General features: G+C 47.2%; 3 protein-coding genes, 1 long non-coding RNA gene and 1 other non-coding gene across 9 annotated transcripts; 4 read left to right on the forward strand and 1 right to left on the reverse strand.

The window, feature by feature from the left end:
- Positions 1-20531: 20531 nt before the first annotated feature.
- Positions 20532-20604, forward strand: TRNAE-CUC. Its single transcript has one exon. It is a non-coding gene; the product is annotated as a tRNA-Glu (tRNA).
- Positions 20605-22033: 1429 nt separating this feature from the next.
- LOC109496309 lies at positions 22034-29336 on the forward strand. Of its 2 annotated transcripts, XR_006593061.1 has the most exons (3): positions 22034-23286; positions 24465-24556; positions 29197-29336. It is a non-coding gene; the product is annotated as an uncharacterized LOC109496309 (long non-coding RNA). The 2 variants fall into 2 exon arrangements; XR_002152324.3 differs by lacking the exon at positions 24465-24556.
- Positions 29337-48407: 19071 nt separating this feature from the next.
- ARAF (A-Raf proto-oncogene, serine/threonine kinase) lies at positions 48408-59938 on the forward strand. 3 transcript variants are annotated; one of them, XM_045050593.1, is made up of 16 exons: positions 48408-48562; positions 49823-50017; positions 50192-50295; positions 51275-51377; positions 51471-51625; positions 51732-51830; positions 54202-54343; positions 54447-54474; positions 54564-54715; positions 54807-55009; positions 56752-56928; positions 57031-57077; positions 57566-57684; positions 57924-58055; positions 59037-59180; positions 59366-59938. In XM_045050593.1, the coding sequence occupies exons 2-16, from the start codon at positions 49922-49924 to the stop codon at positions 59498-59500; spliced, it is 1836 nt and encodes a 611-aa protein (XP_044906528.1). In that variant the 5' UTR covers positions 48408-48562; positions 49823-49921; the 3' UTR covers positions 59501-59938. The 3 variants fall into 3 exon arrangements, with proteins under 3 accessions (XP_044906528.1, XP_006943743.1, XP_044906529.1); XM_006943681.5 differs by having other exon boundaries at positions 48409-48562; positions 59037-59171; XM_045050594.1 differs by having other exon boundaries at positions 48418-48562; positions 49863-50017.
- On the reverse strand, positions 59930-111447 carry SYN1 (synapsin I). Of its 2 annotated transcripts, none has more exons than XM_019823365.2 (13): positions 110918-111447; positions 100184-100241; positions 99987-100078; positions 97760-97916; positions 97495-97584; positions 65838-65900; positions 64953-65095; positions 64784-64858; positions 64579-64681; positions 63220-63366; positions 62764-62851; positions 62084-62675; positions 59930-61007 (listed from the first exon to the last, which is right to left on the reverse strand). In XM_019823365.2, exons 1-13 carry the CDS (start codon positions 111292-111294, stop codon positions 60980-60982), a joined length of 2013 nt encoding a protein of 670 aa, XP_019678924.1. In that variant the 5' UTR covers positions 111295-111447; the 3' UTR covers positions 59930-60979. The 2 variants fall into 2 exon arrangements, with proteins under 2 accessions (XP_019678924.1, XP_019678923.1); XM_019823364.3 differs by having other exon boundaries at positions 59930-61045.
- TIMP1 (TIMP metallopeptidase inhibitor 1) lies at positions 70456-74486 on the forward strand. The gene is made up of 6 exons (XM_023249291.2): positions 70456-70614; positions 71453-71581; positions 72575-72654; positions 72839-72965; positions 73237-73361; positions 74213-74486. Exons 1-6 carry the CDS (start codon positions 70473-70475, stop codon positions 74381-74383), a joined length of 774 nt encoding a protein of 257 aa, XP_023105059.1. The 5' UTR covers positions 70456-70472; the 3' UTR covers positions 74384-74486.
- Positions 111448-115566: the final 4119 nt, after the last annotated feature.

Genomic DNA, 115566 nt, shown 5'->3' on the forward strand with positions numbered 1-115566 from the left:
CATGATCTCACAGTTCTTGGGATCCAGCCCCAAGTCAGGCTCTGCGCTGACAGCAGGACCTGCTTGGGATTCTCTCTCTCCCTCTCTGTCTGTCCCTCCCCTTCTCGCTCTCTCAAAATAAATAAATAAACACTTAAGACATTTTTTTTACGAAACAAGGAAGGGAATTCTGACGCATGCTACAACAAGGATGAACCTTGAGGACGTTATGCTAAGTGAAATTAATCAGTTGCAAAAATACAAATACTGTATGATTCCACTCTTATGAAGTATTTACAGTAGTCAAATTCATAAAACCAGAAAGTAGAATGGTGGTTACCAGAAGCCTGGGGGGAGGGGGGAATGAGGAGTTGTTGTCTCATGAGGACAGTTTCAGTTTTGCAAGATGAAAAAGTTCTTGAGACCTGTTGCACAACAATGCGGATATACTTAGCACGACTGAACTGTGCGCTTAAAGTGGTTAGGATGGTAAATGTTATGTTATGTGTTTTTTTTTTTTACCACATTTAAAAAAATTATAGACAGTAAAAAGATCAGTGGTTTCCAGAGTTTCATGTCAAAACTCCTGGAACTGTACAAAACCAAGAGTAAACCATAATGTAAACCATGGACTTCAATTAATAATCAGGTATCAACATTAACTTATGCATTGTAACAAATACATCACGTAAACACAAGATATTACTAACAAGAGAAAACAGCCATGGAGAGAGGGGTACATGGGAACTCTGTACTATCTGACCAATTTTATGCAAACTTAAAACTGCTCTAAAAAAATAGGGGCTCCCGGGTGGCTCAGTGGGTTGAGTACCTGACTCTTGATTTTGGCTTAGGTCATGATCCCAAGGTCGTGGGATGGAGCCCTGTGTCGAGCTCAGTGTTGAGCATGTAGCCTCCTTGGGATTCTCTTTCTCTGCCCATCCCTGGCTTGTGAGCGTGCGCACGTGCACACACACACACACACACACACACCCACGCACACACACACTGTCTCTCAAACAAAACAAAACAAAACAAAACAAAACAAAACTGTGGCGCCTGGATGGCTCAGTCAATTGGGTGTCTGGCTCCTGACTTCAGCTCACGCCATGATCTCATGGTTTGTGAGTTTGAGCCCCTCTTTGGGCTCTGTGCTGACAGCATGGAGCCTGCTTAGGATTCTTTCTCTCCCTCTCTCTCTGTGCCTCCCCTGTTCACACACTCTTTGTCTCTCTCAAAATAAATAAACATTTTTTAAAACCTGCTCTAAAAAATAAAGTTTAGTGGGACGTCTGGGTGGCTCAGTTGGTTGAGTCTGACTTCAGCTCAGGTCATGATCTCATGGTTTGTGAGTTCGAGCCCCCATCGGATTCTGGACTTACATTGCAGAGCTTGCTTCAGATCCTCTGTCTTGCTGTCTCCCCCTACCCCTTCAAAAATTAATAAACATTAAAAAAATAAAGTTTAGTAAGTTAAAAAAAATTATGCGAAAGGTACTGGTCATACAGTTAGTTGGATTATTTCTGTTTCATGAAGCATGTGTTTTCAAGGTTCACCAATGTTGCTTAGTCCCTCGCAGTGTTCATCCACCCGTGTCGCACACCCAAGGCTGCCTCCAAACAATCTATGTCCTCATCCGTGTCCACCATGAGGCCAGGATTTGCCCAGGGATATATGCCTAGGTCTCAGATTTCTAAGTCACAGGACTTAATTATACCTCAATAAGCAGGGCCAGATAGCACTCTTAAAGGGCTGCTGTCTGCTCATCCCTGCCAAAGCATGGCATGATCCAGCTCTCCAACTGACGATAACCTCATGGGTGTAAATAACATATCATAGTTGTTTTAACTTACACTTCTCTAACTATTAAAAAGTTCAAATATCTCTTCATCTGTTTCTTGGTATCTCGCTTGTGAACTGCTTGTCATATACTTTGCCTATTTTTCGATTGGGATCCTTTCCTTTTTGTCGTGGTTTGCTGATGTGCAGAAGTTCCTTATATATACTAGACATTGGCCTTGGTGTCAGGCATTTAAATATCTTCTCCCAAGTTTTCATATGTCTGTTAACGTTGTGTGTGGGTCGCTTACCTGAGCAGACATTCTTCTGAAATATAATGACATTTACCAAATGTTTGCCTTGTAAACTGTACTTCTGTGATTTTCTTTAAGCAACTCTTTACCCATCCTAAGCTTTACTGAGATATAACTGACACATAACAGTGTGTAAGTTTAGAGTGTACAACATGCCGATTTGACACATTTATATATTGCACAATGATCACCGCCATAGTATTTGCCATAGTATTTGCCAGCACCTCCATCCAGTCACATAGTTACCATTTCTTTTTTGTGTGGTGAGAACATTTAAGATCTATGATCTTAACAACACTGAAGTATACGAAACAGTATCATTACCTACAATCTCCATGCTGTACATTGTATCCTCAGACGTTGTTAACCTTCTAACTACGAGTTTGTACCTTTTGGCCAACATCACCCCATTTCCTCCACCCCTCCAGCCTCTGGTAATCACCATTCTACTCTCTGGTTCTATGAGTTCAGCTTTTTAAGATTCCTCATACAAGTGAGATCATACACCAGCTGTCTTCCTCTGTCTTAGCATAATGCCTTTAAATTTCATCCATGTTGTTGCAGACGGCAAGATTTCCTTCTTTCTTACTGGTAAATGATATTCCTTTATGTATCAGATTCCTTTATTTTCTTTATCCATTCATCTGTTGATGGACACTTACGTTGTTTCCATATCTTGGTTATTGTGGATGATGTTGCAATGCATATGGGAGAGCAGATGTCTCTCTACAAGATCCGGATTTCAATTCCTTATTACCCAGAAGTGAGATTGCTGGATCATATGGTAGTTCTGTTTTTTATTTTTTGAGGAGTCTACAAAAAGTTTTCCCTTTTTGCCACATCCTCACCCACACTTATCATCCCTTGTCATCGTCGTCTTCTTCTTCTGAGAGAGAGAGAGAGGGAGAGGGAGAGAGAGCAAGCAGAAGAGAGGCAGAGGAGGAGGAGAGAGAGAATCCCAAGCAGGCTCCAGGCTCAGCATGAAACCCCACCGAGGGCTCAATCCCAACACCCTGGGATCAATATCTGCGCTGAAATCAAGAGTCAAACGCTTGAGCCACACAGTTGCCCTTATCTCTTGTCTTCTTGATGACAACCATTCTAACTAGTGTGAGGTGATATCTCTTTGTGGTTTTCATTTGCATTTCCCTGATGATTAGTGATGTCAAGCACCTTTTCAGGTACCCCTTGGCCATCTGGATGTCTTCTGTGGAAAACCTTCTCCCCGGTTCCTCCGTCCAATTTTTTAACTGGGATGTTAGGTTTTGTTTTGCTATTGAGTTGTATGAATTCTGTATATGGTTTGATATTAACCCCTTCTCAGATATATGATTTGCAAACATTTTCTTCCATTTTATAGGTTGCCTTTTCATTTCCTTTGATTGTTTTCTTTGCTGTGCAGAAGATTTTTAGTGTGATATAGCACTATTTACTTATTTATTTTGCTCGCGCTTTTGCTGTTATATCCAGAAAATTGCTGCCGACCCAGTTTCAGGTCTTAAATTTAAGTCTTTAATTCATTTCAAGTTAATTATTGTGATGGTGTAAGACAGGGGTCCAATTTCATTCTTCTCCATGTAGATACCCAGTTTTCTTAGCACCATTTATTGAAGAGACCATTCTTCTCCCTTGAGTATTATCAGTTCCCTTGTCAAATCTTAACTGATTGTTTATGCATAGGCTTATTTATGGGCTCTCTATTCTATTCCATTAGTCTATGTGTCTATTGTTATGCCAGTACCATGCTATTTTGATTCGCATAGCCTTGTAGTATAGTTTGAAACCAGGAAGTATGATGCCTCCAGCTTTGTTCTTCTTTCTCAGGATTGCTTTGGCTTTTGTGGCTCCATACAAATTTTAGGATTGTTTTTTCTAAATCTGGGAAAAATACCATTGGAATTTTGATAGGGATTACATTGCATTTGTAGATTACTTTGGGGAATATAGACATTTTAAGAATATTAATTCTTCTGGCACCTGGGTGGCTCAGTCCGCTAAGTGGCTGACTTAGGCTCAGGTCATGATCTCGCGGTCTGTGAGTTTGAGCCCCGCATCGGGCTCTGTGCTGACAGCTCAGAGCCTGGAGCCTGCTTCGGATTCTGTGTCTCCCTCCCTCTCTGCCCCTCCACCGCTCATGCTCTGTCTCTCTCTCTCTCTGTCAAAAATAAATAAACACTAAAAAATTTTTTAAATAAATAAATAACAGCTAATTTTTTTTTTTGTTTTTAAATCTTGGGTTGCCTGGTATAGAGATGCCAATTAAAACATGGAAGGTGATGATGTCACCTCATTTTTACGGTAAAATTCTCAACTATCAGCCCAAAGCTAGTCTGCAAAAGAGGCCATGATGTTGTGGTTCTCCTAGGAGGTGTCCCAGCAGAAGGCCCTCTACGGGTGGCAATTGCTCTCAGCATGCCAGGACTCAAGTACTTCTTCAAAGGCCAAGGCCACAGGGACAGCAGTCTCCAGACGAGGGGGGGGGGGGATGGTGCATGTTATTGACGCATGGCACATTCTCAGAATGCGTATGGTAAACAATGCAGTACAAAATGTAGAACCTGAAAGAAAAAAGTTGTATCCTGACGACAGAGCGTATCAAAATAAGTATGTGCAATGCAAATGAGGAGGGAGGATAAATAACCAAAATACTTTTAGGATATTTCTATGCTGCCCGTCAGGGTCCTGGCAGAAAACAGATGGCACCCTCAAACTGGGTAATTCGAGGGGTCTAAGAGAAGGGCAGAAGTGTGGGCAGGGGTAAGAAGCCACAAGAGGGTGTGTAGTACTGGGGATCGGAGAACTCAGAACCCTGAAAGACCAGCTGATGGAGCGTAGCAGGGACGGGAGAAAGACACATAGAGCCAAAGGCCGCTTGCCAGGAGCTGGGAATGTGAACACACGAAGCACGGGTCACTGCACAGGGACCTCACGTCCCCAGACAGCAGCATCTCCTGCTGTTTAACTTAACCCCAAAGCAGGTCAGGTCAGTGCCAGGTGCGTCAACACGCGAGAGTGCACAGAACATGCACACACCCACACCCACACCCACACCAACTTCATCTCTCTAGTTCTGTCTCTGTGTGCTGGTCTCTGTTGGCTTAACAAACACATAGAAAAAAGAAGCCTGGTGGTTTTATTGTGGTAATGGGAATACAGATTCCTTTGAAAGTTGTTTTTGTTTTTGTTTTTGTTTTTTGAGAAGGTTGAGGGGGAGGGGCAGAGAGAGAGAGAGGGAGAGAGAGAATCCCAACCAGGCTCCTCGTTCTTGGCATGAGCCTGAGGCAGGGCTCCATCTCACAAACCGTGAGATCATGACCTGAGCCAAAATCAAGAGTTTGATGCTTAACTGACTGAGCCATGCAGATGCCCCACAGATTCCTTTAAAAAAATTTTTTGGGGGGGCGCCTGGGTGGCTCAGTCGGTTAAGTGTCCGACTTCAGCTCAGGTCATGATCTCATGGTCCGTGAGTTCGAGCCCCGCATCGGGCTCTGTGCTGACAGCTCAGAGCCGGGAGCCTGCTTCAGATTCTGTGTCTCCCTCTCTCTCTGCCCCTCCCCTGTTCATGCTGTCTCTCTCTGTCTCAAAAATAAATAAACATTAAAAAAATTTTTTTTAATTTATTTATTTCGAGAGAGAGAGCGCGTGCACACAAGGGTGGTGGAAGAGCAGAGAGGGAGGGAGCCAGAGAATCCTAAGCAGGCTCCGTGCTGTCAGCACAGAGCCCGATGTGGGGCTCAAACTCACGAACTGTGAGATCACAACCTGAGCCAAAGTCAAGAGCTCAACTGAGACACCCAGGCGCCCTCCCACAGATTCCTTTTAAAAATGCATTCCGGGGGCGCCTGGGTGGCCAGTCGGTTAAGTGTCCGACTTCAGCCAGGTCACGATCTCGCGGTCCGCGAGTTCGAGCCCCGCATCAGGCTCTGGGCTGATGGCTCGGAGCCTGGAGCCTGTTTCCGATTCTGTGTCTCCCTCTCTCTCTGCCCCTCCCCCGTTCATGCTCTGTCTCTCTCTGTCCCAAAAATAAAATAAAAAACGTTGAAAAAAAAATTTTAAAAAAATGCATTCCGTTGTTCTTTTTAGTCTGAATATTCATAATGAATGGACAGTGATCTATGAATAGAAAAAGTTATATGGCTATTCACATTTAGGAAAAAAAAATGTATCCCAATGTCCCGCCCATAAAAATTACTTATACAGAATTGTTCTATTTAATTTCTGAAGTCAGTTGCTCCCCATAGGTTCTGCAATTATGTATCTTTATTTTTCCATTAAAATCCCCTAAGAAGCCTCTGTATTGAATAGACTCCAAATCACATGCCACCATTTCCTCTTCTTATGAAGCTGATGGTGAGAATGGAGACAAATAAGGGAGAACCATGGGAGTTAAAACCCTGGAATCTGAGGCCGGGTAACAAAGGTTTCAAGACCAGTTTCATCATTGTCTAACAGCTCCCATAGCCTTGGAAAATCCACTGAACCCCAGTTTCCTCACTTCTCAAACAGACATGATTGTGGTAAGGGTTGAGTAGGACACGAATAGTAGCAAGTGAACATTCACTGGGGGGCTCCTATGAGCCAGGCATTGGGATAAGGTCTTAACAAGAATTACCTCATTAAAAAAATATATTTATTTATTTTTTTGAGAGAGAGTGTGTGCACGCAAGTTGGGGAGGGGCAGACAGAGAGGGAGACAGAGGATCTGAAGCAGGTTCTGCACTGACAGCAGAGAGCCAGATGCAGGGCTCAAAGCCACGAACGGTGAGATCATGACCCCAGCCAAAGTCGGACGCTTAACCGACTGAGCCAACCAGGAGCCCCAAGAATTACCTCATTTAATCCTTATGGCAACCACGCATTAGGCATTATTATCGTCTCCATATCACAAGTGAGAAAACAATATTACCCCTACTCGATGTCCTTGTACAAAGTAGCGCAGCTAATGAAGGATCAAATCGAGATTAATCTGTAGGCAGTCTGCCTCCAAAGTCCCATGTGCTTCACTGCGTGCTCCCAGAAGGCTCGTAAAACACCTGAGCTGGCATGAGGTGGGTGCTTAATAAATGGTCATTGTTATTAAAATGAGTAATAAGACAATTAGATATAGTTGACACAGTTCATAAATCTCTGCTACTTTTCTTTTTGTTTCAACATGCGAAATCTATGAAATAAAGAAAGATTGCAACTGTTTGGACAGTGACCGGAAGTTCTCATTCGCTGCTGGGACATAGTCGAAATGGATTTGCCAGTATTTCATCTTCAAATTCAGTTCATTGGATTCCTCATCCTGCCTATACAAGGGTGGAGAATTCATAGACTTGCACTGTCCAATACAGTAGCCGCTAGCTACAGGAACTGAGATGTGCAAAATACATGTGGGATTTCAGTGATTTAGAATGAAAAAAATGTACACTATCTGATTAATATTCTCATATTGCATACATCTTGAAATGACATAACTTAGGATACATTGGGTTAAATTAGATATATTCTTTTTTTAATGTTTATTTATTTATTTTTGAGAGAGAGAGAGAGCGTGTGCATGAGTGGGGGTGGGGCAGAGAGAAAGAGGGAGAGACAGAATCCAAAGCAGGCTCCAGGCTTCGAGCTGCCAGTGCAGAGACCCAGGTGGGGTTCGAACCCATGAATTGTGAGATCATGACCTGAGCCGAAGTTGGACGCTTAACTGACTGAGCCACCCAGGTGCCCAAATGGGATATGTTCTTAAAGTTAATTTTATTTGTATCTTTTTACTTTTTATAAAGAGAATTTAAAGTTACTTATGTGGCATACATTGTATTCCTATTGGAGAAGGTGCTGGTCCTGGCAGGACCTGGCCAGTGATGCCTGAGTTTGGTTAGACATAATCATAGTTTATAAGATTCTAAATCTGATTAGAAAACTGAATGCCAAAATATGGCCAAAAGATTATTCTATAAAATAGCACATTGATAACTATATGAGCTATAGCCCCTAAGTTATATTAAAAACAATAAAAAACAAGAATGGGGAAGGGCATAACAATGATCAGATGTATATTAGATTCTTTCTCTTAAATAAATGGGACTCTGGGGCTCCTGGGTGGCTCAGTTGGATAAGCGTCTGACTTCAGCTCAGGTCACGATCTCTCGGTTTGTGAGTCTGAGCCCCGCATCACGCTCTGTGCTGACAGCTCGGAGCCTGCTTCAGATTCTGTGTCTCCCTTTCTCTCTGCCCCTCCCCTGCCTGCACTCTGTCTCTCTGTCTCTCTCTCTCAAAATTAAATAAACATTTTTAAAAAATTTAAAGAAATAGATGGGACTCAAAAATGCCATTTCAATCTTCATTTTGACAACTAGAGAAATACCATGTGTTCTTGTTTCTGAGGTACCGATGTTTCACCTCAATAATATTGCGGATCAGAATTTGATGGACAGTGAATGGGGTGGGGACAGAGGTCCTGGGGGGGGGGGGTGGCTGGGGCAGTGGGGCTGAGTGTCAGGTCGGCCTGGGACATAAGGCAGAAATAACAGCCATAGGAAAGTTGGGAGGAGGAGAAAAAATGACCAGTGTTGACTCTTGGTGCATCGGTCCCCTCCTCCCAGCCACCTGTCCAGCAGCTGAAGGCAGGGGTCAGATTTGTAACAGGAAGTGTTAGAGCCAGAAGACCAGCCCCTTCCCTCCAGCTCCTCCATTGCTGCCAGGTCCTGACTCATCCCTCCATTTATTCCAGTCACAGTACAAGCTGGGAGAGAAGGGACAAGTCAGGTGCCGAGAACACAGGAAGGGAAGGTCTGACTAGGGAGAAGGCGGGTGGGGGGGATTGAATAGGAGTGGCTCCTGTTTCTCAAGCTGCTTCCCCCAGTTTATTTTGCAACCACTTCTGCCCCATCCCCCAGGGAGCCCGGCCTGGAAGGCAGGTGCGCTGTGGGCAAAGGGACAGCTCTTCCAGCAGCTCAGTCAGGAGCTACGTCTCCACCCCACTGTAGCCAGAACTGTAAATCAGATCCCGTGAACAGCATGAAACCACCCTTTGCCTGTCCCGGTGAGTTAGACGGCTGAAGACACAGAGCCCCTTCATAACTAGACAGAAAATGTCAAGTTAAGTCCTGCACCTGCGCGGGAAGCACCAGGTCAGGGCTCAATTCAAATTTCTTACCTGCCATCAAGGGCCCAATATACTCAGGCAAAAGTTACTTTTAGGAGCCATAGCCTGGGCAGGGCCTGAAAATGACTATAAAAGGTATTACACACTTTGAAATTAAACGCATATTTTAAAATCTTGCTTCTTGGGGCGCCTGGGTGGCTCAAGTCGGTTAAGCTTCTGACTTTGGCTCAGGTCATAATCACACGGCTCCTGAGTTCGAGGCCCGCGTTGGGCTCTGTGCTGACAGCTCCGAGGCTGGAGCCTGCTTCGGATTCTTTGTCTCTGACTCTCTTTGCCCCTCCCCCGTTTGTGCTCTGTCTCTCCCTCCCTCGCTCTCTCTCTCAAAAATAAATAAACATTAAAAATTTAAATCTTGCTTCTCTGTTTGCCAATATTTTAACTTTACTGGTGGGCATTTAATGCATTCCTTATTCCACAAAGATGGGTTAAACACCAGATGCGTACCTGGGATGTGACCTGTGTGTCTTTTTACTTGGATCCCATCCGTTACACTAAAAGCCCCTGGGTCCAAGTCAACACATCTGGGCGCTCTGCCCTCCCCATTCGGGCTCTGGGCACCATCAGCAAGGTGGGGAGGATTTGGGAATTGGCAAGCTGTCTCCTTTGTCTGATTCATATACCTAGGGGGAAAACTGCAGTTACAGGGAAACTATAAATCAGGGCCAAAGTCTGCATGCTTCTAATGCCAGAGGTGGGTAGGCTTCTTTAATTCATTAGACCAATGGAAAGATTTTAAAATATTTTCAGCACAGAAATGTTAATAGGAGATTACTTCAAGAAGCCTAAGGAGTGAGATTTGGGGGGTGTGGGGGTGGGTTGGGGCATGTGGGGTGGGGATCTTAAGGCTAAGAGATATGTAGGTAGAGAGGAAGGGGAACAAAGAACTGTGGGTTTCAGGGGTGTGTAGGGAGACCTGCTGTCCAACTCAAACCCTGCCCAGGCTCCCCCTCCTGCCCAGCCACAGCCCTGATGCAGCTTGCTTTCTCTATTTGCAAACAGAAAAGGCTTCATTTTATTTTAGTATGAATTCATACCTACGCTATAAATGTGAAAGGTCTAGAAAACCATTACTATGCCTCTAGAAATGCATTATTCATATTTTGTGTGTGGGGGGGGAGAGCATTTGTTGTCATTCTTTTTCTGTGCATAACCTTTTTTTCACATGGAGATCCATGTATATTTTGTATTTTTTTTTTGCTTTAATATTACATGAAAAATCCTTTTCCAGTGACGTTACCTGGTCTTGAAAAACAATATTTTAAATGGTTTCATAGCATCTTTAGAGAGACCGTCTACCCTGGTTTTGTTAATTTCTTATCCTCCAACTGCAGTGATTACAAATGTTTCCCCTTTTTACAAACAAAGCCTGAATAGATACCTGTACACACACACACACACACACACACACACACACACACACCATCTCTATGTATCTATCATCTATCAAAGGAAGGTGAACACAGGGGAGAAGATGGAGAAAGAAGATAGACGAAAAGATGGAGGAAAAGATGGAGGAGGCGGGGGAGGAGAGGGAAGACGAAGGGAGGAGGGCTATTGCCTCACGTTAGGAATCCTGGTCCCGGGGAGCGGAGCCAGGAGCGGGCACGATCGTCACCCTGCCGAGGCTGCGGAACGGGGCGGAGCTGCCGGAGCCCGAAGCCGGAGGCCAGCCCTCCACACTGCGGAGAACCTGGCGGGCGCACTTGCCGCAGTGGCGCTTGGCCTTGGCCTCGGCGGTCTCTGGCGCCCCCTGCCGTTCTCACTGTAAACCTGGAAGGGGCGGCAGCTCTTCGTCCTCTCCCCATCGCCGCCGCCTCCTCCATTTTGCTACAGCTTTTCGCCCACCTCTCCCTCCTCTCTCTCCAGCCGCCCGCTTGTTAATTTCGGGGTTCCAGCCGGAGGAGCCCCTGGAGGAGGCGGCTGCTGTCGTCAGACCCAGGGGAACGAGCAGGCCCAGAGGGGGCCCAGGACGGGGGGGCGGGAGACTTGGCCAGAGTCCAGGTCCCCCTCCTGGCGTGGCGGCTGATCTTGAGTGGTCGTACCTAGCTGCCAAGGCCCGGGGCCCCTCCTTGCAGATCCTGGTCTCTCAATCTCTGTGGAAGCAGGTGCTGGAAGGGACCGACCCTGGCTGTGGTGGGGACTGCACACCCTCGCCCCCCAATAGGTCCCCCGCTTTGGGCGGAGGCAGAGGAAATGGGACAGGAAAGCCAGAGGGCTGGGGTTTCTGAGGCCCGCACCTGCCATTGTCAAAGAAAAACCAGAGCGCGATAGTAAAATGGTGAAAACAGATTTTATTCAGGACTATTGCAACAGGGGAAAAGAACTTTCAGTATAGAACCAGGCTCAGTTCTGAATATGGCACAGACAAGTGGGAATTTACAGCCGAGGAGCAGAGAGACGGGGAATGGAAAATTACTAAGAAGAAATGTCACGGGTCAGAGGAATTGTGGCTAAAGCGACCTATCAGGATTCTTACTGATGGCAGGCTAAGGTGATCAGACATCACTGGGGGAGGGGTGGTGGATAAGGAACCCCATCATGTATTGATGGTGATCTGCTATGGAGGATGGGGATTTTGGCTAAACTGACTTAGCAGGTTTCTGATTAAAGATTGGACAATGCAAGGGGGCCTGAGTGGCTCAGTCTGTTAAGCATCAAACTCTTGATCTCAGCTCAGGTCTTGATCTCAGGGTCATGAGTTCAAGCTCTGTGTTGGGCTCCACGCTGTGCACGAAGCCTACTTAAAACATATATAAGTAAAACAAAATTGGACAATGCAGTGATGAGCACAGAAGACCTAGTTGAAAAGTTCAGGGGAGGCTGAGTAGAGTTTGGTCAAAGAGAATTTTTGTCACCACTTCTTGGCCCAAGACCCTGGAAATGCCCAATGCTGGCACTTTAATGTTTGTTTATTTTTGTGTGTGTGTGAGAGAGAGAGACAGAGTGTGAACAGGGAAGGGGCAGACAGACAGAGACACAGAATCCGAAGCAGGCTCCAGGCTCTGAGCTGTCAGCACAGAGCCCGATGCAGGGCTCGAACTCATAAACCGTGAGATGGTGACCAGAGCCAAAGTCGGATGCCTAACCGACTGAGCCACAGAAGCGCCCCTCGATGGTGGTACTTTAGAGAGCAGGATGACTGTTCAGGAATGAGTGGAGGGGCTTGTGGGGGACATGAGGAAGCCACCTCTCCACCCCTTTTGTAGATCTCTAGAGCTCAGCCTGCTGGGGATTGACATTTCACTATCACTGATTCAGAGTAGTCTCAGATTCCAACCAGGCTCCTGGCCTGAGGGACTTCTCATGGTCCAGCTGCCAGGCTAAGTTAATCCACGTGGGGCCAGAAGGGACCTTAGTGACCCTCTACAAACCCAGCGTCAAGTCACCCCAAGTGAGGTTCAATTAGTATCTCATCTCACCTGGAACCCCTATATATATATGCCTCTCTGTGCCTCCTTTTTCTTTTTTTTTTAAGATTTCAGTTTTAAGTGATCTCTACACCCAACGTGGGGCTCGAACTCACAACCCTGAGATCAAGAGTCACAGGCTGTAACAACAGAGCCAGCCAGGCGCCCCCTCTCTGTGTCTCTTGTGTTTGGATCAGGTTATCCCTCCTGCTGTCCCAGACCAGGGATTGGATGGCCAGACCCAAGCCACTTCGGCATGGTTTGTAGGCAGGGGATGACTCCCAGTAGTCAGACATGAAGGTTGATTCCAGAACCCACCCAGCTGCTGCCCCAGGGTCCCCATAGACCTCCCAAGCAGAGACGGTTCACCAGGAGGACTGCTTGGTGGAGGAGGAGAGTTACAAACACTAGAGCCCAGGATTCCAGCCTGGACACTGATCCATTCACACAGCTTAGAGCTCAGAGCTTAGACATGTGACCCAGCCTTACAAAGACTCAGGATCTTCACATCTTTCCCCATTTCTTTTTTTAATTTTTAATGTTTATTTTTGAGAGAAAGAGAGAGAGAAAGAGAGAGAGCACAAGTGTGTGAGTGGGAAAGGAGAAGAGAGAGAAGAGGGCAGAGGATCTGAAGCGGGCTCCATACTGACAGCACAGAGCCCAACATGGGGCTTGAACTCACGAACCAAGAGATCATGACCTGAACTGAAGTCAGACGCTCAACCAACTGAACCACCCAGGCGCCTCTCCCCATTTATTCTTCTATCCACACATTCACCAAGTATTTGTAGAGCTCCCAGGTGCTTGAGATGCAAAGAAGTTGCTTAGAGGAGGAAGGAAGGCAGATGGTGTTACAGCCAAGCAGAGTCAGAGAGCATGCGCAGGGGAAGCCAGGAAGAACTGGTCAGGAGGGGACCAGAAATTGCAGCTCTCAAGAAGTCACTTCAGAACGACGCTGTGAGCAGGGATTTGCCAAGTAGACAAAGAAAGGCTGAGCTCTCTTGGCAAAGGAAGTAGGTGTGCAGTGACCCCAGGTTCCTCTTCACACAACCTAGGCTGCCCCGGAGCAGAGGAGGTGGGCAAGGCGGGCAGTAGCCAGAACATAGAGGACAGCGTGAGGAGTAGAGGAAGTGTGTTGGACTTGGGTTTGGCAGGTTGGCCACTGGCGATGTGGAGGGCGCCATCTTGGGGACTGGTGTTGAGCTTTGACCTCAGCATCCGGACAGATAGACATAGATCATCTTTCTGCCTTGAGAGGCACCAAGTTTCCCTCCTCACTTCAACTCAGTGACAACATCTGATTTATTTTTTTTTTCAGAGTATTTCAAACTCTATTGGTTCTGTCCAAAGGCAACTTACAGATTATAAGTGTAAAGACTTATGTTGATTGTTTTTTGCAGGCAGTCAGGTAGCATTTTGATAACATGGTCAATGGTTTTAACACTTTGAAGGGAAAAAGCAAACATTAACACCTGGTGAAAAAAGCCACCAGTGACAACCTCTGAATATCCCACTGTGCCAGGGGCGCTGGGTGGCTTAGTCGGTTAAGCGGCCAACTTCGGCTCAGGTCATGATCTCATGGTTCACGGGTTCGAGCCCCATGTCAGGCTCTGTGCTGACAACTCAGAGCTCAGAGCCTGGAGCCCACTTCAGATTCTGTGTCTCCCTCTCTCTCTCTCTCTGTCCCTCCCCTGCACTCTCTCTCTCTCTCTCTCTCTCTCTCTCTCTCAAAAGTAAATAAAAAATTTAAAAATATCCCACCATGCCAGGAATCTGAGGATGAGCCATTTGTTGGGATTTCTGCAAAAGTATTTGACCCAAGCCATTAGTGAATCAAGTTAGTGTTCTCTCCTTAAAGATATCCTCCCCATCCTCCAAAAAGGGGTGGGGGGCTGGCTGGCTAAGTCGGTAGAGCATATGACCCTTGATCCCGGGGTGGTCAGCTCAAGTCCCACGTGGGGCAGAAGCAAATTGTCATCTCTAGTTGCTGCTTTTTCTCAGAGCCTAAGGTACTTCTTGATAATGGGGTGCAGCCCAAGCTCCTTGAAAGTGACTTTGTTTCCTGCACACATTCAATCAATCTCAAAGGTGACAACAGGCATAAGAGTGAAAGGAATAGCAATACCGAAGGGGCAGGGACTGATAGACACTCACAGACTCCCTCATGGTCTTTGATCCAGGTGTTAGGTTCCATGCCTGTCACTTGTTGGCGCTCTTTGCCACCACTGGTGTGTTCGAATAAAGTTAGAAATGTTGTAACAACTTTTTTTTTTTTTTGGTAAAAAACAAAAGTCTGGAAGCAAAGGGAACAGTAGGAAATAAAAATCATGGGACGCCTGGGTGGCTCAGTCAGTTAAGTGTCAGACTTGATTTCTGCTGGGGGTCATGATCTCATGGTTTGTGGGTTCGAGCCCTGGGTCGGGCTCTGCGCTGACAGTGCGGAGCCTGCTTGGGATTGTCTCTCTCTCTCTGCCCCTCCCCTCCTCAAAATAAATAAACTTAAAAAAAGGGAAATAAAAATCATAACCCAGGTGAGAAGGGATGAAGGAAGGAAGGCAGGAAGTGTGGGGAGGCAGATATACATACTCCCCTTGCAAACGTCTTGTGAACTTGAAATCAGGTGGGCCTAGAGAACAGCAGCCAGTGGGGTGTCTGGCATCCCATGGATGTCAAATCAGGGCTACGTTGCCACCCTTCTTCTCCCTGGGACAAGTTCTGTCAGAAAGCAAGCCCGTGGGTTGCTTTCAGTGGGTGTAGGCCAGGAGGAAGGACTTCTGGAAGTTAAGTAGTTCAGGAGCTGACCCAGTTAGCCAGGCCCACACACCCTTCCCAAGAAGCCTTCCTTTCAAGCTAGTGATGTGATTTGCCTCCTGCCCTTCAGGGCTCCATCCAAGGGTGGGGGTTGCTGTGGGGGCCTCTGCCTGCTCCGTGAGACATTCTCAGAGTCCCACCATCCAGGCCAATGACCCCTCACCCTACCTTGGCAGCTTCCTAACCGCCCATTAGGAGGTTCAACCACCTGTTGAATCTAATTCAACCAACAGGCCACCTACTCTTCCCAGAAAAAGTCTCACTCTGGCCTGAGGTTTTACAACACAGGGAGCAAAGGGGATGTCGGGAAACAGGAGGCAGGGGCCATGATATCCCACAACTCAAGTGTCGTGCTTTCAACTTGACCATGGTCTTTCACACGCCAACGCCACCTATGGGGCATATAGAGTGCTGTCTCCTTTCATTTAGAAAGGACTAAATGGATGGGTGGATGGGTGGATGGAATGGATGGATGGGTGGGAGGAAGCGATGGAGGAGAAAGAATGAGGTCTAGAGAAAAAGTGTGGAAGGACTGAAGAGAGGTGGAGGTGAGAGAGAGGAGAAAGAGAGGGAGGGAGGGAGGGAAGGAGAAAGACGGAGGGAGAGGAGGCACCAGACAAGGAGGAGGGAAGATAAAGGGAGGCGAGATCTCTCAGGGGGTCCCCGGGAGAGGGAGGCGGAAGGAGATTCTTAAGGCCTCTAGCCCGGCTCTCTTTCTGGACTCACCCACGATGCCTCAGTGACCTCAGCATCTCTTCAGTGAAGTATCAGCATTCTGAGACCTGCCATGATCTGCCCTCCACCCCCATCACCACATGCACCTTCCAGTCTAGGGAAACTTCCACTGCGAAATCATGGTGCACATTCTAGACGCATTTCCTTAGCATCAGCGTCTATTGCACGTAGGCCGGCGTGACTTGTTCCAGAAGCCTACTCCAGCAACAAGAACAGTGTTATCCTCAAGGAGCTGGCAGTTTAATGGAGTCAGTGTCCCATGTGGCAGGCAGCCAGGGCCTCCGAGGAGAGCATGGGTGAGAATTGCATGGAAAGAGTCTGGTCTTGTCTGGGGCAGTTGGGGGATTCAGGCTCCAAAGTCAGCACATGCCCGCTCTGAGAACCCACTCTTGGAAACCAGATGTCTCTGCAAGGAGGGGGAGAGTCCCCATAAATCAATGGCTTTCTTCCCTCATAGTCTAGCAGACTGCCCCAGACTAGGAGAGCAAGTCCCATCCAACTGGAAGCTTCTGGCACTGGTGTACCCAGAGTTCATAGCCTAGCATGGCTTAGAGGAGACTTGGGTCTGACCCTACCCCCCCATCTCTGACAGAAACCGCACTACTCTAAGGTAGTTCTTGGCCACCTTGTGAGTGACCATGGCCCCCACAGCCCGCGGGGCAGGCTGCTACTTGGGGCTTCTCCCTACCTCTCTAGCTCTCACCAGCCCAGTTGGCTTGGTGTGGCAACCCAGACTGCTACATCCTGGGCATCTCTCCTCAGTTCTTCCCTACTCAGCCCCCCCACACCCAAAAAGAAAGGCCCTCCACCCACCCCACATAGATTCCCCAGCCCACCGTCTAAGGGAGAAGGCTGAGGGAACATTTGGTATGATTCCCATTCCGGGTGCTCTCCCCCTGGCCTGCAGACAAGACAGTCCATCTCTGGGCCACCTGCTCTGCGGTCGTCACCCCTGTGCTCCACTCCTTCGCCCCCAGGTCAGTCCCAGGGCTCAGTCCTATACCTGCCTCTGGGGCTCTGCCCTCCACCTCTCGGAATCACGGGGAAGGAACAGCTCCTCAGTTTCTCGGTGCCTGAGGCCCCGTGTCAGGGTGGCCCGGGGCCAGGCTTAGGAAGAAACAAGATGTTGCTGTGAAGGGTAGGAGCGAATCACTTTCATGTGGAAGGATTTTCCTGTTTCCCATCTTTCCCTTTAGCTTTATGGCCACAGAAGGACTGCTGGGCCCAAGGGCATAACTTCCGTTCAAGTTTCTTTTTCTTGTCTTTTAGGTTTATTTACTTATTTTGAGAGAAAGACAGAGAGAGCAGACAGGGGAGCGGCAGAGAGAGAAAGAGAGAGACAGAGAGAATCCCAAGAAGGCTGTATGCTGTCAGCGCAAGCCCGATGCAGGGCTCAAAGCTGGGAAGCATGAGCTCATGACCTGAGATGAAATGAAGAGTCAGACACTTAACTGATGAAGCCACCCAGGTGCCCCCTCCCTTAAGGTTTCTTATGTACCTGCCAGAGAATATTCATCTCTTTCTAAACGAGTTGTTTTATACCCCTAGCCTGCATGATACCCCATCTTCATTATTTCTAATGATTGCCACTTTGATATCTGAAAATGACTTTTGTGTGTGTGTGGTTGTGGTTGTGGTTGTGTTCATTTCCATTTCTTTTTTCACTCGTAAGATGACTATGTTCTCACAGTTTGCTCAGGTCCTTTGTCACTTTATATTTGGGGTACCTACTGGTGTTTAAAAAAAATTTTTTTTTAATGTTTATTCATTTTTGACAAAGAGAGAGCATGAATGAGGGAGGGGCAGATTGAAAGGGAGACACAGAATCGGAAGCAGGTTCCAGGCTCTGAGCTGTCAGCACAAAGCCCGACGCGGGGCTCGAACTCACAGACTGTGAGACCATGACCTGAGCCGAACTTGGTCGCTCAACCGACTGAGCCACCCAGGCGCCTCTGGTATTTTTGTTGTTGTTGTTGTTCTGTTAAATTAACTTTTAATGAGTTCCTACTTTGTGTCATGCAAGAACTATGCAAGGCCATTAGAGTATAGAGATGAAGCAAACACATGCCTGACCCTTCATATGACAGTCTTCATGGGAGAGCAGGGCTCCTAATGAGATCATTTTTCATACCATAGTAAGATATTTGCATCAAGCACATGGAAAAGGAGTGTTTTCTGCTGAAAGAAAATACTGGAACTGGGTAGTGGCAATATAAGAATGAACTAACAGAAGAAAACAGAGGAAAACACAGATAGAAAGGACGGCAGGAGGGGCGCCTGGGTGGCTCAGTCGGTTAAGCGTCCGACTTCAGCTCAGGTCATGATCTCACGGTTCATGAGTTAGAGCCTCGAGTCCGGCTCTGTGCTGACAGCTCAGAGCCTGGAACCTGCTTTGGATTCTGTCTCCCTCTCTCTCTGCCCCTCCCCCATTTATGCTCTGTCTTTCTCTCAAAAATAAACATTAAAAAAATTAAAAAAAAAAAAAAGGGCAGCAGGAATAAAGGCCCAGGGGCACAAAGCAGCACTAGGTAGTGAAGAGCCCAGCAGCCGTGGGTGGAGGTGGGAGAGCAGGAGGGTTTGAAAGATGAGGCAGTTGGGGCTAGAAGGGGCCAGAATACGAATGGCCTTGAACTCTACTTGACGGAGTTTGGACCACTTTTTGGAGATAAGGAAGAGCTGTTGGGCCTCGAGTAGTGTCTGGGCCTTGAATTTTCTGTGGGTTCACTGCCCATCCTCTCCGTGGCAGAAGCGCCAGCAATGCCTTCAGGGTCTCCTGCAGCAGAGGCAACATTCACAGGCTAACATTATGTCATCCACGCAATGGGCCCATTTTACTGGTGTGGGGAAGGACAAGAAGACGTCTCGGGCTACCATCTTATGACATACTGTGGGGCTATGCAGGTAACCTTGGGGAGGCACTTGGAAGGCGCCTTTTATTATTATCCCTCCCACGTGAAGACAAGTTGAGTTTAGTTACCAGAAACTTGTCAGAGTCTTTTCCGTGAACTTCCTTGAAGATGAAGCACTTTTGCAAAAAACACTTCCTGCCAAAGCGGCAGAGTAGAATCTGCAGGTGACAAAAGGCTTAAAAGATCTGATAAGAGCTCACAATAAGGCAACTGACAAAAGAATTTGGTGATTTCTGTGACACACATTTTATTTATTTATTTATTTATTTATTTAATTTTTATTTTAACAGTTTTTTTTTAAGTTTATTTATTTTTGAGAGAGAGAGAGAGAACGAGTAGGGGCTCGATCTCGTGAACTGTGAGATCATGATCTGAGCCGAAATCGAGAGTCAGACGCTTAACCGACTGAGCCACCAGGCACCCCTGTGACATACATTTTAAAATCATGACTGATAACACTATAGCAGGACATCAGGCTTTAGGAATTTCATATAAATATATCCTTTAAAAAAGTTTAGCATCATTTTTTTTGACATGCTTTCCATGAAATGTAACATATACAAAAATTATGTTGTAAAAAAACATAGCTCTTTGAATAGAGACGACTCAGTTTTTTAAACAATCAAAGACCCAGTAAAGACAAAACAGAATCTTTGTTTTTTAGACAGATTACATTAGAGGGAAAGAGAAACTGTTGTTTACAATTTCTTATTAAGAGCAGGCCAATATCTAAGAAAACTTTGTCCTCTTAACAGAGAGAAAACCAAATTCTAATTTAGCACGAGTGTACTTTTTGATATTAAAATTCTCCTTATTTTTTCTTTTTTTTTCAGTTTTTAAAAAATTGTTTTTAATGTTTTTTTATTTTTGAAAGAGACAGAGACAGAACGTGAGTGCAGGAGGGGCAGAGAGAGAGAGGGAGACGCAGAATCCGAAGCAGGCTCCAGGCTCCGAGCTGTCAGCACAGAGCCCAATGCAGGGCTCGAACCCAAGAACTGGGAGATCATGACCTGAGCCAAAGTCGGATGCTCAACCTACTGAGCCACCCAAGAGCCCCCTTATTTTTCTCTTTTTCACTTATGTAAGTCCATTCCATTCTCTTAGCTTGACTACCTTTTCCATAGACCTTCCACAACTTTCTGCCCATTCAGCCTTTATCCCAAAACTGTGAATCAGGTATCCACTCACACAGCTAAAGCTTTTTACTGATATTTGTGATCTTATGGAGGCTGTGGACTAGAATTGGGGCACGGGAACTGGTGCAGCAGTCTGTCTTTTTAAAAGCCTCCCCCTTTTCCCCTTTGGTCTCTTTGGTCAATGTTTCATTTATTTCCTGGAGTGTTTATGTTTCAAAGGCATGATACAATTTACAACTTCCCGGGACAGAGAAAGAATGCAAGTTTTCTCCTCAGAGTGTTTAGGTAATTGCTATGGAAAATTTTCCTTAGGCGCCTGGTTGGCTCAGTTGGTAGAGCATGTGACTCTCGATCTCAGGGTCATGAGTTCAAGCCCCATGTTGGGTGTGGAGCCTAGTTGAAAATTTCTTTTTTTCTCAGTATAAGGGGTCAGAAAGCATGAGGCATTTCGTACATTTCTTCATGAAACCTAACATCCTCCTCTTCTCTTTCCTCACTTTCTCAGGGATTCCACCTCTTCGCATCCTAATCAGGCTTTGTCACAAATGCTCGGATCTTAATCTGACGCATTTTAGGCTCTCCTAGCTTTGCCAAATGTCACGCTATAAGATCTCTAACTTGGGGTTCCTGGCTGGCTCATTGGGTGGAGCGTGTGACTCTTGATCTCAGGGTCGTGAGTTTGAGCCCTACATTGGATGTACAGATTACTTAAAAAAAAAGTCCTCTAACTCATTATCCTGTTTCCCCACCTCGTCTGCCATCCCCAAAGCTAGTACAACCACACATTCTTCTTTGAAAAAATTTTTTTTGGGTGGGTGCCTGGGTGGCTCAGTCAGTTGGGCGTCCGACTTCAGCTCCAGTCACGATCTCGCGGTTTGTGGGTTCGAGCCCTGAGTTGGGCTCTGTGCTGACAGCTCAGGGCCTGGAGCCTGCTTCGGATTCTGTGTCTCGTTCTCTCTCTGCCCCTCTACCACTTGTTCTCTGTCTCTCAAAAAGAAATAAATGTAAAAAAAAAATTTAAAGATAAAATAAAGAATAATTTTTTAATGTTTATTCATTTTTGAGAGACACAGAGAGACAGTGTGAACAGGGGAGGGGTAGAGAGAGACACAGAATCCGAAGCAGGCTCCAGGCTCTGAGCTGTCAGCACAGAGCCCAACACAGGGCTTGAACCCATGAACCACAAGATCATGACCTGAGCAGAAGTTGGGCGCTTAACCGACTGAGCCACCCAGGCGCCCCCTGTCTCCTCACTTCAAAATAAATGCCACATGCAAAAGAATGGAATTAGGTCCCTTGCGTATGTGAGCACCATACGTGAAAATCAACTCGAAATGGATTAAAGACTTACACGTAAGATCTCACAGGTTTGGGGGGGGGGGGTTCGAGCCCTGCATCCGGGTATCTGCTGCCAGCGCAGAGCCCAGTTCAGATCCTCTGTCCTCCTGTCTCTCTGCACCCCCCCACCCCCCACCCCGGCTATCTCTCTCTCAAAAACAAACATTTTTTAAAAAAAGAAAATACAGGTTATTGTATGAGATTTCGTGAGGTCTTAACGGACAGGACTTTTATCTGCTGCTTACGTGGTGGCGGGCACTCCATAAGTCATCAATACTGTCTTGCGCATTAACTAGGGCGATAGGGGTTAACGCTCCCTCCGCGCAGCTTCCTGAAGCCCCCGACAAGCCCCGCCCCTGTCGCCAAGTTCACAGGTGCCTGCGCAGCCTGTGCAGCGGCACCAACCAGAGGCACGCACAGACCCCAAGGGACGGGGAACCTAGGGAGGGCTGGGGGAGACCTAGAAGGGAGGGGCTGGAGTGGGATGTGAAAAGCCCGCCGAGGTGCCCAAGGAGACGTGAGAGGCGGGGAGAGAAAGGGGAGATGCTGGAGGGGCGACGTGGCCCCACGGCAGGAGCCGGTTCCAGGCGGGGGCGCCTGGGTGCTCCAGGTCAGATTACGGGGGCCCGACACCCGCAGTGACTTGGCAGAACGCCGGCTCCACACCGGGCGAAACAGGCACCCACCCATCGCTGGATCCACCAGGCTCCTCGCTCATCGCGTAACCTAAACGCACCCCCCCCCCCCGCCCCCGCCTGCACACCAAGGAGTTAATTGCTTCAACCCTGAGATCTTTCTCGAACCTTCCAGCTCTGTTGGGGGCTGGCCAAATGCAAGCTCGCTCCCAGAGGCAAACCGTAGCTCCTTAGCGACCAATGCCAGGGTGACTGGCGATGGAGAGCCGTTGGGGGCCTCAGGTGCTGGAAGAGGAGTATTTACTGTCGGCCTTCACACACCTTATGTCTGGAAAAGCTGCGTCGGAGCACCAGGGGGATGAAGGGGGGGTATCTGCTAGCCCCCCTTATTAGTGGCTTCTAAATGCCACTCACCACGAGAAGATTCAGGGCTCTTTGAAGAAATCGCTTTTTCTAGGGCTGAGCCAGGAAAGTACAAGATGAGCTTGGAACATCTTGTGCCAGAAAGTAAGGGAGTGCTCAGAGGATGCTGGGGACATATCAGAATGATACGAGAGGCAGCCCAGAGAGGGTCTCACTAGGTCAAATCTGGACAATTGAAGCACCAAAATAAATAATATTAAGATTTCTAGTTCCCACCAAGTTGGAGTAGCCCCATTCCTCCCAAACCCTCCTGCTTGCAACTAAAGATTCCTGTAGCACAACAAACAGGAAGTTCTGAAAGGTGGAAAGAAAACAAACTTCTTAAGGACCCCCAGGATTTGAGAAATAACAGGGCAGTGAATTTCCTCAGCTGCCTCACTGCCACCTGTAAGCCCTGGATGGGGGCCCATCCAGAACCGCCCACAGGAGCGGAAGAAAAATAAAAAATAAAAAGCCACGGGGAAAGTCTGCTCCCCTTGGCCAAAGGTGCCACAATACAGGTGGACTAACAACAGGAAACTTTTTAGGTAATACCAGCCCCGCAGCAGCCGGGTACCAATGGAAAATTCACCCCCACTCACTTGAACAGATTACACCAGGCAGCGAGAGAGGGGATCTAATCCGGAATTGCACATTCTCCTCACGTCTCGGGTCAGCAGGGCCCAGCAAGCAGGTGAGTTTACAATCCCACACAGAGATGAGGAGATGATGCAAGCCTGTGCCCTAATTTTGCTGGGGACACGTTTCCTGCTGAGGGAGGAGACGAGTTTCCGGGCAGTGTAAGTGGTGTTGGATGGGTCGCATCTCCCATATATTTGCTGAGTTTTTGTTTAGTGGTTTTATCAGTTAATAAGAGTGGGTGTTGAAGTCTTCAACTCAGTGCATCTGTTTATTTCTCCTTTCAGCTCCATTAGGATTTTTTTTTAATATTATTATTATTGAAGGGCGTGCGTGGGTGGCTTGGTTGGTTGAGTGTCCCAGTGTTGATGTCAGCTCGGGTCTCGATCTCAGGGTTGTGGGTTCAGGCCCCTCCTTGGGCTCCACGCTGGGCATGAAGCCTACTTAAAAAACATTACTGACGTATAGTTGACATGCAGGGTTATATTAGTTTCAGGTGTACGACATTGTGATTTGACAATTCTATGCATTATGCAGTGTGCTCACCCCAATAAGTATAGCTACTGTCACCATGTAACATTATTACAGTATTGTTGACCCTGCTCCCTAGGCTGTACCTTTTTCATCCCCATGACTTATTTATTTTATAACTGGAGGTTTGCACCTCTTAATCCCCTTCACCTATTTCAGTCATCTCCCCATCCCTTCTCCCCTCTGGCCACCACCAATTTCTTCTTTGTATTTATCAGTCTGTTTCTGTTTGTTGTTGTTTTATTTTGTTTTAGTTTTTTTAGATTCCACATATAAATGAAATCATATGGCATTTGGTTTTCTCTGCCTGATGTATTTTACTTAGCATAATACCCTCTGGGTCCGTCCATCTTGTGAGCGACAAGATTTCATTCTCTTTTATGGCTGAGTAATATCCTATTGTATGTATATATACCACATCTGCTTTATCCATTCATCTATGGACCCACACTTGGGTGACTTCCGTATCTTCCCTGTTGTAAACAACGCTGCAACGAACATAGGGGTGCATGTGTCTTTTTGAACTAGTGTTTTTGTTTTCTTTGGGTAAATACCTAGTAGTGGAACTACTGGACCGTATGGTATTTCTATTTTTATATTTAAAAACAACCTCCATACTGTTCTCCATAGTGACTGCACCAATTTACGTTCCTAGTGACAGCGTATGGCAATACTCATTATTTCTTGTGTTTTTGATACTAGTCATTCTGACTGGTGTGCATCAGTGTTTGGTTTACGCATTTTGAAGCTCTTTCGTCTGGTACCTGCACATTTAGGATTGTTACATCTTCCTGGTACGTTGATCCTTTTATCATTATGCAATGTCCCTCTTTGTTTTTACTGAAGTTTTGTTTTGTTTTGTTTTGTTTCGTTTTGGGTTCTTTTTGTTTTTGTTTTTGTTTTTTGTTCTGAAGTCTACTTTATCTGATATGGTGTTAAATATACATGGAGAAAAGATTTAAGACAATTACATTTAAAAAGTGGGAAGGGTAAAGGAAGTAAGGTTTCTAGACCTCATTCAAAGTAGCAAATGCTGATACCAATAGATAAGTTACATTATCTACTGGTTAGGAAGGCAACCACTAAGAAATCTATACAAAGCTCCACACTCAAAACACTATAAATAAGTCAAGATGGAATCCTAAAACATCTTCAAGGACCCCACAGGAAAGTAAGAAAAGAGAAAGGAATAAGAAACAGAGAAAACAGGGGCGCCTGGGTGGCTCAGTCAGTTGAGCGTCCGACTTCGGCTCAGGTCATGATCTCACAATCTGTGAGTTCGAGCCCCGCGTCGGGCTCTGTGCTGACAGCTCAGAGCCTGGAGCCTGTTTCAGATTCTGTGTCTCCTTCTCTCTCTGACCCTCCCCCATTCATGCTCTGTCTCTCTCTGTCTCAAAAATAAATAAACGTTAAAAAAAAAACAGAGAAAACAAACAAAAAACCCATTAGCATGGCAGACTTACACTCTAACATATCAATAATGATCTTAAATGTAAATGATCTAAATTCATCAATTAAGACACATTGGCAGAGTGGATTAAAAACATGACCAAATACCATGCTAGAGGGGCACCTGGGTGGCTCAGTTAGTTAAGCTACCAACTCTTGGTTTCGGCTCAAATCATGATCTCATGGTTTGTGAGATCGAGACCCACGTCGGGCTCTGTGCTGACTGTTCGAAGCCTGCTTAGGATTCTCTCTCCTTCTCTTTCTGCCCTTCCCCCACTCACACTTATGCTCATGTGCTCTCTCTCAAAATAAATCAGTAAGAAAAACTTAAAAAAACAACAACAAATAACATGCTAGAATAAAGAACTCCCAAAAGTCAACAATAAAAAAAACAAACAATCCCATTAGAAAATGGGCAAAAGGTATGAAGAGACATTTCACTGAACGGGATATGCAGTGGCAAATAAGCCACGAGATGTTCAGCCCCACCGTCCATTAGGGAAATTAATACTGAAACCACAAAGAGCTATCACTGCACACCTGTCAGAATGGCTACGGTCAAACACACAAGAAACAACAGGTGTTAGCGAGTACCTGGAGAAAGAGACCCCCTCCTGAACTGTTGGGCATGCAAACTGGTGCATCTACTGTGGAAAAGAGTATGGAGTTTCCTGAAAAAGTTAAAAACAGAACTACTCTACCATCCCGCAATCACACTACTGGGTATTTACCCCCAAAATACAAAAACACTGGGGCACCTGGGTGGCTCAGTCAGTTAGGTGTCCAACTTCAGCTCAGGTTATGATCTCACAGTTGGTGAGTTCGAGCCCCACGTCGGACCCTGTGCTGACGGCTAAGAGCCTGGAGCCCGCTTCGGATTCTGTGTCTCCCTCTCTCTGCCCCTCCCCTGCTAGCACTCTGTCTCTCTGTCTTTTAAAACTGAATAAATGTCAAAAAAAGTTTTTTATTTTGTTTAATGTTTATTTATTTTTGAGAGAGAGAGGCAGTATGAGCGGGGGAGGGGCAGAGAGACAGGGGGACACACAGAATCCGAAGCAGGCTCCAGGCTCTGAGCTGTCAGCACAGAGCCCGACGAGGGGCTCAAACCCACGAACTGTGAGATCATGACCTGAGCCGAAGTCGGCCACTTAACTGACTGAGCCACCCAGGTGCGCCCCCCCCCAATTTTTTTAATAACTCTTATAGACTAAAGATGAGACAATGAAAGCCTTTTTCTCCCTTACCAACTTGGAAGTTTTGATGCCAAAATAGCATGTATTTCCAGGTGCTGTGGCTTCCCCCTATTCAATTAATGCCCTGGCATGGTTCTGGTTTGGGTGGTGATTAGTTTAATTGCTCCTTGTATGGCATTTTCTTCCTCTACGTCTCACTGCTTTTAAAACTGAAGATATTTAAAGGGTTCTGAGATTTTCCCTCGATTAAAAGTTTTCACTATTTTTTCTATATGCTATTTTTGACAAAGTTTCAGATATTTCTAGGGTATCTAGTAGTTATTTGGGGAAAAAACAAAAATTCGTTATCTATCTTACTCCTTATGCCACAAGAAATTCCTTCTGGATAGAAGCTTTAAATGCTAAAAACAAAACAATACAATACAAACCCAGACAAACCTAAAGAAAAAAAAAGACATTGGGAGTATTAAATTAAAACAAAGGCAAATATATGTTTTTAAAACTCAGGTTTGAATCCAGGTTCTTTTTTTTTTAAGTTTATTTATTTATTTTGAGAGAGAAAAAACACAAATGGGGGAGGGGCACAGAGAGAGGGAAAGAGAGAGAATCCCATTGTTAGCACAGAGCCCCATGTGGGGCTCGAACTCACGAATCATGAAATCATGACCTGAGCCGAAGTCGGATGCTCAACCGACTGAGCCAGCCAGGCACCCCAAAGGTGAATATTTCTATAACTGACAAATAAGATGTCATGAAAGAAAAAGAACTGACAAATTAAGCCTCCTAAAAATATAATTGTGTATGCTTCTGAACATTTTGCTATTCTTATACCAACATATTTTTTTTTTACCAGAAATGAGTTCAGTGAATGGTTATTGCTTTGCAATTTATTTGTATTCACTTGGCAATAAAATAATGGTGTCTTTCCAAAGTAGTGCCTTTGTTTTAATGGGTGTATAAGTATCTCATTATATTGAGATCGAGAATGTATTCTCTTTCATATTCTTCTCTTTTGTAAATGTCTTAACTGACTAGGTTATAGGAGAAGCAAAGAATAAGCGTACACCAATATTTATAATGCCTAGAGATTCTTTTCAAAGGGTTTCAAAGCACCTAATCCAATGTTTTTTTGTGACATCCTCTGTTCCAGTGTGTGACTGGACATAAGTGATTCTGGAAAAAAAAATGCTGAGTCACAGGACATATAGTTTTTTTCACCACTCCCAGGTGGACATGAATCTTAATATTAAAAAAAACAAACAATAGTAATTAAGATTCTGAAGATAATAAAGTTATGGATGTTGGAAAATTGAATCGTTTTTGATGAGGGAAACAAAGGCATTGTAGATTAAATTAAAATCTCCTCACAGTTTGCAGCCCACTGAGAGACACCGGAAATGTGCAGAGCGTGACCTTCCTAGAGGAACTCATGGCTGCCTTAGTGCCTTAATGTTTATATTTTATTAACAACTAAAAGTAACTTTATCTTAACAGTTGAAAGCCTTGCATCAAAATTCCTTGGAGACTTGATCACTCTTCCCCCTCCCTCCACAAACTTAAAAGTACACAATCAGTCACTCCTCACAACCGCAGTGCAGCTCTTTCTGCCCACGGGGTCCTGTCCCTGTGATATAATAAAATCACTTTTTGCACCAAAAACGGCTCAAGAATTCTTTCTTATCCATTTGCTCATGAACCCCACTTTAAATTTCGTCAGTTTTGCTTTCCAGAGCGATGATAAAGATGTGCCATTTTAGTTATTAACTTTAAAAAATAAGGGCGCGTGGGTAGCTCAGTCAGTTGAGCGTCCAGCTCCTGATTTTGGCTCAGGTCTGGATCCCAGGGTTGTGGGTTCGAGCCTCTCGTCGGGCTCTGTACTGACAGCTCAGAGCCTGGAGCCTGCTTTGGATTCTGTGTCTCTCTCTCTCTCTGCCCCTCCCCTGCTTGCACTCTGTCTCTTTCACTCTCAAAAATAAATTAAAAACAACAACAACAACAAAATAAAATTTCCCTTACACCCTCCGTGGCCTGTTTCCTTCCAGAAAATTCCGTGGACAGGATTTTGCACATAGCCTGGTAGAGGGCCCTGTGTTCTGAGCCACAATCAGGCATATGTAGGAGACACTGCAGACCCAGTTAGGATGGAAATCAGGAATGAGGGCTTCTAACCTCCCACACTCCACCCACAGGGCTATCAGTTTCCATTTACAGCTGTTCAGGCATTTAATACAACAGCTTAGGAGAAATACATTCAAAAGGAATACATCACAATGGTAAAGGATGGTTATTACTGTCGAGATGAGATGATGGCTGATTTTGCCACATTCTTTTGTTTTCCTGATTTTAATGGTAGCACATGTATTTTGTTTTGAATATTCCACTTTCAAAAAGAAAATACAGAAGAAAGAAAAAACAAGAGACAGGAAGTAAATATATGCTTATCAAAAAGATTCAAAACATTTAGACCCACTTTTTAAAAAACTTATTAAAAGCATTTTTAGAACAGTATAAAATAACGTAGGGGCACCTGGGTGGCTCAGTCGGCTAATTGTCTGACTTCGGCTCAGGTCATGATCTTGCAGTCTGTGAGTTCGAGCCCTGCATTGGGCTCTGTTCTGACAGCTCAGAGCCTGGAGCCTGCTTCGGATTCTGTGTCTCCTTCTCTCTTTGTGCCCCTCCCCTGGCTCTGTCTCTCTCTCAAAAATAAATAAACATTAAAAAAATTTTTTAAGTGACATGCATGAGAATGACCCATTTAACCTTTATCTAATTTGTCATTTTTATCCTTTCAGCAAAAAAAAAGTGGAAAAATCGACTTATGTGAAGAAGGCACGGATCACTTTTCCAGAAACAAATTTTATCTTGATTTCAAGGAGGAAAAACCTGTCTGTGATGACTTTCTGTCATTCAAGTATATTTTGAATTAAAGGGTCATTTGTGTGTTTATTCCACAAATATTGAGAGATTACTTTTATGTGCCAGGCATTTTTCATTCCATAAACTTCCTCCCCACCCCCACCCCCAATAGGTTTTCCTGCCTAATCTAGATCACAAGCCCTTCTCATTAGGAAACTAGCATGGTTACTATTTTCATTCCGTCTGGTAGATCTTTGTCTCCCCAACCCCAGCTGTCACTTGGCTAAGGCCCCTTCTTTCCTTAGTTCTTCAAGTATTTTTCATGGAGAACTTCTCGTCCCCCCACCACAACTGGCTTCTGCCTGTGGGGCAGTCCCATCCTCAGGACCCCTGGATGGGCGCCTTCATCAGACTCTTCCAGACACCAGGTTTTCCGCTAAACTGTGGGGACCAGGAAGGAAGGCCAGGAAACCCCTGAGCCAAATCTGCTGACATGGAAGTCCCCTGTATGCAGAAGTGGACTGTACTTAAAGATTAAGTAGGTTTGTAAACATTCTCTAGTTTCAAGCCAGGGTATTTCCTCTTTCCCATCATATTTTATTTTACATTTTTAAATGTTTATTTCGAAATGATTTTATTTGTTTACTTTTAAATGTTTTATTTATTTTTGAGACAGACAGACAGAGTGCGAGCAGGGGAGGGGCAGAGAGGGAGACAGAGGATCTGAATGAATCAGGCTCTCCACTGAGAGCTGAGAGCCCGATGCAGGGCTCCAACTCACGATGAAATCATGACCTGAGCCGAAGTCGGAAGCTTAATCGACTGAGCCACCCAGGTGCCCCTACTCGGAAATGATTTTAAATTTACAGAAAACTTGCAAGAATAGTACATAGACACTTTTATGATGAATAGGATATTTTGTAGACTCAAACCCCTCCCAACCAGTTAATATTCGTTGATTACTCTTGCCTAAATTAAGAATGATTGAAAGCGGAGATTTTCTTTTTTAAAATGTTTATTTATTTATTTTGGGGAGAGAGAGCGTGAGAGAGCACACAAATAGGGGAGGGGCAGAGAGAGAGGGATACAGAGAATCTGAAGCGGGTTGTAGGCTCTGAGCTGTCAGCACAGAGCCTGACTCGGGGCTTGACCCCACAAGCTGTGAGATCATGACCTGAGCCGAAGTTGAATGCTTAACCAACTGAGCCACCCAGGCGCCCCTGAAAGTGGTGATTTTCTAACTCTTATCAATTTTTTTTCTACATTTACTAATTGTATTCTACTGTAAGGCACCTGGTATAGATTAAAAAGTTTGCATCCTTCCAAAATTCCTGTGTTGAAAATCTAATAACCAAGGTGACAGTGTTAGAAGGTGGGGCCTTTGGGAAGGGATTAGGTCATGATGGTGGAGCCCTCATGAATGGGATACAAGCGACCCAGATAGCTCCCTCTCCCCTTCTACCAAGTGAAGACAGTGATAAGTTGGTAGTTTGCATCCTGGAAGAAGGCCTTCACCAGAACCGCACCATACAGGCACCCTGATCTTAGACTTCCTGCCTCTAGAAGTGTGAGAAATAAATTTCTGTTGTTTCTAAGCCACCCATTCTGTTGTATTTTGTAATCGCAGCCCAAACAAACTAACATAGCACCCTTATTTATCCATTTGTGCCTGTATGTTGTACATGTGTGTGTATGCACTTATTATGAGTACGGGTTCATGGATTCTTATTAAAAATGGTTATAATCTGTTACTAAGCATTTATTTTGATACTCAAATGATCCCATTTTTGGCCAGTGGAAGCCCCTGCAAGCTGGCTTTTGTGTCCTTTTGACATGTCTCCATCAGTGAGCACATCCTTACTTAATTGCACAAAAATGTGTTCCAAGTTCATGTGTTTTCCCTGCCCCGATTCCTTCTAACGGGGAATAACATTTAAAAACCAAGATTTGTCTGCATTTTAAAGTTTTTCATTTATGGTTTGTCAATTATAACTTACATTTTCCTTTTAACAGTTAATATTGAGTATTATTTTCCTTTTTTAAAATTTTTTTATTTTTTTAAGTTTATTTTTGAGAGAGAGAGAGAGCACAAGCAGGGGAGGAGCAGAGAGAGAGGGAGAGAGAGAATCCCAAGCAGGCTCCACACTGACAGTGCAGAGCCTGATGTGGGGCTCAAACCCATGAGCCATGAGGTTGTGACCTGATCCAAAATCAAGAGTTGGATGCTTAACCAACTGAGCCACTCAGGCACCCCAATATTGAGTATTTTTGAAGCAAATCATTTTAAATGTAAACACTTTTATTCCATTATCATTTTATTTATATTGTGACAGAATATGTTAAAATCCTGTACACCTATTTCAGGGGTGCTGCGTGGCTCAGTCAGTTAAGTATCTGGCTTCAGCTCCGGTCATGATCTCGCAGCCTGTGAGTTCAAGCCCCGCGTCAGGTTCTGGGCTGACGGCTCAGAGCCTGGAGCCTGCTTCAGATACTGTGTCTCCCTCTTTCTCTGCCCCTCCTCTGCTTGTGCTCTCTCTCTCTCTCAAAACTAAATAAACATTAAAAAAATTTTAAATCTACCCACCTATGTTGGTCCAAAGGTACACATTTTCAGTTATAAGATGAATAATTTCTGCGGATGTAACATACAGCATGCTGATTATGGTTAATAATACTGTATTATATACCTGAAATTTGCTAAAAGAATAAATCTGAAGTGTTCTCACTACAAAAAGATGATAATTATGGAAGGTGATGGATATGTCCAATAGCTTCATTGTGGTAATCATGTCATAATGTATAGGTATATCAAATCATTATATTGTACATTTTAAATATATATGATTTTTATGGTCAATTATACCTCAATAAGGCTAGAAAAAAATCCCCAACTCACCTAACAGTGGATACTCTGATGTGGCGTCTAGATGTTCCTTTAAGCAATAACTTGTGGCCCCAGCTGCTGGGAGCGCTGGGAGCATAATCTTTAGCCACCAGCCCTTGCAAGGGTGGCCACAGTTGCAGAGGGACACCTAGCACGAGGCCATGCTCTCTCTCGGTCCACACCCAGTCACTGACTGATGAGGAGGTAGAAAGGCCTGGCTATCTTCAGCCCAGCTCTGGAAATCTCTGATTGGCCACCCTCCACCCAGAGCTTTCCTACATGATCAGCCAAGGCTGTCCAAAGGACTGCACATAACATCTCGACTTGCCCTTTTGTCCAATCTGGCCTCTCCCCCATTGCTTCCACGTGCACTGATGCCAAGAACATTCCCGAATAAACAGTCTGAACACTAAACTCCATTGCAGGGCCTGCATATTAGAAAACCCGATCTGCAATATCACCTTTCTACCTTGTAGCCTACGCTGTCAGATTTTAAAGGAAATGACAAACATTGTGACTATCTGGTCAGATGGATGAGTCTTTGGCTGCAAGGTATATGGTTTCAACAAACTTCTGTGTATGATATAGTTAGTATTATGTGTCTAGATTGCACCTCAAGCTGCAAAGCTTCAGCCTACTGTGAAATGTGTGCCTTTTGAACGAAGATGTAAATGGAAAAAAATCCATTAACCCAGTTTAGATTTTTATTAGTATGTACAAATCTTAAGGCACAGAGACTCTTGGATTCAACATGAAAATCTGTCTCCTAATTGTGAAAAAAAAATTAGTGCTCTAGAAATGTAAGGATTTTATCTGAATTAAAACTTCATATTGAGGGGCACCTGGCTGTCTCAGTCGGTAGAGCATGTGACTCTTGATATCAGGGTTGTGAGTTCGAGCCCCACGTTGAGTGTAGAGATGACTTAAAATCCTTAAGCAATAACCCTCATATTAATGATAAAAATGTCTTTCACCATCCTGGCCTTTTTCATTTCTTTTTCTAAAATTTTTTTTCAATGTTTATTTTTGAGCGACAGAAGACAGAATGTGAGTGGGGGAGGGGCAGAGAAAGAGGGAGATCGAATTGGAAGCAAGCTCCAGGCTGAGTTGTCAGCAAAGAGCCTGATGTGGGGCTTGTGGTCGCGAACCGCGAGATCATGACCTGAGCCGAAGTCAGGTGCTTAACCGACTGAGCCTCCCAGGTGCCCCTTGTTTTTTTTTCTTTTGTGTCACATAAAACTTAAAATTAATCTGAATAGAAACATTTTGGGGCTCCTGGGTGGCTCAGTCGGTTTAGCATCCAACTTAGGCTCAGGTCATGATCTTGCTGTTCAAGAGTTTGAGCCCCGCATCTGGCTCTGTGCTGACAGCTCAGAGCCTGGAGCCTGCTTCCAATTCTGTGTCTCCCTCTCTTGCCGCCCCTCCCCTGCTCACGCTCTATCTCTCTCTCTCTGAAAAATAAAGAAACATTTAAAAAAATTTGTTTTAATCTGAATAGAAACATTTTATATCAGAATAAAATATTTGCATCTTCTTGAAATGTAATTTTAGTACAATATAAATTCAATATAAATGATACGTATTTAGTGCAATATAAATATATATTAAAAAATATAAATTTGGGGGTGCTTGGTTGGCTCAGTCGGTTAAGCATCTTACTCACAACCTCACAGTTTGTGAGTTCGGGCCCCGTGTTGGGTTCTACGCTGACAGTGCAGAGCTTGCTTGGGACTCTTTTTCTGCCTCTCTCTCTGCCTCTGTTTCTCTCTCTCTCTAAAATAAACATTTAAAAAATATATATATACATATATTTATAAATTTTTAGTACAAGTCTCTGTTGAAATCTTTCAATAATGCCACTAGAGGGCCTACATTGTAGGAAACACTTGGTACCATAAAGGTTGCTAGGTTTAGCAATTGCTGGTTTTGAGAGCTTTAACAGCTTTTTAAAAAATATTTTATTTTTATTTCTTTATTCAAAAAATTTTTAAATGTTTATTCATTTTTGAGAGACAGAGAGAACACAGCGTGAGCTGGGTCAAGGCAGAGAGAGAGGGAGACACAGAATCCGAAACAGGATCCAGGCTCTGAGCTGTCAGCACAGAGCCCGATGGGGGGCTCAAAGTCACTGACTGCGAGATCATGACCTGAGCCGAAGTTGGATGCTTAACCGACTGAGCCACCCTAATATTTAATTTTTTTTTAATTTTTATTACTTTTTTATTTTGAGAGAGAGAGAGAACAAGAGGGGAAGAGGCAGAGAGAGAGAGGGAGAGAGAGAGAATCCCAAGCAAGCTCCTGTCAGTGTGAATCCTGATGTAGGGCTCGAACCCACAAACTGTGAGATCATGACCTGAGCCAAAACCAAGAGTCAGACGCTTAACTGATTGAGCCACCCAGGAACCCCAACAGCTTTAAAATAGAAAATAACTAGCGTGAAGAAAGCGAGGAAGTGAGGGAGAGATGTAGAAAGGCAGACCGTGACAATGAAGCATGAGGCGATGATGGGTTACAGGAAGGATCTTAAATGTCCTAGGGCCTAACTGTCCCCATATTGCTCTTCAGAATTACGAAGTGCCATTTCCCATGGGAACTCAAAATTCTTCTTTCTTTTTTCTTTTTTTTTAGTGAGAATATCAATGATCTTTATTTCTCTCTTGTACTTTATTATACTTTCTGAATTTTTCTTTTTAAAAAAAATTTTTTATGTTTATTTATTTTTGACAGAGAGAGAGAGAGAGAGAGAGAGACAGAGCATGAGCGGGGGAGGGTCAGAGAGAGGGAGACACAGAATCTGAAACAGTCTCCAGGCTCTGAGCTGTCAGCACAGAGCCCCATGCAGGGCTCGAACTCACAGACCGAGAGATCATGACCTGAGCTGAACTTGGACGCTCAACCGACTGAGCCACCCAGGTGCCCCTGAATTTTTCTAATAGTACATTTAAGAAAGTCTTTTTAATGTTTATTTTATTGTTATTTTTAATGTTTACTTATTGATTTTGAGAGAGAGAGAGCGGGGGGAGGGGCAGAGAGAGGGAGAGAAAGAATCCCAAGCAGGCTCCCTGTTGTCAGCATGGAGCACGACACAGAGCTCAGACCCATGAACCATGTAATCATGACCTGAGCCAAAACCAAGAGTTGGATGCCTAACTGAGTGAATCACCCAGGCACCCCTATTTTTTTTTTTTTTTGATAGAGGGAGAGAGTGTATGTGGATGCTTGTGCACGCACGCAGGCAAGAGCAGAGGAGGGGCAGAGAGAGAGGGAGAAAGAATCCCAGTCAGAGAGAGATAGCCCCACCACAGGGGGACTCAATCATATGAAGAGATCATGACCTGAACTGAAATGAAGAGTCCATGGCTAGGGGCACCTGGGTGGCTCTGTCGGTTTAGCAGTTGAGCGTCTGACTTCGGCTCAGATCATGATCTTCCAGTGCTTGAGTTCGAGTCCCACGTCGAGCTCTGTGCTGACAGCTCAAAGCCTGGAGCCTGCTTTGGATTCTGTGTCTCCCTCTCTCTCTGCCTCTCCCCTGTTCATGCTGTCTCTCTCTCTCTCTTTCTCAAAAATAAATAAATGTTAGTAAATTTTTTTTAATTAAAAAAAAAAGTCCATGGCTTAACCAACTGAACCATCCAGGCACCTCTATTTTTTATAACTTTTTATTTTAATTACAGCATAGTTAACATACGGTGTTATGAGTTTCAAGTGTACAATATAGTGATTCAACACTTCCATACATCACCTAGTGCTCGTCACAACTGCACTCTTTAATCCCAATCACCTATTTAACCCATCCCCCCACCCACCTCCCCTCTGGTAACCATCAGTTTGTTCTCTATAGTTAAAAGTCTATTTCCTGGTTTGTCTTTCTCTCTCTCTTTCTTTTCCCTTTGCTCATTTGTTTTGTTTCTTAAATTCCACATATGAGTAAAATCACATGTATTTGTCTTTCTCTGCCTGACTTATTTCTCTTAGCCTTATACTGTCTAGCTCCGTCCATGTTGTTGCAAATGGCAAGATCTCCTTTTTTATGGCTGAATAGTATTCCGTTATATATATATATATGTATATATATATATACATATATATATACATATATATATATATATATGTATATATACCACCTCTTTATCCATTCATCAGTTGACAGATGCTTGGGCTGCTTCTATATCTGGGCTATTATAAATAATGGTGCTATAAACATTGGGATGCATGTATCCCTTTGAATTAGTGTTTTTGTATTCTTTGGGTAAATACCTAGTAGTTCGATCATAGGGCAGTTCTATTTTTAACATTTTGAGGAACCTCCATACTGTTTTCCTTAGTGGCTGCACCAGTTTGCATTCCCACCAACAGTGCATGAGTGGGGAAGTCAAACTTTGAAAGAGAAAATGTTAAGAGAAACTCATCCTTCTGTGGCATTCTCAAGACCTTTGGCACCATATGTTTTTAGCATCAGTTAAAATTCTTCTAATGTTGGAGCGCCTGGGCGGCTCAGTCAGTTAAGCATCCAACTTCAGCTCAGGTCATGATCTCACAGTTTGTGAGTTCGAGCCCCGCGTCGGGCTCTGTGCTGACAGCTCAGAGCCTGGAGCCTGCTTCGGATTCTGTGTCTCCCTCTCTCTCTGCCTCTCCTCACCCTTTCAAAAATAAATAAACATTTAAAAAATAATAAAATAAAATTATTCTAATGTTACAATACAAATTACACCGTTAAGAGCAATACTGGGCATAAAGGAGTAGACATGGGCTTAGAGACCTAGGCTGGGCCCTGCTGAGAAAGGCATGTCTAGGTCTCCTCATTCTGTCCCTGGCAAGTTCAGCTTCCTCATCTGTGGGACCAAGGAGGGAAGGAAAGGGGTGTGATTTTCTCACTCCTCTTTGCCAGCCTCTGCCTGGACTGGTCTCAAGTTTGGACATCTCACTACATTAATGCTACAAGACACCTCTTTTCCTTCTCTGTTGGAAAAGGGTGCCCATGAGAGAGAATGATATTTAGACTAGAAAAATAGGCATCAGCTATACAATTGTAAAGATTTTCAAATGAGTGTGCATTTTTTTTATATTGTATTTATTTTTGAGAGAGCACAGGCTGGGGAAAGGGCAGAGAGAGAGGGACAGAGGATCTGTGAGCCCGATGTGGGGCTTGAACTCACGAACTGTGAGATCATGACCTGAGCCAATGTCAGGTGCTCAACTGACTGAGCCACCCAGGTGCCCCTAAATGAGTATGCATTTGTGAGCACCAAAAACTTGTTGGTTTTTTTTTAGCGATTTCCTGATAAAAAGGCATTTTGCCTAGTTTCCTTCTGTGTCTTTTGATAATATCATCTTTGCTCGTGTAGTTATTGAGAACATGAATCTGAAACAGAAATGTGTAATCTAAAGGAAAGAGATGTTCCCAGATCCCCATTTGTGGATGAGAAATATGGTGTATCAGTCTTTTGGAGCTGCCATAACAAAATACCACAGACTGAATGGCTTACACAACAGAAATTTATCTCTCACAGTTATGGAGGCTGGAAGTCCAAGATCAAGGTGCTATCAAGGTAGGTTTCATTTTGAGACCTCTTCTCTTGGCTTGTAGGTGGAAGCCATCTCATTGTGGGCTCACATGACCTCTTCTTTGTGAAGGAGGAGAGAAAGAAGCTGGAAAGGAGGGAGGGAGAGGGAGAAGAGTGGGGTGGTGGGGAGAGGGAGGGAGAGAGAGAGAGAGAGAGAGAGAGAGAGAGAGAGGATGAGCGCATGAGTACTTTCTGGTGTTTCTTCCTATCAAAACACTAATCCATCAGGTCAGGACCCAACTCTTATGACCTAATTTAACCTTAATTAGTCCGTTAGAGACCCCATCTCTAAATACAGCCACACTGGGGGTTACAGTTTCAACACATAAATTTTGAGGGGACACAACATTCAGTCCATAACATACAGCAAAGATGCCTTCATTCTCTTCTGTAAATAAGTTGAATGTAATAGAGGTGCTTGTTCTCTCTCTCTCTTTTTAAATGTTTATTTATTTATTTTTTTGAGAGAGACAGAGTGTGAGCAGGGGAGGGGCAGAGAGAGAAGGAGACACAGAATCTGAAGCAGGCTCCGAGCTGCCAGCCCAGAGCCCGATGTGGGCCTTGAACCCACAAGGAACCGTGACATCATGACCTGAGCCAACATCAGATGCTTAACCAACTGAGCCACCCAGGTGCCCCTAGATGTTCTTGTTCCCTATAAATATATTGGTAAATCTCTTTAAATATTAAAGCCGATGATGGAATACTCCACAATATGGGAAAAAGATTTCAGAAGGTTCAGAGAATATTCATTCTACACCTAAAGATTTCGATTTCTTATAAAATAGCTGACAGGCAGAAAGATTTTATTTTTAAGTAATCTCTGTATCTAACGTCTGGCTTGAACTCACAACCCCGAGATCAAAAGTCACACACTCTACTGACTGAGACAGCCAGGCGCCCCTAGGCTGTTTCTATGTCAAGCCCTTAGCTGTGCACTCAGAATTAAATCCAGGGATGACAGACAGGTCTTCTCAAGAGGAAGGATGTTCTCTGTACAGAAACTATTGCCAGTGTGTGTGTGTGGCGGGGGGGGAGACACAGTTTCAGGGAAACAGCAGCTTTTAAAGAGGCTCTGGCCAGAGTTATATCATTGTTTTGGGAAAAGCACCCAAGTCCTTGGTTTGGGGGATTGTGTGGAGTCGTTAAGAAAAGGAGCAGACACTTCTATTTCCAACCAAGATGAAGTAACAGGGAATAAATATAACCTCCCATCTGAAAGAACCAAAAAATCCCAGACAATATAAATAAAACAATGGTTTTTAAGATACTGGACATCACGCAATGAAGGACAGTAATCCCTGAGAAACAGGAAATAAACAAGGACAGCCCTGTGATTGCCCCTGGCTTACTGTCTTAAGAGTTTCCAGACCCAGTAAAAGGCTAGGGAATGAGATAGAGACCAGTGGGCTCCTTGAGTTGAGGGATCTCCTGGTTGTGACAGTATACTATAATTTTGCAAGATGTTTCCATTGGGGGAAATTTTTAAAAAGGAACACGGATCTCTCTGTATTATTTCTTACAATTGCATTTGAATCTACCATTATCTCAAAATGAAAAGCTTAAAAAAAAACTTAACTTTAAAAGTACGAGAAATAGGGGCACCTGGGTGGCTCAGTTGGTTAAGCGTCTGACTCTTGCTACCAGCTCAGATCATAATCTCACAGTTCGTGGGTTTGAGCCCTGCATTGGGCTCTGCACTGATAGTGTGGAGTCGGCTTGCAATTCTCTGTCTCCCTCTCTCTTTCTGCCGTTCCCAAACTTGTACTCTCTTTCTCTCTTTCTCTCTCAAATAAACATTAAAAAAAATAGGATCTGAAAGCATTAAAAAGTTGCTTTCAGATATACAAAAGCTGGAAGAATTCATCACCAACAGACCTTCAGTACAAGAAATGTTAAAGGATGGATGTCCTTCAGACAGAAGGCAAATGATACCAGATAGAAATCAGGACCTACACAAAGGAATGAAGAGCACTGGAAGTGATAACTATATAGGTAAATAAACAAGATTTTGCATAGGTAAATCTCTTTAAAATGTTCCTTTAAGCTTTTTAAATTTTTTTTTGCATTTATTTACTTTCGAGAGACAGAGAGACAGAGTGCAAGTGGGGGAGGGGCAGAGAGAGAGGGAGACACAGAATCCGAAGCAGGCTTCAGGCTCTGAGCTGTCAGCAGAGAGTCCGACACGGGGCTCAAACCCACAAACCGTGAGATCATGACCTAAGCCGAAGTCAGATGCTTAACCTACTGAGCAACCCAGGTGCCCCTCCTTTAATCTCTTTACAAGATAATTGCCTGTTTTAAAATAATCATGATAACATGTTCTGGGGTTTATAACATAGGTAAAAATATAATGCATGACAAGAGCATAAATCTCAAGAGGGGAGAAAGAGAGGTATACCGTGTGAGGTTCTTGTACTATATATGAAGTGGTATATTGTCACTCAGAGGTAGATTATGATAAGTTAAAGGTTTATTATAGAGCCTAAAGCAATCACTAAAATAACAGAGTTACAGCTCAGAGGTCCACAAAAGAGATAACAGAATAATCATAACAATACTCAATCCAAAAGATGGCAGGAAAAAAGAGAAAAAAGGGCACAAAGAACAGATAGAACAAACAGAAAATAAATAGCAAGATGATAGATTTGAACCGGACCAGGGCAATAATCACACTGAATATAAATGGCCTAAACACCCAAATTAAAGGGCACAGATTGCCAGATTAGATGAAAAGACAAGACACTACTGTATGCTTCCTACAAGAAACACACTTTAAATATAAAACCAGAAACAGGTTAAAAGTAAAAGAATGGAAACATACACTGTGCTAACACTAGTGAAAAGAAAGCTAGAGTGACTATCTAAAAATCTCACAGTGTAGATTCCAGAGCAAAGGACATACCACAGCAAAGGTCATTTCATAATGATAAAGTAGCCAAGTAATCAAGAGAACATAACACTCCTAAACATTCATTCACCTAATAACTGTGGATCAAAATACACGAAACCAAAACTTGTCTAACCACAAGGAAAATCGGAAATTTCAATACCCCGCTTTCAAAAGCTGATAGAACAGATAGGCAGAAAATCAGCAATGATATAGTAGATGTGAACAACACTGTATGGTCAGCACAGGCTGCCAAACAAAATACCACAGACTGGGTGACTTAACAGAAATTTCTTTTCTCACAGTTCTGGAGACTGGAAGTCCAAGATCAAGGTGTTGGCAGAGTTGACTTCGCCTGTGGCTTCTCTCCTTGGCTTGTGGATGGCTGCCTTATCGCCATGTCCTCACTCGGCCTCTTTTTCTTTGTGTGGTCATTCTGTGGTATCTCTTCGTCTTCTTACAAGGACATTGGTCTTTTTGGATTACAGCCCCACCCTTATGGACTCATTGAACCTTAATGACCTCTTTAAAGGCCCTATCGGCAAATATAGTCACATTGGTGGTTAGGGCTTCTCCATAGGATTTGGGAGGGACTATGATTCAGTTTGTAATAACACTACTAACCAATTTGACCTGGTTTACCTTTATAGTCCAGCCAACAACAGAAGAATACACATTCCTCTCAAATGTACATTACATTACCAATGTATAGAACATATTTTGGGCCATAAAACAAGAATTAAAGTCGTACAAAGTATACTCCCTGACCAAAATGAAATTGGATTAGAAACCAATAACAGGTGAATCCCCTATCATAGCCAGAGACTTCAACAACCCTCTCTCAGAAATAAACAGATCCAGAGGACAGAGACCAGTAACAGAAAGATCCTTGGAAAATCCCCAATATCTGGAAACAAACTAGCACACTTCTAAATAGATGCAAAAATTCTAAACAAAATTTTGGCAAATCAAATTCTATAATACATTAAAATGATAATACATTATAACCAAGTGGGGTTTATCCCAGAAATGTAGAATTGGATTAGCATTTCAAAATCAATTAATGGGGGCACCTGGGTGGCTCAGTTGGTTAAGCAATCAGCTCTTAATTTTGGCTCCAGTCGTGATCTCCCGGTTCTTGAGTTCCAGCCCTGAATGGGGCTCTGTGCTGAGCTTGGAGCCTGGTTGGCATTATCTGTCTCCCTCTCTCTCTGCCCCTCCCCCACTCATGCCTTTTCTCTCTCTCTCAAAATAAATATTACACATTAAAAAAAAAGACAGTCAATGGAATTCATCACAATAACGACAATAACAAACTAAAAGAGAAAAACATATGGTCATCTAAATAGATGCAGAAAATCATTTCACAAAATTAACACCCATTTTGATAAAAACTCTCAGAAAATTAGGATAAAAGGGAACTTTATCAACCTTCTGAAGGGTACCTTCTTTTATTTGTTTGTTTGTTTGTTTATTTATTTATTTATTTATTTATTTTTGAGAGAGTGAGGGGGAGAAAGAGACAGAGAATTCCTCTGAGGTGCAGAGAGAGAGGGAGAGAGAATGCAGGGGCCAGGGCAGGCTCAAGCTCACCCAAAGTGGGGCTCGAGCTCACCAACAGTGAGATCATGACCTGAGCCAAAGTCGGATGCTCAATGAACTGAACCACCCAGGTACCCCCTAATGGGTATCTTCGAAAAGGAAAAGAAAAGAAGGAAAGGAGTAGACCATAGCACTGGTGGAGTTGGTTACTTACAGGCGCCCAGAATGGCTACACCTTCTGTCAGTGCTGGGACAGAGCCTTCTGAAATGAAACTAGCCTCCAGGGCATCTGAGTGACTTCAACTCTTGATTTCAGCTCAGGTCACCATCTCACAGTTTGTGAGCTCGGACTCTGTGCTGACAGCTGTGGAGCCTCCTTGGGATTCTTGCTCTCCCTCTCTCTCTCTCTCTTTGCTCCTCCCATTCACTCTCTCTCTCTGCCCCTCCCGTGCTCGTGCATTCTCTCTCTCTCTCTCTCTCTCTCTCTGTCTCATGCACTTGCGCAAAATAAATCAATAAACATTGGGAAAAAAAGAAACTAGCCTTCATATTGGATTCTTTGGAATGTATGTTTAATCTGTTGTTTCCTGGCGGCGTCCTTGAACTTGGGTCATACAAATTCTGCCAAGGGACAAAGATCTTTGCTTTAATACTTTAATACTATCAGTGATGATGATAGTGATAACCGGAATAGCTAGTAATTACTGCTTAGTCATTATGTATTGGGCACTGTGTAAAGTTTGATATAGATTAGTTCACAAAGTCTTACAACCTTATGACAGAAGCACTTAAAAAATATTAACGATAAGGCTGAGACACATGGTGAGAGGAAACAGCTTGTCCAAGGTCACACAGACACATAGCAGGACATGGGGATACTCTCACACTCTAACTAGACAAGTGGTTAAGTCCTAAGGTATTCTAGGTAATTCTAGAATTGATTTTCTCAGACCACATGACCGTACATAATATTTACATAGGTGGCATAAAAACTATGAGGAATTCTTTTATATTTACAAAGGGCTATATATAATATGCATATTGTATCAAGAATGATATAGTAAAGGGGTGCTTGGGTGGCTTGGTCGGTTGGGTGGCTGACTTTGGCTCAGATCAGGATCTCACAGCTCATGGGTTCAAACCCTGCATCGGGCTCTGTGCTGACAGCTCGGAGCCTGGAGCCTGCTTCAGATTCTGTGTCTCCCTCTCTCTCTGTCCCTCCCCTGCTCACGTTCTCTCTTTTTGTGTCTCAAAAATAAATATTAAAAAAATTATATATATATATATATATGATATAGCAAAGACCACATGTGGGTCATTTTAATGAATGAAATAATGAGAATTTACTTGGAGTACATTTGTCTGAAATCTCATTTACAATGCTTTTTAAAAAATGTTTATTTACACTGGGCGCCTGGGTGGCTCAGTTGGTTGAGCATCTGGCTTTGGCTCAGGTCATGATCTCACAGTTTGTGGGTTTGAGCCCCGCATCGGGCTCTGTGCTGACAGCTCAGAGCCTGGAGTCTGCTTTGAATTGTGTGTGTCTCTCTCTCTCTGCTCCTCCCCCACTCACGCTCTGTCTCTCTCCTTCAAAAATAAATAAAAACATTTTAAAAAATTAAAAGAAAATGTTTATTTATAGAGACAAAGAGACAGAGTGTGAGTGGGGAAGGGGCAGAGAGGGAGGGAGACAGAATCCAAAGCAGGCTCCAGACTCAGAACGGTCAGTACAGAGCCTGATGCAGGGCTCCAACTAATGAACCCCAAGGTCATGACCTGAGCCGAAGTCAGACGCCCAGCTGACCCGACCATCCAGGCACCCCTACAATAGTTTTATAAATTGACTAGAAATTTATTAAATATGTGTGACGTAAACCAACAGGTATTAAGCTTTTTTCCCCCCACCTGTGATAGGCCTGTTAAGTCAGTGTATATGGGCTTGAAATAAATGTGTTAACCTTGAGCAAATTTTTAGCAGATGTGTTTGTGATGAAATCCAAAGTAAACACTTCAGAATCACTTCCTTTGGGGAAATTACTTTTGTTTGTTCAGTTAATTAATTAAAAATTTAAAAATAATTGCTGACCATATTAAATTGTGATCCATACCAAGGAGGGCCAGAGGTGTATGTCACTGTCCATGACACGTGAAGGTGGTTCCATTGCTCAGTTTGTAGGCTTATATTGATCCTTTTACCTGACCTAAATATTTTCATACCTGAGTTTTGTTTTATTTCTAAGAAACAAGCACACTCAACAAAGGATTTTCTCATCAGAGTAAGATTTTAATAACAATTACAGGATTGTTACTTGGTTTAATTATTTTTTCCCCTTTATCGTGAAATAATTGACTATTTTTTTCCTCATCTGATCCTTGGATTTGGAGATAGAAAATATGCAAACTTGCACGTTTGTTTAATTTTATGAAAACATGGAAATGTCATACGTAGCACATCATGAACTTAAATTCTTTAAAATAAAGAATGTTGTGTTGGTTTAACGGTGTGTTTTTCATCAATTTGGATCATAGGGATAGCAAATTCAAATCACTGCTCAATGCATTTTGTTAGGAAAGACTTTTTAATAAGGAAAATCCATGTTAAAATACTGTTTTGGTTCCCATGTGAATTTCCCACACTTCTTACCCCTGGGTTGTATATTAAAAATCTCTTCAAGGAATGTTCAGAAGCGGAAACTTCCACACTCTGCTTTAGATAGAACGATTACAGCCGCATTGCCCCTAATTTGAAAGTAAGATTAAGTTGCGGGTTTGCAGCTAGAGACTAGCTCGCATCACCTCCCATTGGCTGGGATGGCCCAAAGCCCACCCCCTGTGAGTAGCTATTGGTTTGCCAGTGGCTCCTCAGCGTCTGGAAGTCCCCGGTCTTCTCGCTCCTAAACGCCAGGGTTGAGGTAGAGTCTATCAATGCTCGCGGCATCCCCAAACCCTGCCTCCACTGCATTGCCATTGGCAGATCTCGACGCCTGGGGCCAGGAGCGCAGAGTGGGTCCTTGCAGACCGCCCGTGGCCCAGCAGAACCGAGAGTTGAAGGTCCTGAGTTAGGCTTGTGGGGCGCCCTGCTAAGTCTTGGTCCTCAGTGAAATGTGTATGCACAGTCTTCTCTTCCAAAATGGGTAGCTGAGAGGGAGGCATTGCTATTGGGTCCCAGAGGTGGCATTTAACAGGTGGCGGCTGCGGGGTGGGGGGGGGGGGTGTAGGGGGCAAGGGTGTTGGCGTTGGGAAATGTGAGCGGCAGGTTCTAGAGTGGGCTTCAGGCATGCAGGACTGCTGGGGTGGATCCAAGATTCCTTAAGGAGGTGTCCTTGGCCTGCACCCTGTTCAGCAGTTTTTTTTTTTATCAAACTTGAATTCCTGGACTGAGCTCTTCTCAGTCCCTCCAGTTAGAGCAGCATGAACCTCAGTTTGCTTAGCTGGAAAATGGGTAGCATTACAACCGCAGTTGGTGAACCCTTAAGATTTTAGATATTTTTTAGACACGTTTCTAAGAATTTAAAATCAACAGTAATGAAAACCAACAACCACTTTAGAATCTTAAAAATTTCTAGGTGGGTAATTTTGAGGGAAATGTCAGAAAACCATAACCGGCTAGCTCAGCTTTTAATTTTTGTTTTAATACATGGTGCTTCGGATGGTTTTATTTTTATTTAAAAACAATTGTTAATGTTTATTTCTGAGAGAGAAAGGATGAGCAGGGGAGGGGCAGAGAGAGAGGGAGACACAGAATCTGATGCAGGCTCCAGCCTCTGAGCTGTCAGCACAGAGCCCAACGCGGGGTTCGAACCCACGAAATGTGAGATCATGACCTGAGCCAGTTAGACACTTAACCGACTGAGTCACCCAGGTGCCCCTCTGATGGTTTTAATACGGTGATGATGGTGGATGTTAAAAACCCAAATCACTTTAAAGGCCTTCATGGCTTGTCAGGTACTTGGCTGAAGTCATACCAGTTGGGACGGGTTTGAAGTGAAGTCCTTGGGAGAGAAAGGATTGCCCTTCCGCTATCCACCCCTTCCCCCTCCCCCCGCCCCCACCTGGCACGTGTGCAGTGAGTTTATGGCAGCGGGATTTTGTTCATTTTTTTGCAAACCTTGTGCAACACAGCCAGAAGTCTGTCTTCAAATACTGCCTAGAAATAAAAAATTTTAAACAAATAAAATAATATGTAATTGAATAATATTTAAGTTAATTGAAATTTAAAATGTATTCCCCCAACTGCTCAAATTGTTTTTAGTTGGAGTGAGTGTTTGGAGCCCTTCACTTGAGCTCCTACAGTTGTTCCTGACCTCATGTGGCTCTGAGGTGGCCGCCAGGGCTCTTGCACTGAGAAATGGAGATTTGGGGTCCAGGGATTCAATTTTGGAAAGATGAATTAAAAAATGTTTTCTCTAACCAATAAGAATTTGTTAAGAAATCAAGATGTTTGGAACTATGTTTGAAGCCATTGTTTTGCCATGCATTTTTATGAAGTATATTTTACACACAATAAAATGTCCCCAGTTTCAGTATAGAGTTCGATGAGTTTTAACAAATGCATACTGAACAGTCCAGTCACCTCCCAAAGTTCCTTCATGCCCTTCCCAGTTATTCTCCCCCAGACAACTAGCCTGAATTCCCTCATTATAGATTAGTTTCACCTTAGAATTTCATACAAATGGAGTAACAAACAGTATTTCTCCTTCGAGTCTGGATTCTTTCGCTCAACCCTATGTCTATGAGATTCCCTTTCATTGCTGAGTAGTATTCCACGATCCCATTGTTGTGTTTCTTGTCAATTCTTCTGTTATGGGACACCTGGGCTGTTTCCATTTTTTGGTTATTATGAATCAAACTAATGTGAACATCTGAGTGCAAGTTTTTGTGTGGACATATTTCAATAGCATGCTGTGGACGGCTCACTAGAGCCGATTTTGTAAATCTCTTCTCAACTCTTGTTCGGTGAGGTCATATTAGTAGCTTGAAATAAGCCATGGTGGGATTATTTACACCATAGTTGGCAATGCTACAAATTAGAGATTTTTTTTTCTTTTCCTGGAAAGCTGGTTGTTAAACATTTACCAGCACATCACTGGACATATGTTTTTATTTCTTTGGAGTAAATACCTAGGAGTGAGATTGCTAGACTGCATGGTATGTCTATGTTTGACGTTATAGGAAGCTTCGAATAAACATTAAAGCAGGCTGCGATGCGCAGTTCCAGCGATGCGCTGAAGAGCTTGCGAAGACAGAAAGTAACCTCATCCTTTTATACAGCCAGGCAGATATAACCCGTTACATACATGTTCCCAAAAACGACAATAACTTGTCCTCAAGTAAGAGAACTGACAGCACCATTTGCTACACATAGTTCATCTCAAATTCATGTGGAATTTGGGGTAGCCATCTGCCTTTACCCAAAGGAAAAATAAAACACAGATCTCTTTGACAAGCAGGTAACAAGTTTGAGCCAGGAGCCTAGGTCAAATTCCTATGGAGACGTGGAGATAAGGGTGCTAGACTCATTGATGTTTACATTTCAAAGAGATGGCTCCAAGGCCCTCAAGAACAACATTCATGGGTAGTAAAGTTGGCAAGAGGCCTAAGTGGCTTTTTAAAAGATTTACATACATTTGGAAGAGACGGAGAAACAATTTTACAACCTTTCTAAAGGAAATGCTCTAAGAAAGGGAAAATTCAACTCTTAAAAATGTTTTTACCCTACAATACCTTCACGTGTCTCTGCTCTGTACCCCAATTCCAGGTCCACACTTCCTTCGCCTCTACACCTGGCTATCTATGACTAATCTCTCAAAATCCTTACCAACTCCATTTCTACAGTAAGCCGCCCAAAACAGCAGGCCGCTCCTCCTAGGGCCAGACCCTGCAGCCCCGGCCACACTAGAGCCCCGCCGTTATCAAAAGGTGTGACTACAAGTGTCAGAATTGGAAAACGTTGCAGTTAAGTGGTCTGATTCCAACTCATTTCAAAGACGGCAACACTGAGACACAGGAAAATCCCAAATGGGTACCAAGGACTCCAGTCACTGGCCAAAAAAAGGCACTTAAGGATTGCCCGGCCAGATTCAGGAACCCTCAAAGCAGAAAAAAAAATTCTGCTTTATTCCACCACGGCACTATTGGGGTTAAAGTACACAGCACGCAGGTCTCCACCCGACTGCGCCTGCGCGAGCCCAGACATGCGAATTTGCCCCAGACCCTGACGTTTCCAGCCCCTCCTAATCCGGAACAGGACCCACATTCCGCCGGTCCTCCCTTGACAGGCGTGACCCTAATCCAATAAGAATTGAGGGCTGAATCCTGTGGAGCCAATGGCCAAAGTCTGAGGGGCCGTGGAGGCGGACTCTTCGAGGAAACAAGAAGACAGGCCCAAGATGGAGGCGGCGGTGGCCGTAGCGGCGTGACAGGTGAGGGCGGGCCCGGTGGGGTTAGGTTTCTGGAGCGACCGCCGGGCACGGGCAGGGAGCCGGGACCGAAGGCTCAGCTCCAGGATGGCTTCGCCTGGGCCCCGGCGCCCCACGCCCGGAACCGGAGGAGTGGTTTGACCCGGGGCGAGACCATCGTCGACAGCGGGGGGGGGGGTGGGGTAGACAGGAATAGGGGTGTGTGGCTGCGGGGGATGGTTTCGCCCGTCGCGTGTGGCAGCGCGCCTGCGCAGAGCTGGAAAGCCCTTGGTAGGCGGGGCCGGGCTGAATGGGGCCTGGGTTGTGGCGTGGTGCCCGGACTCCCTCTAAACCTCCTTGAGGTCTCTTGGTGACCCTTCCTTGCAGACAACGGGGTGTACTTGGAGATGTCGTTCACTAGTCGCTCCCCTTATTCCGGATCAATGTCTGACCCACTGGAAGAATGTTTGAGGATTCCCCCTTTACTCTTGAAACCCACCGCAGCCTCCTTCCATTATCACCAGTAATATGTCTGTGACCCCTTCATTAATTAGGGGGGATTTTAGAGCCCCCCCCACCCCTGTTTTACCCCTGTTTATCTCACCTTAACCGTGTTTAGTAACGCACCATTATCCTCCATTCACCCCATGACAATGTCCGGTGACCTCCATTTCCGTTCTTCTCCCCCTTACCGTCCCTGCAGCATAGTGTCTGCTGAGCCCCTATGAACTCCCCATCACAGTCTGGTGACTTCCATTAGCCACATAATACAGTGTTTGAGAGCCTACCTTCCGTTACAGCCCGGGGCTTAGAGATTCCTGCAGTGCCCTTACGAACACTCTTTTGGTGCAGTTCCCATTGCCCCTAAGCTAAGGGCGGTATCTGATCTTCTGTTTGTTTCCCATCGCCTTTGTCACCACAGTATCTGGTAACCACCCTTTGTCCATTAAAAAGCCAGGACAGCCTGTTCAAGTCCTTTATGTACCTGACACGCCCCATTGCGGTGTGGTTTGACTTGATTGTTGGCCCCCAGCAGAGACTGGGTACTCCTGTGCCCTCCAGGACTGAGTGTGCTGCCTCTCATTGTGTCCTTACTGTCCCCTCCTCTCCACCCTCGGCCCTTAAGAGTGAGACAAACAACAGGAGAGGCTGAGCAGAGGAGGGACTGGATGAGTTCAGGGTGTTTAATAGGATCCCTTGGGCGGTTGTGTGATTAGGCGACAGGGGGTGATGTGGAGCCTGGAGATTGAATTTTTTTTCCCTCCCCTGCCACTTTGCTTCCAGACTGTCATTACTGGACCTCTGAATCCCTCCTGTGTTCTAGGAGCCCCATGGCACCTGCCCAGCCCCGCCTCAGTCCGTCTTGACAAAGTCTTAGGCTCCATGGAGCCACCACGGGGCCCCCCTGCCAACGGGGCCGAGCCGTCCCGGGCAGTGGGCACTGTCAAAGTGTACCTGCCCAACAAGCAACGCACGGTGGTGAGTGTGGCAGGGGCAAAGCTGGCAGGGGGTGGGGATGGACCCCGTTGTAAGTCTTGGTTCAGAAGGGTGACTCGGGATGGGAGGAGGCTTTAACAGAGGCGTGGGGGAAAGTTGGCTGGGGCCCGTGTTGGGCACTGACCCGCCCATCTGCACACACAAACACACACACAGGTGACTGTCCGGGATGGCATGAGTGTCTACGACTCTCTAGACAAGGCCCTCAAGGTACGGGGTCTTAATCAGGATTGCTGTGTGGTCTACCGGCTGATTGAGGGGTAAGTGTGCCACCCCCACTTCACCTCCCTCTGCTGGGCGCCCAGCCTCCCATTTCTGAGAGCCGCCTGACTCCTTCCCTCGGTCCTGCAGTTCCCATTAGTCTTCCCTTAGCTCAGTGAGTCCACTAAGAGTGCCTCCAGCTTCAGTTTCATACCTTCATTAGTTCATTGGCCTTTAAGGTCAGAGCAGCTCCTCTCGACTTAGCCTCCAAGTCCTCACCCTGCTCCCATGCCTCCTCCCAGAATTCATCTGTTTTGTTCTTTCACCATTTCATCCATTTGTCAGCTCTCTGCTGCCTCCGTTTCCCTGTTCTCTGTCTGCCGCGAGGGGCCGTGCTGGCCTTCTGTTTATCCCTGTGTCCTGGGGTGCCTTAATTTTTTTTTTTTATTTGACTCACACATGGCTTTTCATTTGTTGTTTCAGTGCCTCATCAGCCACTTTTTCAGGGGCTTGCTGAGCACTTCTGAGATTTGCTGTTTATTCACTGTCTTATTTGCTCCTCACCTTGTGGTTAAGAGCATGGACTCTTCTGGGCACCTGGGTGGCTCAGTCAGTTGAGCGTCCCGACTCTTGATTTTGGCTCGGGTCGTGATTTCAGGGCTGTGGGATCGAGCCCCACGTTGGGCTCCATGCTGAGCATGGAGACTGCTTAAGATCCTCTCTCTCTTCCTCTGCCCCTCTCCCCCACTCATGCACACACTCTCTCTAAAAAAAAATCTTTAAAGAGCATGGACTCTTCACACTGTCCTGCCACTCACAATCCTTTGTGGCCTTGGGCAAGTCACTTTTTCCTCTCAGTCTCAGTTTCCTCATATGTAAAATGGGGACTAGGAGAGTAACTACTTCCTAGAGTTGCCACGATGAAATTTAAACATGTCAGATATTACTCTAGGATGGTAGGCTTGGAGGGACTTTTGGGGGTTCCCTGCCTTCCACCGTCCCTGTCCACCCTCTCACTCCCTTCCATGCCCCCTGCAGGCGAAAGACAGTCACTGCCTGGGACACAGCCATTGCCCCCCTGGATGGAGAGGAGCTCATCGTAGAGGTCCTTGAAGATGTGCCACTGACCATGCACAATTTTGTGAGTGTGGAGTGGATGGTGGGGGAAGACTGTGGGCATGGGGCAGGGAGAGTCCTTGACCAGGCCTCAACCTTCCCTGCTCTGTGGCAGCAGGTACGGAAGACGTTCTTCAGCCTGGCATTCTGTGACTTCTGCCTTAAGTTTCTGTTCCATGGCTTCCGCTGCCAAACCTGTGGCTACAAGTTCCACCAGCACTGTTCCTCCAAGGTCCCCACAGTCTGTGTTGACATGAGTACCAACCGCCGACAGTGAGCCTGGCCTGGGTTGGGTTGGGGAATGGGGAGGACAGAGGCCACAAGCTCTTATAGACATTTGACCCTTGTCCTCTTGCTGTACACCCTTAATGCCCTCAAGGGTCTACCACAGTGTCCAGGATTTGTCCGGAGGCTCCAGACAGCACGAGGCTCCCTCGAACCGCCCCCTGAATGAGCCGCTAACCCCTCAGGGTCCCAGGTAGGGATGCCTATAGCTGAACGCCTGTTGTCAGGAGAAAAAGATCTGGAGGCCTTTGTAGACCACAAGCCATGCTTCATTCATTTGTTTATTTGACAAACATTTATTGAGTACCTACAACTGTGAGTAAGGGTATGGACCTTGGGCAAGTTACCCAATCTCTCTGGGCCTTAGTTTTCTCATCTACAAAGAGGAGATAATAATACTTTTTACCACATAGGGTTCTGGTGAGGATTTAAATATGTTAAGACACATCCACTGCTTAGGACAAGATCTGCTACAGAATAAGGAGTCCTTATTAATTATAAATACATATATGAAGCATCTAACTATTTTGTTAATTCTTGGAGTATAACCATTCTCAAGCCTGTCCATTTTGAAATACATATTATTTTACCATAAATTCCATTTTATTTCTCCTTTATGTTAAGTATTATAATACTGTAGTATTTCTATATTAAAGTATATTATTATTCTAAGATAGTGTAAGTTTATAAAGCATGCATTTTATCTGTTTGATTATGTATTTTAGAATGTCTATATTTGTACGGTATGCTATAAATACATCATCATGTGTTCTACTTACACTACCTTCATATAATGTAAAATACACATTTTTACATAATATAAAATAGTAAAGTTAGGGCATTGTGTTATTTTTAATTATGGGTATATGTGGATTAATTGCCTATAAATTTCATTTCAGGATAGTGAAAGGAACATTTTAAAATGTGTTTGTAATGTTTCAATGTATATATAACATACATCTTTATGTATTGACACACATCTATGTATAACATATACAGCTGACCCTTGAACAACATGGGTTTGAACTGTGTGGGTCCACTTGTGGATTTTTTTTTTTAATTTTTTTTTTTCAACGTTTTTTTTATTTATTTTTGGGACAGAGAGAGACAGAGCATGAACGGGGGAGGGGCAGAGAGAGAGGGAGACACAGAATCGGAAACAGGCTCCAGGCTCTGAGCTGTCAGCACAGAGCCCGACGCGGGGCTCCAACTCACGGACCGCGAGATCGTGACCTGGCTGAAGTCGGACGCTTAACCGACTGCGCCACCCAGGCGCCCCCACTTGTGGATTTTTGACATACAGTACTATAAATGCATTTCTCTTTCTTGTGATTTTTTCTTTTTTCTTTTTTTTAAAGAGAGAGAGGGGTACAAGTGAGTGAGGGGCAGAGAGAGAGAGAATCCCAGAAGGGGCAGAGTGAGAGAAAGAGAGAGAGAAGCGGGCTCACCCGAAGCGGGGCTCAAGCTCACCCGACATGGGGCTCGAACTCACAGACCGTGAGATCATGACCTGAGTCGAAGTCAGATGCTTAATGAATGACTGAGCCACCCAGGCACCCTTCTTATGATTTTCTTAAAAACGTTTTCTTTCTCCTTTTTTTAAAAAATGTTGATTTACTTATTTTGAGAGAGAGAGTGCAGGAGGGGCAGAGAGAGAACCCTCAGCAGGCTCTGCGCTGTCAGTGCAGAGCCTGACGCAGGGCTCCATCTCACAAATCATGAGACCGTGACCCGAGCCCGAGTCAGGCACTTAACCCGCTGAGACACCCAGGTGCCCCCAAAACACTTTCTTTTCTTTAGCTTACTTTGCTCTGTAAATCTATTGTAAGACTACAGGATATACTACATAGAACATACACACTTTGTGTTAATTGACTGTTTATGTTATCGGTAAGGCTTCTGGTCAAAGGTAGGCTCTCAGTAATTAAGTTTTGGGGGAGTCAGAAGTTACACGTGGGTGTTCACCTGGGCAGGGATCTGGTGCCTCTAACCTCTGCATTGTCCAAGGGTCAACTGTATGACGTTATTATAATATATATATTTGGAAACACTGGCATTTTGAATACAGCTAATGTGTTGTGCGTTATGTAATGATATATTTGAATAGTACGCATGGTTATAAAATATTATATATTGCTCTTTCCCCCACTGTCTGTGTGGCTTGCTGTCTCTCCTTAGGTCTTTACTCAGATGTTACGTCAGAGAAGCCTTTCCAGACCCTACTAGGGCCACTTTCTGTCTCCTCATGTTGCTTTATTTTTCTCTTTTTTGCCCCTGTCAGCAGTGGGCATATTAAATATTCTTGGGTTGTTACGGCGCTCTGTCCGTACTGGAACATCAGTCTCACGAGGGCAAGAACTTTTACGTGCTGTGCCCACAGTTTTCCTTCCACCAGCTCTAATGGTATCTGGCACAGGGCAGGCATTCAACAAGTGTTTCTTGAGGAAGTGAAACGTGATCACGTTGACTTACTCTGAGCTAGACCTACCTTTACCGGGGTGGGGGGCGGCTTTACTTGTTCCCTTGTTGGGCCGACAGTGATTTCACAGGCTTTCCCCTGCCAGCTCCCGCACCCAGCACCGCGACCCTGAGCACTTTCCCTTCCCCGCCCCTGCCAACGCCCCACTCCAGCGCATCCGCTCCACATCCACTCCCAACGTGCACATGGTCAGCACCACGGCCCCCATGGACTCCAGCCTCCTCCAGGTTGGTGGTGCGGGTGTCAGTCACGGAGGGCACCGGGCGGAGGGGAGAGCCGTTCCGGTTGGCTCCCCTGTCCCCTCTCTGAGTCCCGTCCCTCTTCTTCCAGCTCACTGCCCAGAGTTTCAGCACCGATGGTGAGTCTGCCCCCCCACAGCCCTTCCGCCTGTGCCCCCCCCCAACCACACTCCACGTGCCTCCACTCACGTCCCTTCCACAACCGCAGCTGCTGGTAGTAGAGGCGGTGGCGACGGAGCCCCCCGGGGGAGCCCCAGCCCCAGCGTGCCCTCGGGGAGGAAGTCCCCACATTCCAAATCCCCGTCGGAGCAGCGTGAGCAGCGGGAGCGGAAGTCCTTGGCTGATGACAAGAAGAAAGTGGTAAGCTCCGGGGAACCTTTGGTGGGGGCGCCACAGGCTGAGTGATGAGGGAAGCGGGCAGGCCCCTGAGATGCCGCCGTGTGGCCCACAGAAGAATCTGGGGTACCGGGACTCGGGCTATTACTGGGAGGTGCCGCCCAGCGAGGTGCAGCTGCTGAAGAGGATCGGGACGGGCTCGTTTGGCACCGTGTTTCGCGGGCGGTGGCATGGAGACGTGGCCGTGAAGGTGCTCAAGGTGGCTCAACCCACAGCGGAGCAGGCGCAGGCCTTCAAGAACGAGATGCAGGTGCTCAGGTGAGATTGCACTCGTGTGGGGGCGGTGGGGCAGCTCTGGCCCCTCCCTGGGGAAAGGCCAGGCTCGGGGCACTTCCCGCACAGCACCCGTGTTTGTGTTGTGTTATAACCATAATCGGAAGTTGTTTCTCAGCCGGGCCGTCCCTTTCCCCTCTGGGAAGTGGGTATGGGTAGAGCACAGCTGACGATAGTATTGTTTGTGTTGGGGTTGATACTGATATCAATTAACGTCTCTGCCTGCAAACCGTGGGTCTTGTCATTCGCCTGCTGTGAAATGGGTGTGGCGGCAGGCCAGGACCTCAGCCTTACTGTGTGCCCTTCCATTAATAGCATAGTGTCAACCACATTGCCAGGAAGGCTTGCGTCCCTCCTTCCCCTCTGTGTCTGCTGTATCATTTGTGGGACGCTTACCGTGTTGCGTTCCTGTTATTAATTACAGCAATGCCGTAATTGAAAGAGCAGTATTATTTAACTGTAATGGTGACCGTAATTTAATTGTGGTGTAATTAACGATTGTAGTTGCTCTCCTTAATCTGTCTTTAATGCGATATTAATTAATTGGCACTGAGAAACCCCGGGGTTCCTTTTCTGCCTCTCTAGTTGCTACCCCTCCTGGGGTTGCTGGTGTGGACTTTCCCTCTGACAAATGGGCACAACTGTGTCACAGAGTTGACGTTATCAGAATTTCTTGTGCTATCTTAATAATTATCCTCATTACGGATGCCGCAGTAAGAAAACTTTTATTCTCTGTTCCTCCCTGGAAATTACTTGAGCACGCTCTAAATTTGCATTATGTCAATATTTTAACCATAATCCGCCCACTCTGTGAGGAATGCTCACGTCCTCTATTATCCACTGCGACGTGAGCAAAATGGCAGAGCATCGTTGATGTTGTGTGTGTTTGTGTTACTGTTACTACTGTGGTTACTACTTACTTCTATAAGGAGTGATGGTTTTTCTTCTAAATCAGAGGGGATCTGTTCATCTGTGACAGAGCTTCTGTGAGGTAGACTCAGGTACCCAGTAGCAATAACAACAAGGACAGTGACATTTTCAGGGTGCTTACACCTTAGGTGCTCTTCTAAGTGCCTTATGCTAATTACTCTTCCAGCTTCCCTATAAGGCAGCTAATCTAATTATCACAGTTTGGAAGTTGAGGAAAATGAGGCACAGAGAGGTTAAGTGTCCTCCCTGGGGTTGCACAGTGAGTACCTGGGGGAGCCTGGATTGGAACACAGACTCTGATCTGAGTCCTAACCCAAAGCTCTTTACCTCGAAGCCTCTCGTGGTGATTAACAGGACATAGTCACATGTCACTGGTATTTTTACCGGCATTTATCAGTATTACGATACATCGATGAAGAAGGTTGGCGTTCCCCTTTCTTGTCTGTAGAGTGGTCACAGGCCCAGGTCATGGTCAAGGTCAGAGGTTGGCAGGTGTTGATGATGGAGAGCCACTGGTCGGCAGAGGGGCGGGGTCAGTAATTGCTCCCTCCTGCTTTTATTGGGAGACTCAGATGAGGAAGCTTGGGATGTAAGCCCCCGGGGTGGGATCGTAGCCCATGAAACATATCTCACAAAGGCACTGAAGCTGGCCACAGCCTGGCCCTGAGCCTCCCGAAAGACAGGGTGGAAATGATGACAGAAGGCAGCAGTGAACAGCACCACTCCTGATGCTCAGAAAGTGAGTGACAGTTGCTCTTTTTTCCTTCCTGTCCTGGTACCACCTTCCCTGCCTGCAGGAAGACACGTCATGTCAACATCTTGCTATTCATGGGCTTCATGACCCGGCCGGGATTTGCCATCATCACACAGTGGTGTGAGGGCTCCAGCCTGTACCACCACCTACATGTGGCCGACACACGCTTCGACATGGTCCAGCTCATCGACGTGGCCCGGCAGACTGCCCAGGGCATGGAGTGAGCCTCTTGGCCTGGGGACAAAGGGAGGGGGCTGGCAGGCTTGGGGTGGGGAGATGAGGTCACCCCCAGCCAATTTGCCGCCTGCTTCCATCCCTACAGCTACCTCCATGCCAAGAACATTATCCACCGAGATCTCAAGTCTAACAGTATCTGCCTGTCCCTGTCTAAGGGCTTGGGTGGGGTGGGGGCTTAGAGGGATGGCTCTTGTTGGGGGGCCTTCTGGAGATGCATAGGGAGGGGCATGTGTCATGTGGCTTAATAGGGGCTTTAATGGGGCTCTCTTGGTCAGGGTTCAAAGTTGCGACTGGTTCGGGTGCTGTTCCTGGGGACTTTGGTCAGGGTCTAAAGTATGGCAGCTGTGGAGGACATTACAGGAGTTCTGATCAGGGTCATGGGAGTGGCAGTTATGGGTGCCACTCCAGGGGCTTCCTGGCCGGGAGTCACAGGGGGGCCAAGGTAGGGAGCACTAATTGGAGTTCCCAGCCTGAGTCAAGATTGTGGCTAGTTTGTGTGATATTGGGGGGCTTCTGGTCAGGGTCAGAGGCACCAGTGTGGAGGCATCAGTGGGAACCTCCCAGTCAGGATGAGAGATGTGGCTATTGAGAGCTCCTGTAGTGGCCCTTGACCCTGGTGGACATCTTCCTACACGAGGGGCTCACAGTGAAGATCGGTGACTTTGGCCTGGCCACGGTGAAGACACGGTGGAGCGGGGCCCAGCCCTTGGAACAGCCCTCGGGCTCTGTGCTATGGATGGTGAGTTGGGCCAGGCTGGACTGGGGCCATATAGGGACATGGGTTGCTGGGCCAGGATGTGAGGAGCTGAGTGGGAACGGGGATACTTGTGCCAGATGTGGGTGTCTAGACTGCTCATGTTTTTACCTTGTGAGGGTGTTCCCAGTTGTACCCAGTGTGGCTAGTGGGATCTGGGACTCTGGCCAGCCATTTGCTGGCCTCCATGATCCCCCTGCCTGGTCTGGTCTGCCCTATCGAAGGCGGCTGAGGTGATCCGTATGCAGGACCCGAACCCCTACAGCTTCCAGTCGGATGTCTACGCCTACGGGGTTGTGCTCTATGAGCTCATGACCGGCTCTCTGCCTTACAGCCACATTGGCAGCCGTGACCAGGTGAGCCCCACACCTTACCCATAATCTCTCAGGGAAGGGAGTCCCCTCAGCCTCCAAACCTTAGACTTCCTCCTTGTAAAGAACGCCACACTTCCCCCAGAAACCCAAAGTCTTCTGGGCTGAGAACTCCCAGAATCCTTTGGTCTTCCCTAGTCAGAATCCTCTCCTCCCCTATACATCTATCAGCCTCTGGGTCCTTGAAGTCCAGAATCTCTTGAATCCCCTATACCCAGGATCCCACAGCGTTCCCGAGTACCCAGAAGCCCTCTGGAACTCTAGATACCTACAGTCCTCTGGCCTCAGTGCTCAAAATCCCCCAAGTCCCAAAAAGCCCAGAATTCGGTTTCTGCCCGTCACAGAAGCCATCTGTGCTTCTGGAATACTCACAGATACCCACAGTCATTCAGGCCTTGGGCATCTAGCAGGCCTTTGGGGCCCTGGAACCCATGATGTTTTAGGCCTGGACTGTCACAGTTTTCCTAGATCTAAAGTGTGGAATCTTCCAGGACCTCTGAAATTGGGGACCCTCTAGGCTCCAAGCCCTGAGCACTCACAGTCCTACAGGATGCATGGACCCATAGTCCTCTAGCACCCAGACACCTAGAGAAATACGAACTCCTGAGATTTAGAGTCACTTAGCTCCCTCCAGACCCAGAACTTTATGTTTCCCCTGACTCAGTACTTTCTGGGCTTCTAAGCCCCCTAGAAACCTGTGAGCCAAGGGATACCTACAATTCTTGACTTCTCCTGAGCTTAAATTCTGTTCTGCAAGCAGAGAATCCTTGTCTTCAGAGACCCAGTCCCAAGTCCTCAGAGACCCAGAATCCTTGCATCTACAAGATACCCACAGTCCTCAGACCCGAATACCCAGAGTACCCTAGTTTCCCAAAAAGGAGCCTCCAAAGCCCCTTGAGACCCAGAATTCCCTCAGCCTCCCAGCTCAGACCCCCAGATCACCGCATTCCTGCCCCCCCCCCCCAGATTATCTTCATGGTGGGCCGTGGCTATCTGTCCCCGGACCTCAGCAAAATCTCCAGCAACTGCCCCAAGGCCATGCGGCGCCTGCTGTCTGACTGCCTCAAGTTCCAGCGAGAGGAACGTCCCCTCTTCCCCCAGGTGGGCCGGGTAGGCAGCCGGACACGATGGGGAGGGCAAGTCTGAGGAGGAGGAAGACTCCGAGGTGTCAGTGGGAACGGTGCACCTTCGAGGGTCAGGAGTGTATGATGTACTTCCCCATTAGGCCGGGGTTTGCGGGTGTCTGGGTGCCCGTGTGGCCCTGGACACCTCCTCTAACCTGCCCCTGCCCCCAGATCCTGGCCACGATTGAGCTGCTGCAGCGGTCACTCCCCAAGATTGAGCGGAGTGCCTCCGAACCCTCCTTGCACCGCACCCAGGCTGATGAGTTGCCTGCCTGCCTCCTCAGCGCGGCCCGCCTTGTGCCTTAGGCCCTGCCCCCAGCCGCCAGGGAACCAATCTCAGCCTGCCACACCAAGGAGCTCTGCCCACCAGCCAATCAATGTTGTTTCTGCCCTGATACCGCCTCAGGATCCCCCATCCCCGTCCTGGGAGAGGAGAGGGTCCCCGTGTGCTTTTCCAGTTCCTCTGGAATTGGGCCCCCCCCCAAAGACCGAGATCCCTGCTTCCTCCATAATTTGGTTTCCTCTTGGCTTTGGGGATACTTCTAAATTTGGGAGCTCTTCTGTATCCAATGGCTGGGATTTGTGGCAGGGATTCCGCTCAGAACCTCTGGAATTTGTGCCTGATGTGCCTTCCACTGGATTTTGGGGTCCCCAGCACCCCATGTGGATTTGGGGGGTCCCCTCTGTGTCTTCCCCGCCATTCAAGGACTCCCCTATTCACCAAGAAGCACAGAATTCTGCTGGGCCTTTGCTTGTTTATTTTGCTTCCCGACTCTTCTCATGGGGTTCAGAGCCGCTGAAGGGTGGGGGTGAGTCCAGGCAAGGAGTGGTTGGGGGGAAGTGCGGACCACACAAACAGCGCCACTGCACGCATCACCACAGGCGGCACGATGAACGAGGACCACATATGCCAAGCACGGCACAAGAGGAGGCCACGTCAGTCACAGACACAGACATCACGGCAAAGGTGGGGAAGCAGAGGACCACTGGCCCTCCGTGTGCAAAGGATTCTGGGAAGATGGGTGGAGTTTGCATATTTAGAGATAGCTGTCAGAGGCAGGAAAGTGGGAGTGTGGGTCCCTGGGGAACAGAAGGGTCCTAGCAGTGGGAGGACCTCCCGATGTGATCAGTGGGGTTGAGGGGTGGTTAAGAGACATCCTTGCAGGGCTGGAGAATGGCATCTGAAGAGGTGGAACTCCAGAGATGTGAGATCCCTGAAAAGGGGCTCCAAGATAGGGGTTTCTTTGGGATCTAGGAAATCTTGATGGGGAACAAGGTGTCCTTGAGAGATCTGGGACCAGGAGTATGGTTTCCCAGGAATTTCAGGGTTCCAGGAGGGGACTCAGTAGTGTTAGGGCCAGAACGTGTTCCCTGGTGTTTGGGAGCTTCTGGGAAGGAAAGTGCACTCTGGGGGGGCGGGGGAGGTCAGGAGTAGAGGTTTTCAGGAATTTGGAGGTTCTAAAACTGAAAAAAAAGTCTTGAGGTGGCCGAGAGTGGCCTTTTATAGGGACCTGGGAATTCCAAAGTGAGAATTGGATGTAGGACCAGGAGTGCGGTCTCCCCAGGGACTTGGGCATTCTGCAGAGTGAGAAGAGGGGTCTGGGCAGACCAGGAGAGGACTTCTCAAGGGATCTGGAGATTCCAAAAGTGAGAAATGGATTCAGGGCCCAGAGAGGGGTTGCCCAGGAGGAATTAAGGGTTCTCAGGGTGGGGTGTCAGTCGGAGAAGAGGCTGGCGAAAGACTTCCTCAGGCTGCGGATGGTCTCAGCTTTCACCTCGTCCTGGCTAAGGCTGGGCCTGGGCGGGGCTGGCTCTGGAAGGTTGAAGGCATTGGTCAGAGACTGGGATTTGCTAGAGAGAGACAAGGTGGAGGCATGGGAGGAAGGGGGTGGGGAGGAAGGGAGGAAGGGGAGAGAAACACAATGTTACCCCAGGCCCGGCCCAGCCCTGCCCCTCTAGTCCTGGGGCTGTGCCTGTGACCCTCCCACCCACCAGCACAGGCCTGGACCCTGATGGATTCTCAGGTGGAGTGGGGGAGCCCTGGGCCAGACTGGGAGGACTTGGATCCAAGGTGAAGTCTGGGCTTAGTGGGAGGAGTCTTGGGCTGCACCTTCTCCAAATTGTAGACTAGACTGGGAGGATGTAAAGCTGAAGATTGGCAGGGAGCCTCCCAGTCTGCGTGAGGAGGCGGGGAGGGAGTGCGGTGGGGTTTGCACCCAGGACAGGCTAGCGTGGGTGGAGGGCAATCTAAGGGGGAGCATTTGGATGTGGTGGGGAGGACTTCTGAGCTCAGGCTGGGGTGGGGGGAGTCTGGAGTGGACCAGAAGAGGCAGAGAGCACCATGTGATGATTTGGGAGGAGACTGAAATGGCCCAGAAGGGAGGCTAGACTGTAGGAAAAGCATGAGGACAAGCTGGAAAGAGCGGGAAGTGATAGAGCGGGGCTGTGAGTTGGCCAGGAAGAGTCGGGGGGTTCGGCTGGGAGGAGTCCAGTTGGGTAGGAGAAGGGTGCGATTTGCTGCGAAGGCTCCAGTGCAGCGCGGCTGGGTGGAGGATTTGATGGGCAGGGTCAATCAGCAAGGTGCCTGGGGGGCTGGGGGAGGGGGCTTTCCCAGGGGCCTAGTGGGAAGACTGTGAACTGAAAAGGGGTTTTTCTGGGGTTCTGCCACAGATGTCTGGGATGGAGGGCAGGAGCCTCCGTGAAGTGGGGCGGCGGGGTGTGTGTGTGTGTGCATAGGTTGGATGAGGGTTCTGTCCAGACTGAAGATCAAACTCTTGGGACTCCTGTATAGGACCTGGGTCCGAGGAGCCTGGGAGCTGGGGCCACTCTTCTGGTGCAGGAGCCTGTTTTGTGAGCAGCAAGGCCAGGGCTGCCGTGGGGTCCTCTTACTTGAGCTGGGGGTGCGGAGGTCCCCCGGCAGTGGCGGTGGCGGGTGGCGGCACGTCCTGGCTGGGTTTCTGGGCCAGCTGTGGCTTGGTGGGTCGTCCAGCAGGGCCCGGGCCACTGGGCCGCGGCTGCTGCGTGGTGGGTGGCCCGGTGCGGGGCATGGGACCCGCCTGGCTGGCCTGGCGTGTGGGGCCGGCAGGGCCTGGGGGTTTCTGGGGTGGGCCCTGGCGCTGCTGACCACTCGGTGGGGCCCCCGAGGCCTTTGGTGGAGCCTGACCGGAGACAGATGTCTGACGCGTAGCCTGTGGGGGGCCCGCCTGGCGCTGGGGAGATGGGGAGGCGGGTGGGCGGGCTGCTGGAGGCGCCCCGGGTCCTCCTGCCACTGGCCGGGATTGGCGGCCTTGACCCTGGGTCAGTGGTGGGGCCTGGGACGCAGGCTGCTGGGGTGCTGATGTGGGACTTGGTAGGCGCTGGGGCAGGGGACTGCCAGCTGGGGGTCCGAGGCCCGAAAGGTGCTGCTGGCCCTGCGGGGGCGGGCGCTGCTGCAACGGGGGTCCCTGGCGTTGGGGGCCCGGGCCGGGCTGTGGAGGGCCACCTGAGGGACAGAAAGAGTGCACATGTGAGAGGTGGGGGGTGGGGGTTGCCAGTACAGTCAGGGCCCAGGAAGCCGGCCCCTCACTTACCCTGTGGTGGGGGTCGTTGCTGAGCTGGAGGTCCTGAGGGCTGCTGGGAGGTCTGGCGGCCCAAGGGCGGGGCCCCTGGGGACGGAGTCTGCGGCAGAGGAGTGGAGCAGGAGAGGTTAAAAATAGTTACCGGCCAGCCAGAGCATCAGCCAATCAAAATGACACGGGCTCCCAGTGTGCTGGGTGTTGACGCGTCTGTGGCTGAGCTGAGGGGATATCAAGCTGGGGAGGGGGGAGCTCGTTGCGGGGGAGGGTTGGGAGGCACTCGGGGAAGTCAGGGTAGCAGCCATTTTATCAATTTTTACGAGCAATTGGTAATTGCCGCCGCACATGCGCACTGGCAGTGCCCTTTGCCTGCTGATTATCAGCTCTGCGGCAGCATGACCGAGGGTTGGCCTGGCAGCCACTAGTCCCCCTCTGGCCAGCTCCGCCCTCGCTCAGCACCAGGGGCCTGACCTGGCCGTGGGAGCCCCGGCCGGGGGAGGCATCCCGCTGCCGCTGCCTGGGCAGGGCCTGGGCCATCTTGTTGACCACAAGCTCTACGATGAGCTGCTTGTCTTCATCTTGGTGGTCCCCGATGAGTGGCATGGAGGAGCCCACCACCTGGGGGAGGGAAACGGATCCGGTGAGGAGAGCGGCAGGAAGTGCATGGGAGGGTGACAGCCACCGAGCACCCTTAAGCTGGGGAAAGGCGCGGGCTGGTGCCAAGGAAAGATTCAGTTTGAGAAGGCTTTGCAGTGCGACGAAGGCTTGTCTTTTACAAGGTACCGGACAGCTCCTGAAGGGAGCCTACAGCTTAGAGCACAGCTCCACAAATTAGGGCCCGCGGGCCAAATCCAGCCCAGACGCCTGTCTTTGTATGGCCCCTAGAGCCAAGGATGGGTTTTACGTTTTTTGATGGTAGGTAAGAGAACAAAAGAAGATTTTGTGATACGTGAAAATATACATTTCAATTTTTATATCCCGACAGTTTTAGGGGAACGTTTGTTTTGTACGTATTGTCTTCGGCTGCTTTTGCAGAGAAGCTGCAACAGAGACTGTATGGCCCACACAGCCTAAAATGTGCACTGTCTGGCCCTTGACCGAAAACATTTGCCAGTCCCTGCTTTACAGTTTGCTAGGTGTTCTGTCATTTACAAAGAACTTCGTGGTGGCTATAGTACTTTATAGTTTACAAAGTTCCTTGTCCTTTTCAAGGGACTAGGGGATATATGGTATGTTTAGACTTTAGAAAAGTGCTTTGCATGGGCGCCACTGTTTACAAAATGCCTCACCGTGTAGAAAGCGCTCCAATTTTCAAGGCATTTTATGGTTTCCAAATTGCCTTACCGTTTGCCAGGGGCACTGCTGTGTACAAACAGATTTAGAATTTTGCGAGTGCTTTGCTTTAGTAACGAGGACCTCCCAGTTTACAGAGCTCCTTTCTTATAGTTTTATTTTTTTTTAACGTTTATTCTTATTTTTGAGAGAGCAGGAGGAAGGGAGGGGCAGAGAGAGAGGGAGACAGAATCGGAAGCACGCTCCAGGCTCTTAGCTGTCAGCACAGAGTCCGACGCGGGGCTCGAACTCACAGACTGCAAGATCATGACCTGAGCCGAAGTTGGACACTTAAGCGACTGAGTCACGTGGGCGCCCCAATATAGTTTTGTAAAGCACTCGGCTGTTCCTCAAGCACCTCCTAATTTATGAGGTACTTTACAGTTCACAGAGTGCCTTTATAGCAACCTGGGCCATGGAGAGCTTCACGGCTTATGGAACGATGCTGCCATGCACCTGCCCCACCCCGTACCCCTACCAGTTCCTGGGCGCTCCCACCTCAATGATGTGATCCCTTCCATCCTTGCCATGCAGTGCTTCCACTGCGCAGATGTCCAGTCCCCCAAAAATCTCGGAGCACGTATCCACCCACAGCTTGTACCTGCCGAGATGTGGGGCAAGGAAGCCTGTCAGTGCCCGGCCGGCCTGCGTAGCCATGCTTCCCCCCTGGCGTCCCCTCCCTCTGAGTCCAGGCCACCCCCACCTGTCAGACATGGCGATCTGCTCGAGCATGGCAGAGCCGGTGTTGGTCTTCCAGTTTCCTGACACTGACGTCCTCCTGGGGGGACAAGACGAGAGAGGACAGAAGCTCAGGGGAGCCCAGGTTGCACAGGGCAGGGGACCCCTACCCAGGCCTCGGCCTCTCCACTCACATGTAGGCTTTGTAGTTCTGCCCAATTTTCTGGACGCGCACGTCATATTTGGCGTCAATGAAGGGCTCGGCAGTGGCATATGTCTTGGTCAGTGCCACGACGCTCGCGATGTCCTGGAAGTCGTGCTGGTTGTCCACTTTGACCTGTAGGAGTGGGGCAGGGATCAGGACCTGATTAGGACAAGGTGGCAGCAGGCGGGGGGGGGGGCGGGTTGTCCTGGGGCGGGGGCATGCACGTAAATGACACGGGTGAGCCAAGTACGTACAAATTCAGTGGATACGCCAAGACACTTGGGCGTGCATAATTCTGGGGGTCCTAGTTTTTACACGTACACAGCAGACACACAGGTGGGGATATGCAACTTTGAACATACTAAAAACAATTGAGTTGTCCACTTTAAATGGGTAAGTTGTATGGTATGTGGGTTATATCCCAGTAAATCTGTGGAAAAACTGTGTATATATGGTCTATGTGTATGGGTACCGCGACACACAATCGGTTGTATACACGATATGCAAGCATACACGTTACAAGTCTGCTTTCTACGCACACAGAGACAAAATCAGGTGGACGGAATGCACGCAGGACCCCAAGACGCTTGAACATAAAAGATTATATAGCGTGTGTTCAACACAGGGGCATGTGTATACACAAACACAATGCTGGTTACACGAACAAAGTAACAGGACGCATAAACCTGGCTGAATGTATGACAAACTCTAAGAATGTGAGGGGAAAAAAATCCAAAGAGACAAAGACACCCCAGGACACACAATCACACAGAATTACCGGAGTGCTTTGAATACGCAATATACGTATGCACCATGCCAGGAGCACGCTCAATTTCCAAACACACACACCTACACACCCCATCTGGGGACTCACCTTGCCCATCCCGGAGTGTGCGTGCCCCATCTTCACAACCACAGGGTACGTCGTGCTGCTGAGCTGGTAGGGCGGAAAGGCAGAGCAGGGTCAGGGCAGGAGGGCCATCACAGGGGTGGTGGGGGGGGCTGAGGGAAGCCCGTTCTGTGGGAGCCACATTAGAAGCCATTTCCCAGAAGAGGCGAGTCAGGGACAGTCAGCAGCGGGGGTCACACACACACACACACACACACACACACACACGTTTCTGTGCCCAGAATCGAACTCAGAGCCCTGCCTGCCTCTCCCTCCCTCCACTACCCTCAAGTCCCAGACATCCCGCCTCTGCTTTCCCGGGCAGAGGCATGGGATAGGGGTGGGGGTGGGGGACTTTTCCGGAAAAGGGAAAGTTTGTTTTTATAATGAGTGGATGATAGAGAAGTGAGTGTGTGCATGTGCATGCACGGGGGTGTGGTGGCAAGCATGTAGTAACCGGATCCCTCAGCCAGGCCTCGTGTGTAAGCATCGTCCGTGCACAGACGCGACCCGGAGGCACGCACACAAACCCTCAGAACTCAGATCTACACAACCAAGCCCAGAGATTGCCAAGTAGGTTGAGACCCACGAGATGGAAAGACGCACAACCAACGCAGGCTCAGTCAGAGCACACCTTGCTCTCCGGCTGCAGAGGTCCACACATTCAGCCAGCCAGGCGCTTCTGGCCGGCCTCTGCCCAGCAGCACACGCTTTGGGGCACACACACACAGCCCCTTTCCTGTGGCCCAAAGCCACGTCAGGGACCCACACAGCATGAAGGATTGCCCATGAAGTACAGAGACCACCTTCAGAGGCACAGCCACGGAGTGCACAGGCACACACAACCCCGACAGGCACACACGACAGAACTGGGCACATACACCCAACACTCACAGACACACCCGCGACACTCCCGGGCCCACGCACGAGGAAGACCCACGCCACATATAGAGGTACACACCCCTAGGTCGTCACATAACCACCAAGACTCAGCACGGAGAGCCGCACCAGACGGGGAGGGGGGGCACACCCAAAGTACATCTAGGGACGCGCACACACAACGCGCCTTGCCACCCATACAAACGGAGAGGCGCACACGCAGCCAGGGACACCCAGAGTCTTCCTAAGTGTAGGCACTTCCGGGTGTGTGCGTGCACACGCACACTCACACGTCCAGGTGTGGGGATGCCTCAGGCCTCCCGCGACCCCGGGGGCGGGCAGAGGGGCTCGGGTTGGGCGAGCTGCGCGCTCACGGCCGCGCCGCCCCCTCCGCTGTCCCGCGGGGTAGAGAGAGGGCATTCCCGGAGGGGCTGCCCGGGCGGCGGCGGTTCCCGGTTCCCGACAGGCACAGGAAGCCCGCAGGCTCAGGGTGACCGATTGACCTTCAGGCCTCACCCTCTCTCCGCACCCCCACCTTCCTCATTTCCCAAATGACTGGCGTCATCACGGGTCCCCCGAGAGGCACCGTGTTGGGAAGGGGGCTGCGGGGATCCTCTGGTTAGCGTTCCGGGGCAGCAGCGCAGAGGCAGCGCTTGACGTTAACACTTGACGGGCACACACACAACTCAGGAACACCACCTCCGCAATTACATGCGCAACTTAGACCCGCTCTGCAGAAGCAGAGGTACAACTCCCAGGAGCGACACAAAACACACAGGTGCGCAACACTAGGGGCGCACACACAGTTCTCAGAGGCAGACACAGAGCAGAGCTGCGTGCAAGTGCACACGCGCGCACAGGCCCCCACCTCGAGGTCTCTAGGCCCCTCTTTTCTTGTTTTTAAATTTTATTACATTTTTTAATGTTTATTTTTTAGAGAGTGTGTGTGAGCAAAGGAGGGGCAGAGAGAGAGGGAGACACAGAATCCAAAGCAGACTCCAGGCTCCGAGCTGTCAGCACAGAGCCCAACACGGGGCTCGAACTCACGAACCCAGGGATCATGACCTGAGTGGAAGTCGAATGCTTCACCGACTGAGCCATCCAGGCCAGGCCCCTCTTTTCACAAACCCTCCTTGTTTCCTCTGGACTTGAGTCTGAACGCAACCCCGTGTGTACGTATGTGCGCGACTATGCCCGCACACGCGTGCATGCTGGGAGCTTTGCACTCCAGGATCCCCTGGAAAGCCCTAGGTTTGCATCTTGGCCTCGCCTCTTCCTAAAGCCATGTGGAATCCCGGGTCAGGTCGCCTAACCTTCTCTGGGCCTCAGTTTCCTGATCTGCATAAAGGGCACCACGAGGCCCAAGCGCTTGGCACGTCGTGGAGATGGCCGGGCATCCACGCTGCACACCCAGCCGTCCCCACGGCCCCCACACCCATGCAATGTCCCCCAGGGGCTGCACATCCGGATACATCTCCGCGAAACCCCACCGGTTTCAAAACCCGCACTATGACCCGGATGCACAGAACCCCTCACGTGTAGACAGTCGGCCACACTCGCTGCTGACTCAGGCTTGAGAGAGCTGGCATCCGAAGCAGGGTCAGTGAGGGGCTGCAGCAGGGTTTTCCCTTCCCCCGCGGCTCCCACTGGCCGAGCTCTGACTTAGCCCCTGCCTCGTTCACTCTCCCTCCCCACTTTCACAACCGGCGGCTCCAAATTCCTGGTTTACTCCCCCTCCCCCCTCTGCCCCCGCCCCTGCCGGACGGGCCGGGCCGTTTCTTCATTCTCATTCCTGGGTAGGTCACTCGACCCCTCAGCGTGTCTGGGTTTCCTCATCGGCATCAGGAGATACGCCAAGTCCCTAAGTCACAGGCAAATTGTGAGGAACAGATGACTTCAGGAAAAGCGCTGAGCCCGGTTTTCTGGCACACAGGAAGCCCCCCTCCTCAAGAAGTGTTGGCTACTGCTATTGGTACTGGGTCAGCATCCCTTGGCCAGCCGACATGAATTACCAAGGTGGCAATCGGGACTGAGAGATGAAGTGCTCACAAAGGTTCCAGAACGCTGTTCGATACCCACAGTAGTGGGGTGGGGGGCGGGTGTCGTTTTTGTGGGGGTGGTGCTGGTGACTGGGCTAACCTCCCTGAGTTAAGCAAGCTTCGTTAGCAAGGGGGCCATGAGGACTGAAAGAATTTACACAAGGAATATAGGACACAGCGCACAGCACCATCACTGTTATCATTGGTCTGCCTTCCCCAACCAACAAAGGATGTTAATTAGCCCTTAGAGCCCTTTCCCAGGACCCCAGGGAAGATTCAGGCAGCATCTGGAAGCTGGTGGGCAGGGATTGCCTCACCACCAACCCCCCCCCCCCACCCCACCCCAGAGGTGTGGGAGGGCTGGTGGGGAAGGGGCAGGGCAGGATGGGAGGGGATCCGTTTTCTACTGACTCACAGCCCTCTTTCACCACCAGTGAACCGCCCCCCCCCACTGTAATGCTCACTAATTCACTGGCACTTTCCCCACAGGTCAGGGCCGTGCCATGGCTGGGGTGAGATCCTGGCACCAGTTAACCTAGGTTCAAATCCCAGCCATGCCTGGTGATCCTCGGAAGGTTCTTCAATCCCTCTATGCCTCATAGTTCCTCATCTGTAAAATGGGACTAATACCGGTACCCATCTCGGAGGTTTACTGTGAGCTCTAAGTGAGAAAAAATATGCTGAGTGCCTGGGACACAGTTGGTGCTGTATAAATGCTATTTATTTACCTATGTGTTTATTTTTTCAAGGATTTTATTTTTAAGCAATCTCTACACCCAACGTGGGGCTTGAACTCACAACTCCGGCTGAGATTAAGAGTTGCAGGCTTGGGGCGCCTGGGTGGCGCAGTCGGTTAAGCGTCCGACTTCAGCCAGGTCACGATCTCGCGGTCTGTGAGTTCGAGCCCCGCGTCAGGCTCTGGGCTGATGGCTCAGAGCCTGGAGCCTGTTTCCGATTCTGTGTCTCCCTCTCTCTCTGCCCCTCCGCCGTTCATGCTCTGTCTCTCTCTGTCCCAAAAATAAATAAACGTTGAAAAAAAAAAAAGTTGCAGGCTCCACCGACTGAGCCAGCCAGGCGCCCCAAGTCTGTGTTTTTTGCGAGGGGTTAACATCCAGGCTCTGGCTTCAGGCCACCTGAGTTCAAATGCCAGTTCTGCTGCTTATTAACTGTGATCTTGGATATGTCACTTAACCTCTCGGTGCCTCAGTTGCCCCCCTTGTATTCCTCCTCCTCTCACTTGCCTTACTCTCTCCACTGCTTCTACCTAATTTGTTTCCTCTCTGCCTCCCTCACCCTTCACCAGACTGTCAGAACTACCAAGGAGAGGGATTTGTGTGTGTGCCTGGCACACAGTAGGTGCACAAGACATGCTTACTAAAAGGATGGACTAACTCAGGCTTCGGCCACGGGGATTTTGGGGGATGTGGGTGATGGGGTAGACTTTGGAGAGAGTTTGGAGACTTCAGGGAATTGTCCTGAGTGCTGGGGGGGAGGGGGAGGGGGTAGTCCTGCCTCTAAGCCCTCCCCAGAGGCTGCCTGGAAGGACTAGTGTCGGACGATGGATGGATTGACAGATGGACAAACGTGGAGATGGGGGCGGGTGGCCAGGGCGAGGCCCAGCGGGAGGGAGAGGAGGAGGGCGCATCTCCTTTTCGGCAGCCCTTGCTTGGCCCGCCCCTTGGCCTCCACGGAGGGTGGGCGGATGAGTAATGCGTCCAGGAAGCCTGGAGGCCTGTGGTTTCCGCACCACTGCCACCCCCGCCCCTCGCGTGGACATTTATCCTCTGCTGCTCAGGCCCTGCCACTGTCGCCTCAGACCCAGCGCCTGGAGAGATCCACCAGAGGTAGGCAGGGGCCTGGGAGGCCCGCGGGGCCTGAAGCTTGGCCGGAGCTTTCCTGCTGGACGTCTGGCCACTCAGCCTGGCCGGCGGGTACCAGGACTCTGGGCTGGTTCAGGGGAGGAGGGCGGGAGTGGGGGGGGTGGTGGTGCTGCAACTTCTCCCCAATTCCCACACTCCAGACTCCTTGGAACCCCGATCTCTATTCCCGACTCCTCCAAACCCATGAGCCCCCTAATATCACAGCTGCCTCCCAGGCTGCCAACTCCCCTAAATTCCCTCACTGCCCCCCCAACCCTCCTAAATCCCCAACTCCACGACTTTCCCTGCTCCCAAATCCCTCAGGCACCCCGACCCCCGAAGCCTCCAAACTCTCTGAACCCCCAACCTCCTCCGGACTCCTCAGCTTCTCTCCACTCCCCCCATCTCACTATGCACAACCCTGAAACCCCAAACTCCCCTGGCTCCCTGAACCCCAAATTCCTCACCCCCAGCTTCTCGACCTTCTGACTTCCCAACGTCCCTAAATCCTGCAAACCCTCTGCCCCCTTATTCTGCAAACACCACAGCCTTGTAGCCCGCCCCCTCGCCCTCCCCCCCCCCCCCCCCCCCCGACTCTCCCAATCTGTGAAATTGCACGAGCTCCACAAGTCCTAGACTCTCCCGACCCCCGACCCTCTGCCCTCTCGGCTCCTCTGGGCTCCAACATCCCCACCCCCCTTAAAATCTCCACTGCCCCCCCAACCCCTCAAGCCCGGAGTGCGGAGGCTTAATCCCGTTCCAGGCTGGGGAGGGCACTGCCCACCTCGCAGAGGACCGCTGACCCCTCCTCCCCACCCCGCAGAACCCACCATGGCACCCTTGGCGCCCCTGGCCTCCTGCATCCTGTTGTTGCTGTGGCTGGCAGCCCCCAGCCGGGCCTGTACCTGTGCCCCACTCCACCCGCAGACCGCCTTCTGCAGCTCGGACTTCAGTAAGTGTGCCCCACTCTGCCCGCACACTCTGTGCGTTTGCTTTTGGGGGGTTCACAGTGGTGCCGACCCCTGGAACAAGTCCACTCAGCCCTGCACTGACTCTGCTTTAGCCGCACCGGCATCCTTGCGCTTCCTTGATTACTCTGAGCCCAATCCCACCTCCGGGGGCCTTTGTACTGGCAGCTTCCTCTGCCTGGTACACCCTCCCCCCCTCACCCCAGGTATCCACACGGGTGGTGGCCTCTGGTGTCAGGATGGCCTTCCCTGTTCAAAATTTATATATATATGTATGTGTGTATATATATATATATACACACACACACACACACACATATAAAGTTTATTTATTTTGAGAGATAGAGAGAGAAGGAGCAGGGGGAGGGCCAGAGAAAGAGGGAGAGAGACAATCCCAGCACGGAGGCTGACTAGGGTTCGAACTCACCAAGGTGAGATCATGACCTTTGCTAAAACCAAGAGCCAGTCACGTAACCAACAGAGCCACCCAGGTGCCCCCCTCCCTGTTCAGGACTTTAACCCCGGTCCCCTAGTACCCCCTGATCGCCATGTCTGAAATTCCTCATCGCACTAAATACTTTGTAACATTCCATGTACGTATTATTTCGCTTGTGTTTAGCCTCCTTCTGGCTGGAATGTGAGCTCCACAAGGGGGGGGGGGGTTCTGTGTTTTGTTCACTGTTGTGTTCCTAACACCCAGAACAGTGCCTGGCGCACAGCAGGCTCTGAAATATTTGTTGAGTGAATGAACACATGATGAATATATGAAAAAGGCTTAATTTTAAGCAGCGCCTGGTAAAGAGTAGTCGCTCAATATACCAATCAAATCAATTAACCGGTGTGTAAATAGCTTAGTGAGCTGACATCTAGCGATCCCTATTTAAGTATGTGCTTCGCCGGTATTAGTATTGTGATTATTTTATTTTACTGGCTCCTGCAGTCCATTTGACTCGTCTCTCCCCCCTCCTCTCCTGCAGTCATCAGGGCCAAGTTCGTGGGGACCGCAGAAGTCAACCAGACTGCCTTAAGCCAGCGTTATGAGATCAAGATGACCAAGGTATTCCTCCTGCCCTTTTCCCAGCAGTTCCTAACATCTTCCTTCCCGTCAAAGTAAAAGCCAAGGGCCACCGGTTTGTCGAGGAAGTTGGCTGTGATGTCAGGATGCTCTATGACTTCAGGGAAGACCGTGGAGGGGGAGGATTATAGCAGTAAAAGAGATTCTTCCCCTCACCTATCGACAGATGTTCAAAGGGTTCAGCGCCTTGGGGGATGCCTCTGACATCCGGTTCGTCTACACCCCCACCGCGGAGAGCGTGTGCGGATACTTCCACAGGTCCCAGAACCGCAGCGAGGAGTTTCTCATCGCCGGTGAGGCCCCGCCCCCTCGTCCTGTGCCACGCCGGCCCGTCCCTCTGACGCCGCCTGGCGCCGCGAGGGGGCGAGGCTCCGAGGGACTGGTCCCAGTTGAAATGGGAACCGCCCCAATTTCAGCCTATCGGAAGGCGGGGGGGCTTTTGCCCAGCGGGGGTCTGTGCGCCCGGGACGCCAATCAGGCGCCGCCCTCCCCTCCCCTCCCCCCCCCCCCCCCCCGACGCCGGCCCAGCTGATCAGCTGCTGCCTCTTGCCCCCTGCCCCCCAGGAAAACTGCGGAACGGACACCTGCACATCAATACCTGCAGTTACGTGGTTCCCTGGAACAGTCTGAGTTCCTCTCAGCGCCGGGGCTTCACCAAGACCTATGCTGCTGGCTGCGAAGAATGCACCGTGAGTACCTGGGCCCTGCCCGCCACCTGGAGGGCGGTCCTTGGGTTCTTACCCAAACCCTGGCTTCTTTCTTGCTCCTCCTGACCATTCCTTGTCTGTATGGCTGCTCCCCAAACCCTAGTGCTGTCCCTGATCTCTCTTGCTGGTCCCCCGAAACCTGAGACTGGAAATTCTGGTTCTTCTTTGCTCTGTGTCTTGTACCTGGGGATTCGCTGTTCCCTGGACTTTCTGGCTGCTTCCTGTCCCTCTAAATCCCCCTTGGGACTATTTTCTAGTCCCTGTGTCTATTCTTGACCCCCCAGGGATTGTTTCTTGGTTCCCTAGAATGTTCTCCAGGAACCCAAAGCGCCGATCCCCCAACCCACTGACTCCTCCCCAGCACATCTGATTATTTCTCTGTAGCTCTGACTGCTCCGTACACAAGGGTGTGTTACATTGCCCTTCCAGCCATTCCAAGACTATTTTCTGGTGGCCCTGAATGTCCTCTGATCCCAGTGACTGTGTGTCTGAGCCCCACGGCTCTATCCTATGCCTGTGCCCCACTGGCCAGCTGTTCCCCGCTACTACTGCCGCTTGTTCCCTATCCTATGGAATAGTTTCCCTGGAAAACTGTCTGACCGCCCCCCCCCCCCCCATGACTGTTCTCCAGCCGCCATTCCAGGAAACTGATCAGTTCCCTGGATTACCATCACCTTGCCAAGCCCAATGCCTGTTCCTCCAATAGGAGGAGCTGTTCTCAAGTCTCTCCCCAGGTGGGGCAACACCAGGTCTCCCTAGGCAGCTGAGTGTTGAAAACTGAGTAGGGGCGGGAGGCGAAGCCCTCAGAGATGTGCCTCCCTCCCCTTCTCTAGGTATTTTCCTGTTCATCCATCCCCTGCAAACTGCAGAATGACACTCACTGCTTGTGGACAGACCAGTTCCTCACAGGCACTGACAAGGGTTTCCAGAGCCGCCACCTTGCCTGCCTGCCAAGAGAGCCAGGGATATGCACCTGGCAGTCCCTGAGGACCCGGATGGCCTGAATCCGGCCCCCAGCGGAAGCTGAAGCCTGCACAGTGTTCACCCCATTTCCCACTCCTGTCTTTCTTTATCCCAAACAATGAAATAAACAACTACCATCCAGCAGGCAGTGTCCCCGTGTAATGTGTGGGAACAAAGCCATGTCACTGATGACCCAGTGGGAGCACCCTGGGACCAATGCCGAGGGAGTGGGGGATGCGAAATCGGCTTTGTATATTTGTACATAAAATTTGAGGTACTGATGGGGCGCCTGGGTGGCTCACTTAGTTTGGCATCCAGCTTCGGCTCAGGTCACGATCGCACAGTTCGTGGGTTCGAGCCCTGTGTTGGGCTCTGTGCTGACAGCTCAGAGCCTAGAACCTGCTTCGGATTCTGGGTCTTCCTCTCTCTCTGCCCCTCCCCCACTCAGGCTCTGTCTCTCTCTCTCTCTTTCTCGAGAATAAAAAAACATTAAAAAAAATTGAGGTACTGGTAATAATCGTCTACCTTGGCATTAACATTGGCAATCTTTAACATCAGTACTGGCCATTCAACCTGCATCATCAACCACAATTCACTGGACAATCTCTCTGCTCGGTACTTTGGAACATTTTACTAGACTAATTTATACTTCCTATTTGCACAGGGCTCTCTAGAAAATTATCCCACTACTGACAGATCACCGTCTCACTGGCAAATTCCTCTATTCACAAATCCCTTCCAGTTGACAAGCTCATTGACAAATGTCTTATCAATTGGCCAACGGAACGGCTCTCGTCCCTTGGGCACTGTCCTGATGTCATCGAGGAGGATGTCCTGTCCCATCCAGATCTGTAGGTGTTACTGTCCACACCTTTGGCTTTTTACTGTGAGTCTGACTTGAGTGAAAGAGGAAACCTCCAGGGGGGCTCAGGGCCCCCACAATACCCCTCCCAGCCAGGGACTCTGGAAGAAGGGGTAGCTCTGGCTTCCCCCGGCCACCCCATGGCCTGTGGGAGATTCCTTGGAAGTGGCTGTTTGCGGAATAGGAGGGATGAGGAGAAGGTGCGATCTGGAGATCCCCAAGCTCTGTCCTTCTCCCCCTTCCCCTACCTCTCCTCCCCTCACTCTGACCACCTCTGAAGGAAATACCGACCGCAGTGAAGTGCAGGTGGGGTTCAAAATGGGGACCAACCACATGTGTCAGCCCATCCCTCACCCCCCACGTACCTCCTCCTACACAGCTGTTCCCTCACCAAAGCTGGGGGCTCTAGACCCAAACCTCACCTTTCTGGTTCATCCTCCCCCATAAAAGCTGAGTGATGACTCTTCCCCAGCACATCTGATTATTGTTCTGCAGCTCTGACTGCCCCCCACATGAGGCTGTGTTACGTTGCCCTTCTGACTATTCCAAGTCTTAGGCCTTCCTGTTCCATGCCTCCCTGGGGCCTTCCCCATCCCTGGCTCCTGTCCCCTCCACTCCAAAGATCCTCACTTGAGTGAGGCCCCTGGAAACCACAATTTCAGACTGGTGCAAACATTTAACAGAACACTGAAGTGTCCTGTCGGCCTCGATCTGCTTGAAAAAGATCCCAGTGCATCTTTGGTGAAGGAGAGGACCCCCAAATTCCCTCCTGTCAGACTACACTCCGCTCCTAACGAGAAGAAGCCAGGTTTCCTCCAGGGAATTCTGGGTCAGCAAGCTGGCCCCCCGGATCCTCTGGCACTCCTGGGAGATTCCACCAGGGCCCAAGTATGTCCTAGATCGGGATGGGTAGACTTTGGGGTGCCTGGGTGACTCAGTTGGTTAAGTGTCCGACTTCAGCTCAGGTCACAATCTCGTGGTTCATGGGTTTGAGCCGTGCGTCGGGCTCTGTGCTGACAACTCAGAGCCTGGAACTTGTTTCAGATTCTGTGTCTCCCCTTCTCTCTGCCCCTCCCCCACTCACGCTCTGTCTCTCTCACTCTCAAATATGGAGAAATGTTTAAAAATTTTTTACAAAGGATGGGTAGATTTTGAGCACTCAGGGCCTATCTGCCTGTGCAGGGGACACCCACTGCAGTGACGATTTCTACCTGAACATCTACATCTTGGGTATGCCCTAGGAGGATCTAAACCCTGTCCGCTAAAAGGGGCAAATGGCAGCCTTCGCGGATGGGTTTGACTGTAAGGGCCCTGGTGGCCCTTGTCGCTATTGGCTCAGCAGCTCCTACCAGTTTACCAAATCCTAGTATCAGCTCCCTGCATTGCTAGGCTGTTGTTCCCTGGCCCCAGGACCCATTTCCTGAGCCCTCAGCTATTTTAATCCCTGGGAGGAAGGTGAAGCAGAAGGAGGCAGTGGAAAAGGATGGAGCCCAGTGTGGAGGCCGTTCTCCTGCCGACCTGCCCACCTGCAGGTGGTGCCCTGGATAGAGACGTCAATGCTTCATGGACAGGGTTGACCACCAGGCCCTACTGAGGCCAGAACAGCATATGAGGCCTCCTCCCCCCAGACCCTGGCAGGAGCTCCTGGCAGGATATCTGTAGTCCTGGGGTCACTACATCCCCCCTTCACTCTTCTAGAAAATCCACTATGGGGCGCCTGGGTGGCTCAGTCGGTTAAGCATCCGGCTTCAGCTCAGGCCATGATCTCACGGTTCACGAGTTCAAGCCCCATGTCGCTCTCTGTGCTGACAGCTCAGAGCCTGGAGCCTACTTCAGATTCTGTGTCTCCCTCTCTCTCTGCCTTTCCCCCATTCATTCTCTCTCTCTCAAAAATAAACAAACATTTAAAAAAATTAAAAAAAAAAAGGATTTTAAAAAAGTTCACTAAAGTGAGTGAGTTACCCCCCTCCCCCACACTCCAGCATTCCATGTATCTGGGTGTGAATTTCTGCTTGGGAGAGACTGATGGCTGAGAGAAAGCACACGGGGGAAGTGTGATAGCCTTGTGACACGTGCAGCATGGGGGGGGGCGGTACAGCTCAGTGGGTAGCCTGGGGGCCAGCCCTTCCCTCACTTGAGGCTCAATACTTCTCCGTGAAAAATGGGCCTCACAGTCCCTACCCAGAATCCTTCTGAGGTCTGTGCTAGGTTTGGAGGATGATTAAAGGGTGTGTTTGCCCCTTGGGTACTTTTTCAGGTCAAAACACGAAACTCTCATAATAATAACTTCATGTGAAATCTTTCTAACAGTGACTTCATTTCTAGCCGGGCCGCGTGTAGTGGTTAAGAACATGAATGCTGGAGCCAGGTCATTTGCAATTCAGATCCTGCCCCTTCCATGCACTGGGTCTGTGTCTTTGGGGGAATCACATTACCCCTTTGTGCCTCAGTTTCCACATCTGTAAAACAGGGATAAAAAGAATGCCTAACTCGCAGGGACAATGTGAACGTTAAATGAGGGAGTACATGTAAAATGTACTGGGCACGTAGCACTTACAAGTATTAGTTAGTAGTAGTATGATAAATGTCATTTAATGTAAAGCTTTAGTAGTGATAATTTGTATCAGTATTGATTACTTACAATATTGGAAATAATGTATAATACCAGTAATACTAATTTAATGCACTCTGGAAACCTTAGTTTAACTCGTGATCCTGATAATCCCCCCAGAGATGTTACAAATATTTAATATGCTCATTTGTAATGTTTTTCTTATCACTCTGAAGCTTATATACTTCTTCCCGGTGCACAAGTCTCCCCAACTGAAAAATACCAATGCTTTAAAAGATTTCTAAGAAAACTCCTCCTCCCCAGTGATAATGTTCCCCACTATGAAGTCCTTACTGTGGATGATGAATCAGCATACTTACAAATCTCTTCTGTTCCCAAGAATGCAGGTGACAAATTTCTAAGGTCAACTCTTTCCTTGGAAGAGTTCCCTCTCCTCACTGTACAAGTCCCCTCTTTCACAAATACCCCATAACAAATACCCCTGTTGAGCTACCTACCACCTTATTCATAAATATCCCATTGACATATCCCCATGGATGATCTCCATTAACAAATCTCCCCATTCAAAAATACCTAGCGGCAATCTATCACCCACTGATGGATCCCACTGACAAATATCTCTCTTCATAATTACCCACCATTTGCATATCCCCTACTGACCACTCAGTTGACAAACCTATAAATGTCTTTCTATGACATAATTCCCACTGACAATCTTTTTTTAAAAGATTTTATTTTAACTAATCTCTGTGCTTAACGTGGGGTTTGAACTTACAACCCAGAGATCAAGAGTCGCACGCTCCACTGATTGAGCCAGCCAGACACCCCCTCCCATTGACAATCTTTATTGACAAATCTCCCTATTCCTTTATCTAGACCCACTGACACATCTCCCCATTCAGACATGTGCATCGAAATTCCCCCATTGATAAACTTCCTTGTCCAATCTTCCCATTCAGAAATACCAACCATTGACATCTATCAATGATAAGCCCATTTAAAAATATTTCCATTCATTGAAACACACCCTTCCTCGGGGTGCCTGGGTGGCTCGGTCGGTTAAGCGTCAGACTTCGGCTCAGGTCATGATCTCACGGCCGGCCCGTGAGTTCGAGCCCCGCGTCGGGCTGTGTGCAGACAGCTCGGAGCCTAGAGCCTGTTTTTGGATTCTGTGTCTCCCTCTCTCTCTGCCCCTCCCCTGTTCATGCTCTGTCTCTCTCTGTCTCAAAAATAAACGTTAAAAAAAAAAAAAAAAGAAACACACCCCTCCATATAGCCCCTATTGGTCGACGCTCATTGAAATCTCCCCATTGAAATTTCGCTATCCTTAGATATGTCTAATTGGAAAATCCCCTTGCTGGAACAGCTCCCAATCTATTACTATATTACGGTATTACCATATATGATGACACATCTCTTCCCACCCCCCAGTGACAGATGAAGAGGTAGATTTCTTTTCCTTTTTTTAAAGCTTTTTAAAAAATTTTTAAATAATCTCTACACTCAATGTGGGGCTTGAACTCACAACCCCGGGATTAAGAGTTGCACGCTCCACTGACTGAGCCAGCCAGGTGCCCCAAATGAAGAAGTAGATTTCTATAATAAGACCAGCCCTTTCTCTTCTCAATAGTGACTGACACCTATGTCTCACTGTCCAGCCCTGGACACTTCCTATACAGTACTGGTGAAATCTGAAGACCACCTCTTATCACACTGTAGAGCCCCCACCAGAGGAAACGTTTAGGACACAAGTTGCCTTTCAGTGTGGGAATGAAGGCGGAGATTTTTTTAAAAAGGGAAGATAGGTTGGAAGTCCGTATAAGAAGCCATTAGAACCTCAGATACACTCCCAAACTCCTAATCCCCACTCCAGTAGAAGGAACTGAAAGAATAAAATAGAGGGTTCATGTGGGCAGGAATGCCCAGACTGTACTACCTGTTGTTGACTACTTATCTACCACTGGGGGCCTCATGCTGAACCTTTGTGGAGAGCTACAGCTCTGATGGATGGAGGTGGGGCCATTGGCCAGCGGCCCAGACTCAGTGTCCTTTCCCCCCACAATGGGGGCCTCCCCACGACCCCAGGCCCCTGGAAAGCAGTAGTGTTAGACAGGAGCTTCCCGAATCCTCTCCTGACTGGGGGGAGCTGGGCCAGAGAAAGATCATTCTTTCTTTTTAAAGTTTATTTTTTTTGAGGGGGAGCAGGGGCAGAGAGAGAGGGCGCGAGAGAGAATCCCAAGCAGGCTCTGTGCTGTCAGCGTGAAGCCTGATGTGGGGCTTGAACTCACGAACCATGAGGTCATGACCTGAGCCAGACACTCAATGGAGCCACCCAGGCATCCCAATATTTTTTCTTTTTCCTTTGTTTTTTGTAAGCTCTATGCCCAACATGGGGCTTGAACTCACAACCCTGAGATCAAGGGTCACACACTCCACTGGCTGAACCAGCCAGGTGCCCCTCATTCATTTTTTTTTAAAGATCACTCCTCAACTCTCCCCCCACGTATGCTTCTCAAGCTCCTGCCATGAATCCTGCCTTCCTGCTGGTCACTGCTTTGCTCCTGGCTGTCTGTGACCACCCTTGGGCAAGCCTTCAGACGCTACCATCCACACCCCCATGCTATTTATTGTAACTCAGACATGGATAAGTCTAGGCAGGCTTCCAACCAGGGGCTCAACAGTGAGGTTCCAGAAGGGTAGATAAAACCCCCTGAGGTGGTAGAACCTGCAGGGGAGTTGCTCTGCAAATTTTTTTTCAGAAGTCTTAGGGATGGGGGAAATCTTACTTGAACTCAAAAGGGCTTCCTGACACATTTCTCCCATCCCTAGTTCTCGTGGTCTAATTCCTGGGGCTCATCCTCCTCACTGAGACTAGGAGGCATCATGAGTTCAAATCATGTAGGTACTTTGCCCACATCTTCCTCATACCTGTCTCCCCACCAAAATACAAGCCCCTTGGGGCGCCTGGGTGGCTTGGTCGGTTAAGCGTCCGACTTCGGCTCAGGTCATGATCTCACGGTCCGTGAGTTCGAGCCCCGTGTCGGGCTCTGTGCTGACAGCTCAGAGCCTGGAGCCTGTTTCAGATTCTGTGTCTCCCTCTCTCTCTGCCCCTCCCCTGTTCATGCTCTGTCTCTCTCTGTCTCTCAAAAAATAAGCTTAAAAAAATTTTAAAAAATAAAAAATAGGGGCGCCTGGGTGGCACAGTCGGTTAAGCGTCCGACTTCAGCCAGGTCACGATCTCGCGGTCTGTGAGTTCGAGCCCTGTGTGGGGCTCTGGGCTGATGGCTCAGAGCCTGGAGCCTGTTTCCCATTCTGTGTCTCCCTCTCTCTCTGCCCCTCCCCTGTTCATGCTCTGTCTCTCTCTGTCTCAAAAATAAATAAATGTTAAAAAAAAATTAAAAAAAACAAAAAACAAAAAACAAAACAAAACAAAACAAAATGACAAAATACAAGCCCCTTGACCCTGCTCTGGCTGAGGAAATGGGGTGGGTCTCTGAAACCCAAAAGCTACTGATGTGATACTAAGATCCCATCCCCTCACCCCATAAATGCTCCTCAGTTTCAGTGTTCCTCTCCCTTTCCTCACTTCACAGACAATCAAGGTTCTTAAAGAGATTTTGAACCTCTGCTTTATAGAAGTATCAGAATATAAAGAACGATGTGGTTATATCTATCTACATGCCCACCAAGAACAGCTGTGGGATATTCATGAGTAGAGTCTCTACCCTGCATGGACTCCTCATCCTCAAGCTTCTCCCCATATCAGCCCTGAAACAAGGTATCCCCTCCCCAGGGTATTTTCTCACAAGTGCTACCCCCTCCCCAGGATACTGTGCTCCCCGTTTAGGCCAATCACAGCAAATTCTGTCCCCAACCCATACTGTCCTGAATCTTCAGGATTGGCCACTTGTGGGTCACAGTGAGTCCTAGCCAAGGGACATCTGGTCACACTTTACTGGCCCCTAAGAGTCAGGCATGGCATCTGTCCCCTCTAGGCTCTTTGAGGGATGGGAACTTGCACTTCAAGAAATGAGTGGTGTATCCTTGGAAGGGGCTCAGAGGGGAGCATATCAGGGAGGCTTCCTGAATATCTGCAGGAAAGGGGGTCACTGGGCTCTGAGCGTGCCTCTCACGGATGTCTGCAGCCATAGCCCCACTCTTCCCTGTTCGGTGCTCTCCGTCCCCTCTGCCATCCCCTGCTCCTTTGCCAGGTTCCCCTTTCCCTGCCCCCCTGGTCCTTCTCCATGTTCCCTATCCCTCTCTCCCTGTTCCTGCTCCCTCTCCTCGCTCTCTTCTTTCCACCCTGCTCCCTGCTCCTCCCCTGTTTCCTCACCGCGAGCTATTCCCTTTCACTGTTCCCCGGCCCCTCCGCCCATTCTTAGTGCCTACTACTCTTCTCTCCCAGGACCGAAAGCCACGAGAAGAAGCATGGGGAGCAGTGTTCTGCCCAACCACATCTACATGCCTCCCTACCTAAATCCCAACCTTGTGCAGTGTCCATGGAGGGACACCTGTTGATTTGAACATGGGCAAGAACATGACGCCAGGAACTTCGCTGCCTTCCCTGGTGACCCAATATCTGCTGTTGAACCCTCAAGTACAGTAGTCTTGGACCTGGACTTCTACTCGGCCACAGTGAGTTGGGGACTCTCCACCTTGTAAGCCTCCTCAAGTCCCACCGGCTTCCCACAACTGTCCCCTCAAGCCTCCCCAAAAGACCGTCACCTTCCAACTGTGCCGGGGATCTATTTGGTCATGTAGTGTTTCTTTAAAAAAAGGTTTTATGTTTATTTATTTTTGAGAGAGAGGGAGAGGCAGAGTGTGAGCAGGGGAGGGGCAGAGAGAGAGGGAGACACAGAATCCGAAGCAGGCTCCAGGCTCCGAGCTGTCAGCACAGAGCCCGATGCAGGGCTCGAACTCACAAACTGTGAGCTCATGACCTGAGCCAAAGTCGGATGCTTCACCAACTGAGCCACCCAGGCGCCCCTGGTCATGTAGTGTTCCTTGATCTGGATGCAGGCGATGGGAACGTGTTCGCTTTGGGAAATTTTAAGGAGCTGCACACTTGTGATGTGTCTGCTTTTCTGGACTTGTTCTATCTTGGTGAAATTGGCCCCTCAAAAGAAAACTCCCCACATTATTAACACATCTTCCGTGTCCCTCCCTTCACTTCCTCACTCCCTCATGCCCTCTCCCTTTCACACAACCCCCACATCCCTGACACTGTTGATTCTCACTCCCAAGCACCCTCTCTTTCCCCACTGCACAGGGACCATGAATCCTGAGCCCAGAGAAGGGACTGGATCCAGAGAGGCCTTGGGGTAGGACTTCATCTGTTCCATTGTGAGCCCTCTATAAATACTTGCCGAGCCCTGAGTCAGCTGGAGTGTAGGCAGCAAGGGAGGGGAGGTCCCTATTCCTGCAGCAGCCCCCACCGCTAGGTCCACTTGACCAAAAATCAGATCACTCCGCTATAGGGAAGCTGGGGTTAAAAGAAGTCAGGGCTGTGCTTAACAGAGTCCTCCCGTGTGCCCCATCCCTGACAGGCGACTATTTAGAGATGCTGAGCTGAGCAGCCCTGAGGATTCCTGGTGGCCTGCAGCCTGGATGGGAGGAGACAGGGTAGCAGAGCCAGAGTCTCAATATGTGCCTCCCACCACGTGATAGAGGATGGGTAACCTTCCAACCAGTGCCTCGAAGTACAGGGTGGGAGCAGACAGCTGCCACAAATCCAGGCCTGGCGTTTGCGGCTTCATGCCACACAGTGGGGTGGGGGACAAACGAGGAAATGTGAGCGGCAAGCTGGCCTGCGGGAAGTCTAATGCCTGTGCCCCCACCCGCCACCGTCACCCACCATTAGCTCTGTCTTCTTCCTGGCCTCTTAAGTCATGTTCTTTCTGTCCCTGACAAAAATAGCCTCTACACGGCCACAGAACAGCCACGGGGTGTGACTGCCCTACTAGACATTGGTAGTTAATGAGAAAATATAGTTATTAAAATAGTACTGCATTGGTACAGGTAATAGAGAAAGTGACCAGTGGACTGGAACGGTGTCCAGAACCTGCCCCAGAAATACATGAGATTTTAGTGTATGACAGAGAAATTTGAAACTGGATCTCAACCTACTTCATACTTTATACAAAAATCAGTTCCAGGAGCACCCGGGTGGCTCAGTCGGTTAAGCGGCCGACTTCGGCTCAGGTCACGATCTCAGGGTTCATGAGTTTGAGCCCCGCGTTGGGCTCTGTGCTGACAGCCTGGAGCCTGCTTCGGATTCTGTGTGTCCCTCTTTCTCTGCCCCTCCCCTACTCACTCTCTGTCCCTCTCTGTCTCTCAAAACCAACCAACCAACCAACCAAACACACAAAAACCATAGCTGGGGCGCCTGGGTGGCTCGGTTGATTGACCGACTTCGGCTCAGGTCACAATCTCACAGTTTGTGAGTTCGAGCCCCGCGTCGGGCTCTGTGGAGTCTGGAGCCTGCTTCGGATTCTGTGTCTCCCTCTGTCTCTCTGCCCCTCCCCTGGCTCACACTCTATCTCTGTCTCTCAAAAATAAATAAACATTAAAGAAAGAGAAAATTCCAAAGAGCACACAGAATAAAGATGTTTGTAAGGGTGCTAAAAAAAGAGAAAAATCCATTTCACAACGAGGGAAAATTTGAATGTCAAAAACAAAGCTTGCCACTTTTCATCCACACATTTCCATATGTATATGGGTCTATATCCGGACTTTTAATTTTTTCTTCCTTTAGTCTGTCAGACTGTCTATTCATGTGTCAGCATCATACTGTTTAAATTAGAAAACCTTCATAAAATGTTTCCTGGCAGAGGCATTAGACTCCCTGTGGGCTGTGAGGTCTAATTCCAACCCCCCCCCAACTCATAGCTTTTCTTTTTTTTTTTTTATGTGGATATTCTTGCATGTTTGCATTTCCATATGAACTTCACTGTCAACTTTCATCAGTTGCAGATAAAAGCTTATAGGTATATTTTGGGGGATGACATTGAATTTATGAATTAACACCTGAGAAGGGAAACTGACATCTTTATGATACTAATTCATCCTATCCAAGAACAAGGAATGTCTTTGCATTTGTGTAAGTCTACCTTTGTGTCTTTCAGGAGTGTTTTAAGCTTTTCCTCATGTAAGTTTGCATTACCCCTTGTTGACTTTATCCTGAAGTATTTTATCTTTCATTTGTTATCATAAATGGGGTTTCCTCTTCTATTATGCATTATATCTGGTTGTGTCTATGGAAACTAATTTCTGTTTTTAATGTTTTTATTTATTTTTGAGAGAGAGAGAGTGTGCGCGCGCGCGTGCATATGAGTGGGGGAGGGGCAAAAAGAGGGAGATGGGGATCTGAAGCGGGGCTCTGTGCTGACAGCAGAGAGCCCTACGTGGGGCTCGACTCATGAACCATGAGATCATGACCTGAGCTGAAGTTGGACGCTTAACCGACTGAGCCACCCAGGCGCCCCTGAAAACTAATTTCTATATGTTGATTTTATATTCTATTATATTACTGAATTCTTTATTGTTTAAATTAGTTTATTATTGGTTCTCTTGGGGATTTCCAGGGATACTATTGATATTCTCATAAATAGAGATATTTTTGTGCCCTTTTTACCCATTCTTACATCTATATTTTTTCTAGCCTAACTGCATTGGTCTAATACCTCCAAGTACAGTGTTGAAAAGGAGAGGAGACAGCAGGCATCTGCCTTGTTCCTGATCTTAGTGGAAATGCCTTCCATGTTGTCCCATTCGGTTGATGGTAACTTTAGGACTGACATATATAAATTTTATCATGTTAAGAAGTTGTCATGGCACCTGGGTGGCTCAGTCGGTTAAGCGTCCGACTCTTGATCTGGGCTCATGTCCTGGTTTCACCATTCGTGAGTTTGAATCCCGCATCAGGCTCTGTGCTGACAGCACAAGGCCTGCAGGGAATTCTCTGTCTCCCTCTCTCTCTGCCTTTCTCACGCTCTCAAAAATAAATAAATAAACATTAAAAAAATGAGTTATCAGTTGATTTCTATTTTTGAATGATTTTATCATTTTGTCAAAGCCTTTTAAAATATCTATGGAAATGATTGTATGATTTTCTCATTAGATCTATTAATATGTTGCATTATATTAATAAATCACCTATAAAGAACCATCCTTGCATTGCCAGAAGGAAACTCACTTGCTTGGTTATGCTACATAATTTTCTTAATGTAGTTTTGAATTCATTTGCTAATATTTCATTTAGGATTTTTGCATTGATATTCACGAGTGAATATGTGTGCATGATTTTTTGTGTGCAGTCAATGTTATAATTGGTTTAGAAAAACCATGTAGAAGTTTCTTTTCCTCTTCTGTTCTCTGGAACAATTTATTTGTCTTTGGGATTGACTGCTCTTTAACAGTTTGGTAGAATTCTCCTGTGAAACCATCTGGGCCTGATGCTTTCTTATGAAGTAGTTCCTTACTTAGTTTCTTTATTTCTTTAATAGAAATTGGTCTGTTAAGCTCTAATGGGGTCAATTTTGGTACACTGTGTATCCCTAGAAAATTATCCATTTCATTCAGGTTTTAAATTTTATCTGTTATATGCCTTTTTATATTTTGACTTTTGGAATCATGCTAATGTCTTACATTTAAGCCACAGATAGGGGAAAAAAACTAAAATTTACTACAAGGAGAAACAAATTATATTTGAAATAAAATGAATAATGTAATCATGCTGAATGAACAATAAAATGAGCTAAACCAAGAAACTTTTGAATACAGTATTTTGACTGTATGTCCTCATCTAAAGACCTAAAAAGAGCCAACAAATTTCAAGCTCTACCTTACTGTTTGTTTTTCATAGTGGTATGGATGTTGAAATTCTAAAAATACATCTCTATATTGTAGGATTGAACAAATGAGTAGACACATTGATGATATTGGAGGCTAGGGTTCATGCTGTTATAGAAGAAAAATATAGAATGAGGGAAAGCTAAAAGGAACCCTGTGATGTGTTGGATTAGAATTGGAGGTATCAGTATGAACACATGAAATCATATATATATATATATATATATATATATATATAATATATACATATATATAATATATATATAATATATTCATATATAATATATTCATATATATTTCCCAGCACTATCTAATGACAAGGCGTAGAAGTAAAGATATTCTGATATCAATGAGTACATCTAGCTCCCATATCCTGGCTTTGAAATACTATTATATTAGGGCTGGGAAAGAAAAAAGTATGTCTGGAGGTGATATCAGTGGCCTATAAAAATCCTCTCCTTCGTAAAAGCAATGAGAATAGTAGCAAAAATTGTCAAAATTATTTTTTTCAGAACTCTAGAAAGTGACCAAAGGTTTATAACAATTCAGGAGGCACCTAGTCAGGAAAAATGGCTGAAACTCAGGAAGAACAGTAAGCTTTGTAGCATCTGAACTTTCCCTGTTCCCATCCTCTTCTCCACACCTCCACAACGGCCTTGAAAATCAACAGCCTTGCAATCCTGATGAAAACCAGCAGCCTAGCAGACACAGGAGGAGGCATAACAGGGTTGGAGCTTCCTCCCAAGTTCCATTCCTAGAGAACTATCTTCATTTAACCTGTCTTGGCACTTTCCTAGAAAACTCCATTCATGGGGCTTGTCTACTCGATTTGACTCAGAGTGCACCTAGTGTGAACAGCTTTCCCTGGGGGTTCTTTTCAAAAACAATGAGTAGCAATTGTTTAACACAGCAATGCTTAAGGCGGAGATTACAGCTAGGACAAACAACAAGCTGACCAAAAAAACCTAACAGGAAAAGTTGGGTAATGAGATATCCATAAGAGGCTTTGAAAAGCTCTGACATTCCTAGGAGTCTAGAAAGCCACAAATATGACTAAGCTGTGTGCCGGCTCAGGATCTCTGACTGACCTTGAGGCTCTGCAAAATCAGGAAGTAAAGGCTAAGGCGAGGTCGTAAATAGCCTGCCAGAGCGTTGAAGGCCCGCTCTGACATGCACACAGGACCCATCGGCAAAAGCTCAGAGACTTAATGGTTCTAGGTGGGTTTTTTTTTTTTAACTTTTTGAACATTTTTTAGTTTTATTTTTTGGAAGACAGGGAGACACAGAGCACGAGCGGGGAAGGGCAGAGAGAGAGAGGGAGACACAGAATCTGAAGCAAGCTTCAGGCTCTGAGATGTCAGCACAGAGCCTGACGTGGAGCTTGAAGCCAGGGACACGAGATCATGACCTGAGCTGAAGTTGGACCCTCAACTGACTGAGCCACCCAGACGCCCTGATGGTTCTAGGTGTTTAAAGAAATGTCTGCTATTAATTACCTGACCCCTAAGCTAATGGAGTAGAGACTTCAGCGGCCATGTAGGACAAAGAATACAACCTTTATGGAACCAGTTCAGGAATGTCACTAAAAAAACAAAGAGCAAGAAAAACAAATCCTGGAGTTGGGGAGAGAATCTGATTTTCAGAGCTGCCATACTATATTATTTATAATGTTAATTTTCAACAGAAACTCATGAGACGTGCAAAGAAACGATAAAGTATGACCCAAACAGAGAAAGATAAAATATCCAACAGACATTGTCCCTACGGAAACCCAGATATTGGAATTAATAGACAGACTATAAATCAACTAATTAAAAAATTTTCAAAAGACTAAAAGGAATCATGTCTAAAGAACTAAATAAATGTATGAGAATGAAGTTCTAACAAATAGACTATCAGTAAAAAGATAGAATTTATCAAATAATAGAATTCCAGAAGTGAAAAACACAATAACTGAAATAAAAATTCACTACAGGGGCGCCTGGGTGGCTCAGTCGGTTGAGTGTCCAACTCTTGGTTTCGGCTCAGGTCATGATTTCACGGTTTGTGAGGCTGAGCCCTGCGTTGGGCTCTGGGCTTGGGTTTCTCTTTCTTTCCCTCTCTATCTGCCCCTCCCCCCGCAAATCTCTCTCTCAAAAATAAATAAACTTAAAAAAAATTCACTAGAGGGGCTCAACGGTAGATTCGAGCTGCCAGAGGGAAGAATCAATGAATCGGAAGGTAGGTCAACTGAGATAATCCAATCTGAGGAACTGAAAGAAAAAAAATAAACAAAATGAACACTTCAGGGGCCTGGGGAACACCCTCAAACATATAAGCTCACACGTAACAGGAGTCCCAAAAGGAGACAGTAGAGAGAAAGGTGCAATTAAGAATATTAAAAGGAATAATGGCTGAAAACCTCCCACGCTTAAGGGAAAATACTAACCTACATATCCAAGAAATTCACTGAACTTCAGGTAAGATAGAATCATAGAGATCTACATCTAGACACATCATAAACAAACTTACGAAAGCCAAAGACAAAGAGGGAATCTTGAAAGTAGTAAGAGGGAAGTGACCCATCCCATACAGGTGACCCTCAGTAAGATCAGCAGCTGATTTCTCATCAGAAACCTTGGAAACCAGAAGGTGGTGGGACAACATATGCAAAGCACCAAAAGAAAAAGACCACCATGTAAGAATTCTATGTTGTCCCAAACAATAGTTCAAAAATGAAGGAGAAATGAAGACATTTGCAGATAAACAAAAAGTGAGATCGTTCATTACTAGGACACTTCTATAGGAAATACTAAGAGGGTCCTTCAGGTTGCAGCGAAATGTCACTAAGCAGTAACTTGAATCCAAATGAAATAAAGAGCACCTGCAAAGGTAAGTACATAGGTAAATACAAAAGACAGGGTGAATGCATGCTTTGTTTGTAACGCTTAACATCCATCTAATTTATTTTTTTTATTTAAAAAAAAATTTTTTTTAACGTTTATTTATTTTTGAGACAGAGAGAGACAGAGCATGAACAGGGGAGGGGCAGAGAGAGAGGGAGACACAGAATTGGAAACAGGCTCCAGGCTCTGAGCTGTCAGCACAGAGCCCGACGTGGGGCTCGAACCCACGGACCGCGAGATCGTGACCTGAGCTGAAGTCGGACGCTTAACCGACCAAGTCACCCAGGCGCCCCAACATCCATCTAATTTAAAAGACAACTGCGGCAAGCAATAATTGTAAGTCTGTATTTGTGGACACATGATGTGTAAAGATGTAATTTATGTTAGCACAATGGAAGAGTGAGAGACTAAACTTATTTAAAAAAATTTTTTTTAATGTTTATATATTTTTGAGAGAGACAGAGCGTGAGTGGGGGAGGGGCAGAGAGAGAGGGAGACACAGAAGGGAGAAGCAGGCTCCAGGCTCTGAGCTGTCAGCACAGAGTCTGACCCAGGGCTCAAACCCACCAACCGTGAGATCATGACCTGAGCCGAAGTCGGATGCTTAACCAACTGAGCCACCCAGGCACCCCGAGACTAAACCTATAAAGAGGAAACTTTTAAAATATTTTTTATTAAAAAAATTTTTAATGTTTATTTTTTAGAAAGAGTGTGAGTGGGGAAGGGGAGAGGGAGAGAGAGAGAGACAGACAGACAGACAGAATCCGAAGCAGGCTCCAGGCTCTGAGCTGTCAGCACAGAGCCTGACGCAGGGCTCGAACTCGTGAACCATGAGATCAGGACCTGAGCTGAAGGAGGACGTTTAACCAACTGAGCCACCCAGGTGCCCTTTCAATGCTTCACTTTAAATGATGGAGAAAACAACTAGACAGAGAATCAACAAAGAAAGAGAAGGTCCAACTAGACCTAATGGACATCTGAAGAACACTCCACCCTACAACAGCAGAATACACGTTCTTCTCAAGTACACAAAACCAGAAAACAAGTCTCAATAAATGTAAAAGTACTGAATCATACAAAGTATGTTCTCTGACCACAACTGAATGGAATTAGAAACTACTAACAGAAAAAAAAATATTGGGGAATTCCACAAACAGGTGGAAAGTAAACATGTTCCTAAATAACCAATGGGTCAAGGAAGAAATCACTGGGGGAATTAGAAGAGACTTTGAGATGAATGAAAAAAACACAATGTATCAAAAGTTAAGGTCTGCAGCCAAAGTGATGCTTATAGGGAATGTCATAGCTTTTTAAATGTTTGTTTGTTTGTTTGTTTATTTATTTATTTATTTTGAGAGAGAGAGAGAGAGAGAGAGAGAGAGAGCAGGGGAGGGGTACAGAGAGAGGGAGAGAAAATGCCAAGCAGCCTCCACTCTGTCAGCGCAGAGCCCATCATGGGGCTCAAACCCCTGAAACATGAGATCATGACCTGAGCCAAAATCAAGAGTCAGACACTTAACCAACTGAGCCACCTAGGCCTCCCAAGGGAATTTCATAGTTCTAAATGTGTGTATTTATTTATTTTTTTTCAACGTTTATTTATTTTTGGGACAGAGAGAGACAGAGCATGAATGGGGGAGGGGCAGAGAGAGAGGGAGACACAGAATTGGAAACAGGCTCCTGGCTCTGAGCCATCAGCCCAGAGCCTGACGCGGGGCTCGAACTCACGGACCGCGAGATCGTGACCTGGCTGAAGTCGGACGCTTAACCGACTGCGCCACCCAGGCGCCCCTAAATGTGTGTATTTAAAAAGAAGAGAGAGAGCAAATCAATAACCCATTCTTCTATCTTCAGAAATTAGATAAATTAAGCCCAGAGCAAGAAGAAGGAAACAAGTAGTAAAGATTAATACTTATTCTTGTCAAGCTATTCTAAAAAATAGAAGAGGAGGGAAAGCTTCCAAATTCATTCTATGAGGCCAGCATTACCCTGATACCAAAACCAGGCAAAGACACAATAAACTACAGAACTATAGGCCAGTATCTCTGATGAACATAGTTGCAAAAATTCTCAACAAAATATTAGCAAACCGAATCTAGCAATACATTAAAAAACTCATTTACCACAATCAAGTGGGATTTATTCCAGGGACGCAAGGGTAATTCAATATTCACAAATCAATGTGATACATCACATCAACAAGAGAAAGGATAAAAACCATACGATCATCTCAATGGATGAAAAGCATTTGATCAAGTACAACATCCATTCGTGGTAACAAGTCTCAGCAAAGTAGGTTTAGAGGGAACATGCCTCAACATAATAAAGGCCATCTATGAAAAACCTACACCTCACATCATACTCAATGGGGAAAAACTGAGAGCTTTTCCTCTAAGATCAGGAACAAGACAAGAATGTCCACTCTCACCACTTTTATTTAACATAGTACTGGAAGTGCTAGCCACAGTAATCAGACAAAAAAAAAAAAAGGTATCCAAATTGGTAAGGGAAGAAGTAAAAATTTCACTGTTTGCAGATGACATGATACTATATAGAAAAAAAACCCTTCAAGACTCCACCAGTAAAACTACTAGAACTGATAGCTGAATCCAGTAAAGTCACAGGATACAAAATTAATACATAGAAATCTGTTGCATTTCTACACACTAACAATGAAGTAGCAGAAAGAGAAATTAAGAAATTAAGAGAGGTGCCCGGGTGGCTCAGGTGGTTAAGCGTCTGACTTCGGCTCAGGTCATGATCTCCAGTTTGTGATTTGAACCACGCGTCAGGGCTCACTGCTATCAGAGCACTGTCAGTGCGGAGTCCACATCGGATCCTCTGTCTCCCTCTCTCTCTGCCCCTCCCCGTATGCTCTCTCTTCTCTTCTCTCCCTCTCTCTCTCAAAAATAAACATTAAAAAAACAAATTAAGAGAAATTAATAATCCAATTTATAATTGCATCAAAAATAATAAAATACCCAGGAATAAATTTACCCAAGGAAGTGAAAGACCTACACTCTGAAAACTATAAAACACTGATGAAAAAAATTGAAAATGACACAAGCAAATGGAAAGATATTCTGTGCTCATAGCTTGGGAGAACCGATATTGTGAAAATGTCCATACTACCCAAAGCAATCTACAGATTTAATGTAATCCCTATCAAAATACCAACAGCATTCTCCACAGAATTAGAACAAATAATCCCAAATTTGTATGGAACTACAAAAGACCCCAAATAGCCAAAGCGCCTTTGAAAAAGAAGAACAAAACTGGAACTATCACAATCTCAGATTTAAAGATACACTACAAAGCTGTAGTAATGAAAACAGTATGGTCCTGGCACAAAAATAGACACATAGGTTAATGGATCAGAACAGAGGCCAGAAATAAACCCATGCTTACATGATGAATTACTCTGTGAGAAAGGAGGCAAGAATATACAACAGGGAAAAGACAATTTCTTCAACAAATGGTGCCGGCCAAACTGGACAGCTATATGCAAAAGAATGAAACTGGACCACTTTTTTAGACCATGTACAAAAATAAACCCAGAATGGATTAAAGACCTAAATGTGAGACCTGAAACCATAAAATTCCTAGAAGCAAACATTGGCAATAATTCCTTTGACATCAGCCATAGAAAAAGTTTTCTAGATATGTCTCCTTGGGCAAGAGAAACAAAAGCAAAATTAAACTATTGGGACTACACCAAAATAAAAAGCTTTTGCATAGCAAAAGGAACCACCAATTAAACAAATAAGCAACCTACTGAATGGCAGAAGATATTTGCAAGTGAGTAGGGGTTAATCTGATAAGGGGTTTATGTCCAAAATATGTAAAGGACTTATACAACTCAACACCAAAAAGCCCACAAATAATCCAATTAAAAGTCGGCAGAGGACCTGAATAGACATTTTTCCAAAGAAGACATCCAGATGGCCAACAGACACATGAAAAGATGCTCAACATTACTAATCATCAGGGAAATGCAAATTAAAACCAGAATGATGTATCACCCTACACCTGTCAGATGCTTAAAATCAAAAACACAAGAAATAACAATTGTTGGCAAGGATACGGAGAGAAAGAAACCCTCAAGCACTGTCGGTGGGAATGCAAATTGATGCAGTCACTGTTGAAAACAGTATGGAGGCTCTTCAAAAAATTGAAAGTAGAATTATCATGTGATCCAGTAATTCCATTACTGGGTATTTACCCAAAGAAAATGAAAACGCTAATTCAAAAAGATATACGCATCCCTATGTTTGTTGTACCATTATTTACACTACCAAGATATAGAAGCAACCCAAGTGCCCATCGACTGATGAATGGATAAAGATGTGGGATATATACACAATGGAATACTACTTGGCCATAGAAAATAGTGAAATCTTGCCATTGGCAACAACATGGATGGAGCTAGAGAGTATCATGCCAAGTGAAATAAGTCAGAGAAAGACAAATAGCATATGATTTCACTCATATGTGGGATTTAAAAAACAACACAAAGAATAAAAGAGACAAAAAGACCTAGACTCTTTTTGATTTTTTTTAAGTTTATTTATTTTGAGAGAGAAAGCAGGGGAGGGCCAGAGAGAGAGGGTGAGAGAGAGAATCCCAAGCAGGCTCTGCGCTGCCAGCGTGGAGCCCCATGTGGGGCTTGAACCCACCAGCGGTGAGAGCATGACCTGAGCCAAAACCAAGAGTTGGGTGTTCGACCGACTGAGCCACCCAGGTGCTCCTAAAAAACCCCCTTAGACTCTTAAATATAGAGAACAAACTGGTAAGTTGCCAGAGGGGAGGTGGGTGGGGGAATGGGCAAAATGGATAAAGGGGATTAAGAGTACACTTATCTTGGTGAGTACTGAGAAAGGTATAGAATTGTTGAATCATTATATTGTACACCTGAAACTAATATAACATTATGTTAATTATACTTCAATAAAAAATAAGTAATAAAGATTACAGTGGAAATAAATTGAAATAGAGAATAGAAAAACCATACAGAAACCAAAATCTGATTCTTTGAAAAGATCAACAAAACTGACAAACCTTTAGATTAAGAAGGACAAGAGAGAAAACTATTAAATAAGGAATGAGGGGTGCCTCCTGGGTAGCTCAGCTGGTTAAGTATCCAACTCTGGATGTCGGCTCAGGGCATGATCTCATGGTTCGTGGGATTGAGCCCCACATCACGCTCTGTGCTGACAGGGTGGAGCCTGCTTGGGGTTCTCTCTCTCCCTCTCTCTCTCTGCCCCTCCCCACTCCTCAAAATAACTAAATAAACTTAAAAAAATAAGGAATGAAAGAGGGACATAACTACTAACCTTACAGAAATGAAAATAATTTTAAGAGAGTACTATGAATAATTATATGCCAACAAATTAGAAAAGTTAGACGAAGAGGACAAATTCCTAGAAAGGCACAAACTACCAAAACTAAAGAGGAACTGAAAAATCTGAATAATGCTATAAGAAATGAAGAGATTGAATGAGTAATAAAGAAACTGCCTACAAAGAAATGCCCAGGGCTAGATGTCTTCACCGGTGCATTCTACAAATATGTAAAAAGAATTAACACCAATCTTTCACAGCTCTTCCCCAAAATAGAAGAGAAGGGGACACTGTCCATCTCATTCTGTGAGGCTACTATTACCCTGATGCCCAAACCAGACAAAGATGTTATAAGAAAACTACGGATCAATATCCTTTATGATTACAGATATCATAATTCTCAATAACATACTAACAAACTGAATCCTAAAATTATACACCAGACCAAGTGAGATTTGGTCCAGGTATGCAAATGTGGCTCAACTTGCACGGAACTCTAGTCATGTAATACACCATATTCATAGAATAAAGGGGAAAAAACCCCTACATGATCATATCAATAAATAGAGAAAAGACATTTGAGAAAGTTCAACATCCTTTCATGATAAAAACACTCAACAAACTAAGAATAGGAGGGAACTTTGTCAACACTTAGGTAGCAGTTAATGTATACCAGATGCACTGTTCTTTTTAAAAAATTTTTTAATGTTTATTTATTTTTGAGAGAGAGAGGGAGAGGGACAGAGTGTGAGCAGGGGAAGGGCAGAGAGAGAGGGAGACACAGAAGCCGAAGCAGGCTTCGGCAGGCAGTGGGGTTTGAACTCCTGGACCACAAGATCATGACCTGAGCCGAAGTCGAGTGCTTAACCGACTGAGCCACCCAAGTGCCCCCAGATGCACTGTTCTAACGATTTTAATTCTCACGCCAACTCTGTGAGGCAGGAACTATTATTACCCACATTTTGCAGATGGGTAAACTGAGGCACAGAGCATTAAGTAATATTTCCTATGTTAGGAAGCTAGTAAGTTGTAGATCTAGGATTCCAATATAGAAATTCTGGCTAGACTCCATGCTCTCACCCACAGTCAGCTATCCTGTCTCTCAAAGAATGTGGAATAAGAATAATGACAAACAAATTGGGTTTCCTGACAACTAATGATTTGATTTTCATCTGTAAGTAAACTTAATTCATAACACTGTTAACTTATATCAGTAACCATAATTTGTAATACCAATAAGAATTTTAAATAGTAAATGCAATGTTTATTTAGCCAAGTTGGTTATTTAACCAATGTTGGGTCAATATTGATATTTAACTGTAAATCTAATTCACAAAAGTGGTGATAATTATTTGCATAAGCAAACATAATTTATAATGTTGCTAAAAGTTTGCAAAATTCGTTGTAAAATTTGATGGCATCAGTAATGGTGATTCAATTTCTATGTGATGAAAATCTGATCCATAACTGTGGCACTCACAATTTATATTAGTAATTGTTACTTTAATATCAGTAAATATTCCTAATATAAACTGGAGTGTTAACCATATTAATGATGATTTCCATTAGAAACTATCAGATAGTTACTTGTAATTTATATCAGTAATCTTAATGTGTAATATTGGCAATAATTTATAATAATATTTTACAACATACTAATGGTTTAATTTCTCACATGAAAATCTTAATTTGTAACACTGGTAATAAACTGTAATATTAGTTATAATATTTGATATTATTAATGATAATGTAATTTCTATGAAGTATAATATAATTCAAAACAGAGACTTATAATTTATATTAGAGCATAACTTCTAATATGACAATAATTTATAATAATAGTTATAATCTCTGATGACACTAGTAATGATTATTCAATTTCCATTAGGAACTATAATTTGGTTCATAACATTGGTACTCAGAATTTATATCAATAACAATAATTTGTAGTGAGTTGTAATATTAATGATTATATTTTATGATAATAGTAACCAACAATTCAATTGCTATTTGTAAACAATTTAAGTAGTATTTTTTTAAATGTTTATTTATTTTTGAGAGAGAGAGACTGCATGTGAGCAGGGGAGGGGCAGAGAGTGAGGGAGACACAGAATCCGAAGCAGGCTCCAGGCTCCGAGCTGTCAGCACAGGGCCCGACGTGGGGCTCCAACTCACGAACCACAAACCGTGAGATCATGACCTGAGCCCAAGTGGGACACTTAACCGGCTGCGCCAACCAGGCACCCGGGTCTTTGTAAACAATTTAATTTGTAACATTGCCACTGATAATTTGATTGCCGCTCCTAATCTGGAACATTGGTCACATTTCTATCAGGAAGCACATTTGACAATATTAGTAACAATGACTTGCTTTCTATACATAGTATAATCTGATTCATTGTAGTAGATCTGTCCATTTACATTAGAAGTCAATGTTTAATACTGGCGATAAGAGATACTATAAGTAACAGGATCAATGATGTAAATAGCCCTTGTAAGCACAGAAGTAAATTCGTGGTATTAATAAACCCTGTTGCGAAGCAACTTCACTCTCCACATGCACACACTGGCCGCACTGGCTGCCAGCACGCCATTGGTAACATGACGCTTCTCCCTCCTGCCCATCTTACTCCCCCAGACTCACCATCTCCTTGTGATTGGGGTAGAAGGTCTGATCGATTAGAGGGAATTCCTCTGTCCCCAGTTTCTTGTGCAGTCGAACCATCTGGGCGAACTATGAGAGAGTCAGGAGAGATGGGTCAGCAAACCTTTCACCTGGACAGTCTCCAAGCTGGGATTCCAAGCTTCCCAACTTTCTCAGCCCCCCCAGCGCATGGTGGTTTTGAGCTCCTGCGTGCACGCATGCATGAGGCAGTCCCTCTGCCAGTAGCACCCTATCTGTCACTTACCACCCAGGGCTTGTCACAGAAGTTGTAGACAGAATGCAAAGAGTTAACGCTGGGGATTCCAGCGTACTGCAGCCCAATGACCAAACTGCGGTAGTCTCCGTTCCGAGCCATGCTGAAGGCGTGCTGGCGGATCAGCACAAAGTCCGGCTTCAGAGACCTGGGGTGGCAGGGGTAGAAGTGTCCAGGGTACCCCCAAGAGCTCCCCATCACCCTCAGAACAAAAACCAACTTTCTAAATCTCCACAGCTCCTAGAAGTGGCAAGGAAAAGTGCCTTCTCACCCCAGCACACATGTACAAGCTGTTTTCTCTGGCACAGGCACCCTTTCTGCCCTTTCCCCATCTGGCGACCCCCCGTTAAGCCTTTCCTACCTGCTCCTCTCCTTGCCAAGGTCACCTAGCAGCCTACCCACTCAGCTCTGACAGCTCCCTGGTCACAATCTCTCAGACTATTAGCTGTCCTCAAAGGATGCTGCCCAGAATAAATTCCAGCCTCAGGGCCCCTACACTGGCTGTTCCCTCTGCCTGAAACATTTCCCCGCTAGATACGCCCACATAGCTCTCCTTCACCTCCTTCGGGTCTTTCCTCAAATGTCTCTCACAATATTGGTCTGCCTTATCCAAATTGCAGACCCCCTCTGTCATCCAACAATCCCTTTGCTGCTATATATTTTTTCTTAGCACCTTTACATTTTCTTTTATTTTCATGTTTGTTTATTTTTAAGAGAGAGCATGCGCGCGCAAGCAGGGAAGGGGCAGAGAGAGGGGGACAGAGGATCCAAAGCCGTCAGCATAGATGCGGGCCTAGAGCTTGTGAACTGCAAGATTGTGAGCTGAGCTGGAGTTGGAAGCTCAACCGACTGAGCCACCCAGGTGCTCCCCACCTTTACGTTTTCTTATATGTTTATTGTACGTATCCCACAGTCGAATATAAGCTTCCTGAGGGCAGAGGGTTTCAGGGGGGGGATTTTTTTGGGATCTGTACATGCTCAAGGAATATTTGCTGATTTAGGGGCGCCTGGGTGGCTCAGTTGGTTAAGTGTCCGACTTCAGCTCACGTCATGATCTCGCAGTTTGTGGGTCTGAGCCCCACCTCGGGCTCTCTGCTATCGGCACAGAACCTTCTTCTGATCCCCTCTCTCCCCAACTCGCATGCTCTCTCTCCCTCTCTCAAAACTAAATAAACCTCAAGAAAGAAAGAGAAATATTTGCTGATTTAATAACTAAAACGTTTGGCTTGTGGTCTGCTAGGATCCTTGGCTCTGCAGAAGAGAAGTTATCTTCCCACATTCTGTACCTAATTTTTTTAATTGACATATAACATTGTATAAGTTTAAGGCATAAAACAGGTTTCACACACACACACACACACACACACACACACATATGTTTATTTATATATTTATGTTTATTTTTGAGAGACAGAGACAGAACACAAGCAGGGAAGGGCAGAAAGAGAGAGGTGGGAGACACAGAATCCGAAGCAGGCTCCATGCTCCAAGCTGTCAGCACAGAGCCTGATGCGGGGCTCGAACCCACCAGCTGTGAGATCATGACCTGAGCTGGAGTTGGACGTTCAACCAACTGAGCCACCCAGGTGCCCCGACACGCTTATATATTGTCATATGATTGCCATTGTAGGGCTATTTAGCACTTCCATCATGTCACACAATTATCATTTCCTTTTGTGGTGGGAATAATTAAGATCTAGTTTCTTAGTAATTTTGATACAGTATTGTTATCTTTATTCACTGTACTGTGCATTATATCGCCAGGGTTTAATTATCTACCAGTTGTAAGTTTCTAGCCTTAAAAAGCTCTCCTATTCTACCCCCACTCAGCCTCTGGTAACCACTACTTTACTCCCTGTTTTTATGACTTTGGCTTTTTTAGATTCCACAGACAACAGGTAATCATACAGTATTTGTCTTTCTCTGTCTGATTAATCTCACTTAGCATAATGCCCCCGAGGTCCATTCATGTTGTTGAAAATGGCAAGATTTCCTTCTTTCTCATGGGTAAGTAATATTTCATAGTATATGCAGACCACATCTTCTTTATCCATTCATTCACTAATGGGCACTTAAGTTGTTTCCGTATCTTGGCTACTGTAATATAGCTAAGTTCTTGCTCACAGAAAAATGGGTGGGGAGGTGGGGGCTTCTCCCTCAGCTCTAAGGGGGTTCTTATTCTTCTCCCATAACTCCAAATTAACCTTTCTATACTTACCGCACGACCTTCACCCCATTCCGAAGAACTTCCATGTCCACAGAGAATCCACCATTGGCGTGAGCCACGAGGTTGAGATCAGAGAATTCAGCCTAGGAAAGAGAAAAAAAAATGGTGATTCAGCCACGTCACATGAAAATGACCATCCAGTTTTCAATCTGGACAGCTGACCCCCAGCTCCATCCGCCCCAACTAACCTGTTCTACTTTAATGTCAATTTCTCCATGGATCTTTTTCCCTTTGAAGTATTTTGCCCTGGAGAGGAAAAGCAGAGCACATCCGTCAGTCTCAGGAAGACAAAACCCAGGCCAGTCCTTTGACCCTTTTACCCCTCCAGTGCTACTAGAGAAACCATAACGTGCTTCGCGATTGTTGAAACACTTTGAAAAGCTCAACAGCGCTTTATGAACGATAAAGTGTGTGGTAATCCTCACGGAGGTATGTCAGTGTCAAAGGACGAGGCGAACTGTAAAAATAAGTCCTTAAACTGCAAGTGGCAGGCAGGCCCTCCTCAGAGTATGGTCTGCTCATCACATTGCTACCGTAAGTGTTTTTGAGAAAAGTTTTGCAAAACGAGGAGTGCTTTGTAAACTGTAACACACTTGGAACTTGCACAGAGGTTCGTAAATGGCAAAAAAAAAAAAAAAAACAAAACCCTTAGAGAATGCATAATACATGAAGTGTGCCAGGCTATGTCTCAGCGCCTGTGTCTGCTCGTGTGGTCTGAAGCGTCTCTCTGCTCTCTGGCCCTTTCCTGCGGAGGGGCACATTTGCCACGTGTGGCTGTGTGCTATGAGGGACGCAACAGTGGGGGGCAGCTATACAAAAAAGGAGGAGCAGATTGAGGGTGCAGGCTGGCGGTGGTTCTGAGAAGCCAGAGCCAGCAATGATGGGGGTGGGGAGGGATGCAGCTGAGGACAAGGGGAAGCCATAGGAGGGAAGAGGGGTAGGAGCAGCAGTAGAGGGATCATGAACTGCCATGTCACTGTCCCTGGGCCCAACCTCAGCTGCGCTTGATTTCCAGTGGCGTCCTTGCCCAGGCCCAGGATTCCTGCTTGACAGGCTTCTCTGCCCATGGAAGCTCATCTCCAGTCGTACAAGACGGATGAGGAAAGGAGCCACTCTCAGGGTTACCTACGTGCACACATTCAGGGTCTCTGACACACGCACAGCACAAGCAGGCCCTAGTGACTTCACTGACATACCCCAAAGACCCCAAGCACGGCCGTTTTCTCCTCTCCCTCCCTCCCAACCTCTCTCTCCCTCTGTCTCTCTCTCGCACACACACGCACGCACACACACTCCATTACTGACACTGTCCCCTCACAAGTGTTGGAAGAGAATTTCTCTGAGACCTGCACATTTTTCGTTTATAAAATAATGAGGAGCGTAGACTATATCACTGTCTTTCAAACTTTGTTTTGACCATAAGCATAGTGAATACTGCGGCACTCTGCTCAGATCTCCTCTTCAGGGCCAATGCACCCTGGATGTCAGCTGCTAACAGCTTATGGCTATGTCCCGCTGAGAACTGGCTTCTGTCATAGGGAACTTGGCCTTGGCCAAGGTTACACCTACTTCAGGCAGCCCATGTCTTATATCTGGTTTATGAGTGAGTACAAAGGCTGGCCTCTTTGCCCCAGAGGTCCCCCTAGGGTCAGCTGAGGCCTCTGACGCAGCTGTATTGTGGACCAGCTTCTCCTTCTGCCCAACCCTGCCTCCTCACAGGTGTTGCTTCCAAAGGCACTCCCCAGTAAGCCTCCTGCATATAAATACCTGCCTCGAAATCTCTTTCCAGAGAACCCAACCTAAGACTGTGGGCCAGAGATGTGAAACTACAGAAAGGACTCTGCAGCAGGTCTGGGCTGTGGTGCAAGCAGGATGCCACTTGAACCATATGATCGGGCGGATCCCATGATGCCAGAGGTGTCAGTAATGGGAAAAGATGCAGCGTGGGGTTTATTCTCATGAGTGTGGGCCCCTGGGCTTTGGGGGTAGCAGTGACTTTTACTGGTGGTGAACTGTAATGAGGTACTGGTGGAGGGGGATGTTACCAGTTGGCGAAATATCCCTGGTACTTGAGAGGTGCGAGGGCGATGGTAACCAGGCTTGGGTGACGATTTGCTAAACACCATTGATCGGCTGAAGAAAGATCTGACATGTTCAGGGTGAATAATCACTGATTCAAAGCACAATGTGAAAGCCCGAGGATCCCCTTGGCTACATTTAAAGGGACCCTAATCTTCTGCAACTAGAGGGCAGACAGAGGGGAAGACCAGGCTTCGGACATAATCATAAGTGTAGCAGAACTTCAGAGAAGGTTGAATTCTCGGGCCCAGGACATCTCCTATACCACGTTCAGGGTCCTAATGGGACAAGAGTGAAGCCCTGAAACTTGAGGTGGGGCTATCTGGGAAGACGCATGTAACACCTTGAACTTATTGATTCACCTGAACCCACCGGGCCTGCAGAAGTAGCCCATTCCTCCTTGTTAGAATATAAACCTTCCTTCTACTTGAAGATAATACAGAGACCTCAATGAAGCAGGTCCCTTAGAAAACAAAGCTTGCCCTTTTCAGAATCTACCCCCTTCCCCTCTTAGCAACCAGATCAATAAGCAGGGTCAAGTCCTAGCACATCCGAATGGAGAAGTTCTAAGCTTGCAAAGGAAGGAAAGAAATAATACTTAGAGGCTGAAAAATCTGGCCAATATATGTTGGCAGGAGCTGTAAAAGTGCATGACACTGGGTCCTAAGGACAGTGGACCAAAGAGGTGGAACGTGAAGTTGGACAACTTAAAAGGACCACTGTGTCCTTAAAAGGACCGGCAAGGACTCTAGGAGATGCTGCTGATACACTGTTGGATGACTTGTGGAAGCCTGGAGAGAACAATGGTCCACACCAAGTGACGCAGAAATGCCAAATCTTCCATAGAGGATTGTGGAGGAAAGGATCAAAGGATTCAAAGAAGCAGACATGTTAGAGAAGATATACTATGTAAGTCTAGAAAACTCATCCACTGACTATGTTCTATCGGAGGGCCCAGAGGATATACCCAATCAATAAAAATAAAAAATCAATAAGGCATATGCTAGTGAGAGTGGCACGACCCATGCTGAGAAGCACGGTGGTGTTAAGGTAATAAATGAGGACCTGTCTCAGGTCCTGCTCACAGTGGGTCCGCTGGGTCCACAGGTCCACCCAGTGGTCACTTCTTCGCTTCACAAATGCGTGATTAAAATGGACAGTCCTGGGAGCTCCTGGGTGGCTCAGGTGGTTAAGCATCCACCTCTTTTGATATTGGCTCAGGTCATGATCTCACGGTTTGTGAAATCGAGCCCCGCATCGGGCTCTGCACTGGCAGTGCGGAGCCTGCTTGGGATTCTCTGTCTCTCTCCCTCTCTTTGCCTGTCCCCCCCCCCTTTTCTCACTCTCTCTCTCTCCCAAAATAAATAAACATTTTAAAAAATAAAATAAAATGGACATGTCTGTAGTTGTCAGAACCCCTTCATGGGTTCCTTGGTTTGTGGGGTAAGAGTTATTGTGGCGGGGAAGTCCAAATGGGTGCCTCTGAAACTACACACCCCTCCCCTGATCAAATCAGCAAACCAAAGATAATATTATATCTATCCTAAGGGTGATGGTGCAAACTAGTCCTAGTGCGGCAGGTGGCCACTGACTTAATGAATGCACTCTTTTCGATTCTGATCAGAAAAGAGGATCAGAAACATTTCGCATTCACGTGGGACTGACAGCAATATTTGTTTATGGCCTCGCCATAGGGCTCTGCTACCTTTCTCATCCTGTATCGTCATATAGTCCAGAGGGACTGGACCGTCTGGACATCCCACAGAATATCACACTGGACTACTCTATCAATTACATCATATTGATTTGGCAAGATGAGCAAGGCATGATTAGCACCCTGTCTTGCCAAGACACAGGCACTCCAGAGGGTAGGGGATAAACCCTACAAAGACCCAGGGGCCTGCCACCTTAGTAAAACTTTTGGGGACACAGTGGTCCAAGGCCTGCCAGGACAGCCCCTCCAAATGATGGGGCGAACATTGCATCTTGCACCTCCCACCATAAGGAAAAAAAGCACAACACTCAGTAGGTCTCTTCAGGTTCTAGAGGCAGCACATCCCACACCTGTAAATACTGCTCTGATTCATTTTTCAGATGCAGCATAAGGTTGCCTCCCCTGAATGGGGGCCGGAGCCGAAAGGGCTGTGCGGCAGGTCTAGGCTGAGGTGCCAGCAGTCCTTCCACTTAGGCCACATGATCTGGCAGATCCTACCATACTGGAGGTGTCGGTGGTGGGAAGAGATGCAGTGTGGAGCTTCTGGGAAGTTTGAGTGGGAGGCCCCTGGGGTTCTGGAGCAAGGCCATGCCATCTGCAGCACAGAATTACGTGACTTTTGAGAAACGATTCCGGGTGCGGTACTGGGCCCTGGTAGAGACAGAATGCTTGACTATGGGGTACCAGGTGATTATGCACCCAGGTGCTCATTAAGGGCTGGGTCTTGCCAGGCCCGCCAAGTAATTAAGTCAGGTGGACCCAGCAGCTGGGATCAAGCTCAGGCAGGACTGAGCAGGTAATCTAGCGCCTCCCTCAGCTCCCGAGGGAACCCCTTACGACCAGCTGATGAAGGAAGGAAGAAAAAGCCTAAGCTTGGTTCACGGGCGGACTGGCTTGGTATGTGGGGAGAAGCCCAAAATGGACAGCGGCTGTACTACAGCCCCACTCAAGAGTGGTCCTGAAAGACAGTGGCAGAGCTCCCAGTGGGCAGAGCTTTGGGCTGTGCGCCCGGTAGTCTACTTAACAGGGAAAGAGAAGTGGGCCAGGATTAGAATATATATTCGCTGATGGGCACTGGAGGATGGCTTGGCTGATCAGAGGCCTTGAAGGAAAAATATTAGAAGATCAGGACAAGGAGTATCAAGCCAAGTGAAATAAGTCCGTCAGAGAAAGACAAATATGTGATTTCACTCATACTGTGGAGTTTAGGGAACAAAACAAACGAGCAGAGGGAAGAAAGGGGTGGGGGGAGAGAGAGAGAGGGAGAGAGGCAAACCAAGAAACAGACTCTTAATTATAGAGAACAAACTGATGGTTATCAGAAGGGAGGTGGGTGGGGGGATGGGTGAAATAGGTGATGAGCACTGGGTGATGTATGGAAGTATTGAATCACTACGTTGTAGACCTGAAAGTAATTTAAATAAAAACTTAAAAAAAAAAAAGATCAGGACAAAGAAGTCTGGGACACAGAAACGTGGGTGGACACATGGGGGTGGACATGGGAGGGGGCAAAAAGTGAGGAGTGAAGATCTTTGCATTGTGTGTTAACACCCACCAGACGGCATCCACAATGGAAGTGGCACTGAACCACCAGGTAGACAGAATGAGTCAGCCAGATGATGTCAGCCAGCCTCTCAAATCAGCCACCGCAGTGCTAGCAGATGGGCACATGAATGAAGTAGCAACATTAGCAGAGATAGAGGCTATAAGTGGGGCCTACCACGCTATTGCCGAGGGTCCAATCTTCCAGCAACAGAGACCACCACTGAGTTCCTGACATGGTGCCTTCCCTTAAGAAGACCAACTGGCCACATTGAGGCCAGCCGACTACATCGGGCGCCTTCCACCCCGGAAAGACTAATGATTCATTTGTACTGGAATATTCTATATGTGGGTTTGCCTTTCCTGACAGCAGGACCATAGCCAGTATCCCTGTCCAAGGACTTACACAACGTTTGATTCACCAGTACGAGATCTCTCGTAACACTGCATCAAACCGAAGGGCACACTTTACAGCAAAGGAGGTGCCAAATGGGCCCATGACCGTGGAATCAACTAATGACGTTATATACCACACCACCCGGAAGGTGCTGGCCTGAAACAACTTGTTGCGGCCACCGCTAAGATCCTAGCTTGGAAATGATACCACGAAAGAATGGGGCACCATCCTCTAAAACACCCGAAATCGACAACCCATCGTTTGTGCTGTGTTCCCAATGGGTAGAATACGCGGGTCCGGGAACTCAGAGGTGAAAGTAGGAGAGGCCCAGCTTACCATCAGTCCCAGTGATCCACTTTTGGAATGTGTGCTTCCTGTTCCCTCAAGGCTCTGCAAGGTTAGAGGTCCTGGTTCTCCAAGGGGTAACATGCTACCAGGGGACACGGCAAGAACTCTATTACATTCTAAGCTATGGATGCCACCTGGACACTTCAGGTTTCACATGCCAAACGGATATGAAGAGGAATGTATCACTGTCTTCGCAGGGGTACATGACCTTGAACATCAGGAGGAGGTAGGGCTTCTATTGCACAGTGGGGGCAGGGAGGAATATGCATGGCACCCAGGTGATCCACTTAGGCATCTGTTGGTACTCCTTGTACGACTTTGGTGGCAAATGAACAAGTACAGCAGCCACAGCCTTGGAAGGGCATGGGGATCAAGGGCTCAGGGATCCCTCGAGGATGAAGGGATGAATCACTCATCGGGTAAGCCGCTGAGACCAAAGAGAGGTGCTAGCTTGGGGTGAGGGGAACCTAGAATGTGTCGCAGAAGAAGGAGACCAAAGCATATCATTTATTTATGCCACTTTTATCACGTGCAGCAGTGGGGGCTGTCGTTCATCCCACTAACCGTGTTCTTTCAAGCTTCCCCCAGGAAACAAGACCAATTACAGTCCTGTTCCCAGGCTGCAATGCTGCTCCCAGACAGGGTAAACTTACTCTAAGAAGCAAGTGAGTCTGAGCAGTGCAAGGAGTAGACTCTGTGCTCCGCCCAGAACCTCACGCCTCCCACCTGCACCTTCAGGCCTACCCATCTCTCTCCGGGCTTCTGGGAATATGTGCTACTGATGGCCCCCAGTGCTGTCCCTCACTGGGAGTTGGCCTCTGCAGGAGGGATTTGCCTTCCCCATGATTATGCCTCCTTCCAGGGGGCAGCCTGTGGCTAATGGTTGACTGATGTAAGAATACAAAAGCCTGGATACCTCGCCCCAATTGGGGTAACTCTGAAGGGTCATTCTAGCTGCAGAGCTCCCCCAGAGGATTGGCTGAGGCTTCTGTTGTGGCTGCATCATCGCTCAACCTTTCCTTCTGCTAAATCCTGTTCCCTCACTCCTCCCCCGCAACAGGTGTTGTTCCCAAGAGCTCTCCCCAAGAAGACTGCACACAAACCTCAGAGTCTCAGGGCCTGCTTCCAGGGAAGTCTAAGAAAAGAAGCCACAGTAAGAGATATAGTTTATATAACCCACTATATACATAGATACATAATTACCTGCCCTATATATGTAATTTATATTATATGACATCTGTAATATGTTATACAGCAAATATAGTATGGCTTATATAATATATAACATATATTTCATATCACATACTATGTGTATATGTACCTAGAAAGTATATAAATATACATATATAATTGGAAGAAAGCTTTAGTAAATTACCTTTACTGTGTGCAATGGAGTCTGATATTTCCTACTCTATTCTATTCCATTTCATGAAGAAAAACATACACATATATATGTATTATATACTATAAATCTATTATATAGCAAATGTATTATATAGTATATGTCACATATAATATATGGTATACATTACTGATTATATTTCTTGGAGTAACAGTTACACTAAATAATAATAATTGCACTTACAATGTGTAACATATTCTTGTTATGTTCTGTTTTCATTTACATTGATTCATGAAGAAAATGAAATGCTGGTCACAAGCCAACAGGTGAGCCACAGTTTGAAAAACCACTGAACCAAATTATCTCTAAAAAGAGGAGATGAGTCTCAACTCAGAGTTCGCAACTTTAAGCCACAGAGGATTTGAGACTCAGGAGAGAACGAGAGGGGTGAGGTTTGGTGGGAAAGTTGTCAGACTCTATCTAAGTGTACAATCCATTACAGACTGTGCACAACTCCTCCTTTATTCCAGGCTGGAGTGCGGATGGTACTCGCTATGCCTGCAGGTTGGTGATGCAGAGGTCTCTGTTTGCCACGCGGAGCCTGATGTACACGGGATCTTTGTCCATCCCATCCCATCTATAGAAGACACTAAATAAACATTTGCTAGATTGACTGGAAGAAAAGACTAGCGCAGCTGCTGGGGGTGTTCTGAGACACAGAAGGAGAAGGGAAGAACCTTTCACTGAATTCAGCAGGTGCTCAATGAATGCTTGTTGGAGTTGTGATTATGGAAAGGGGGAGGGTCTTGTCAGTATCTGGGAGACAACTGGTAAATGTTCAATTGGATGAAGGAAAACACGGCAAAGAACCTTCTTGGAGTATAGGAGTGGAGAAGGGAAGTCTAAAGGACGGTGGTTACCAATATACAGCAGGGGCCCCATTAAGGTTTGTTGACTTCAGTGGAGCAAAGTTAGCCAGGAAGATGGCTCCTGTGTGAGTGGGTGTTGGTGAAGGAATTAGAGCATGTGTTTAAGAACTGCTTTATGGATTGATGGAGCAAAGAGGATGTGGTTGTTTGAAAAGAATACAGTAAGAGATTAATAAATGCTTTTTGGATTAATTGGTTGGGGAAGAGCAGGTGGGAAGATGGCTACTAAGTGGGGGAAGGGACCTAGCCAGAATACAGTAGGTGCATATTATGAGCTTTCAGGATTGCCTAGTGTCAAAGGCAGGATGGAGATTGTTGAAGGGCGAATTGGGGCTACAAGGGGGGGAGGGAAAGAGGCACTGAATATAGGGTTCTTAGTATACAGTAAGTGCTCATTAAACAATTGTGGGCTTGAATGGACGAAAAGGCAAAAAGAATACAGCTGGTGGTTGGGGTTAGAAGGAAATGGCACTGAAGGAGAGTTCTTCCTGGTATATAGTAATGCTAAATGAATGCCTCCCACATTCTGACACATGGAAAGTATGCAATACATATCTGTAGAATGAATAAATGGCTCTGAATAGAGAGAAAGGCTGCTGGGTAAAGGCTCCTGGGGTGGAGGGGTGATCTAACTAGTAAAAAGCTGGTAACTCAATAAATTTATATTGAAGTAGACCCCTGGAGAGAGAGCTCTTGAGACGGGGCAGCAACTTCCAGACTTGGAAAGGGGATGTTGAGAACGGCCCTTATACAGTAGGAACTCAATAAGTGTTTACTGGCTTAAATAGAAGAAAGACCTTTTGGGGGTATGGACTTGAGATTGGGAGAGGGAATCCTAGGGACCCTGAGGGGAGTGGGAAAAGAGTAATCCTTATAAACTGGGCTCTAGATTTATCAAAAGAAAGAACCCTAGCTAGAGGCTTTATGACTGGCACAGGTTCTACTAGGGGTAAGGAAGGGGTATCTACTCCCTCCACAAAACAGTAACTGCACATATGCTCACCAGATCCACTAAAAGAAAAAGATTCTGGGAAGAAGGTGTGAACGTAGAGCACACAGATGGCACTCTATAAATGCTCACAGGAGCCACTGGAGGAAAAGGCACCTGGGGGAAGGTGATTAGAATCGAGCACCTGGCAGGGGATAAATAAATGCTCACTGGATCCATTAAAAGAAAAGGTCTTTGCGGGGGCGGGGGTTGGGATGGGCATACAATCATTGGATTCACTGGAGGAAAAGTCTTTTGTGGAAGGGAATGGGGATGCAGAAGATTGGTCCATGTAATGTTGATTCTCTATCCGTGATATAAAAGGCTTTTGGGGAGAGGGCACAGAATCAGGCACACAGTGGTGCTCCACAAATGCTCCAAGGAGTGATTAAAAAGAAAAGGTCTCTGGAAAGAGGATTGAAATGATGCATACAACAAGTGCTAGATACCTGATCACTGTATTAATGGGAGGTAAGCCTTTATGGAGCAGGTTGGGCCATGCAGAAGGTGTTCAACACATGCAGACTGAAGCCACTGGGGAAAGGGTTTGGGGATGGGGTAAACAGTAGGCACTCAATAAATGCTTGCTGAATATACTGGAGGAAAAAAGCTTTAGAGTAGGCTCACACAGCAGGCAGGTGATAAATGCTAGATGGGTTCACCAAAGGAAAGGTCTTTGAAGTAGCCTGAGAATGGAGGCTAAACGAGGCACTCAATCAATGCCTTCTAGATCCATCGTAGGAAAAGGATTTAGGGGAGAGTCTGAAGATGAGTCACACACAGAAGGTTAAAAATGCTTAGGGGACTCATTTGAGCAAAATACGTTCGAGAAAGGGGTTTGGAGATAGGGCATACATCAGGCACTTAATAAATGCGTCCTAGATCCTTGGGAGAAATAAGCCCTTGGAGAGGAGGCTTGGAGTTGGGACACACAGAAGGCATTCAATAAAGGCTCACAGGACCCATTAAAGGCAACACTTTTCGTGAGACCATGGGATGGGATACGCAGCAGGCAATCGATGTTCACTGAATAGCTTAAAAGGCCTTTGGGGAGAGGGCTGGGGTGGGGCACATACCACACTCTGGATACATGTTCACAAGACCTATTAGAGAGAAGTCCTTCAGGCAAGGTTTGAGGGGGACAAGACACATAGCAAGCTCTCAATGTACGTTCACAAAATTCATGGAAGCCAAAGGCTTTGGGGAAGCGCTCCTGATAAGGCACACTGCAGGTACTTGATAAATGCTCACAGGGTCCATTAAAGGACAAGGCCTTTGGGGTGAGGGTTGGGGGGACAGGGAACATTTGGCTCTCGAATGCTCACAGGATATATTCAAGCCAAGGCTTTTGGGAAGGAGGTACACAGCAGGCGCCCGATAACTGCTCCCTGTATGGAGCGAGAAGGCCTGGGTGGGGGGCAAGGATGGGGCACACAGGAAGCGCCCAGCATAATAATTTAAAGGAAGAAGGTTTGGGCAAGGGGGCCAGATGTCTGGCACACAAGCGGCGCTTGATTAAGTGCTCATCGTGGAACGATCTGGGGACCCAGGCCCGCGGGAAGACGTCCGCAGCAGTGGCTTACCAGTCGGTGTGGGGCTCGTCGATGACCAGCAGCACCCTGGCGGCAGCGCCCCCACGACCTGCGCCCCCAGAGCCGCCGCCCACCTGCTCGCTGAAGGTGGCAGCCGCGGCCGCCGTGGTCTGCTTGACCGCGTTGGACAGCGACGAGAAGAAGCCACCACCCCCCGAAGACCCAGGGCTAGGGGCAGCCGGAGAGGCCACAGGGGCAGACACGGAGGCTCTCTCGGCAGTGGCAGTCGCGGAACCGGGTGTGGCTCCGGGGCTGGGGGCAGCAGGCGGCGGCGGGGGTGGCTGCGGGCGCTGCAGGTCTGTCATGTACCCATTTGGCAGATTGGCCATGAAGTTGCTGTCCGACAGGCGGCGCCGCAGGTAGTTCATGGCTGCGGCGCGGGGCAGGGGGTCCTAGGAGCAGTCTGGTCAGGAGCCGCGGGGGCGGACCGCGCGGGGCCCAGGAGCACAGCTGCGCTCTCAGGCACGACGCGACTCTTCGGTTGCCCGCTGCAGACTGAGGCAGCGCCGAGTCGCCGCCGCCGCAGCGCGGATGGTCGCGCCCGGCCCCCCCTATCTCGCGCCCCGCATGGTGCTGTCCAGCTGGGCCAGCGGCGGCGCGGACGCGACCAAGGCGACCAGGAAGGGGAGTTTGCGAAGGAGCGGCGAGTGACGTCAGCGCGCCTTCAGTGCTGGGGCGGCGGTGGCGCGCGCCGGCAGGCGGGGGCGAAGGAGCTGTCCGTGGTGCTGAAGGCGGCAGTGCGCACGCGCCACGCCGCAACCTGTTTCCCCTCCCCCTCGTCCGAACGGGGATGCGCAATTTGGGGAGTGGGGGCGGGGTAGGTACTTGTTAGGAGGATTGGGGGTGAGTGGCCTGGCAAGACCCCCCACCCCGCCTCATTCTGGTCTTCGCACCCAGTCTCAGCCACACGCAGGATTCTCGGCAGATACTCAATTTCCAGTGTTGATGTTCACTACAAAGTCATGTTGGGGGGGGGGTGTGAGGTGGGAATGGAAGAACACGCAAAGACTCAAAAGTAGAGAAATAACCTCACCGCGACGGGTGGGGGCCACACGCAGTACCTTGGAGGTGGGGGGGAGATTAACTTCCCATATCCATACAGGCTCAGCTAGGCAGACAGAGGATGCGGGGGCGGCATCGACAGCATCAGATAGGCAGACTTGGACACTTGGGTGGGGTACATACCCTTGCAGGGGCCTGGAGGCACACATGAATGACACAAACGTGGGGAAACATATGGACACACACAGAAGTAAAGAAACACACGGAGGCACGTACAGATAACCCACCGATCTAGGTCTGTAGGCATACACAAGCCCAGGGTAACACACATGTGCATGCATGCATACATGCACGCATATCAGCCTATACACACACAGTCACCACACTGACACACAGAGACCCAGAGAAACGCACACGAACATGCACACCCAAATTACATACCCATAGACGATCGTGATAAACCTAGATCTGCCACACAGACACATCACCTGAAGCTCTAGCTCCCCACCCCGTGGCCCTACACACACACACACACACACACACACACACACACACACACACACACTCAGTCTATATGTCCCCATCCCTCTGCCCTGGACAAGCCAAAAACCACCATAACCACCTGGTATCATCGGTGCCCATCGTTGTCTCCCCTGGACCAGAGAACTTTCCACAGACTTTTCCTAGGGTATGCACACAGTAGGTGCCAAATAATGTTTGCTACACGAGCAAATGACCTGTATAGTCCAGGCAGAGGTGGGCTGTGGAAGCCATCCTGACAGCTCCTGTAGGATCCTGACTACAGTGAAAGCACAAATCCATTTAAAAGCAATCATTTGTTGACAGGACCCAATGCTTAACTAAGGTATTGTCTCATCCAACCCTCACAACAATCCTGTGGGGTGGGAAACATTGCTACTTTACAGATGAAGGAATCCAAAACTCCAGTTCATTCCCAAAGGGCCATGTTGACTTTGTGATCCATGCATTTCTTAAATAGAATGTGCTAGAAAGAGGTGCCAGTGTGACTGGAACAAAGTGAGCAAGGGAGTTTGTGGCAGGAGATGGCGTCAGACTGCTTAGCAGGGACCAGACTGAGCAGGTTCTTGTGGGCCGCAGGGAGTGATGGGGGTGGACCAAGTGAGGTGGAAGAAGATATGGTAAGAAATAGGCAGATTTGGAGTCTCTTCTGCCTGCAGGATTTTCAGTTGAATCATCCACCCGTTCTTCATTTGTTCATTCTTTATTCATTAGATCCTTGGCCTGTTTAAACAAGGTAGTGATGGGGTGGAGCCTAGAGTCAGAGTGCTTGAAGTTCAAACTAGACCTCCACCATACCCTTAGGAAAGTGACTTAACCCCTCTGAGACTTGGTTTCCTCATCTGTCAAAATGATCAACTGACCCACCTGTAAGGGGGGGTGTGTGTGGGTGGGAGACGACCTCTATATTTTCGCATGTGCTGTGGCTTCTGCCAGGAATGTCCTTTACCTCTCTCTCTCAAGGATATCTTTGGCCAAGGTCTCCAGGAAGTCCCCTCGTCCAGGACTCAGATTCCATCTCTTCTTCCCCCAGCCTCCCACAGTCTTCAGGTCAAATTCTTCTTTTTCTACTCCCTCCTCCGTGCCAGGCAGCCTCAGTCTCACTCCTGGGTCTTTTCTTTGGCTATTCCTTCCCTGTCTTTCCTGGATGCTCTCTCTGCATTCCATCTCCCAGTGTCCCCCAGATGGGGAACTCCCCATTAGTCAGGTAATTTCCCAACATGTAGAGGTATGTGTTTCCCAGTTTTTTGCTCAATAACTGAAGTAAACAGGCTGTGTGCGGGACCCGTGGTGGCCTCTCCAGGGGACAGGAGCAGGTGCGGGTCTACAGATCTTTCTGGCTCCTCTCAGGGCCAGAAGTTGGGGAACTTAGGAATCTGTTTCCAGACTGCCTCTTCCCGGGGCCCCCATTCCTAGGTTTCTACTATTCATGGCCCCCAGCACCATTCTCTTTCTCTAGGTGGCTTGATCCCCAGAAATACATGTTTTCTAGATTGTTTTACAGAAGAGTGAGGATTCCCCTCAAGAGTGTCTCAACTCCCTGAGGCAGAGGTAAGGCTCCACTGCACTGCCTCCATCTTCTCCAGCAGGAATGAGTGAACCGAAGGGGTTCCAGGAATGATTTTCTTTGTTGTGCATTGGTGAGCAACGACCCTGAGACACACACACCTGACATATGTTCGTAATCAGTATCATACCCGTGTTTATAATGCACACTCGCACATATCCATGGCACATTAATGCACATGTACATGTGTGCATGTGCACACACACACACACACACATCTATAATTCAGATTGTTATGGCGCAGACATGGCTGTAACTTTAAATGCATTCTGCATACACTCAATACATCCTTAATTCTTGCCCAGACCCATAGGTCTGCATATCACACATACACAAAGATATGTCTCATAATGAACAAACTTCCACTTTCTTGTAAACACAGACCTCTCATACCCTGTGGTAGCGACCAGAATCACTCACTTCAGCTCAGTCTTCCCAAGATGACCAAAAATTCATCAACTTTGTCTTTACTTCCACCCATCAACTGACCTATTTTACAGAGGGAAATCGACCCAGAGAAAGTAGCACCCTGACAGGCTCCAGGTGTCATGAATCTTTCATCTGAACCCTTTCACAGAGGGGTCCCTCCACTCACAGCACACATGGGGCTTCAAATGTTCAGCCTACTCTCTTTCTGTGCTTCAGTTTACTCCTTTGTAAATGGGAATGATGATAATATCGACCCTCTTAGGTTTGTTGTGGATTAAATGAATTCATGATGCTATGCAGTCTTAAAACACTAACCAGGCACACTAGGTATTAGCTAATTCCACAGTTATGATGATTCTTAGGATTTGTCTCATCACAAGGGGCTCAGAATTCAGTAAATGCGAATTGGTGCAAAATCGAATGAGCAAATGCTAACAGTATTAGTGTCTGGGTTTGTTCCCTTCACTGTGGAGACACGTGCCGTTCTGACTCCTCTTCTCTATTCTCCATGATGTCCAGCGCTATTGTTAGTATACAGTAGGCGTTGATAAGTGTTGAATAAATGTTCAAACGAAAGGATCACATATTCTGACTTTGTTCCCTCGCTCAGATGTCCTCTCCTTCTACCAGCCCTCCTCCACCCCAGATGCCCAGACTTAGTTCTAGTATACAGTAGACGCTATCAAGTGTTGAATGAATGTACAAATACCAAAGGAATCTGTGTCTGGGTTTGTCCCGGGGGCTCCTTCTGGCAGATGCTGACTCTAGCTTCTGTTTGCTCCTGCCCCAGCTCAGAGCACCTCACAGGCACTTCCTCGGTCCACCCCCGGCCATCCCCCCACTTGCGGTCTCGCGGAGCTATTTCGTCTCTGCTAATTGTGGCATTGGAGCAGGGCTGTTGGGAGTGGGTGGGTGCAGGTGTTCGAGCGGCGGGGTGCCAACCACAGGCATGCCTCTGCCGCCTTTGCCGCGGTTCAATGCCGAATTAACGCGGAACCGCCAGCCGAGAGGCTCTGGCGGGTGGAAACCTGGGCACGTCGGCCAATCAGAAAGTGCCTGCCAGGGCGAGTAGCCAACCAGGAAACCCGTAACGCGGAGCTGC

Source organism: Felis catus, chromosome X (assembly GCF_018350175.1).
Source record: "Felis catus isolate Fca126 chromosome X, F.catus_Fca126_mat1.0, whole genome shotgun sequence".
Classification (NCBI taxonomy): domain Eukaryota; kingdom Metazoa; phylum Chordata; class Mammalia; order Carnivora; family Felidae; genus Felis; species Felis catus.

Bases quoted from the DNA above. Each gene is read 5' to 3' on its own strand.
- TIMP1 (XM_023249291.2), top strand. From the start codon at position 70,473: ATGAGTAATGCGTCCAGGAAGCCTGGAGGCCTGTGGTTTCCGCACCAC. The intron at 71,582-72,574 runs GTAAGTGTGCCC...CCTCTCCTGCAG, and splicing joins CTTCTGCAGCTCGGACTTCA to TCATCAGGGCCAAGTTCGTG. The intron at 72,655-72,838 runs GTATTCCTCCTG...ACCTATCGACAG, and splicing joins ATGAGATCAAGATGACCAAG to ATGTTCAAAGGGTTCAGCGC.
- ARAF (XM_045050593.1), top strand. From the start codon at position 49,922: ATGGAGCCACCACGGGGCCCCCCTGCCAACGGGGCCGAGCCGTCCCGG. The intron at 56,929-57,030 runs GTGAGCCTCTTG...CCATCCCTACAG, and splicing joins CAGACTGCCCAGGGCATGGA to CTACCTCCATGCCAAGAACA. The intron at 57,078-57,565 runs GTATCTGCCTGT...TGACCCTGGTGG, and splicing joins CCGAGATCTCAAGTCTAACA to ACATCTTCCTACACGAGGGG.
- SYN1 (XM_019823364.3), bottom strand. From the start codon at position 111,294: ATGAACTACCTGCGGCGCCGCCTGTCGGACAGCAACTTCATGGCCAAT. The intron at 97,585-97,759 runs GTAAGTGACAGA...ACTCTCTCATAG, and splicing joins TCTGTGACAAGCCCTGGGTG to TTCGCCCAGATGGTTCGACT. The intron at 65,901-97,494 runs GTGAGTCTGGGG...CCGCCCTACCAG, and splicing joins ACCCCAATCACAAGGAGATG to CTCAGCAGCACGACGTACCC.